Source organism: Prionailurus viverrinus, chromosome X (genome assembly GCF_022837055.1).
Source record: "Prionailurus viverrinus isolate Anna chromosome X, UM_Priviv_1.0, whole genome shotgun sequence".
Lineage (NCBI taxonomy): Eukaryota > Metazoa > Chordata > Mammalia > Carnivora > Felidae > Prionailurus > Prionailurus viverrinus.
In genome coordinates this window covers 41,805,018-41,949,196 of record NC_062579.1, presented here as the reverse complement: position 1 = coordinate 41,949,196, position 144,179 = coordinate 41,805,018, and the positions used below count along the sequence as shown (strand labels likewise).

The window sequence follows — 144,179 nt, the reverse complement described above, 5'->3', positions numbered from 1 at the left end:
CATTAACTGCTGCATTTGTCATTGCTAAAATGATACTCTAGAGAATATTTTGAATATTTCAGTATAAAATATCCATGCTCCTCTCTGGGACACTAGGATATTATCAAATCTTTTCTTTTAGCAAAATACACTATTATTTTTAATTCATTAGACAAAAATAAATCTACTAAATAGGAACTTACATTCACGAGCTATGAAAATGTGTGTTCTCTGATACATATAAATATTATTAACTATGACAATTAAACACCAATGTAACCTTCGTGCAAAACTGTAAGATGGTGTTATATATTTCTTAAGTTATATGTTGTGTTACAATTCACCATGGGCCAGTATTGTTAATACTGAATGATAAGGAGTCTTTTAGCCAAGATATTCAAAATTCAGATGAACTAAAATGGAAAATTGCTTCCCATTCTGAAACCATTTTATTGAATCAAACTTAGCTTTGTCATGACATCATTTATTGCCTTTTCCTAGCATGTATTAAGGAATACTTAGTGTATGACCATTCCACTAGGGCTCAATTTGAGTGATGGCACCATGTGAAAGGGGTGTGATCTCAGTAGTGGATTTATTTTGGGATGGCAGAGGAATGCAACTTTACCAGAGCCTATGGGAACACAGAATCAATTTTCCAGCAGTGGAGAAACTGTTGCATAACGGGCAGTTTAGGATGGATTATAGAAACTATACAGCTGACTCAACCTGCTTATATGGAGGCATATTTGGCAACTGATCACCAAAGAGAAATTTATCTCATCTCATTTTAACTATGCTTATATTACTAGTTGACATGAGCCTGTAAGTATGAGGTTTTTGTGCAATAAAACTATGTATTGGAAAGTGATAGCTTTGCTGCAAAATATATAAACAATGATTGTTAAAAGAAATTTCTCAATATGTATTGTCTATTTCAAGAAAACTGTACATAAAGTACATAAAATAACGTTGTGTATAAGGAAAGACAGTAATTAGTTACATCTGAAGAATTAGTTATTAAAGATAAACTGATGTGTCCAATTCAATTATAATTGAGACAACTGAGAAAGAGCAAAAATCATTAAGTTGGCCTGGGATATGTTTGCCAATTTGGGCAATCTAAATATCAAGGTCAAACTCCTGAGAGACAAAATGATGTCTAAATGAGGACAATATGCTTATTATGAGAACACATTAAGAAATTTGGGAGGCCTTGATCAGTCCTCTGATCAATGAGTTCTCCCATTCAAATTACCAATAGACATGTTTTTGAACCACCATAAGCCCTAAGAAGGCACAAAGGCACTGAAGATATACTAATATGAACCCAGAAAATGAGACCAGGTGACAAAGAGTAAGTGGGATAGAATCTACTAAGGAATGACGGGGAAGAGCAGAAAGGAGAACAGGAGGGAATGACGACCCTGAAAATGGTTGGAACAACTAAGAACTGCAGAAACTTACCATCTCTTTTCATACATGTAGTCCACCAACCATGCCTGCAAACACCAGTGTTGACCTCTGGATGAGAGCATGGCAATACCTGAGGGAAAATCTATTTGAATAGGTACATGTGACATTTCAAGGTAGGTTATGACATTTGGGTGGGTATGTTTATCATCTACAGTAGAATGTGAGGTTCCTGGTAAGAATCTGAAAATATGAGGATAGTATTTGTCCAGGGGATAAAAGAATACCTCATTCCTACTCTAAATTGCCATTCTGCCTCCTCCCAGGGCTTTTCCTAAAGGACACATACACTGAACAATCTGTAATATCATTCACTGGGCCAGCTCCCAGTACCCTTCAATGTAAGGCCTTCAGCACAAATAGAAGATTGTTAAGTCAGAACTCAAACCACATGATCTTTGCACTAAATCACATTTTCTAATACATTATAGGATAATATGTGGTATTTTAAAAAATAGTCACCAATACAAAATACAATATAATACATTAAACACTAAGAAAATCTGGTAAAGTACAGCAAAGATGAAATGCATGAATATAATTATGTGCTAATTGCATATCCTAGACATAAATGCTGGAGCTAATTAGAAAAGGTAGGTATCATAGAGGGTAGAATCCAGAAAAGCAGTGAAAGAAAGGGTAACCTCCAAGGGAAGGTAACAACATGTACAGATAGGAAACTGAGCATGGCCCTTCCATGAGGCAAAAAAATGTACAGTTTTCTGGTCGAGTTGGGTTGAATCACGGGCATGGACTCAAGAATGAAGCAGAATTTCTTTGACTACTTCTGTATCTTACCACCACTGACTCCTAATGTGCAAGGATGATGACTCAGCCCCAAATTTCCTGTGAGAAGGGAAGAGACAGTGATGTGGCAGCACCCCAGCCTCCACAGGTCAGCACTGGCTCAGTTTACCGCTTAGTATTGTAAGAGAGAGAGCATGCACACGCCCTACACGCATGGGTGTTGCCTCACAGCATGCAGTGGTACTGCACTCAGTGCTCCTGAATCTGGACCATCACATCAGTCTTCCCTCTAAGAGAGGAGTGAAGAAATGGTGGGAGAGGGGGCTTTCCCTGGGGTAGGGAGGAGTTGTAGGAGAACTCTCCCCAACCCAGAGCATAGGTCATTACTGCTTTGACAGAAACTGATCTGATCATAGACAAATTAAACTATGCATAAAAATTGACTTTGGTGTTAAAATCTGGATCCATTTAAGCATTTTTCACACAACTAAAACAAATAATGCTAAAATTGATATGTGTTGAAGATAGAGGAAAGAGTGAACATGTTAATAGGAGATATAAAGTTATTTTTAAAAGACTCAAACTGAACTGCTAGAGATCAAAAGTACATGGTCTGAGGGACATCTGGGTGGCACAGTCAGTTAAGTATGCGACTCTTGCTTTCAGCTCAGGTCATGACCTCACAGTTTGTGGGTTTGAGCCCCACATTGGGCTCTGTGCTGACAGCACAGAGCCTGCTTGGGATTGTCTCTCTCTCTCTCTCTCTCTCTCTCTCTCTCTGCCCTTCCTCCATTTGTGTGATCTCTCTCAAAATAAATAAACTTTAAAAATGTTTAATAAACAAGAATAAACAAAGCAATCTTGAAAAAAGAACAGATCTGGAGATATCACAATCCCAGATTTCAAGATATACTACAAAACGGTAGTGATCAAAACAGTATGGTACTGGCACAAAAAATAGACACATAGATCAGTGGATCAGAGTAGAGAACCCAGAAATAAATCCATGCTTATATGCTCAATTAACCTACAACAAAGGAAGCAAGAATGTGCAATGGGAAAGTCTCTTCAACAAATAGTGTTGGGAAAACTGGACAACAACATGCAGAAGAATGAAACTGGACTACTTTCTTATACCATATACAAAAATAAATGCAAAATAGATGAAAGAACTAAATGTGAGACAGGAAACTATCAAAATCCTAGAGGAGAACACAAGCAGCAACCTCTTAGTCCTCAACCATAGCAACTTCTTACCAGACACATCACTGGAGGCAAGGGAAACAAAAGCAAAAATGAACAATTGGGACTTGATCAAGACAAAAATCTTCTGCACAGCAAAGGAAACAATCAATAAAACTAAAAGCCTACAGTATGAGAGAAGATATTTGCAAATTAAATATCCAAAAAATGGGTAGTAATGGGGCGCCTGGGTGGCTCAGTCAGTTGAGCGTCCGACTTCGGCTCAGGTCATGATCTCATGGTTCGTGAGTTTCAGCCCCACCTCGGGCTCTGTGCTGACAGCTCAGAACCTGGAGCCTGCTTCAGATTCTGTGTCTTCCTCTCTTTCTACCCTTCCCCTGCTCACGTTATGTCTCTTTCTCTCTCTCAAAAATAAAATAAACATTAAAAAATGGGTAGTATCCAAAATCTATAAAGAACTTATCAAAGTCAACACCCAAAAAATAAATAATCCAGTTAAGAAATGGGCAGAAGAACGAATAAAGAGTCAAAGAAGAATTTTAAAAAAATTAATGTTTATTACTTTTGAGAGAGAGCGAGCAGGGAAGGGGCAGAGAGAAGGAGACACAGAATCAGAAGTACGCTCCAGGCTCTGAGCGCTCAACACAGAGCCCAATGCAGGGCTCAGCTCAAACTCAAAGACTGCGAGATCATGACCTGAGCCGAAGTCGGCCGCCCAACTGACTGAGCCACCCAGAGGCCCCAAGAGTCAAAGAAGAATTAATAGTCACTTTTCCAAAGAAGACGTACTGATGGCCAACAGACACATGAAAAGATGCTCAGCATCACTCATCATCAGGGAAGTACAAATCAGAACCACAATGAGATGCCACCTCACATATGTCAGAATGGCTAAAATTAACACAGGAAACAACAGATGTTGGTGAGGATGTGGAGGGGGGGAGCCTTCTTACACTTTTGGTGGCAATGCAAACTGGTGTGGCCACTCTGGAAAACAGTATGGAGGTTCATCAAAAAGTTAAAAATGGAACTACTCTATGACTCAGCAATTGCACTATTTACCCAAAGGATACAAAAATACAGATTCAAGAGGGCATGTGCACCTTGATGTTTATAGCATCATCATCAACAACAACCAAACTATGGAAAGAGTCCAAATATCCATCGACTGATGCATGGAGAAAGAGTATGCGTGTGTGTACACACACAAACAGCCATAAAAAGAATTAAATCTTGCCATTTGCAACAACGTAGATAGAGCTAGAGTGTATTATGTTAAGTGAAATAAGTCAGATAAAGACAAATACCATATGATTTCACTGATGTATGGAATTTAGGAAACACACTTGATCTTAGCCAAAAGGCCGAGAACGATGGAATTTAGGAAACAAAACAGATGAACATATTGGAAGGAAAAAAGAAAAAGAGAGAGGAAAGCAAACCATGAGAGACTCTTAAGTGTAGAGAACAAACTGAATTTTGATTGAAAGAGGTGGATAGGGCATTGGCTAAATGGGTGATGGGTATTCAGCAGGGCACTTGTTGTGATGAACACTGAATGTTATGTGTAAGGAATGAATCACCAAATTCTACACATGAAAATAATTTTACCATATATGTTTACTAACTGGAATGAAAACTTGAAAAAAAAATAATTACTATAAAGCTACAGTAATTAAAATAATGTGCCACAGTGAAAAAAAAATAAAAATAAAAGTGATCATACATCTGATATGGGATTAATATATTCAGAATATATAGAGAACCTCTAATACTCAATAACAAAAGTAAACAACCCTATTCAAGGATGAGCAAATGACTTGAATAAATAATTCTCCAAATAAGATATGCAAATGAACAATATGCATACAAAAACATGCAAAGATGCTCAACTTCACTAATTTTAGAGAAATGCAAAATTTCAGGTATTTTTTCATTTACTCTGAGTTGTATTTTCATCTTTCTTTAGTAGCCAAAAGGTTTTTTTTTAATTTTTAAAAAATTTTTTAAAATGTTTATTTTTGAGAGAGGGAGAGAGACAGAGTGTGAGCAAGGGAGGAGCAGAGAGAGAGGAAGACACAGAATCTGAAGCAGGCTCCAGGCTCTGAGCTGTCAGCACAGAGCCTGATGCAGGGCTCAAACCCACAAACCGTGAGATCATGACCCAAGCCGAAGTCAGAAGCTCAACTGACTGAGCCACCCAGGTGCACCCAAAAGTTTTTATTTTTGATAAATTCCAATTCATCTATTTTTATTTTTGCTGTCTGCTTTTGTTTTCATATCCAATAGTAAAATTGTTCAGCCCCTTTGGAAAACAGTTTATTTCCTCAAAAAGTTAAACATGTAATTACCATACGATCCAGCAGTTACACTTCTAGGTACATACACAAAAGAATTCAAAGCAGAAACTCAAAGAGACATTTGATATCAGTATTCATAACAACATTATTACCAATAGTCAATGTGGAGACACCCGAGATTTCCATCAATAGATAAACAGATAAAGAAATGTGGTATACATATACAACAAAATATTACTTAGTTATAAAAAGGAATGAAGTACTGATACATACTACAACATGGGTAAATTTTGAAAACATTATGTTGCGTTAAATAAGTCAGACACAAGAATTGTGTTATTATTGTATTATTCCACTTTTATGAATACCTATTGTAGGAAAATTCATAGAAACAGAAAGGAAAATAGGTTATGAAGTACTGGGTTAATGGAGAATCTGGAGTTGTTGAATGTGTACAGAGTTTCTGCTGGGATTATGAGAAAGTTATGGAAGTGTGTAGTGATGATACTTGCATAATGATATGAATATACTTAATGTCACTGAATTGTACACTTAAAAATATAAAAAATGGAAATTCTTATGTTGTGCATATTTTACTATAATAATACACCAATTAAAAATCTCTAAAAAGAGTGGGATATCATCAGAATATTGACATATGAGGCCCCTGGCTTTCCCTCCTCCCATGGACATACCAAATATACAACAATATATGGATTTATCCAAGAGAAATTCAGAAACTAATTGAGTGACATTTATAATTGGGCAACTGAGGAGATACCTACAGTGAAATTGGTGGAAAAGGCTTCAACATATTCTCACCATAAACTCCTAGCACAGCATCTTACAATTGAGAATCTTTAACTCCCAGTTTCTCCCTTAGGGGAGACACACCTAGTGCCTGGCTTTTAAGGTGTCACCCGTGGGACAAGCTCCCAAGTCACCTACCTCTGAGAGCCAATTCACAGGTCCCATAGGATCATAGCAAACAAAAAAGCAGTTGGTAAATATGCATGTGAACACATCCCACAGCTATACGCCCTCAGACTCTGAAAACGGAACAGGAAAAAACCTCCAGTGTTTCAGTTTTTCCCTGGAAAGAGTATGACTGCATACATTCCATCTGCAGCTTAAGGGTCCAGCTTCTAATCAGCCTGCACTTGAAAGCTGACTGAGATTCTTCAAGGAGCACAAAATAGCTAGTGGGAAGATCCCCAAACTTCACCCTACAGTTCACTCTAACAATAAAGCTAAGTCACTAGGTTATTCTTGCAAAGAGCTTGTATGTACATCTAGCACCACAAAATTTACATCTGTCACCCAAGGGATGGGCCCTCAAATCACCTAGCTTTTATAACCAGTGGCCTTGGTATTCATGAGTCCCACAGGACCATATTAAACAAAGAAGCAGATTTATTCTTCTTCTTATTATTATTATTTGACTATAGCTGACACAAAACGTTCCATTAGTTCCATCCCATTGTAAGATGATTTGAGAAGTCTATATGTTACACTATATTCACCATAAGAGTAACCACCATCTGTCACCATAAACACTATTACAATACCATTGACCATATTCCCTAAGCTGTACCTTTTATCCCCATAACTTATTCATTCTGTAACTGGAAGCCTGCATCCCCACACCCTTTCACCCATTTTGCCTATATCCCCATCACCCACCCCTCTAGCAACCATCAGTTTGTTCTCTGCATATATAGGTTTGATTCTCTTTTTTGTTTGCTTTTAGATTCCACATATAAGTGAAATCATATGGTATTTGTTCCTCTATATCTCACTTATTTCACCTAGCACAATACCCTCTAGGTCCATCATGCTGTCACAAATGGCAAGATCTCATCCCTTTTTATGGCTGAACAACATTCTGATATATATCACATCTTCTTTATCCATTCATCCATTGTTGGACACACTGGCTGCCTCCATATGTTGGCTATTGTAAATAATGCTGCAATAAACATAGAGGTGCATATATCCCCTCAAATTAGTATTTTTTTCCCTTTGGGTAAAAAACTCAGTAGTGGAATTGTTGGATCACATGATACATCCATTCCCAATTTCCTGAAGAACCTCCATATTGATCTCCACAGCAGCTGCACCAATCGACATTCCAACCAACAGTGCACAAGGGTTCCTCCCTCCACACATTCTTTCCAACATTTGTTATTTTCTATCCCTTTGATTCTAGCTGAAAGAAGCAGTATTTAAATGAGTGCATGAGCATTTCCTGAAAGTTCAGCTTCTAATCAGCCTGCATATGGGAGGTGACTGGGATCCTCTCATAAGCCATAAAGAGCTAACGGGCATTTCCTTCACTTTCTTCCACTGGTTCACTCCAACATTGAAACAAAATCTCTGACTTCTTCCTGGAAGGAATTTACCTACTCAAATAGAACCCTGTTATGGCTGCCACCTGAGCAATGGGCTTGCAAATCATCTATCACTGGACTCTGATGGGACTCCCCAAGTCCCTGGAGAATACACAAAAAAAGAGGAGGTTCTATGTGAGTGCATAAAAACTCCAGTGTCTATATCTTATGGCTCAGCACTGAGTGAGTAGGCACAAACACCCAGCTCTTGGTTTCTCCCTAATCAGTGCCAGACTGTATATCTAAGGCTCTGACTTTCCCACCTGCAGCCTGAAGATTGAATTTCCACTTAGCCTGTATCAAGGAGCTGAAGAGGCAGTCAATTAGTAGTCCTTTGGAAGCCTGAACAGGTATGTGGGCATTCCCAAGCATTTGGGACAGTGGTAGGTTTTGGAATATCCTAATTTACTTGTGGTCACTAAGAACAAAGATGGTGGCTTGGACAAGCACAAAAGTGTGAAAGGTAACCAGGAGCTTGGGCTGAGATAGTTGATGAGATTCATCTCCTACATAAAGCAAATCTGTGAAGACTGAGAGGGGGTCATTTTACCTAATGTGCACAAACCAACACAGAGAGTCAAGGGAAATGAAGAAGCAGGAGAATATGTTCCAAACAAAAGAAAAAGATATATATCCAGAAACCAACCTTAATGAAGTAGAGATACCCAACAAAAACTTCAAAATGATGGTTGTAAATATGCTCATCAGGGCAGGAAAACAATGCACAAGCAAGATGAGAATTTCAACAAGAGAGAAAAATTATTAAATAGTGACTAACAGAAATTATAGAGCTGAAATACCATAATTGAACTGAAAAATTCAACTGAAGGATTAAACATTGGATTAGATCCAGTGAAGCAAGGATTAGTGAACTCAAAGATAGGGCAGTGGAAATCTTCAAATCAGAGAAGCAAAAAGAAGAAATAATGAAAAGAGTAAATATAGCTTAAGGGAGTTATGGTACACTATTGTGTGGATCAATGTATGAAGTATAGGTGAACCAGAAGCAGAAGAAAGAGAGAGAGAAACAGGCAAAAAGCTTATTTAAATCCAGGGAAAAGACAGACATCAATACCTAAGAAACCCAAGGAATAACTATATATATATGTATATATATATATACATATATATACATATATATATGTATATATATATATATATATATATACACACACACACACAAAGAGACCCATGCTTAGATACATTTTCATTAAATTATCCAAAGTTAAATAGAAAATCTTATAAGCACCCAATGAAAAGTGATTTGTAACACACTAAGGAATCCATTTAAGGTTATCAGTGAATTTTTCACCAGGAATTTGGCTATATACAAAGTGCTGAAAGATTAAAACAAAAAAAGGCCAACCAAGAATACTCCACCCAGCAAAGTTGTTCCCCAGAATTGAAGGAGAGATAAAGATATTTCCAAACAAAGCCTTAAAGAGTTTACCACCAGTAGATTCATAAAATATATTAAAGTATAAACTCACTAGTAAAGTAAAATATATGGTTAAATTCAGATTATTCTTATATTGTAATGGTGGTGTGTAAATCACCTATAACTATAGTATAAAAGTAATAAGGCAAAAGGATTTAAAAAAAACTATAGCTACAACAACTTGTTAATGGATACAGTATATAAAAGGATATAGATGGCAGCATCAAACACAAAATGTAGGGAGTAAAATGTAGAGCTTTCAGTCAGTGGAGCAGCCGACTTCGGTTCAGGTCATGAACTCACGGCTCATGGGTTCAAGCCACGTGTTGGGCTCTGTGTTGACAGCTCAGAGCCTGGAGCCTGCTTCATGTTCTTTCCCCATCTCTCTCTCTTCCCCTCCCTTGCTTGTGCACTATCTCTCTCTCTCTCTCTCTCTCTCTCTCTCTCTCTCTCTCTCTCTCAAATATAAATAAACATTAAAAAAATATAGAGCTTTATTATGCTCTAAAAGTCAAGTTGTTAACAGGTTAAAATAAACTGCTATAAGCTATTTTGGGTAAGCCCATGGTAACTACAAAACAAAAACCTGTAGTAGATATACAAAAGATAAAAAGAAAGGAATCTAAGAATAACACTGTGGAAAATCATCAAATCACATAAGAAGAGAGGGGGGAAATCCCTATATTCCAACAAGTAAAAATGAACAAAATGGCAATATTAACTGCATCCCTATCAATAATTACTTAAAATGTAAATAGACTAATCTCAAATCAAAAGATGTAGAGTGAGTTAATGAATTAAAAGCCTAGGACCCAACTATATGCTGTTTACAGGAGATTCACCTCTTAACTTTAAGAACACACATAAACAGAAAGGAAAAGGTTTGAAAAAGGTATTCCATGCAAATAAAAAACAAATTCAAGTGGGTTAGCTATACTTATATCAAACAAAATAGACTCTAAGTGAAAAACTGTAGCAAGAAACACAGAAAGTAACCATATTATGAAAAAGTGGTCAATTCATGAAGAGGGTATAATTATTTTAAATATTTATGGATGAAAATTTAGAGAATCTAAATATTTAAAGCAAATATTAACAGAATTGCAGGGGAAAATAAAGAAAAAAATGCAATAATGGTAGGGTATTTTAATATCCCACTTTTAATAATAGATAGAACATCAAGACAAAAAATCACTAAGGAAACAGTAGACTTGAACAAATATAGATCCAACGGACTAACAGACATATACAGAAAATTTGATCCAACATCAGAATACACATTCTTCTGAAATGCACTCAGAACATCCTATAGGATAAATCATGTGAGGTCACAAAGCAAATCTTTAAATATTTAAGATTAAAATTTTAAAAATCATTTCAAAGAGAAAATTTTAAAATATCTTGAAAAAAACAAAATTGTAAACACAACATTCCAAAACTCATGGGATTCAGCAAAAGCAGTCCTAAGAGGGAAGTTTATAGCAATAAATGAGTACATTAAGAAAAATGAAATAGGTAGGGAAAGGTGGTGGCATAGGAGGATGCTGGGCTCACCTCGTCCTGCTGATCACTTAGATTCCATGCACATCTGCCTAAATAACCCAGAAAACTGCCAGAAGGCTCCAGAACAGACTCTCCAGAGCCAAGCATACACAAGAGGCCCATGCAAGAGGGTAGGAAGGGTGGAGAGGCAGTGCATGCTACAAGGACTGGAGGGAGGGAGCCAGCACGGTGGAGGGGCAGTCTGCCTGGCAAGGCAGAGCCCCTGAGTCTGGCTTGCAAAAGCAGAGGGGCTGGACTTCGTGAGTTCTGATAGCCAGCAGGACTTAACATCTGGAATGTTAAAAGTCAACAGCTCTGCTCGGGGAGCGGGAGGGCGAGAGGACACCAGGAGGGAGAGGTGTTGAGCCCCAGAAGACAGAGCTCGGCTCAGTGGGGAAAAAGGGCGCTGGCAAGCTCCCTCTCCCTCTCCCATCCCCCAGCCAAAACCCCAAAGGGAACCAGTTCACCAAACTTGCTTTCACCATGGAAACACCCAACGCTGTGCTTCTGTGGAACCATCCCTCTGAAAGGCTCTGCCTCCCTCCTGGTGCTGCAGGGCCCCTTCCCCAGGGGATCACCTATGGCAAATCGAACTAGGCCTGCCCCTCCCGCCCCTGTGCACCTTGCAGATCCACCCTGGCTAATATGACAGATCCCATTGAAGCAGCACCACAAGCCTGGCAGGGTGTAAGTAGCCCAGACAGGGGCCACACCACTCCACAGTGAGTCCTGCCCCTGGGAGAGGGGAAGATAAGCTACACACCAGTCTGACTGTGGCCCCAGCAGTGGACTGGGGACAGACATTGGGTCTGACTGCGGCCTTGCCCACCAACACAAGTTACTCCAGACAGCACAGGGGAAGTGCCCTGTAGTTGGAAGCTACCCCAGGGACTACCCAAAATGACGAAATGGAAGAACTCTCCTCAAAAGAAACTCCAGGAAGCAATGACAGGTAACGAATTGCTCAAAAATGATTTAAGCAATATAACAGAACAAGAATTTAGAAAAAATAGTCATAAAATTAATCACTGGGCTTGAAAAAACAATAGAGGACAGCAGAGAATCTATTGCTACAGAGATCAAGGGAATAAAAAATAGTCATGAGGAGCTAAAAAATGCTATAAATGAGGTGCAAAATAAAATAGAGGTGGCCATAGCACGCATTGAAGAGGCAGAGGACAGAATAGGTGAATTAGAAGATAAAATTATGGAAAAAGAGGAAGCTGAGAAAAAGAGAGATAAAATCTAGGAGTGAGGGGAGAATTAGAGAATTCAGTGATGCAATCAAAGGGAACAATATCCATATCATAGGAATTCCAGAAGAGGAAGAGATAGAGCAAGGGAACTGAAGGTTCTCAGCTATGAACAAATCATAGCTGAGAACTTCCCTGATCTGGGGAAGGAAAAAGGCATTGAAATCCAAAAGACACAGAGAACTCCCTTCAGACGTCACTTGAATCAATCTTCTGCATGACATATCATAGTGAAACTGGCAAAATACAAGGATAAAGAGAAAATTCTGAAAGCAGCTAAAGATAAATGCACTCTAACATATAAAGGGAGACCGATAAGACTAGTGACAGATCTATTTACTGAAACGTGGCTGGCCAGAAAGGAATTGCAGGAAATCTTCAATATGATGAACAGAAAAAATATGCAGCCAAGAATCCTTTATCCAGCAAGTCTGTCATTTACAATAGAAGGAGAGGTAAAGGTCTTCCCAAACAAGCAAACTGAAAGAATTCATCACCACTAAACCAGCCCTACAGGAGAGCCTAAGGGGAATTCTGTGAGTGAAATGTTGCAAGGACCACAAAGTACTAGAGACATCACTACAAGCATGAAACCTACAGACATCACAATGACTCTAAACCCATATCTTTCTATAATAACACTGAATGGAAATGGACTAAATGCTCCAACCAAAAGACATAGGGTATCAGAATGGATAAAAAAAACAAGACCCATCTATTTGCTGTCTACAAGAGACTCATTTTAGATCTGAAGACACCTTCAGATTAAAAGTGAGGGAATGGAGAACTATCTATCATGCTACTGGAAGTCAAAAGAAAGCTGGAGTAGCCATACTTCTATCAGACAAACTAGACTTTCAATTAAAGACTGTAACAAGAGATGAAGAAGGGCATTGTATAATAATTACAGGGTCTATCCATCAGGAAGAGCTAACAATTATAAATGTCTATGCACTGAATACGGGAGGCCCCAAATATATAAAACAAGTAATGACAAACATAAGCAACCTTATCAATAAGAATGTGATAATTTCAGGGGACTTTAATACTCCACTAACAGCAATGGATAGATCATCTAGATGCAGGATAAATAAAGAAACAAGGGCCCTGAATGATACATTGGATCAGATGGACTTGGCAGATATATTCAGAACTCTGCATCCCAAAGCAATAGAATATACTTTCTTCTCGAGTGCACATGGAACATTCTCCAAGATAGATCACATACTGGGTCACAAATCAGCCCTTAATAAGTATAAAAGAATTGAGATCATACGATGCACACTTTCAGATCACAATGCTATGAAACATGAACTCAACCACAGGAAAATGTCTGGGAAACCTCCAAAACATGGAGGTTAAAGAACTCCCTACTAAAGAATGAGTGGGTCAACCAGGCAATTAGAGAAGAAATTTAAAAAAATAAATGGAAACAAATGACGATGAAAAAACAACCATGCAAATGCTTTGGGATGCAGCAAAGGCAGTCCTGAGAGGAAAATACGTTGCAATCCAGGCCTATCTCAAGAAACAAGAAAAATCCCATATACAAAATCTAAGAGCGCTCCTAAAGGAAACAGAAGCAGAACAGCAAAGACACCCTAAACCCAGCAGAAGAAGAGAAAAAATAAAGATCTAAGCAAAAATAAAAAATATAGAATCTAAAAACCTGTAGAGCAGATCAATGAAACTAAGAGTTGTTTTTTTGAAAAAAACTAACAAAATTGATAAACCTCTATCCAGGCTTCTCAAGAAGAAAAGGGAGATGACCCAACTAGATAAAATCATGAATGAAAATGGAATTATTACAACCAATACCTCACACATACAAGCAATTATCAAGGAATACTATGAAAAATTATATGGCAACAAACTGGACAATCTGGAAGAAATGGACAAATTCCTAAACACCCACACATTTCCAAAACTCAAACAGGAAGTAATAGAAAGCTTGAACAGATCCATAACCAGTGAAGAAATTGAATCAGTTATCAAAAAACTCCCAACAAGAGTCCAGAATCAGATGGCTTCCCAGGGGACTTCTACCAGACATTTAAAGCAGAGATAGTACCTATCCTTCTCAGGCTGTTCCAAAAATTAGAAAGGGAAGGAAACTTCCAGACTCATTCCATGAAGCCAGCATTACTTCGATTCCTAAACCAAAGAGAGACCCAGCAAAAAAAGAGAACTACAGGCCAGTATCCAAGAAGGATATGGATGCAAAAATTCTCAATAAGATGCTAGCAAATTGAATTCAACAGCATATAAAAAGAATTATTCACCGCGACCAAGTGGGATTCATTCCTGGGCTGCAGGGCTGGTTCAACATTCGCAAATCAATCAATGTGATACATCACATTAATAAAAAAAACTGATTAAAACCGTATGATCCTGTCAATCGAAGCAGAAAAAGCATTTGACAAAATTCAGCATCCTTTCTTAATAAAAACCCTCAAGAAAGTCAGGATAGAAGGAACATACTTAAACATCATCAAAGCCATTTATGAGAATCCCACAACTAATATCATCCTCAATGGGGAAAAACTGAGAGCTTTCTCCCTGACATCAAGAATACAACAGGATTGTCCACTCTCACCGCTGTTGTTTCACATAGTGTTGGAAGTGCTAGCATCAGCAATGAGACAACAAAACGAAATCCAAGGCATCAAAATTGGCAAAGATGAAGTCAAGCTTTCACTTTTTGCAGATGACATGATATTATACATGAAAAACCTGATAGACTCCACCAAAAGCCTGCTAGAACTGATAAATGAATTCAGCAAAGTCGCAGGATATAAAATCAATGTACAGATATCAGTTGCATTCTTATAAACTAATAATAAAGCAACAGAAAGACAATTAAAGAAACTGATCCCATTCACAATTGCACCAAGAAGCATAAAATACCTAGGAATAAACCTAATCAAAGATGTAAAAGATCTGTGTGTAAAAGATCTAAGGTTTCATAGAAACCTTATGAAGGGAAATGAAAAAGATACAAAGAATGGAAAAACATTCCATGCTCATGGATTGGAAGAATATTGTTAAAATGTCAATACTACCCAAATTAATCTACACATTCAATGCAATCCCAATCAAAATTGCACAAGCATTCTTCTCGAAGCTAGAACAAGCAATCCTAAAATTCATATGGAACCACAAAAGGCCCCGAATGGCCAAAGTAACTTTGAAGAAGAAGACCAATGCAGGAAGCATCACAATCCCAGACTTAGCCTCTACTACAAAGCTCTAATCCTTAAAACAGCATGGTATTGGCACAAAAACAGACACATAGACGAATGGAATAGAATAGAGACTCCAGAATTGGACCCACAAAAGTATGGCCAACTAATCTTTGACAAAGCAGGAAAGAAGATCCAATGGAAAAAAGACAGCCTCTTTAACAAATGGTGCTGGGAAAACTGGACAGCAACATGCAGAAGATTGAAACTAGACCACTTTCTCACACCATTCATAAAAATAAACTCAAAACGGATAAAGGACCAGAATGTGAGACAGGAAACCATCAAAACCCTAGAGGAGAAAACAGGAAAATACCTCTCTGACCTCAGCCACAGCAATTTCTTACTTGACACATCCCCAAAGTCAAGGGAATTAAAAGCAAAAATGAATTACTGGGACCTCATGAAGATAAAAAGCTTCTGCACAGCAAATGAAACTATCAACAAAACTAAAAGGCAACCAGCGGAATGGGAATAGATATTTGAAAATGATATATCAGACAAAGGGCTAGTATTCAAAATCTATAAAGAGCTCACCAAACTCCACACCCAAAAAAACAAATAACTCAGTGAAGAAATGGGTAGAAAACATGAATAGACACTCATCTAAAGAAGACATCCAGGTGGCCAGCAAGCACATGAGAAGATGCCCAATATCGCTCCTCATCAGGGAAATACAAATCAAAACCACACTCAGATACCACCTCACGCCAGTCAGAGTGGCTAAAATGAACAAATCAGGAGACTGTAGATGCTGGAGAGGATATGGAGAAACGGGAACCCTCTTGCACTGTTGGTGGGAATGCAAATTGGTGCAGCCACTGTGGAAAACAGTGTGGAGGTTCCTCAGAAAATTAAAAATAGACCTACCCTATGACCCAGTGATAGCACTGCTAGGAATTTACCCAAAGAATACAAGACTACTGATGCATAGGGGTGCTTGTACCCCAATGTTTATAGCAGCACTCTCAACAACAGCCAAATTATAGAAATAACCTAAATGTCCATCAACTAATGAATAGATAAAGAATCTGTGGTTTATATACACAATGGAATACTACGTGGCAATGAGAAAGAATGAAATATGGCCCTTTGTAGCAACGTGGAAGGAACTGGAGAGTATTATGCTATATGAAATAAGTCATACAGAGAAAGACAGATACCATGTATTTTCACTCGTATGTGGAATCTGAGAAACTTAACAGAAGACCATGGGGGAGAGGAAGGAAAAAAAAAAGAGGTTAGAGAGGGAGGGAGCCAAAACATAAGAGACTCTTAAAAACTGAGAACAAATTGAGGGTTGATGGGGTGTGGGGGGGGGGGAGGGTGGGTGATGGGTGTTGAGGATGGCACCTTTTGGGATGAGCACTGGGTGTTGTATGGAAACCATACACATGAAAAGATGCTCAACATCACCGACCATCAGGGAAATACCAATGAAAACCACAATGAGATATCTCTTCATACTTGTTAGAATGGCTAAAATCAAAATCACAAGAAACAACAAGTGTTGGTAATAATGTGGTGAAAAAGGAGTGCTTGTGCACTGTTAGTTGGAATGTAAACTGGTACAGCCACTGTGGAAAACAGGATGGAAGGTTCTCAAAAATTTTACTCAGGAAAAATGAAAACACTAACTCAAAAAGATATATGCAACCCTATGTTTATTGTAGCATTATTTATAATAGCCAAGACATGGAAGCAACCTACGTCTCCATCAATAGAAAAATGGATGAAAAAAGTGATATATATATACACACACACATATATATACATATATATGTATACATGCATGTATATACACACACATATATATACATATACATACATATATACATATGTATATATATGTATATGTATATATATGTGTGTACATATTTGTATACATGCATATACACATACACACATGTATATTTATATCACTTAGAATTATATAATGAAATATTAGATATATACATATATAATGGATATATAATCCATATATAATGGAATATTACACAGTCAGAAAAAGGATGTGATCATGTCATTTGAGACGACATCGAGGCCCTAGAGGGCTTTATGCTAAGTGAAGTAAGTCAAACTGAGAAAGACAAATACCATATGATTCCACTTACAGACAGAATCTAATAAAATTAATTTGAAATTAATTTGAATTAATTTGAAAATTAATTTGAAAAAGCAGAATAAAAGTGTAAATACAGAGAACAAACTGATGGCTGCCAGAGGGGAGGGATGTGGGGAATTGGGCAAAATGAGTTAAGAGGAGAGGGAGATATGGGGTCCAGTTATGGAATGAATAAATCATGGGAATAAAAGCAGAGCATAAGTAATATAATCAATGCTATTGTAATAGTGATGTAATGGACAGATGGTAGCTATACTTGTGGTAAATATAATATAATGTATAAATTTGTCAAATTACTAAGTAGTACACTTGAAACTAATGTAACATTTTGTCAAGTATATTCAAATTTAATACATACATTTATTTATTTATTTATTTATTTATTTATTTATATTAAATATAATTTATTGTCAAATTGGTTTCCATACAACACCCAGTGCTCATCCCAACAGGTGGTCTCCTCAATGCCCATCACCCACTTTCCCCTCTCCCCTCCACCTCCATCAACCTTCAGTTTGTTCTCAGTATTTAAGAGTCTCTTATGGTTTGCCTCCCTCCCTCTCTGTAAATTTTTTTTCCTTCCCTCCCCGCACGGTCTTCTGCTAAGTTTCTCAGGATCCACAAATGAGTGAAAACATAAGGTATCTGTCTTTATCTTCTTGGCTTATTTCACTTAGCATAATACCCTCCAGTCCATCCACATTGCTGGAAGTGGCCAGATTTCATTCTTTCTCATTGCCAAGTAGTATTCCATTGTATATATAAACCATATCTTCTTTATCCATTCATCATTTTTTTAATGTTCATATTACCCAAAGACATTTATAGATTTAGTGAAATGCATATTAATGTTCCAAGGGTATTTTCTACAGAAGTAGAAGAAAAACAATCCTAAAATGTGTATGGAACCACAAAAGACCCTGAGTAGTTAAAGAAATCCTGAGAAGAAAGAACAAAGCTGTAGGCATCACAGGTCTTGATTTCAAACTACACTATAAAGCTATAGTTATCAAAACCATATGGTGCTGGCATAAAAACAGACACACAGACCAATGGGATGGAATCAAGAACCCTGACAGGGCACCTGGGCAGCTCAGTCGGTTAAGCATCTGAGGCTTGATTTCGGCTCAGGTCATGATCTCATGGTTCATGAGATAGAGCCCCATGTCAGGCTCTGTGCTGACAGCCAGATACTACTTAGGATTCTCTCTCTACCTCTCTGCCCCTCTCCTCCTCTCAAAATATATAAATAAATATTTAAAAAAAGAATCAACGTCCCAGAAATAAACCTGAAATGAATAAACATTCATATGTAATCAGTTGTTATTTGATAAGAGAGCCAAAAATACTCAATGGGGAAAGGATAGTCTCTTCACTAAATGTTATTCAGAAAACTATATTCAGATGCAAAATAATGAAATTGGACCTCTATCTTACACCACTCACAAACATTCAATCAAAATGGATGAAAGACTTAAATGCAGGACCCCAAACTGTAAAACCACCAGAAGAAAACATAGGGAAAAAGCTCCTTGATAGTGGTCTTGCCAATTATTTTTTGGATATGACACCAAAAGTGTAAGCAAGAAAAGCAAAAATAAACAAGTGGGATTGCATAAAGCTAGAAAAGCTTCTGAACAGCAAAAGAAACAATTGATAAAATGAAAGGATCTTACAGGATGGGTGAAAATATTTGCAAACTGTCTATCTGATAAAAGATTAATATCCAAAATATATAAAGAACTCATATGACTCATCAAAATAAACAGTCCTATTAAGAAATGGGCAGAGAACTTGAATAGAGATTTTCTCAGTGACATGTAAATGTCCCGTAGGTATATGAAAAGATGCTCAATTTAACTAATAATTAGGGAAATGTAAATCAAAATGACAATGAGATATCACCTCACACCTGTTAGAATGGCTATTATCATAAAGACAAAAGAAAACAAGTGTTGGTGAGACAGTGAAGAAAATGGAACCCTTATGCACTGTTGGTGGGAATGTAAATTGGTGCAGCCACTATGGAAAACAGTATGAATGTTTCTCAGAAACTAAAAATAGAGCTAACATGATTTGCCAATCTCACTTCCAGGTATATATCTGAAGGCAATGCCATCACTGTCTCAAAGAGATCTTCATCCTCATATTCACTACAACATTATTAATAATAGCCAAGACATGTTAATAACTTATGTGTCCATCAACAGACAAATGAGCAAGGAAAATGTGATATATATTAATAATTATTATACTATTATATTAATAATAATGATATACTAACAATATATAATATATAATGGAGTGTTATTCAGCTATTTGGGACAATGTGGATGAACCTGGAGGACATTATGCTAAGTGAAATGAGCCAGACCCAAAAAGACAAATACTGTATGATCTCACTTATATGTAGAATATAATAAAAACTACAAATAACCCAAACTTATAGTAACAGAGAGTAGAATAGTGGTTACCAGAGGCTGTGTCATGGGGAGTTATTGTTTAATGAGTGCAGGGTTTCAGTTTTGCGAGATGAAAAGAATTCTGGAAATGGATGGTGGTGATGGTTGTACCATTGAACTGTATACTTAGAAATGATTGATTAAGATAATAAGTTTCATGTTGTAGTTTGTCACAATAAAAATATAATTAAAATAAATAAATAATTACAATAAAATATTTTAAAACATTGAGTTTCTACTATGATGAGTGATTTCATATTAAATACAGAAACTTGGGGTGTTTTGTGATGAAATTTGCTATCTTATGTTCAAGTCTTATGGCATCCTCTGACATTACTCCACTGGTTGAATGGCATTGCCTCATTCTTATTACAGTGGAGTGGAAGTGCTGTTTCTCCATGTGGACTCTGTTGATACCCACAGTGCAAGAAAGACTCCTTATTACTGCTATGCATAGTCAGGAGTTCAGGCTCCTATTACTGCTATGCATAGTCAGGAGTTCAGGTTCCTCTTAGGCTTCTCCTGATACCACCCTGGCTGGGAAGGCAGAAGTGCCTTGTTACCACACCCCTTGTGGTCTCTACTGACACATTGGGATGGTGGCCTTGTCACTGATAAGGGGTTGTGATAGTTTGGGCTCTCCACAGATCTTCTCTGACACCATCTCTGGGTGGGTTTAGATGTCCAGGATGGTCACATGGTCTCCACTAATGCTACTAGGGACAAGGGTGGACTCTTCACTAGAGGTGATGAAATTTCCAACTGTCCACTAGGTATTCTCTTCCATCACCACAGTCAGGAATGGGAAGGACTCCTCATTACTGCTGGATGGGAATGGAGGTCCAGTCTCTCCACATGGTCTTCATGACACCCGAGGTGAAGGATGAAACTAATTACTACCCAGAAAGGATAAAAGTCTTGGCTCCCCACTCACTTTTGTCTGACACCACCCTGGCAGGGTCAGAATTTGGAGTGCTTCTTTATACTCAGGTTAGGGTAGAAATTTAAGCTCTCCACTCAAACTTCACTGGAGGTAAGGATCGGGATGCACAGCAGGTTTTTCCATGATGTTTGGCAATTAAAGTCTAAAATTTTTATACCTTTGGAATTAAAAATATGTATGCTCCATAATTATGGAAGCAAGATTCCCCCAAGTGACTTTTGGAAAGTATTTCCATTGCATTCTTTAGGACTAACAACAACAACAACAACAAAACTTAAATATTGAATTCCAGGAAGATTTTTTTGGGAAGATGGCAGAGTAGAAAGACCCTAGGCTCACTTCATCCCACAGATACAACTAGAGAACACTCACAGCAGTGTAAGTAACTCAGAAAATGGCCTGAAGACTGGCAGAATAAACTCTACAATTAAATGTGTAGAAGAAGCTACATTGAAAAGAGTAGAGGGGGCAGAGATGCAATTGGGAGCCAAAGAGACTCACAGTACTGTCCATGGAGTGGGGAGGGATGCCTTGGACATGGAAAGGGAAGAGAAAAAGACTTCCACACTGTGATGCCTGCAAGGGGAAGATGAATACCTGTAACATTTGGCTTTTAAAACCAAAGGGGTTGAATTTCATGGTTCTTACAAGCAGCAGGACTTAAACCTGGCATTTAAAAAAATCAGCAGACTCAGCTTTGACAGAGTCAGAGGGTGAGAGGGAACTGAATCTCTGGCCTTAAAGAGACAGCACAAAAAACAGCCCATGGAGATACAGCATATAAGCAGCAGTTTGAAAGGTGCCTGAAGCAGATAGGAAAGAAAGTTATTAACTTATTTCAGTGCCTGTCCTGGAGAGACAGAAATCGCTGGAGAACATAGGAACTGGCAGGTGCCATTTCCTTCCCCTGCCCCCCACCCCAGCATAAATACATGGGGACCTAAGTGAATGGCTACCTAAATTGTTAGCACTTCCACTTTACCCCCACATGCTGTATTTCTGCCAATCCACCCCTCCTGACATCCCACTTCAGTCAGGCATGGTCGGGCCCCTCCACAGAGGAGCTGGGGAACACAAATCTTGCCAGCGCTGCCACACCACCACTGCACTTCATGTGGGGAAATCCATCCTCTCCAATATGTTCTTGGCCAGAACTCACACAGGGCAGTGCCACAGGCCTAACAGTGTGCAAACAACCCCTATAGTGGTCAGCACCACTCCAAACTGAATGCTGCCCCAGAGAAAGCGAAAGTTAACCACACACAATAGCATGACAGAAGCCCCAGCAGTAGGGTGGTGGCAGACAACTGGTCTGACTACAGGCCCTACCCACCAGTGAAACCTTCTCAGGAGACAACACGGGGAAAGCGCCCTACAGTTTAGTGATATGCATGTGACTCAATTCAACCCCAAAGCATTACCATACTGGTTCACTAACAATACAGGGAACAAACCCTACCCACCAAGACAGAGAGCCATTACCGATGACTGAACTGAAGGAAAAAGTGGCTCAACCACAACAACAGGGTACATGTGTCACACATAGGAGACACTCTTGCATGCCAGGTTCTGGGGAACAGGGTCACTACATGCAAGGCATTGGATGTCTTCTTCATAAGGCCACTCACTAGTTCCAATGCAGGAGACGTTGTTGTCTTTCCTAACACAGAAACTTACACAGAAAAACTGAAGATACAGAGGAACGTGTTCCTTAGGTGCCCCTAAAAAAATATTTTTAAGCAGCAAGACACAAGAAGACAGTAACATACAAGGGGAAACCCCTAAGGCTATAAGCAGACTTTTAGCATGATCTATGCAAGCCAGAAGGGAGTGGCATGATATACTCAAGTTGCTGAAAGGGGAAAATCTGCAGCCAATAATACTATATCCAGCAAAGCTATCATTCAGAATATAAAGAGAGATAAAGAGTTTCTCAGACAAATAAAAACAAAAGAAGTTCACGACGATTAAACCACTCTTACAAGAAATATTAAAGGGGACTCTTTCTTTGAGTGGAAAGGAAAGATGATAAATGAGAGTATGAAAAATAAGTATATCTGTAAAAATCAGTCAAGTGATTTACAAAATAAAATGGTGTAAAATATGATGCCATATACCTAAAAGATGGGTAAGGAGGAGAAGAGTAAAGAATGGGTTCAAATGTAAGTGACCATCAACTTAATACAGACTGCTATATGCAGAAGTTGTTATATACAAACATAATGGTAACCACAAATGAAAAACCATTAATAGATATGCAAAGGCTAAAGAGGCAGGAGTCCAAGCATATCACTGAACAAAGCCAACAAACAATGGAAGAAAGCAAGAGAATAAAGGATCAAATAAAAACTATAGAAACCACAAAACAAGTAACAAAAGGGCGATAAATACATACATATCAATAATAACTTTGAATGTAAATGGACTAAATGCTCCAATCAAAAACATAGTGTGACAGAGTGGGTAAAAATGTAAGACTCATTTATATGCTGCCTACAAGAGACTCATTTCAGACCTAAAGACACCTGTAGATTGAAAGTGAGGGAATGGAGAAGCACTTATCATACAAGTGGCTGTCAAAAGAAAGACAAAGTAGCAAGACTTGTATATGACAATACAGCCTTTAAAACAAACCAATTTGATAATAAATTTCATATTTAAAAAATAATAAAAAAATAAAAAATAAACATTGGAGTGCATGTAAAAAATAAATAAAAATAAAACAAAGACTGTAACAAGAGACAAAGAAGGGCACAATGTAATAATAAAGGGGACAATCCAACAAAAGGCTAGAATAACTGTAAATATTTATGCACCCAACATAAAGCACCCTGATACATAAAACAGTTAATAACAAACATAAAGCACTAATCAATAGTAATATAATAATAATAATAATAATAATAATAATAATAATATAGGGGAATTTAACACCCCACTTACATTAATAGATAGACCATCCAAACAAAATCAACAAGGAAAGAGTGGCTTTGAATGACACACTGGACCAGATGGATTTAACAGATACATTCAGAACATTCCATCCTAAAACAGCAGAATACACATTCTTTTCAAATTCACATGGAACATTCTCTAGAATAGATCACATACTAGGCCACGAAACAAGTCTCAACAAATTCGAAGAGATTGAAGTCATACCATGCATCTTTTCTGACTACAATGCTATGAAACTAGAGATAACACACAAGAAAATAATCTGTAAAGAGCACAAATACATGGAAATTAAATAACATGCTACTAAATAATGAGTGTGTCAACCATGAAATCAAAGAAAATAGCAAAAATTACGTGGAAACAAATGAAAATGAAAATATAATGATCCAAAATCCTTGAGATTTAGCAAAAGCTGTTCTAAGAGGGAAGTTTATAGCAATTCAAGTTTACCGCCAGAAACAAGAAAAGTCTCAAGTAAACAACCTGAACTTATACCTACAGAAGCTAGAAAAAGAAGAACAAAAAAAAAATACAAAACCAGTAAATGGAAGAAAATAATAAAGATTAGAGCAGAAATAAATGATATGGAAACTAAAAACAACAGAACAGATAAATGATACCAGGAGCTGGTTCTTTGAATCAATTAAGAAAAGTGATGAACTTTTAGCCAGACTCATCTTAAAAAAAAGAAAGGATTCAAATAAACAAAATCACAAATGAGAGAGAAGAAATAACAATCATCCCCATAGAACTACAAAGAATTATAGGAGAATATTATGAAAATTATATGCCAACAAATTGGACAACGTAGAAGGAATGGATAACTTGCTAGAAACATATGAACTACCAAAACTGAAACAGAAAGAAATAGAAAATTTGAACAGACCAATTACTGTCATTGAACTTGAATCAGTAATAAAAAAAACTCCCAACAAACAAAAATCCAGGACCAGATGGTTTTTCAGGAGAATTCTACAAAACATTTAAAGAAGAGTTAATTCCTATCTTCTCAAAATATTTCAAAAAATAGAAGAGAAAGGAAAGCTTCCAAATTCATTCTATGACACCAACATTATACTGATACCAAAACCAGATAAAGAAATCACTAAAAAAGAAAACTACAGGCCAATATAACTGATGAACATAGATGCAAAAATGGTCAACAAAATACTAGCACATCAAATCCATCAATACATAAAAAAAATCATTCACCATGATCAAGTGGGATTTATTCCTGAGTTGCAAGGGTAGATATTTGAAAATCAATCAATGTGATATACCATATCAATAAGAGAAAAATAAGAACTATATGATTTCAATAGATTCAGAAAAGGCATTCGACAGAGTATAACATACATTCATGATAAAAAACAAATACCCTTAACAAAGCAGTTTTAGAGGGAACATACTTCAACATAATACAGGTATGTTGTGATGAAAAACCCACAGCCAACATCATACTCAATGGGGAAAAACTAAGAACTTTTCCCCTAAGGTCAGGAAGAAGACAAGGATGTCCAATATCACTACTTTTTATTCAGCACAGTACTGGAAGCCCTAAACCCAGCAGTCAGAAAACAAAAAGAAATAAAAGGCATCCAAATTGGAAAGGAAAAAGTAAAACTTTCACAATTTGCAGATGACATGACACTCTATATAGAAAACCGTAAAGACTCCACTATGGAACTAATAATGAATTTGTAAAGTTGCAGGATACAAAATCAATGTGCAGAAACCTGTAGCATTTCAATGCACTAATAATGAAATAGCAGAAAGATAAATTAAGAAAACAATATAACAGTTGCGGCAAGATGGCGGCTTAGGAGGACGCTGGGCTCACCGCACGTCCTGCTGATCACTTAGATTCCATCTACACCTGCCTAAATAACCCTGAAAACCGCCAGAGGATTAGCAGAACAGAGTCGCCGGAGCCAAACGCAGACGAGAGGCCCACGGAAGAGGGTAGGAAGGGCGGCGAGGCGGTGCACGCTCCACGGACTGGCGGGAGGGAGCCGGGGCGGAGGGGCGGCTCGCCGGCCAAGCAGAGCCCCCGAGTCTGGCTTGCAAAAGCGGAGGGGCCGGGCGGACTGTGTTCCGACAGCAAGCGCGACTTAGCGTCTGGGAGGTCATAAATTAACAGCTCTGCTCGGAAAGCGGGAAGGCTGGAGGACAAAGGGAGGGAGAGCTGCTGAGCCCCCTGACAACAGAGCTCAGTTTGGTGGGGAACAAAGGCGCTCGCCAGCGCCATTTCCCCCGCCCATCCCCCAGCCGAAATCCCAAAGGGAACCGGTTCCTGCCAGGGAACTTGCTCGCTCCTCGCAAACACCCAACTCTGCGCTTCGGCGGAGCCAAACCTCCGGCAGCGGATCTGACTCCCTCCCACTGCCACAGGGCCCCTCCTGAAGTGGATCACCTAAGGAGAAGCGATCTAAGCCTGCCCCTCCTGCCCCCGAGCACCTTGCCTACCCACCCCAGCTAATACGCCAGATCCCCAGCATCACAAGCCTGGCAGGGTGCAAGTAGCCCAGACGAGCCACGCCACCCCGAGTGAATCCCACCCCTAGGAGAGGGGAAGAGAAGGCACACACCAGTCTGACTGTGGCCCCAGCGGTGGGCTGGGGGCAGACATCAGGTCTGACTGCGGCCACGCCCACCAACTCCAGTTATACACCACAGCACAGGGGAAGTGCCCTGCAGGTCCTCACCACACCAGGGACTATCCAAAATGACCAAGCAGAAGAATTCCCCTCAGAAGAATCTCCAGGAAATAACAACAGCTAATGAGCTGATCAAAAAGGATTTAAATAATATAACAGAAAGTGAATTTAGAATAATAGTCATAAAATTAATCGCTGGGCTTGAAAACAGTATACAGGACAGCAGAGAATCTCTTGCTACGGAGATCAAGGGACTAAGGAACAGTCACGAGGAGCTGAAAAACGCTTTAAGTGAAATGCAAAACAAAATGGAAACCACCACAGCTCGGCTTGAAGAGGCAGAGGAGAGAATAGGTGAACTAGAAGATAAAGTTATGGAAAAAGAGGAAGCTGAGAAAAAGAGAGATAAAAAAATCCAGGAGTATGAGGGGAAAATTAAGAATTAAGTGATACACTAAAAAGAAATAATATACGCATAATTGGTATCCCAGAGGAGGAAGAGAGAGGGACAGGTGCTGAAGGGATACTTGAAGAAATAATAGCTGAGAACTTCCCTGAACTGGGGAAGGAAAAAGGCATTGAAATCCAAGAGGCACAGAGAACGCCCTTCAGACGTAACTTGAATCGACCTTCTGCACGACATATCATAGTGAAACTGGCAAAATACAAGGATAAAGAGAAAATTCTGAAAGCAGCAAGGGGTAAACGTGCCCTCACATATAAAGGGAGACCTATAAGACTCGTGACTGATCTCTCTTTTGAAACTTGGCAGGCCAGAAAGAATTGGCACGAGATTTTCAGGGTGCTAGACAGAAAAAAATATGCAGCCAAGAATCCTTTATCCAGCAAGTCTGTCATTTAGAATAGAAGGAGAGATAAAGGTCTTCCCAAACAAACAAAAACTGAAGGAATTTGTCACCACTAAACCAGCCCTACAAGAGATCCTAAGGGGGACCCTGTGAGACAAAGTCCCAGAGACATCACTATAAGCATAAAACATACAGACATCACAATGACTCTAAACCCGTATCTTTCTGAATGTAAATGGATTAAATGCGCCAACCAAAAGACATAGGGTATCAGAATGGATAAAAAAACAAGACCCATCTATTTGCTGTCTACAAGAGACTCATGTTAGACCTGAGGACACCTTTAGATTGAGAGTGAGGGGATGGAGAACTATTTATCATGCGACTGGAAGCCAAAAGAAAGCTGGAGTAGCCATACTTATATCAGACAAACTAGACTTTAAATTAAAGGCTGTAACAAGAGATGAAGAAGGACATTATATAATAGTTACAGGGTCTATCCATCAGGAAGAGCTAACAATTATAAATGTCTATGCACCGAATACAGGAGCCCCCAAATATATAAAACAATTACTCATAAACATAAGCAACCTTATTGATAAGAATGTGGTAATTGCAGGGGACTTTAATACACCACTTACAGAAATGGATAGATCATCTAGACACACGGTCAATAAAGAAACAAGGGCCCTGAATGACACATTGGATCAGATGGACTTGACAGATATATTTAGAACTCTGCATCCCAAAGCAACAGAATATACTTTCTTCTCGAGTGCACATGGAACATTCTCCAAGATAGATCATATACTGGGTCACAAAACAGCCCTTCATAAGTTTACAAGAATTGAAATTATACCATGCTTACTTTCAGACCACAATGCTATGAAGCTTGAAATCAACCACAGAAAAAAGTCTGGAAAACCTCCAAAAGCATGGAGGTTAAAGAACACCCTACTAACGAATGAGTGGGTCAACCAGACAATTAGAGAAGAAATTAAAAAATATATGGAAACAAATGAAAAGGAAAATACAACAATCCAAATGCTTTGGGACACAGCAAAGGCAGTCCTGAGAGGAAAATACATTGCAATCCAGGCCTATCTCAAGAAACAAGAAAAATCCCAAATACAAAATATAACAGCACACCTAAAGGAACTAGAAGCAGAACAGCAAAGGCAGCCTAAGCCCAGCAGAAGAAGAGAAATAATAAAGATCAGAGCAGAAATAAGCAATATTGAAACTAAAAAAACTGTAGAGCAGATCAACGAAACCAAGAGTTGGTTTTTTGAAAAAATAAACAAAATTGACAAACCTCTAGCCAGGCTTCTCAAAAAGAAAAGGGAGATGACACAAATAGATAAAATCATGAATGAAAATGGACTTATTACAACCAATCCCTCAGAGATACAAACAATTATCAGGGAATACTATGAAAAATTATATGCCAACAAATTGGACAACCTGGAAGAAATGGACAAATTCCTGAACACCCACACTCTTCCAAAACTCAATCAGGAGGAAATAGAAAGCTTGAACAGACCCATCGAGCGAAGAAATTGAATCGGTTATCAAAAATCTCCCAACAAATAAGAGTCCAGGACCAGATGGCTTCCCAGGGGAGTTCTAGCAGACGTTTAAAGCAGAGATAATACCTATCCTTCTCAAGCTATTCCAAGAAATAGAAAGGGAAGGAAAACTTCCAGACTCATTCTATGAAGCCAGTATTCCTTTGATTCCTAAACCAGACAGAGACCCAGTAAAAAAAGAGAACGACAGGCCAATATCCCTGATGAATATGGATGCAAAAATTCTCAATAAGATACTAGCAAATCGAATTCAACGGCATATAAAAAGAATTATTCACCATGATCAAGTGGGATTCATTCCTGGGATGCAGGGCTGGTTCAACATTTGCAAATCAATCAACGTGATACATCACATTAACAAAAAAAGAGAGAAGAACCATATGATCCTGTCAATCGATGCAGAAAAGGCCTTCGACAAAATCCAGCACCCTTTCTTAATAAAAACCCTTGAGAAAGTCGGGATAGAAGGAACATACTTAAAGATCATAAAAGCCATTTATGAAAAGCCCACAGCTAACATCATCCTCAACGGGGAAAAACTGAGAGCTTTTTCCCTGAGATCAGGAACATGACAGGGATGCCCACTCTCACCGCTGCTGTTTAACATAGTGCTGGAAGTTCTAGCATCAGCAATCAGACAACAAAAGGAAATCAAAGGCATCAAAATTGGCAAAGATGAAGTCAAGCTTTCGCTTTTTGCAGATGACATGATATTATACATGGAAAATCCGATAGACTCCACCAAAAGTCTGCTAGAACTGATACAGGAATTCAGCAAAGTTGCAGGATACAAACTCAATGTACAGAAATCAGTTGCATTCTTATACACTAACAATGAAGCAACAGAAAGACAAATAAAGAAACTGATCCCATTCACAATTGCACCAAGAAGCATAAAATACCTAGGGATAAATCTAACCAAAGATGTAAAGGATCTGTATGCTGAAAACTATAGAAAGCTTATGAAGGAAATTGAAGAAGATTTAAAGAAATGGAAAGACATTCCCTGCTCATGGATTGGAAAAATAAATATTGTCAAAATGTCAATACTACCCAAAGCTATCTACACATTCAATGCAATCCCAATCAAAATTGCACCAGCATTCTTCTCGAAACTAGAACAAGCAATCCTAAAATTCATATGGAACCACAAAAGGCCCCGAATAGCCAAAGGAATTTTGAAGAAGAAGACCAAAGCAGGAGGCATCACAATCCCAGACTTTAGCCTCTACTACAAAGCTGTCATCATCAAGACAGCATGGTATTGGCACAAAAACAGACACACAGACCAATGGAATAGAATAGAAACCCCAGAACTAGACCCACAAACGTATGGCCAACTCATCTTTGACAAAGCAGGAAAGAATATCCAATGGAAAAAAGACAGCCTCTTTAACAAATGGTGCTGGGAGAACTGGACAGCAACATGCAGAAGGTTGAAACTAGACCACTTTCTCACACCATTCACAAAAATAAACTCAAAATGGATAAAGGACCTAAATGTGAGACAGGAAACCATCAAAACCTTAGAGGAGAAAGCAGGAAAAGACCTCTCTGACCTCAGCCGTAGCAATCTCTTACTCGACACATCCCCAAAGGCAAGGGAATTAAAAGCAAAAGTGAATTACTGGGACCTTATGAAGATAAAAAGCTTCTGCACAGCAAAGGAAACAACCAACAAAACTAAAAGGCAACCAACGGAATGGGAAAAGATATTTGCAAATGACATATTGGACAAAGGGCTAGTATCCAAAATCTATAAAGAGCTCACCAAACTCCACACCCAAAAAACAAATAACCCAGTGAAGAAATGGGCAGAAAACATGAATAGACACTTCTCTAAAGAAGACATCCGGATGGCCAACAGGCACATGAAAAGATGTTCAGCGTCGCTCCTTATCAGGGAAATACAAATCAAAACCACACTCAGGTATCACCTCACGGCAGTCAGAGTGGCCAAAATGAACAAATCAGGAGACTATAGATGCTGGCGAGGATGTGGAGAAACGGGAACCCTCTTGCACTGTTGGTGGGAATGCAAATTGGTGCAGCCGCTCTGGAAAGCAGTGTGGAGGTTCCTCAGAAAATTAAAAATAGACCTACCCTATGACCCAGCAATAGCACTGCTAGGAATTAATCCAAGGGATACAGGAGCACTGATGCATATGGCCACTTGTACCCCAATGTTCATAGCAGCACTCTCAACAATAGCCAAATTATGGAAAGAGCCTAAATGTCCATCAACTGATGAATGGATAAAGAAATTGTGGTTTATATACACAATGGAATATTACGTGGCAATGAGAAAAAATGAAATATGGCCTTTTGTAGCAACGTGGACGGAACTGGAGAGTGTGATGCTAAGTGAAATAAGCCATACAGAGAAAGACAGATACTATATGGTTTCACTCTTATGTGGATCCTGAGAAACTTAACAGGAACCCATGGGGGAGGGGAAGGAAAAAAAAAAAGAGGTTAGAATGGGAGAGAGCCAAAGCATAAGAGACTGTTAAAAACTGAGAACAAACTGAGGGTTGATGGGGGGTGGGAGGGAGGAGAGGGTGGGTGATGGGTATTGAGGAGGGCACCTTTTGGGATGAGCACTGGGTGTTGTATGGAAACCAATTTGTCAATAAATTTCAGAAAAAAAAATAAAATAAAAATAAATAAAAGATCAAAACAAAAAAACAAAACAAAACAAAAAGAAAACAATATAATTTACAATCCCACCCAAAATAATAAAGTACCTAGGAATAAACCTAACCAAAGAGATGAAAGACCTGTACTCTGAAAAGTATAAAACACTGATGAAAGAAACTGAAAAGGACACAAAGAAATAGAAAGACATTCCATACTCATGGAAAGAAAGAATATTGTTAAATGTATACACTACCCAAAGAAATCTACACATTTAATGCAATCCCTATCAAAATACTAACAGCATTTTTCACAGAGCTGGAACAAACAATCCTAAAATTTGTGTGGAAGCACAAAAGACTGCAAGGAGCCAAAGTAATCCTAAAAAACAAACAAAAAAAACTGGAGGTATCACAATTATAGGCTTCAAGTCATAATACAAAACTTTAGTAATCAAATAAAAATATACTGCACTCTAATATAAATAAAACTATAACCAAATAAAAATATACTGCACTCTAATATACTGCACTCTGAATATTTTTTTTGGTACTGGCACCAAAAAAAGGCACATAGATCAGTAGAACAGAATAGAAATCCCAGAAATAAACCCACAATTATATGGTCAGTTAATCTTTGACAATGTAGGAAAGAATAGCTTCTTTAACAAATGGTGTTGGGAAACCTGTACAGCTACATGTAAAATAACGAAATTGGACCACTTTCTTATACCATACACAGAAATAAATTCAAAATGGATTGAAGATCTAAATGTGAGACCTGAAACCATAAAAATCCTAGAAGAGTGCACAGGCAGTAATTTCTCTGACATTGGCCATAATGACATGTTTGTAGATATGTCTCCTGAAGCAAGAGAAATAAAAGAAAAAAATAAACTATTGGGACTAGTTTAGTCAAAATAAAAAGCTATGCACAGAGAAGGAAACAATCAGTAAAACTAAACTGCAACCTACTGAATGGGAGAAGATATTTGCAGTGACATATCGAATAAAAGGTTAGTATCCAAAATATATAAAGACCTTATACAACTCAACACCCAAAAAACAAATAAGCAATTAAAAATGGGTAGAAGACATGAACACACATTTCTCCAAAGAAGATATACAGATGGTCAACAGACACATGAAAGGATGATCAACATCACTGATTATCAGGGAAACATCAATCAAAACTACAATGAGGTATCACCTCACACCTGTCAGAATGGCTGCAATCAAAAACACAAGAAACAACAAGCAATGATGTGGAGAAAAAGTAACCCTCTTGCACTCTTTGTGGGAATGCAAACTGGTGCAGCCACTGTGGAAAACAGTATGATGGTTCCTCAAAAAGTTAAAAATAGAACTACTGTATGATCTAATAATCATACTACTGGGTATTTACCTCAAAAATACAAAAACAATTCAAAGGAATACATGCACCCCTATATTTATAGCACCATTATTTACAATAGCCAAATTTTGGAAGCAGCTGAAATGTCCAACAACAGGTGAATTGATAAAGAAGGTGTGGTATATATATATGTAATGGAATTTTATTCAGCCATAAAAAAGAATGAAATCTCACCATTTATGATGACATGTACCTACAGAGTATTATGTATCTACAGAGTATTATGCTAAGTGAAAAAAGTCAGTCAGAGAAAGACAAATACCATATGATTTCACTCATACGTGGAATTTGAGAAATGAAACAAATGAGGAAAGAAAAAAAAGAAAGAGACAGAGAGAGACAAATCAAGATACAGGCTCTTAACTATAGAAAACACACCGATGGGGGCGCCTGGGTGGCTCAGTCGGTTAAGCGTCCGACCTCAGCTCAGGTCACGATCTCACGGTCCATGAGTTCGAGCCCCGCGTCGGGCTCTGGGCCGATGATGGCCCAGAACCTGGAGCCTGCTTCCGATTCTGTGTCTCCCTCTCTCTCTGACCCTCCCCCGTTCATGCTCTGCCTCTCTCTCTGTCTCAAAAATAAATAAACGTTAAAAAAAAATTTAAAAAAAGAAAACACACTGATGGTTGCCAGAGGGGAGCTGGCTGGGGAGGATGGGTGAAATACGCGGTTGTGATTAAGGAGTGCACTTGTTGTGATGAACAGCAGGTATGTATGTCATTGTTGAATCACTGTATTATACACCTGAAGCTAATATAACACTGTATGTTAACTATAGTAGAATTAAAATAAAAACTTAATATACAGGGGTGATTGGGTGGCTCAGTCGGTTAAGTGTCTGACTTTGGCTCAGGTCATGATCTCACGGTTTGAGATTGAGCCCTACACTGGGCTCTGTGCTGAAAGCTCAGAGCCTGGAGCCTGTTTTGGATTCTGTGTCTCCCTCTCTCTCAGCCCTCCCCCACTCATGCTCTGTCTGTCTCTCTCAAAAATAAATAAACAATAAAAAATAAAAATATACTGCACTCTAATAGTTTTATAGTTCTTTTTAACATGTAATCTTTTTTTTTTCCAACGTTTATTTATTTATTTTTTGGGACAGAGAGAGACAGAGCATGAACGGGGGAGGGGCAGAGAGAGAGGGAGACGCAGAATCGGAAACAGGCTCCAGGCTCTGAGCCATCAGCCCAGAGCCTGACGCGGGGCTCGAACTCACGGACCACGAGATCGTGACCTGGTTGAAGTCGGACGCTTAACCGACTGCGCCACCCAGGCGCCCCAGTTTTATAGTTCTTTTTGATGTTTGATTTTGCCTCAAGAATCATGGGTTAGAAATTCTAAAACTAATTTCTGTGTAGACTTAGCATTGAGTAAATAAATAAATTATATACATGGATAATATGAGCTATGTTTCTTACTGTCAGAGAAGGGGATTACAATTATTGAAAGGGAGAAATTTGAAATGAATCCCGTGTTGGACTATAATTTGGGTAACAGTATGAACTCATGGTTTTTAATATGGATGTAAAATAGATTAAAATGTGGCCACACACACAAATACACACATACACATATATACTCCCAGATGTGTCCTCTGAGAGGGCCTAATAGCAATGATACCTCTATAGCAGTGAGCACATCTAACACCCAGTTCTTGGTTTATAAGCACTATTACCCACTGAAAAAAGCCAGGGCTCCATGGTGAAATATATGATGCCTGGGGCAGGAAATACTGAAGATGAATCTGTAATAGCTTGCTGTGCCAAATTTAAGAAATGCTCAAGAAATGATGGGGATGTATTAAATGGACTCAGGAGTCAACCTGAAGGGTCTCTCATTGACTGAATCTGTAACTATTATCATATCTAAATAATTAATCTTAGTAAAGGATTATAACACACTGAATAGAGTAATATCAATGAGTCAACACTGATACACATACATGCTTATATACATTCCTACATGGAAAGGTAAATAATTTTCTTTACAGAAAAAAATCAACAGCAGAAATCCAACTTTTAGAAAGTAGAAAGAGTCATCTCTGGACAATAAGCACAGTAATAATTGAATCAGGTAAGAATCATCAATGGATACTAAACCCAGCGGGTGAAAAAAATGACATCATGTGCATGGCTAATGCCTCAGAAGAGAATTTAAATTGCTCAGTCTGATCTTTGAAAATTTTCTTCAACGTGGCCCCAATCTACACTTGTTCCTCTGGTCACCTTTGGATTAGGTCTTCCAATGTAGTCTGTCTCTTTCACTTGCTCCTTCCATTCTAAAAGAAATATTAAACTCCTTCTGCACGTGAGCACTTTTGTACCTGGATACCCTGCAGAGACAGAGAAAATTGGAGCCAGACCCAGATTTAAAGGCCATTCCGTGTTTCCTTGTTCTCATTCTCCTACCACCAGCTTCACCTCCACCAAGAAGTCCAGCTACCCACCCAGGGAACCACCCCCATTGGACTCTGCTACACACACATCATTTTGAAGATATATGAGCTCTTAGCTGTTGCTCTGGAACAGAGCATATATCACTCCTATTCATTGACTAGAAATAGTCATAAGACCCCAACAAAACAGCAAGGTGGCTGAAAAATGTAGGAGAGTGCATAGAAATTTAATAAGCATTTAGTGGTGTTCTCCCCCCAAGTACCTTATTTTCCTCATATATTTTCATAGATGAGTAAACTAAGGCACAAAGGAGAAAATGCTTGCCCCAAATCACACATTGGAGGATTCAGAATTAGAAGCCAAAGCTCTCTGATGGCAAAATCCAAGTTCTTTCTACAACACCCTCCTGCCCTTGGCCTCCTAGAGCTCATACTATCTTGACCTTTTCCATGAACTTACATGTTCCATCATTTATGATTTTGACTGTAAGCAATGGTGTGCTAGTAAATGGTTAACAATTGTTTTTCAAAACAAAACAAAAAAAAAACCCATGATTGGTAGTTGTTGCCATTTTTCATGGAGTAAATAATCCCACCATGACCAATTTCAAGTTACCAATTTCACTGAATATAAATGTGGGTCAAAGTGCACACAGGTGCAAGCTGGCCTCAACACATCTTTGGTCAAAAGCAACAAGATTTTCTTGCCAATGTAAATAAGTGGATGTTACTAGAAAGATGTCAGAGACTCACAGAACTGAAGGATGACTGAAGAAAGTAACTTGAGAAGTGGATAGAAAGCACAAAGACAGGAATAATCTGATCAGGATGCTGCTCTGGGTATAAAACCACATAAGCCATTCTATTTCATTCCTGGGACAATCATCTAAGTTTCAAAGTCCAAAAAAGGGCATGTGATTAAGAGTAGATTGTAATCCTGCCCCTTGGCAATATCAGGACAAGAAGAGGAAGAATCTGGCTTACTCTATTTCAGTAGGGGGAGGCAAGCAACTGGACATGTCATTTCACAAAGACTACATATTAGTTTTCTATTAATGCAAAACAAATAACCACAACTTGAGTGGCTAAAACAAATCCATGTATTGTCTCATAGTAATTTGTAGGTCAGAAGTCTGGGCATGGTTTGACTGGTTTCTCTGTTCAGGAAAGCCTGAAATCAAGAGGTTGGCAGGGCTACATTCTTTTCTGGAGCCTCTGGGTAAGAATCCACTTCCAAACTATTCAGATCGTTGACATAACTCCGGTCTTTGCAGCTGTAGGCCTGACGTCCTTGTTTCTTTGCTGGCTATCCACTACAGACCTCACTTAGTTCATAGAGGCCACCATTTTCTTTTGCCAAATAGCCTCTGTCTTCAAATCCAAGAATGGAGAATTTCCATGTATCAAATACCTCTCACTCTTCAAATATTTCTTTCCAGGAAGAGTGCAGTTCCCTTTAAAGTCTCACCTAATTAGGTCAGGCCCAGCTAAGATGATTTCCATATTTTACATTCAACTGATTTGGACCTTAATTACATGTGGAAAATCCCTTCACAGCAGCATCTAGTGTTTTATTGAATAACGGTTAAAAGGTTTATGTACACAAGGGGATGGGGATCTTGTGGGGCATCCTTGAATTCTGTCTACCACAGTTTCATCTACCACAAAAATGGGGAACTGTATTACCTAAAAGGAAAGTGAGTGCCATCAGGAAAGACTAATGGATACCAACAACAGAGATATTCACTATAGTACATTTGTACAACATCTACATATACTTTTTTCCATCCTATACTTTGGAAAAATGAAAACATGCAAACACTCTTCATACAAGCAAAAATGCATTCATGCATCCCCAAATGGAGATAAACCTAAAGTCGTATCAACCATAGCTTCCAGGTTCAAATTTAGGGTCTTCAGATGTCATCCATTCTTCCTTTAGTTCAAATGAATGCTATATCAATATACTGTAATAAAGTAAGTAAATAAAAGACACAACTGTCACCAGTTTATCACATATAAAATAGTAGGTAAAGGAGAAATAAAATGGGAACATTAAAATATATAAACATATACTTATTATAAAAAACAAAATATGAGTAACTACTGTAGTATATTCTTCATTTTTTTAATATATTTTTAAAGTTTTTATTTAAATTCCACTTAGTTAATATATAGCATAATATTAGTTTCAGGTATACAATATAGTGATTCAACAATTCCATACAACACTCAGTGTTCATCACAAGTGCATTCCTTAATCCCCATCACCTATTTAACACCACCTCCCCCAACCTACCCCTTGTTAACTGCTTGGAGATATTTTTAACAGGAATGATTTTTACCTCAGTGGTTCTCAAAGTGTGGTCTACAGACAAGAGGAGTAGCAACCTAACCTAGAACCTTAATTAGACAGGTACAGTCTCTGACCCACTCACACCTACTGAGTCAGTCTCTGGGTATGGGATCCAGCAATCTCTGTGTTAACAACCTCTCCAAAGGATTCTGATGTTTGAGAGCCTTTGATCAGCTCATTGATTCTCAAGCTGGTTTTACATAAAAATCATTTGGAGAGCTTTTGAATCTACAAAGGCCTGGGATCCACCCCAAAACAGTTAAATGAGAATCCTTTGGGAGTTGGATGCAGGTATTGATATTTTTTGTTTGTTTGCTTTTTGAAAGAGAGCACAGTGGGTAGGGGCAGAGAGAATCCTGAGTCAGCTTTGTGCTGCCAGTGCAGAGCCCGACGCCAGTGCAGAGCCCGACGCCAGTGCAGAGCCCTTACAAACCATGGGATCGTGACCTGAGCCAAAATTAAGAGTCAGACACCTAGCCAACTGAGCCACCCAGGCGCCTCTAGGTATTGGCATTTAAAAGTGCCTCAGCAATCAAAAAGAATGAAATCTTGCCATTTGCAATGACGTGGATGGAACTGGAGGGTATAATGCTAAGTGAAATTAGTCAGAAAAAGACAAAAATCATATGACTTCACTCATATGAGGACTTTAAGAGACAAAACAGATGAACATAAGGGAAGGGAAACAAAAATAAAAACAGGGAGGGGGACAAAACAGAAGAGACTCATTAATATGGAGAACAAACTGAGGGTTGCTGGAGGGGTTGTGTGAGAGGGGATGGGCTAAATGGGTAGGGGTATTAAGGAATCTACTCCTGAATACATTGCTGCACTATATGCTAACTAATTTGGATGTAAATTTAAAAAAATAAAAAAAGTTAATAAATAAATAAATAATAAAAAGTGCCTCAGATGATCCTAGTGAAGACTATTTCTCAAATCTGGGCTGCATGTTATAGTAATCACCTGGAGAAACTTCAAAACATTACTGATATCAGGGGCCCCACTACATATCACTGAATCAGCTACAAACCTCCAGTTATAAAATAAATCAGTCCTGGAGACGTAATATACTGCATGGCGACTATAGTTAATAATACTGTATTGTATACTTGGAAGTTGCCGAGAGATACTAAAAGTTCTCATCACAAAGAAAGATTTTTTTTTTTTGGAAAAAAAAATCTGTGGGAATGAGATCTGGAAATTGGTACCTTTTAGAAGCCCCCCCTATATCTTTCATATGTAGTCAGCGTCAAGAATCATTGCTCTACCAGAAGCAATTTAGAATGGATTAAATGAACTTTCTAGGTCTATTCTCTTGATGCAGTTTATTTTATTTTTTTTTTAAATTTTTTTTTCAACGTTTATTTATTTTTGGGACAGAGAGAGACAGAGCATGAACGGGGGAGGGGCAGAGAGAGAGGAAGACACAGAATTGGAAATAGGCTCCAGGCTCCGAGCCATCAGCCCAGAGCCTGACGCGGGGCTCAAACTCACGGAGCGCAAGATCGTGACCTGGCTGAAGTCGGACGATTAACCGACTGCGCCACCCAGGCGCCCCTATTTTTTTTTAGATCATGAATTATTTTATTACTATTACAAATAATGCTGCAATAAACAATGTTGAATTTTGAATTTTGTTCATAGTTCCATAAACATTTATTATTTGTAAGGGACAGAGGCCTGAAAGTTAACTTTCTGAGACAGATATTGACACAATTTTTTTCTCCCCACATTTCTATACTACTTTACACTCCCCTGAAGAACATACATGGCATTAATTTCACACTATTCAACAGTGGATAATATCAGCCATTACTGTTATTTAACTTTAATTTTGCAAATGTGATGGGTGAAAATAATACCTTGTTATCTTAATTTGCATTTGCCTTAGCCGTGTGAATGAACTTTTTAAACAAAATTTACATCCAAATTAGTTAGCATATAGTGAAACAATGATTTCAGGAGTAGATTCCTTAATGCCCCTACCCATTTAGCCCATCCCCCTTCCCACAACCCCTCCAGCAACCCTCAGTTTGTTCTCCGTATTTATGAGTCTCTTCTGTTTTGTCCCCCTCCCTGTTTTTATATTATTTCTGTTTCCCTTCCCTTATGTTCATCTGTTTTGTCTCTTAAAGTCCTCATATGAGTGAAGTCATATGATTTTTGTCTTTTTCTGACTAATTTCACTTAGTATAATACCCTCCAGTTCCATCCGTGTAGTTGCAAATGGCAAGATTTCAATCGTTTTGATTGCCAATACTCCATTGTGTGTGTGTGTGTGTGTGTGTATACATATATATATATATATACACCACATTTTCTTTATCCATTCATCCATCGATGGACATTTGGGCTCTTTCCAAACTTTGGCTATTGTTGATAGTGCTGATATAAACATAGGGGTGCATGTGTCCCTTCAAAACAGCACACCTGTGTACCTTGGATAAATGCCTAGTAGTGCAATTGCTGGGTCATAGGGTAGTTCTATTTTTAGAGTTTTGAGGGATCTTCATAATGTTTTCAAGAGGGGCTGCACCAGCTTGCATTCCCACCAACAATGCAAAAGAGATCCTCTTTCTCCCCATCCTCGCCAACATCTGTTGTTGCCTAGGTTGTTAATGTTAGCCATTCTGACAGGTGTAAGGCGGTATCACATTGTGGTTTCCATTAGTAATTCCAGGATGATGAGTGATGTTGAGCATTGTTTCATGTGTCGCTTGCCCATCTGGATGTCTTCCTTGGAGAAGTGTCTACTCATGTCTTTTGCCCATTTCTTCACTGGATTATTTGTTTTTTGGGTGTTGAGTTTGATAAATTCTTTATAGATTTTGGATACTAACCCTTTGTCTGATATGTCATTTGCAAATATCTTCTCCCATTCTGTAGGTTGCCTTTCAGTTTTGCTGATTGTTTCCTTTGCTGTGCAGAAGCTTTTATATTGATGAGGTCCCAGTAGTTCATTTTTGCCTTTGTTTCTCTTGCCTCTGGAGACGTGTTGAGTAAGAAGTTGCTGAGGGCAAGATCAAAGAGGATTTTGCCTGCTTTCTCCTCGAGGATTTTGATGGCTTCCTGTCTTACATTGAGGTCTTTCATCCATTTCGAGTTTATTTTTGTGTATGGCATAAGAAAGTGGTCCAGGTTCATTCTTCTGCATGTCGCTGTCCAGTTTTCCCAGTACCACTTGCTGAAGAGACTGTCTTTATTCCATTGGGTATTCTTTCCTGCTTTGTCAAAGATTAGTTGGCCATACGTTTGTGTGTCCATTTATGGGTTCTCTATCCTGTTCCATTGATCTGAGTGTCTGTTCTTGTGCCAGTTCCATACTGTCTTGATGATTACAGATTTGTAGTATACCTTGAAGTCTGGGATTGTGATGCCTCCCACTTTGGTTTTCTTTTTCAAGATTGCTTTGTCTATTCGGGGTCTTTTCTGGTTCCAAAGAAATTTTAGGATTATTTGTTCTAGCTCTGTGAAGAATGCTGGTGTTCTTTTGATAGGGATTGCATTGAATATGTAGATTGCTTTGGGTAGTATCGACATTTTAACAATATTTGTTCTTCCTATCCAGAGCATGGAATCTTTTTCCTTTTTTTTTTTTTTTTGCCTTCTTCAGTTTCTTTCATAAGCTTTCTATAGTTTTCAGTGTATAGATTTTTCACCTCTTTGGTTAGATTTATTCCTAGGTATTTTATGGTTTTTTGTGCAACTGTAAATGGAATTGATTCCTTGATTTCTCTTTCTGTAGCTTCATTGTTGGTGTATAGGAATGCAACCAATTTCTATGCATTCATTTTATATCCTGCAACTTTGCTGAATTCATGAATCAATTCGAGTTTTTTGGTGGAGTCTCTGGGTTTTCCATATACAGTATCATGTTATCTGTGAAGAGTGAAAGTTTGCCCTCCTCCTGGCCGATTTGGATGCCTTTTATTTCTTTGTGTTGTCTGATTGCAGAGGCTAAGACTTCCAATACTATGTTGAATAACAGTGGCAAGAGTGGACATCGCTGTCTTGTTCCTGACCTTAGGGGGAAAGCTCTCAGTTTTTCCCCATTGAGGATGATATTAGCATTGTGTCATTCATATATGGCTTTTATCATTTCGAGGTATGCTCTTTCTATCCCTACTTTCTTGAGGGTTTCTATCAAGAAAGGATGCTGTATTTTGTCAAATGCTTTCTCTGCATCTATTGAGAAGATCATATGGTTCTTGTCCTTTCTTTATTCATGTGATGAATCACATTAATTGTTTTGCAGATACTGAACCAGCCCTGCATCCCAGGTATAAATCCCACTTGGTCATGGTGAATAGTTTTTCTAATGTATTGTTGGATCTGGTTGGCTAATATCTTGCTGAGGATTTTTGCATCCATGTTCATCAGGGAAATTGGTCCATAGTTCTCCTTTTTACTGGGATCTCTGTCTGGTTTTGGAATCAAGGTAATGCTGGCTTCATAGAAAAAGTTTGGAAGTTTTCCTTCCATTTCTATTTTTTGGAACACCTTCAAGAGAATAGGTGTTAACTCTTCCTTAAATGTTTGGTAGAATTCCTCTGGAAAGCCATCTGGTCCTGGACTCTTGTTTTTTTGGCAGATTTTTTATTACTAATTCGATTTCCTTACTGGTTACGGGTCTGTTCCAATTTTCTATTTCTTCCTGTTTCAGTTTTGGTAGTGGATATGTTTCTAGGAATTTGTCCATTTCTTCCAGATTGCCCATTTTATTGGCGTATAATTGCTCATAATATTCTCTTATTATTGTTTTTATTTCTTCTATGTTGGTTGTGATCTCTCCTCTTTCATTCTTGATTTTATTTATTTGGGTCCTTTCCTTTTTCTTCTTGATCAAACTGGCTAGTGGTTTATCAATTTTGTAAATTCTTTCAAAGAACCATCTTCTGGTTTCATTGATCTGTTCTACTGTTTTTTTGTTTTTGTTTTTGTTTTGATAGCATTAATTTCTGCTCTAATCTTTATTATGTCCTGTCTTCTGCTGTTTTTGGGTTTTATTTGCTGTTTTTTTTCCAGCTCCTTAGGGCGTAAGGTTAGGTTATGTATCTGAGATCTTTCTTCCTTCTTTTCTTTTTATATATATGAAATTTACTGACAAATTGGTTTTCATACAACACCGAGTGCTCATCCCAAAGGGTGCCCTCCTCAATACCCATCACCCACCCTCCCCTCCCTCCCACCCCCATCAACCCTCAGTTTGTTCTCAGTTTTTAACAGTCTCTTATGCTTTGGCTCTCTACCACTCTAACCTCTTTTTTTATTTTTTCCTTCCCCTCCCCCATGGGTTCCTGTTAAGTTTCTCAGGATCCACATAAGAGTGAAACCATATGGTATCTGTCTTTCTCTGTATGGCTTATTTCACTTAGCATCACACTCTCCAGTTCCGTCCACGTTGCTACAAAAGGCCATATTTCATTCTTTCTCATTGCCACGTAGTATTCCATTGTGTATATAAACCACAATTTCTTTATCCATTCATCAGTTGGTGGACATTTAGGCTGTTTCCATAATTTGGCTATTGTTGAAAGTGCTGCTATGAACATTGGGGTACAATTGGCCCTATGCATCAGTACTCCTGTATCCCTTGGATAAATTCCTAGCAGTGCTATTGCTGGGTCATAGGGTAGGTCTATTTTTAATTTTCTGAGGAAACTCCACACTGCTTTCCAGAGCGGCTGCACCAATTTGCATTCCCACCAACAGTGCAAGAGGGTTCCCGTTTCTCCACATCCTCTCCAGCATCTATAGTCTCCTGATTTGTTCATTTTGGCCACTCTGACTGGCGTGAGGTGATACCTGAGTGTGGTTTTGATTTGTATTTCCCTGATAAGGAGCGACGCTGAACATCTTTTCATGTGCCTGTTGGCCATCCGGATGTCTTCTTTAGAGAAGTGTCTATTCATGTTTTCTGCCCATTTCTTCACTGGGTTATTTGTTTTTCGGGTGTGGAGTTTGGTGAGCTCTTTATAGATTTTGGATACTAGCCCTTTGTCCAATATGTCATTTGCGAATATCTTTTCCCATTCCGTTGGTTGCCTTTTAGTTTTGTTGGTTGTTTCCTTTGCTGTGCAGAAGCTTTTTATCTTCATAAGGTCCCAGTAATTCACTTTTGCTTTTAATTCCCTTGCCTTTGGGGATGTGTCGAGTAAGAGATTGCTATGGCTGAGGTCAGAGAGGTCTTTTCCTGCTTTCTCCTCTAAGGTTTTGATGGTTTCCTGTCTCACATTCAGGTCCTTTATCCATTTTGAGTTTATTTTTGTGAATGGTGTGAGAATGTGGTCTAGTTTCAACCTTCTGCATGTTGCTGTCCAGTTCTCCCAGCACCATTTGTTAAAGAGGCTGTCTTTTTTCCATTGGATGTTCTTTCCTGCTTTGTCAAAGATGATTTGGCCATACGTTTGTGGGTCTAGTTCTGGGGTTTCTATTCTATTCCATTGGTCTGTGTGTCTGTTTTTGTGCCAATACCATGCTGTCTTGATGATGACAGCTTTGTAGTAGAGGCTAAAGTCTGGGATTGTGATGCCTCCTGCTTTGGTCTTCTTCTTCAAAATTACTTTGGCTATTCGGGGCCTTTTGTGGTTCCATATGAATTTTAGGAATGCTTGTCCTAGTTTCAAGAAGAATGCTGGTGCAATTTTGATTGGGATTGCATTGAATGTGTAGATAGCTTTGGGTAGTGTTGACATTTTGACAATGTTTATTTTTCCAATCCATGAGCAGGGAATGTCTTTCCATTTCTTTATATCTTCTTCAATTACCTTCATAAGCTTTCTATAGTTTTCAGCATACAGATCCTTTACATCTTTGGTTAGATTTATCCCTAGGTATTTTATGCTTCTTGGTGCAATTGTGAATGGGATCAGTTTTTTATTTGTATTTCTGTTGCTTCATTGTTAGTGTATAAGAATGCAACTGATTTCTGTACATTGAGTTTGTATCCTGCAACTTTGCTGAATTCCTGTATCAGTTCTAGCAGACTTTTGGTGGAGTCTATTGGATTTTCTATGTATAATATCATGTCATCTGCAAAAAGCGAAAGCTTGACTTCATCTTTGCCAATTTTGATGCCTTTGATTTCCTTTTGTTATCTGATTGCTGATGCTAGAACTTCCAACACTATGTCAAACAACAGCAGTGAGAGTGGGCATCCCTGTCGTGTTCCTGATCTCAGGGAAAAAGCTCTCAGTTTTTCCCCGTTGAGGATGATGTTAGCTGTGGGCTTTTCATAAATGGCTTTGATGATGTTTAAGTATGTTCCTTCTATCCCGACTTTCTCAAGGGTTTTTATTAAGAAAGGGTGCTGAATTTTGTCCAAGGCCTTTTCTGCATCTATTGACAGGATCATATGGTTCTTCTCTTTTTTTTTGTTAATGTGATGTATCATGTTGATTGATTTGCGAATGTTGAACCAGCCCTGCATCCCAGGAATGAATCCCACTTGATCATGGTGAATAATTCTTTTTATATGCCGTTGAATTCGATTTGCTAGTATCTTATTGAGAATTTTTGCATCCATATTCATCAGGGATATTGGCCTGTCGTTCTCTTTTTTTACTGGGTCTCTGTCTGGTTTAGGAATCAAAGGAATACTGGCTTCATAGAATGAGTCTGGAAGTTTTCCTTCCCTTTCTATTTCTTGGAATAGCTTGAGAAGGATAGGTATTATCTCTGCTTTAAACGTCTGGTAGAACTCCCCTGGGAAGCCATGTGGTCCTGGATTCTTATTTGTTGGGAGATTTTTGATAACCGATTCAATTTCTTCGCTCGATGGGTCTGTTCAAGCTTTCTATTTCCTCCTGATTGAGTTTTGGAAGAGTGTGGGTGTTCAGGAATTTGTCCATTTCTTCCAGGTTGTCCAATTTGTTGGCATATAATTTTTCATAGTAATCCCTGATAATTGTTTGTATCTCTGAGGGATTGGTTGTAATAAGTCCATTTTCATTCATGATTTTATCTATTTGGGTCATCTCCCTTTTCTTTTTGAGAAGCCTGGCTAGAGGTTTGTCAATTTTGTTTATTTTTTCAAAAAACCAACTCTTGGTTTCGTTGATCTGCTCTACAGTTTTTATAGATTCTATATTGTTTATTTCTGCTCTGATCTTTATTATTTCTCTTCTTCTGCTGGGTTTAGGCTGCCTTTGCTGTTCTGCTTCTATTTCCTTTAGGTGTGCTGTTAGATTTTGTATTTGGGATTTTTCTTGTTTCTTGAGATAGGCCTGGATTGCAATGTATTTTCCTCTCAGGACTGCCTTTGCTGCGTCCCAAAGCGTTTGCATTGTTGTATTTTCATTTTCGTTTGTTTCCATATATTTTTTAATTTCTTCTCTAATTGCCTGGTTGACCCATTCATTCGTTAGTAGGGTGTTCTTTAACCTCCATGCTTTTGGAGGTTTTCCAGACTTTTTTCTGTGGTTGATTTCAAGCTTCATAGCATTGTGGTCTGAAAGTATGCATGGTATAATTTCAATTCTTGTAAACTTATGAAGGGCTGTTTTGTGACCCAGTATATGATCTATCTTGGAGAATGTTCCATGTGCACTCGAGAAGAAAGTATATTCTGTTGCTTTGGGATGCAGAGTTCTAAATATATCTGTCAAGTCCATCTGATCCAATGTCTCATTCAGGGCCCTTGTTTCTTTATTGACCGTGTGTCTAGATGATCTATCCATTTCTGTAAGTGGGGTGTTAAAGTCCCCTGCAATTACCACATTCTTATCAATAAGGTTGCATATGTTTATGAGTAATTGTTTTATATATTTGGGGGCTCCAGTGTTCGGTGCATAGACATTTATAATTGTTAGCTCCTCCTGATGGATAGACCCTGTAACTATTATATAATGTCCTTCTTCATCTCTTGTTACAGCCTTTAATTTAAAGTCTAGTTTGTCTGATATAAGTATGGCTACTCCAGCTTTCTTTTGGCTTCCAGTAGCATGGTAGATAGTTCTCCATCCCCTCACTCTCAATCTAAAGGTGTCCTCAGGTCTAAAATGAGTCTCTTGTAGACAGCAAATAGATGGGTCTTGTTTTTTTATCCATTCTGATACCCTATGTCTTTTGGTTGGCGCATTTAATCCATTTACATTCAGTGTTATTATAGAAAGATACGGGTTTAGAGTCATTGTGATGTCTGTATGTTTTATGCTTGTAGCGATGTCTCTGGGACTTTGTCTCACAGGGTCCCCCTTAGGATCTCTTGTAGGGCTGGTTTAGTGGTGACAAATTCCTTCAGTTTTTGTTTGGGAAGACCTTTATCTCTCCTTCTATTCTAAATGACAGACTTGCTGGATAAAGGATTCTTGGCTGCATATTTTTTCTGTCTAGCACCGTGAAAATCTCGTGCCAATTCTTTCTGGCCTGCCAAGTTTCAAAAGAGAGATCAGTCACGAGTCTTATAGGTCTCCCTTTATATGTGAGGGCACGTTTACCCCTTGCTGCTTTCAGAATTTTCTCTTTATCCTTGTATTTTGCCAGTTTCACTATGATATGTCGTGCACAAGATCGATTCAAGTTACGTCTGAAGGGAGTTCTCTGTGCCTCTTGGATTTCAATGCTTTTTTCCTTCCCCAGTTCAGGGACGTTCTCAGCTATTATTTCTTCAAGTACCCCTTTAGCACCTTTCCCTCTCTCTTCCTCCTCTGGGATACCAATTATGCGTATATTATTTCTTTTTAGTGTATCACTTAGTTCTCTAATTTTCCCCTCATACTCCTGGATTTTTTATCTCTCTTTTTCTCACCTTCCTCTTTTTCCATAACTTTATCTTCTAGTTCACCTATTCTCTCCTCTGCCTCTTCCATCCTAGCCGTGGTGGTTTCCATTTTGTTTTGCATTTCATTTAAAGCATTTTTCAGCTCCTCGTGACTGTTCCTTAGTCCCTTGATCTCTGTAGCAAGAGATTCTCTGCTGTCCTGTATACTGTTTTCAAGCCCAGCGATTAATTTTATGACTATTATTCTAAATTCACTTTCTGTTATATTATTTAAATCCTTTTTGATCAGCTCATTAGCTGTTGTTATTTCCTGGAGATTCTTCTGAGGGGAATTCTTCCGCTTGGTCATTTTGGATAGTCCCTGGTGTGGTGAGGACCTGCAGGGCACTTCCCCTGTTCTGTGGTGTATAACTGGACTTGGCGGGTGGGGCCGCAGTCAGACCTGATGTCTGCCCCCAGACCACCGCTGGGGCCACAGTCAGACTGGTGTGTGCCTTCTCTTCCCCTCTCCTAGGGGCGGGATTCACTGTGGGGTGGCGTGGCCGGTCTGGGCTACTTGCACCCTGCCAGGCTTGTGATGCTGGGGATCTGGCGTATTAGCTGGGGTGGGTAGGCAAGGTGCACGGCGGCAGGGGGGAAGGCTTAGCTCGCTTCTCCTTAGGTGATCCACTTCAGGAAGGGCCCCTCTTCTGTGGTCCTCTCCTCTGCGCTTGGGTCTGGTGACTCCGTTCTGCTAATCCTCTGGTGGTTTTCTGGGTTATTTAGGCAGGCGTAGGTGGAATCTAAGTGATCAGCAGGACGCGCAGTGAGCCCAGCATCCTCCTACGCCTCCGTCTTCCCTCGAGCTCCTCTTTCTTCCTTCTTTAGGAAGGCCTGGATTACTAGAAACTTTCCTCTTGTGACCGCCTTTGCTGCATCCCAGAGGTTTTGGGTTGTGGTGTTATCATTTTCATTGGCTTCCATATACTTTTTAATTTCTGCTTTAACTGCTTGGTTAGCCCATTCATTCTTTAGTAGGATGTCTTCAGTCTCCAAGTATTTGTTACTTTTCTAATGTTTTTCTTGTGGTTGATTTCAAGTTTCATAGCGTTGTGGCCTGAAAATATGCATGGTATGGTCTCGATCTTCTTGTACTTAGGGCTGATTTGTGTCCCACCATGTGGTCTATTCTGGAGAATATTCCATGTGCACTGGAGAAGAATGTGTATTCCGCTGCTTTAGGATGAAATGTTCTGAATATATCTGTTAAGTCCATCTGGTCCAGTGTGTCATTCAAAGCCATTGTTTCCTTGTTGGTTTTTTGATTAGATGATCTGTCCATTGCTGTCAGTGGGGTGTTGAAGTGTCCTACTATTAAGGTATTACTATTGATGACTTTCTTTATGTTTGTGATTAATTGATTTCTATATTTGAGTGTTTCCATATTTGGCGCATAAATGTTTACAATTGTTAGGTCTTCTTGGTCTATAGACCTCTTAATTATGATATAATGCCCTTCTGCATCCCTTGATACAGTCTTTATTTAAAAGTCTAGATTGTCTGATATAAGTATGGTGCTCAGGCTTTCTTTTGTTGACCATTAGCATGATAGATGGTTCTCCATCCCCTTATTTTCAATCTGAAGGTGTCTTTAGGTCTAAAGTGGGTCTCTTGTAAACAGCATATAGATGCATCTTGTTTTCTTATCCATTCTGTTACCCTATGTCTTTTGATTGGAGCATTCGGTCCATTGACATTTAGAGTGAGTACTGAAAGATATGAATTTATTGCCATTATGATGCTTGTAGAGTTGGAGTTTCTGGCGATGTTCTCTGGTCCTTTCTAGTCTTTTGTTGCTTTTCATATATATATATATATTTTTTTTTTTTTCCATCTTTTCTCCCCTCAGAAAGTCCCCCTAGTCTTCATTTTTAAAACTGGTTACCAGGTCAAAGTTGATATAAACATTTTATTTACTCCCCATGTCATTTTTCTATCATCAGTCTGTCACCATCTCAGTCAGATGGGTTCTTTACCTAGAGAAATTATTCAAATATTTGTTTATGTGTAGTCTGAGGAGTTGTTAGCCTTGCCCGCATGGGATTGCGGTAGTAGCCTAAGAATTTTAACCACTTTGGGATGTGATAAAGTCACCCTAGAAGATCTCCTAGTCCCAAGACACCCCCCATTCTGCCCCCATTATGTAGCAGCAATGCTATTTCCTCCTAAAAATTGAAATCAATCATCTTAGCCAGTACAAACGCTTCATTTTTTTTACTTATTTGTCCATTGGCATGACTATTACAAAACTGCCAGGTGGAGATCTCAACTTCCAAATCAATGGAATCATTGTTGAGTAACCTGGTAGAAACATGCCTTGCTTGGGTATTAAAATCTCTAAACTGGTAGAGCCCAAAGTCACAAGGACAACTTTAAGTTCCATCACTTAGTTCTTAAATCTAGGAATTCTGGTTGACTAGATGGCATTAAATATATTGGTGACTAGTTTAGAATATATGCTATGTATTATTATTATATATTTTTATTACACACACAATGTATACTATATACTATATATTGTAGGACAGCACCTCTAACACATTGAGTGTTGTCTCTCAACTGGTGGCATAACTGTCTTTCTTCAATACAGTCATTATTCCATTGTATAAGGACAACTTTTTCCTAAGTGGTGCAGTGCATGATAAAACCAGTGAATTCTATGGGAATAAGCCAATCACCACACTTTGAGTTTTAAAGTGAGTCCCTTGATCAGAAGCAATGTTGCATAAAATTCAAAACTGTGAAGAATTCTTTGTAAGATCACATGTTATGGTGCAGACAGAAGTACTTGTAGGCAGAAAAGGCAATTCCATATCTAAAATACTCACTTATTCCAGAGAAATCATAAAGCCAACTAACTTCTCCATGATATAATGGGGAATAGTTCCTGTATACACTTAACCTAGATTCAATAAAATGTTGACATTTTATTGTATGTCTTATCCTCTCTCTCTCTCTCTGTGTCCCCCCCCCCCACACACACACTTTTTAAAATATTTTGAGTGTAAGTTACAAAGGTATTCTCTTTCAGAAAACAGTACAATAATCAAAATCAGACCACTAACATTGATATAATACTGTTATTTAATTTGGAGACATTATTCAGTAGATTTTGTCAACTGTCCAAATTGTACCAAAATTTCATGAGCAGGGGAGGGACAGAAATCTCTTCTGTGGTGTGAACAGGGCAGACAGTGCTCTGAAGCCCCGAGTAGGGTGTGTAATCCACAGGGATGGAGCTAAGGGGGTTTCCACAGATATTGGGCCTCTTCTGCTATCCCCAGGCTCCAATGATCCAACCCTTCCTCTCTTCAGGCTTCCAGAATTTCCTTGTGACCTTCCATACCTCTAGTGTTGCCATAACCACATTGTTCCCTAAACTTTACCTGGGACTGATTGTCCCAAGACTCTTCCACCACTCAGCACTTAACACAGCTTAGAAGATCCACAGGGCTCCATCATTATTGTATAGATTAGATTGCTGCCTCACAAATCACAAGAGTTGGGGGAGGCTCCAGAGATCACCTGTTCTCATGTCCTTCCCATTCCCAGTTGAGCAACTGAGGCTCAGAGAACTTTGAAACTACTAGGGGCAGGTGGGAGGACACCAACTGGCTCTTCTTAGACCTGATGTCTTCCCCACACATTACACAGCTGGTCTACATTCCCCTCCCTACAGCCCAGTCACAATCTGCACACAGCGTGGAGCTGGGGGTATGGGTGGTGATGGGTATGGGAGTGAATGACACCTCAGGAAAGACCTGTGCCTACCTTGGAGGCTTGTGGATGGATTGGTTCTTTTCTGAGGCTGCAAAGTGGATTCCATCTACCTGAATATGGAAACTGTAAACACACAATGGGAAAAACCTGAGGTAGGTGAGGGATTCCATGGCATATGCTGGCACGTGATGAAATCACCCACCTGTGCAGAAATGCCTCCTCAATCCCACAGAGTTTGGGTGTTTCATATCAACAGGTAGAATAACCAGCACCCAAAAATGTAGGAACCGTGGCCCAGGCCTGAGGTGACATGGAGATACAGGGCTAGAGCAACCCTTACCCAAAAGACCTTATGCTGAAATTCCCATTGCCTGAGAAAAGGGTCAGGATCCAGGCCTGGCTGAGTGGAGCCTGGCAGTGAGGACAAGAGGCAGGGAAGAGGCTGGGTCTCCATAGTGTTGGCTCCTTCCTATTAATCCTGGGCTCTCCCCAGAATGTGGACATCTCCGGAGAACCTGAGGAAGCCCTGGACACTGTCCCTACCCACTACTGAGCCCTTCCCAGGAGGCTAAATTGCCTTTGCTTTTGTTTTCTACCCTGATAGCTCCTGTTTCTGCCCTTGCCCACATGCATAGGTACCACCAGGCCTCTGAGGAAGTTATGGCCGAGGCCTAATTTCACCCTGAGAGCTCTGCTTCCAGCAAAGACCTCAGCAGCTCAAGCCAGGTTCTTGTTCACAGTCACACCAAAAGGAAGGCTAGCTCTCACAAGGCCTTGTCTTTCTCAATTCTTATTCTCTAAGCAACAAAGTTTCCTCTTTCTCCCTGCAGGAGGGGAGAAGAGGCCAATGTGAGGCCTCCATTATTATCCATAAGAACTTGTCTCTGTGATGAGGCCCTGATCCTTTGGAGATGGGAGACTGGGAGGACTTTCTAGAGGGACAGGTTCCTGGGAAGCATATCCAGAGATGAGGAGGGGGTGCCTTATGAATCCACCTCTTTATAGGCAATGTGGCTAAGGGTATGATATCTTCCTACTCACATAGAACTCAGGTACCTGGATCACAGTGTTCTCTGCTCCTACTCCTGCCCCCATCCTGGAGCTATTTCACTTTCCACATGGTTAATACAACCAACAACCTGGAATCCCAGGAACATCATCTCCAAGAACAGTTATTTTCCCTCCCCTTCAACCACCCTCTCTGGACCTTGTCATTACCTGGAGTTCTACCTCTTTTGTCTTCTTAATTGCAACTGTCTGACCACCTACACCCTCTCCCATTATTTCATCTCTTTTAATGTCACCCCAGGACACCTAGCAGCATGTCTATCACATATAATTCACTTAAGTATTACTTATAAAGTAGACCACAGTAGTTCTTGATTAACACTGTGTTCATTACTCCATCCTTTGTTTCCTAATCCATAAGCAGAGTCTACCCATATTTTTATCAGTTGAAAGCTAATCTGCCCCTGAGGCTAGCACTGAGGCCCTATCTCTCCCATATAAACAAGTTGATCACTCCTCAAACATGGGAAAAACAGAGAGCACATCTCATTCATTTTGCAGTTTCAATGTTTATTTCTGATACCAAAACTTGACAGCACACAAGGGGGATAAAAGCAACAGACAAGGAACAGCAAATAAATTTATCTTGCATGCCACTTTCAGTCAACAGGATGTGGCTCTCTAGATAGCTGTGTTTAGAAGGAATCTGAGGCTTCAGCCTCACTCAGGGGAAAGACTATTGCAAATGATTAGCAATATCTGTGGACATAAGAAAGAAAAAAAAAATAAAATCAATGATATATATCAAATAGTAATATAAACACCAAATAGTGTTTCCCTATACTTTCTTCATCTTCCCACCATGGGTTTCCTAAGATTCCCAGATGGTATACATAAATACATTCCCATGGATCCTGTATCTACCAATGACCCTAACTGCCCAATACAAAGTGATATACCTACCCAACATCTCACTCAACCCAGAAGAAACCAATGGCACCAAAGTTGGCAGCGAAGTTGGCACTGGCTGTACCACTAGGGCCAATAATGGGGCCAGCGAAGGTCTGAGGAAATCTGGAGCGGGCATTCTGATGGTATCTGGCCCAGAAGGTAAATGGGATTCTAGACCAGGGATCGCCAAAATCTCCTTCCTCATCCCAGGTCAGCAGCTCAAACTCAATGTCATCCCAGCTCCAGGGCCCAGATACGGCCTCATCTCCAATCCCCATGCGGGTTCTCGCCTCAGCCCGGGCCTCAGCCTCAGCTGCAGCAGCATCTAGAGCATCCAATGCCTCATCTGCAGCCTCCATGAACTGTGCAGTCCAGTCACGAGGATCTCTCTTTTGAACCTGAGATGAGGAACAGAAAATAAATAAAAAAATCCCTAATTGTATGAGTTAATATTTATGAAGTATCTACTATTTATTCAGTGCCCTACTTTGTGCTGCTGTTTACATAACAACGACAATAAATGCCACCAGTAATGCAGCACTACCATGTGTGATATCTAAGGTCTCATTCCTGCTCTGGACCCTTCCAAGCCAGTCATACCTCATCCCTTGACCTATCAGCTCTAGAGCAATTCCTCTATTACCTCTGCAATGAATCTCAGCACTTTCATCTTGCTAGTTTCATGGTAGGAACGGAGGCCCCAGAGGAACTCATACTCAGGAGGGTTGCTGTTGGGCACTCGTCTGTAATCCAGGTACCTTAGAGCAGAAAGGTCTTTGTTTCCACCCGGGCAAGAATGGTAGTCCAACAATGAATGATACTATATTTTGACACCCCCAATTTCAGGTAGCAAGTCCCCCCAGACTCATTCCTAAACCTAGCATAATTATATTCTAATAGTCAGACCTTCAAATTCCTGTACCAGTGCTTCTACATTAAGTAATCACCTAGAACTTCAGGGTGGCTTATATAGGGTCATAGAAAGGACAATGCTTAATCTCACCTTTTCCATCACAGCTCTAGCTCCACATTCTTGTAATATTGTTATTAAGTCATAGTTGGCCCATTGCAATGATTACAGTGGGGTGTAAACCTCAGCCTTGGAAATGTCTACTGTGGGTATACTGGACAGGTTTCACACGCAAGATAATTATACTGCAGAAAAATCCAACCATGAGCAGTCCACTCAATCAACACTTCCAAGTACATGTGTGTTTTTCTATGTATATGTATAGGTATAGTGTAAGAAATGAGCACAGGAAGGACTGTCTGAGGCTGACCAGCACACAGAACTCATGAGGACCAAACAAAGGCCCTTAGACATCACTTACTTTTGCTTTACAAACTCGTAAGTAAGAAGTTTCCTCAGATCTCCAAGGAGAGGATGTCTCACCCTGATAATATAAAAAAGAAACCCATAATCAGAGACTACGAGATTGCCCAAAGAAAAGAAAAGAGCTTTCAAGCACAGAGGTCAGAGATGAGAGAAGAAGCATAGAGTTCAGGACGATTTCCCCATCCACCCAGGTCACATCCTTGGGCTCTGTACCTCCCCAAACCAATCCCCCTAGACCACTAGGCTGATGCAATCCTGGGACCATCCTCTGTTGCCAAAGGATGATATAAACAGGCAAGAGATGAGAGAGCCCAATCATACCCAGGACGCAGTCCCATCTTGCGTAGTGCCTCCCAGAGGACAGCTGCAATGGGAGGCAAGGGGAGACAAGGGACGGAAAATGAGCATGAAAATCAGGCTGTAGCCAACCCCCAGCTGCAGATCCAGCCACTCACCTTCACTGGCACGGTTGCCATTCATGAAGATGACGCCCAATATCACCAAGAGGAGACCCAGCTTGGGTGTGTCTTTGGTCCTAACAGAGTACAGAAAGTTATATTTTCAGCAGCCATCTGTATGAGACACCCCAGGTAGCTTAACCATATAGCTTACCCAGCATTCCTCAGCAAGGGGATAATTCTACCCCAGTTCTGACCATGACCTGGTATGTGACCCTGAATCTTGGACCCTGACCTACTTGACACTCCCAGGAAAAAAGCACTGATAAAGGCAATGTTCCATCTCCCTTCCCATCTTACGTTCCCAGTATGCCAGCCAAGGACTCCGGGGTACTGATGAGAATATATAGGTGTTCTTCTTTGTCAATCTCCTTCAGCTGAATCCCAAATTTCTACAGGGACAAGAAAACAGACTATGAAATTACAAAATTTAGCATAAGCTACCCATACACACTTGCTCACCTCCCTGTGATACTTCAGCCCTAAATGCCCAGTAGGAATCCCACGAGTCTTTGATATCAAGACCTTCCCTCATTATTCCTATTCCTCAGGGCTGCCTTCTCACCTTCTCCAGGACAAAGCATGCACGTTCAATGATTTCTGGATAAACATCAGTGTATTCACGGATGATATCCCTCAACATTTCTGTAGGAGAAGAGAGTACCTGAGCTGAGCAGGCGCCACAGAGCTACAACCCCTTTGCCAGCCCTACCAAAGGGAAAATAATCAGGGCCCTCAAGGATGAAACAAGAAGAATCAGCGATGGAAAGAGGGGATTCAAGGGAAGGAGACTATAAGCAAAGGGATGTCCACAGAGCATGCGGTGAGGGGAAGGGCAGGGTGCCGGGGAAGGGCACTGGGTGCCTACCTGAGCGCTTGATGGGCACCTTGGTATAATCTTTAAGCATCAGGTACTTGACCAACTTATTTGCCTGGGAGGGGAAAAGGAAATCATTAAAGTTACTAAGATATTTATAGAAAACTTGATTACATTACAGATGGATGACAAAGACAAGAGGAAGAGAAGGAAAAGTGACTAGGGATAATAGTTCTTACTCTTTCCTGAAGAAGGGCCACATCTCGGGGCTGTGAGGCACCCAGGTTCTGTGAGGCACGTGAGTTGGGAGAGGGTCGCAGGTTTGGTGAGGGTCGTAGGTTCTGCCAGTCAGGTGGGACTGGCCAATCAGTGGGGATCCAGTCAGGTGGGAGTGGCCAGTCAGTGGGAAGTGGCCAATCAGGTGGTAGAGGCCAGTCAGGTGGTAGCGGCCAGTCAGGAGGGCCTTGCCAATCTGGAGGACCCTGCCAACCTGGTGGGGTCTGCCATCCAGGTGGGGTCTGCCACCCAGGTGGATTCTGCCAGGCTAGTGGGTTCGGCCAGACAACCGGACCAGGCCAGACAATGGGGTTTGGCCAGATCACTGGGTTCTGCCAGATCACTGGGTTCGGCCAGATCACTGGGTTCTGCCAAGCAACTGGGTTTTGCCAGGCTGGTGGGGTCTGCCTAGCTGGGGGGCTCTGACGTGCTGGTGGGGTCTGCCGGGCTGGCTGGTTTTGCCAGCCTGAAGGGTTCTGCCAGGCCAATGGGGTCTGCCAGAGCACATTGGGGGGTGCGCCAGGTGGGTTCTGAGTGGTAACTGGAACCGGTGCAGACCTCCATGTCCCTGCAGTCAGTGGGGCCCGTCTCTGATCCCCACTGCTGTTCTCATCCACATTCAAGTTATTAATCTGCATCATCAGAGAGAAGGAAAGTCCAGGGTCACCAGCTGTTTCTGTGGCCTCACCCTATCTATTCCAGGAAGGCCTCCTAAAACCCTCACCTGTAGTGACAGCCTGACCCACTAGCCAATGGTCACCCTGAGTCCTGGGCTTGTCTTTCACTGTCTTCCAGGCAGGAGTTTCATCTCTGAACCAGGCCAGGAGCAACCCAAGGGTGGGGCCTGAGGCTTCTCCTCTTCCTATGTCCACCACTGGCTCTGCTTGTACCACCCTGGACAAATCACTCAAGTCACTTCACCTCTCTGGGACTTAGTTTCCTTCTCTGTAAAACTGAGACTATGATCCCTACCTGGTATTATCTTGAAGATTTAATGAGATAACCTGTGTGAATGTGCCCAGCTCAACCCTAACACATGGTGGCTACTATGAAAAGTGTTAAGCTGAATTACATGCTGGGTGCTTATATTATGTGTCCATGTCTCATCTCCCTACCAGTCTGTGGATATTCAGAGAGCAGAAATGATCACATTTATCTTGTTATCCCCTACAACCTAGCTGAATACAGGCCATTATATACATATGTTTTGTTTTGTTTAGAACAAATGAACAACCTCAGAGAAGAAAGGAGAGAGCCCAAAGCAAAGTGGAGCTAGGAGGGATCTCACCTTGCGGGTCCTCTTGCCCCGAATTATAGTCCTGGACTCCAGATTCTGAGCCTGGGAACCATCTGCTGATGTCTGTGCAGCTGCACCATCAGATTCAGGGATACCTGGGTTGGTCTCTACTTCAGTCTGGGAAGTGGCCATCTTGGCTTGGTTAATATTCTGGATCTGGGTATCAACCGTTGGGGCCTTAGTGGTGTCATTCCAAGCCTTAAAGGCTGTCTTAGGCTGAGTGTTGGCCACCTCACTGGCACTGAGAGACTGAGAGAAACTGTAGGTGGTATTTTGGCCCACTTTAGTAGTGGCACTCTGGGCCTTAAAGGCCATCTCAGACTTGTTAGCAGTTAACTCACTGGTGGTTGCTGCCTGGGAAAAATCATAGGCAGCATTTGGGCCCTTAGGAGCAGCATTCTGGGACTTAAAGGCTGCCTTAGTCGGTGCATTGGGCATGTCCTTGGCATTAAGAGCCTGAGAGAAATCATAGGCACCATTTGGGCCTTTTGTGGTGGCATTCTGAGCCTTAAAGGCTGTTTTGGGCCTAGCGGCAGCCGCTAAAACCTGAATGTCAGCCATCTCACTGGCTGTTGGGGGCTGTGAACTCTGGGGACTAGCATTCGGCCCAGCTGCTGTGGCCTGGTTGGTAGGTGGAGCCTCTGAAATCTGGATGGCCTCCATCAGGGTCTGCATAAGCAAGGTGCTGTCTTCTACGGAGGCCTCACCCTGCAAATACAGGGGGAAAAATTAAATTTGAAGCGGGAGGGTAGGGGGAGCAATGCAGGGGAGGCGCAGGCAGAAGGATGGTGCAAAAAGGGGGAGGCACAGATCCAGACCACCAGCAAGGGGCGATGGGAGGCGGAGTGGTAACAAAACGTGTGGCAGGGATGGAGTGGGGCACGGACTAAATGAGGGGTGGGGCAGAATGAGGAGTGGGGTCGAAATGGAATGAAGGGGGCGGTGGGGGGTGATGGAGGAGGTTACAGCAGAGCAATGCGGTGTGCGGCAGCTCAGGAGCAGCTCAGGACAAGAGGTGAGGCAGAGCAAGGGTGCCGCCTCCAGGAGTTGAGGAGAATAAGGGGGGTCGGTCGCAGGGATGGGTAAAGCAAGACAGACGGAGGGTGGCGTCAGGAGGTTGGGGGAGGGGGTGGCAGACTGTTCTACAAGCGTCAGGACTGTGGAAAAAAAATGGTTCCTTACCCAACCCGCATTCTCTGGGCAGATTGCCCTGACTACTAACAGGGTCTCCCCTTTCTCTAAGCAGGGACTGAGGGCTGAAAAGGGATGCCCCTCCCCCCCTCAATAAACCATGGGAATTTGAAAGACGACGGAGTCTAGGCACGAAGAGGTAAAAATCAGATCCAGCCAAAGGGGCCCCAGGGAACTGTCGGCTAGGGAAATGGTGGGGTGGGGAGTGGAGATCTCACCTGGAAGCCGAGGAGGCCCGCACCACAGTCCATTTTCTGAGCCATGGCTCCTGTCCCTCTGGCAAGAGCAGAGCCTGGGCGGGGGGGGGGGGGGGGGGGGGAGCTGGGCGTTATACTACAGAGGGCAAATACGAAGGACCGAACTGGGGGGGGGGGTGTCTGGGGGTTGACTGTGGGGGTGAATGAGGCGCTGAATGTGAGGGAAACGGGCTGGATCGGGGTGGGAAAAGTGAATGGGTGTCAGGATGGTGGTTCTGAATCCTGAGAAGCTACTGCCGGAAAGAAGCTTCAAATCAGGGTTCGGAAAACCAGTAACAGTTCTGAATCCAAGGGGAATGGGTTAGGACTCGCATATGGTAAAATTGAATGGAGGTTTCGAATCAGGAGGAATCGTATGACAGTACAGATTGAGGTCCAGAAATCTGTGGAGATTTTTAACGATGGGAGGGGTTCGGAGAGCAAACAGAGGTTCTGAGTAAAGGAGGGTCGGGTAAGGGGTGTGAATCGGGGTTCGGGGAGTGGAAGGGGAATCAGAATCCGGGGTAAAGGGATCGAAATGAAAAATGGGGGGCCCGCACCAGGGGGCAGATGCCCTGTCTGGGGGCTAATTCTCACCTTGCCTCAGGCCCCAACCCCAACCCCCTCGTTGCCTCCCTTCTTCACGACTCAGAGGATCGGGATTGCAGTGATCGGCTCTCGGCAGCCGCACCCTCTCCTTGTCCAGGAGAAAATGCCAGCGCGGCAGCTAAGAAGACCCCGCCTCTCCGCCTAATATACCACCCACCGCCTCAGATAGTTGTGCGCATGCGCAAGAACTGACCGAGCAAATAAAAGTCCCGCCCGCTTCCCCAACAAAAGCTTCGTCCTGAACATCACGGTGCGCATGTGCAGTGGCAAGGAATCCCGCCCCTTTGCCAACACACCACCCCACCACCAACCAGGTCGACAGTATAGCAGGGTCCCACCTCTTTCCTCAATATCCCCTCCCCCAAACAGATGCGCGGCGCCTTTAGGTCCCACCCCTTGCCCCACACCGGCCCCCAACCTTTTCCGCAATGCGTCTCCATTCTATCCCTTCCCTCTTATGGCCCCTCCCGTCGGGTCGGCATGCATCGCCACCCCCTTGCCTAGCACCACTTAGGTCACTGTTAAGGAGGTGTCTGTGTGGGGTCTCTAACTGCAACAAGTGCTAGGCTCCTGCTAAGCTTACCTACTTTGGGACCCAGGAAAAGGAACAGACAGAGAGAATACACTGTTGGAGATAGAACAAGTCTGCACCTGACACACAAATCTATATGATCCCCCTCAACAGATCCCAGACTCCTAAACATTGGATTCCTTCCAGCACTTTGTGCAGCTCCAACCATGCGCTTATCTTGTGTGCTAGTGAGATGGGGAGGGAAGGGCACAGCTTCAACATCACAGCACAGTCTGTGCTGGGGCTTGTCTTCTCACAGCAGCCCTGGGAGGTGGGTGTCAGCATCCCTATTTTATAGGTCAGGAAGTTAAAGCACAGATACACTGTATAAACTAGACAAGGCTATAGAGCCAATAAACAGAAAATGTAAAATGCGGGCCAGGGCCTTCTTGACTCCAAAACCCACGTTCCACTAGTTTTGGCCTGGGAACTGAGGCACCCTCCCCTCTTCAGGTTGAGTGACAGATTTCTCTCTCTCTCTCTCTCTTTCACACACACACACACACACACACACACACACACACACACACGCACACTCCCTGCCCTGTCAACACCTGCCCCAAAGAAGCAAGGTTTGTGTTCTCCAAGACTTAAGCTTATGCTCTGCACACAGAACACAGGTAGAGGCCCTTAGTCCCCACCCCCTCTATGTGGTTCCATCCAGGTGTGGGGATTGTTCTTCAGGATTCACTCCCTACTCTGTCAGGCCTCTCCCTGTGAGTGGCACAAACACACTGCCCATGAGGCCTTGCTGGTGCCCACTGGAGCGGCCAGGACAATCAGGCATTTGTGTGCCTGACCCATGGCAAGCCTGGATTCAGAGTAAATGTTTACCCTGGTTCCTTCCAGGCTTGGGTCCTCAATTCCTGGGATGGACTGCTGTGCCATTCTATCCATAGCTGTGTGAGCCTGCTCAGGTCATTCCACTTCTCTGAGCCAGCTTCTCAACATGCAAAATGGGAAGCACAAATAGCACTGACTAGAGTCCGACCCAAGGACACACATGCTGCTATGCTTCCAGATGACTGGAGAGTCAGAAAATCATATACAGATGTGAAATGACTCAAATTGAACTGATAACTCTCCAAAAATCCAAGGCAGATCTTTGTACATTTCACATTTGTTCTGGCATCAGCTCCAGCCAGGAGTCTGCATATGAAAGAAAGCTAATGCTAGAAAGGATGGCAGCATTTGGTCCCCAAAGGCCAACATCAATTCTGCCTGGCTGGATGACTTTCCTCATCTGTTGCATAGCAACCTCCCCTGTCAGCTGCCTGTTTTTTCTCAGCACTTCCTCTGTAAAGTGTCTGCAGTGGTACGTGATCAGACTCAGGAAAGAAGGTCTGAAACACCATTTTGAATGCTATCTGCTTCTGTATCTGTATCTCCAGTCTTGACTTGGCCTATGAATTCTAGATCCATAATCCAACTGTCTGCCTCACTTCTGCAATTGGATAACCCTTAATATTTTCAAATTGAACAGGTCTCAAACTGATTCCTTTGCATATATCCTCTTCCTCAAACACAGTGTGTTTCTCCTTTAGTCATGCCACTCCCCCAATTAGAATAAAAGCCTTTTAGGGAGATGAATTTTTGTTTTATTCGTTGCTGTATCCCCTGTATCTACAATGATAACTGGTATATTTTGTATGCTAAAAAATGTTTGTTAATGAATGAATAAATCCCACCATCCACCCTGTTGCTCAAGCAAGAAACCTGAGAGGCATTTTTTTTTCTTTCCTGTGATGAATTCACTTACTTTTCCTCATTATACAAATAATGCATATTTGTCATTAAAAATTTAAACATTACTCAAATATTTTAGAAATTAAGTAAACATCACTCCCAATGGCACCACCCTGAGATAACTGCTATTAAGATTTTGATGCTACCTTTTCATGTAACACTCCATGCGTATATATTTACATAAATGGGATTATATGTATGCTATAAATGTTTTAAATTGCATTCTTTTGCTTATTGCCTCCCATTCCTTTCACCTCTACCTTCATCTGCCAAACATACATTTTAACAGCCATTTTTATATTTTTCCATGGTCAAAAAGTCATTTTTTACTGTTTTACAAAATTAAGATCATATACACTTTAAATGCATCAGAGTTATTTTATTAGTTAATGCTAATCTACCAAATTCATTCTTTTACATTGCTGCATAATATTCCATGACAGGGATGTACTCCAATGTAGTCAACCATTTCCCCACTGATGGTCATTCTAGTTTCAGGTTTCAGGGGCACATACATACAAACATTGCAATTAGATATTTGTTACATATATTCTTGTATTTTATGTTTAATGTTTTTCATTCCTGTGACCAGATGCCTGGGAGAAAGACTGGCATACTCTACAGTGCTTGGTAATATGAAGACTTTTCCAACTTTTTGCCAATGTGATGTGTATTTTATTGGTATCTCCTCTGGTTTTAATTTACATTTCTCATGTAAGCAGTGAAACACATATTCATATATTAGTGGACTGATTAGATTTCTTTTGTAAAGTAACTGTGCAAGTCTTTTACCTATTTATTTTGTATTGTCTGTCTTATTTTTTGGACTTCTTTATACAGCCTTACAGATGCTTATTGAAAACCCTTAGGACTAGATATATTTCAATTATTTTTTCACATTTTAGTAAGGAAATACTATGTATATAATTTATATTACATAACAGTTCGACATAAAGGCCAGATATTCACTTTTTCACATTCTCTCAACAGCCAAGAGAACGTGGTGTAGGATTTACCACTGTGGTAGGGTCTTGAAAATTTTATTTATTTATTACAGTGAAAGGATACTGATTTTAAATCAACAAAACTAAAAAGTGCACAGGAAAGACTCCATGAGAAACCAGGCATAAGATTCCAGTTGTCTTTTCTCAGTGGAGTTGTATGGCCCATGCTCAAATCTCCCAGTGAGGTATGTGGCAACCAGGGAAGTTTGCCTGAGCTGGGATTTTAAGGGGACGGGGGTCAGGTAGGCATGGGACACTTGTGTGGCTGACCTTAGTTACTCGGTCTCCAGCCTGTGCAGAGGTACCACAAGGTCACAAGCCAATATATAATACCACAAGGACCAAGGCCCACTATAAATTACATTGTTAACGTAAACTATCTGGTGTGGCCCAAGCCCCAGGTGAACAAAAAGTCTAATCAGGCAGTATATTACAAACTTAGAGGTTTATGCCCCAGGAGCTTGTCAAGAGCCAGACCTTTATTTGGAATGTACAGACAATTTTGTTTTGGAATGCCAGGGTTTGTATACCCCACACACCTGTGGAGTCAATTCTTTTACTGCATAAATAGTCACAACTCCAACCTAACAGTCTGTAAGGAGTGATTCAAAGATGCAATGATGGAATTCAATGCCATATCTGTAGCCACAAGAAAATCCAGTTTCTAGGAGCGGCATTGGTAGCAGGGTCAAGGGCAGCATCTAGTATCCAGTGTCAGTGGTAGCAGTAATGGGAGCCACCCCCTAATACTCATGGCATGATTTTTGAAATACGGCTGGGTCAGATGCTCTTAACAAATTATTTTATCAATTCTACTCTATTTTTTTTAACTTTTTGAAATAATGATAGATTCACAAGAAATTGCAAAGATAGTAAAGAGTACCCCTTCAGCCACTTTCCCCAATGGGCACAGTTATAACTATAATACAATATCAAATTCAAGAAATTGGCATTGGTATGATATACATGTCTAATTCTATCACATGTGGAGGTTTCTATAGTAATCACCACAGCAGTCAAGATACAGAACTATTCCACTCCCACATATTTCCCTGTACTACCCCTTTACACTCACACTCATCATCCTTCCCTCCACTATCCTTAACCCTTAGCAGCCATTAATGTGCTCTATCTTAGAGTTCATTGATTCATTCTTACATCATATTGTTCTGCTGTTGAAGTAATCTACTGAGGTTTTTTAAAAGTTCATTTATTGGATTTTTCAGTTCTTTTTTATGTTTATTTATTTTTGAGAGAGAAAGCAAGCATGAGTGGGGGAGGAACAGAGACAGAGGGAGACACAGAATTTGAAGCAGGCTCCAGACTCTGAGCTGTGAGCACAGAGACTGATATGGCGCTCAAACCCATGAGCAGTGAGATCATGACCTGAGCCAAAGTCAGACATTTAACTGAGTCACCCAGGCGCCCAGGATTTTTCAGTTCTTAAATTTCTTTTTTATTCTTCATTATATCTTCTATTTCTTTGGAAGATTTTGTTTCCTTTGTTTTAAAATTATTAAATATTTTTATTTATTTTTGAGAGAGAGAGAGAGAGAGAGACAGAGCGTGAGTAGTGGAGGGGCAGAGAGAGAGGGTGACACAGAATCCAAAGCAGGCTCCAGGCTCTGAGCTGTCAGTACAGAGCCTGACACGGGGTTCAAATTCACGAACCATGAGATCACGACCTGAGCCGAAGTCGGATGCTTAACCGACTGAGCCACCCAGGCACCCTGGAAGATTTTGTTTCTTTGTTAAAGAGTTTCTATTTTTCCTTTAGTTCTAAGAATGCTCAAACTGCACATTGAAACACTTTTAGGATGGCTATTTAAAATCCTTTTTAGATGATTCTAATTTCTGTGTCCTCTTGGTGTTGGTGTGTATTGACTGTCTTTTCTCATTCAAGTTGTGATTATCATAGTTCTTAATATAATGAGTCATTTTCAATTGAACCTAGATATTTTGCATAGTATGCTATAAGGATCTGAATTTTGTTTAAATATTCTCTTTTATCACATGTGGGTGGAAGTCCACATTCCCACTCAGCCTCCACTGACACCTGAGAGCAAGGGGCTCTTTGTTATTGAGGGCTAAGTTCCAGCTCCATATTAAAGTTTTACTAGTATCAGTCTGACTGCAAGAGACCTGGGTACGTAATTACATGGTAAATGTCTATCATTTTTAGTGCTGGGTGGTGATTTTCCACTAGGCCTTTTTTTTTTTTTTGACATGACTTCATTGGCTAGGGGCAGAAGCATCTCATTATCATCTTTAGGGATGGAGATCGAAGCTCCCCACATGGTTTCTGGCATTGTGGTGACTGGGCTATTCCCACTCCCCATTTGCCCTTCTCTGACACTCTGTCAGAAGATTAGAGACCCCATTACAGGCTGGCAAGGGTGGAAGTATAGGGTCTGTATATTGGATTTTGCTGGCAGGGATAGGGCCACAGTTCTCCCTCTAATATTTAGCTAGAGTAGAGCAGTTATTGTCTATTTTTTTTGTCTTCTTGTGCTGTCTTTGTCTTTTAGATATGGAAAGAACAGAGGTATGTTGAGATTTTCTTTTTTTTTGGTCTATGTCCTTTGGTGTTTCCAGTTTGCAAGCTTCTTCAGGAGGTTATCTGGGCTATATGAGGCCAAAAGAAAACCCAGGGAACTCACCACCATGTTATTCCTTGGAATGCAAGTTCCCTGGAGAGTATGTCATCTTATCTATAACTTTCAAGGTCTTCTCGTGTTTGGTTTATATATAATGCCCAGGGGAAAGTACATCTATGCCATTTACCCCTTCCTGCTGGAAGTAGAAGTCCTCAATTCTGGTGTTTTTAAAAAAGTACAACTATTGGAATTTCTAATGTACAATCACACTGTAAGAAAGATAACTTGATCTCTTATTTTACAATATATACAGCACTTATTGTCTTATATGATTTGCTAAAACACAAGGAACAATTTTGGGTAATAATCTCAATAAGGAACATCCTTTCCTTTTTCCTGAAATGATTACCATTTCACCATTAAGAATGTTTATTGCTTTTTTATAAGTAGTTTTAAAAATCTTATTTAGTAGTTTCTGTTTATATTTTACTTAGTTATTCATAATGTTTCCTCTCCCTCATTCACAAATCTAATCTATCACCTACTCCTGTTGACTCTACCATTTTAAGTATACTTTAATTCCACTCTATTCTACAATCATATTGTTAGAAGGGAGCATGAAAAGAGGAAGAAATGGAGAAAGAAAAGTTGAAAAGAGGGGAGGAAGAGGAATAGATGGAAGAAGGAAAGAAGAAAACAGGGATAAGAGAAAAGATGAATGAAAATAGTAGTTGCAAGTAAATGGAATAATGAAGATATGAAGAAATAAGAGAGTAGACAAAGAATAGATATTAAGTTGAAATAGAAAAAGTAGGAGGAAAGAGAATAAGGAAGTAGAATGTAGAAGGAAGAAGAGACATAGGATGGAAGAGCATGAGAGGGAGGTGGAAGGAAATAGGTTAATAAGTAGATGAAGAAAGGAACATAAGAAAGGAGAAGGAAGAAAATGAGGAAGAAGGGAGTAGGGGAAATAAACAATAAGGGAGAAAAGAGAAGTGTTTGAATAAGAGGGACAGAGATAAGAAAAAGAAATGATGTGGAATGACACCTCATTAGTGGCAGATTTCATTCTGCAGAGAGAAGAATGTTGAATGTAAGGAGTTCCTCTTTTTTCTCCTCAAATACCCAGTTCTCTTTATATCTGATACCCATCAAAGTGCCAGAAGTCATTTCTCACATGATGTCACTCTTGCCTTGAGGTAAGACCACTGTGGTTTTCAATTAGTAAGAGCCATGTGTCCCATGTTTTGAATAGATATATTTGTTTGGAATACTCAGCATTTATCACGTACTCTCTGCTGCTGGTTGTTCATCAGGTATGGATATTATCTGATGAATTCAGGTATACAGGAAATATGTTTTGTTTTTCTCTGTAACTCAATTTATAAATTCTATTTCAACTTCCCAATCCATTGAGTGGCTAAAACTCAATCTTCAGCAGTATGGAGTTCTCCTTATGACCCTTTGAGTGGTTAAAACTCAATCTTCAGCAGTATGGAGTTCTCCTTACGACCCTTTCTTTGGGGTTGTGTCTTAAGTTATGGGACCTTAGTGTCAAAACATCAGAATGGGTGATAACTGTTGAGTATACTATATCCATTCTGGCATTCATGTCATCTCTGGTTTACCAATGTCTGTCCAACCAGGTAGCTGTTGAGTTAAGCGTCATTCATTACTACAAAACCCTCTTGGGGTCTTACTCTCTGAGAGTGTCATATACCATTCGTATACATGGGAAATATTCTGCAGCTCCTATCATATGCTGGGGACTCTTTATCTCTGTGATGTTGTCTTTGTCTAACATATTCTTATACTCCTATGATACCCTGAGCTGAGAGACACTATGCGGGGAGGCCTAAAGCTCAAAATCCTTATAGACACCACACAACTATTTTTATTTTGTAGTCTTGATCTCTCCTGGCCTTACCCAGGAAGTGAAGCACAAGGCCACATTGCTAGAAGATCTTGGCAAACCTACCTGGGGTTTCTTCCCACCCCTGAAATACAGGGCCTAGGTTTCTCTGGTTTTCAGGAATCCACAATATCTACTGACTCCTTGTTTCATCTCTGCTTTTCTTCTCAACACAATCAATGTGAAGAACAGCCTTGAAAAGAAGTACTAAAACAACAAAAAGCTAAACAAACTAAATATCAATGACTTTTCTTGGACCCAACAGGGAAATGAGGTTTCAGAACAAACCACCGTCCTGAAATCATGAGGGATAGGCAAATCCAGAGTCACAAATGAGATATGCTTACCTGAAACAGAAGCCACTAGAGCTATAAACTTGTAGGGACACCTAAACTGATAATTTTGACAAGCTGCTGGAGGCTGAATGTGGACTAGAGTGAAAGTGAGAAACTCTCGGGAGTGCTAGTCTTAGGGGCAAACACACTTTCACGGGCTTTATTTCCAGGAATCTCACCAGGTTCTCACAGTGCAGATCCAAAAAAGACACCCTTGTGGCCCTGGCAGGAAGAGGGAAAGAGTCCTTTTGAATATCCTTATGAAGTATGCCCAAAGCCTTTTCCATAAGAAAGGCCTACTTCCCAGGACAAAGGACCACCAGAGCCTTGTTCCAGAGTCATGTAGGAAGGACATCCTTCTCACTCCAGCCCCCTCTAGCTTTCCTATCTCACCTAAGGTAGGGGCACAGAGAGGGGGACTACACAAGAAAAATACCTGTAAAGGTCACAGGCCCACTAGAACTCTGAGACTTAATTGGAATATTATAAAACACTCCCTTTTATCCCATACCATACCACCACACCAACGGGGCTTAAGTGTATTAACAGTGGGTTATAGCTGAATGAGCTGCAAGACAAAGACTCTCTAAGGAAGTCCAAACTCAGGAAAGGAAACAAAATGAAGGATCCAAGAAGAATATGGAACCTCTGGCACCTAATACTAAAAGAAACTTTAAACAAAGCCCAGCTGCTAGCAAGATTGACACTAGAGACCAATCTATCTCAGTTCCTATTACCTAATACATCACGTCCAGCTTTCAACAAAAAATTAGAACGCACGCCAAAAAGCAAGAAGAAAAATTCTGAAAAGACAAAGGAAGCATTAGATTCAAATATGACAGAGCTATTTGAATTATCAGACAGGGAATTTAACACACTGTAATTAATATGTTAAAGGATCTAATAATAAAAAAGCAAACATGCAAGGATATGGGTAAAGTAAGCAGAGTGATGGAAATTCTAAGAATCAAAAGGAAATTCTAGAAAAAAAATCATAACAAGTGTAGAATGCCTTTGGTGGACTCATTAGTAGATGACACAACTGAGGAAAGCTTAAAGGTAGATTAAGAGATAATTCCCAAACTGAAAGTTAAAAAGGAAAAATAACTTTAAAAAATAGAACATTTAAGAACTATGGGATAATTTCAAAAGATGCAACATATGCATATATGGAATGCAGAGGGAGAAAAATGGGGCAGAAGAAATACTGCAAATAATAATAGCTAAGAATTTTCCAAAATTAATGAAGGCAACAAATCATAGATCCAGGAAACTCAAATAACACCAAATAGGTAAATACTAAAAGATTTACACTGAGGCACATCATATTCAAACTGTAGAAGACCAATGACAAAGAAAATCTTGAAAGAAACTAGAAGAAAAAAGTATCTTACTTATAATGAAACATGGATAAGAATTACTGAAGGCTTTTCATCAGAAATCATGTAAGCAAGAAGAGTGGAAGGAAATATTTTAAAACATTAAAGAAAAAACACACTGATGCACACTTCTTTTTTTAAGTTTATTTATTTATCTTGAAAGAGAGAGAGAAAGAGAAGAGCCTCATGAGTGGGGAAGAGGCAGAGAGAGAGAGAATCTCAAGTAGGCTCCACACTGTCAGCACACAGAGCCTGATGTGAGACTTGATCACAAACCACATGGGATTATGACCTGAGCTGAAATCAAGAGTCGGATGCTTAACTGACTGAGGCACCCATGTGCCCCTACATTTCTATATCTAGCGAAGTATCCTTTAAAAGTGAAGGAGAAATATTTTCTCAGACAAACAAAAACTGAAGGAATTCACCACCAGTATATCTACCCTACTAGAAATGTTAAAAGATTTTCTTGGGACAGAATGAAAATGGTATAGGGCAGAAACTTGGAACTACATAGACAGGAAGCACATTGGAAAGGGAATAAATGAAGCTTACAGGAAGCACATTGGAGAGGGAATAAATGAAGCTTTCCTTCGAAGAGGAAATCAAAACTGCAATTACCGATATTCTGTGGTGCTTTAATCAAAGGAAATTTATGCAATACATTTTTCCATTGCATGCAATACAAAAGAGAAGTATCTCAAGCATAAACATATATCAAGGATAAAAACAAAAGGATGGAATAAGTTATGGCATACAATAAACAAAAGATGATGTATTAAGAGCAGACATAATACTTTAAGCCAAAACATTACTTTAGATGAAAAGTTCACTGGATAATATAAATAATATACAAATCATAATTTAACAGATATGCAAGAAGAAATAATAAAACCAAAATCATAGCATGAGACTACAACACCCTTTTCTAAGTCAATGATAGAATAATCCTATGAAATAATGGGTCCTTCTTGAAACTTCTGCATAGGTACTATATACATTGAGACCCAAACATAAAACATTATGGTGCTTCCTACTGGGTATCTATCAAAAAAAAAACAAAACACTAATTCAAAGGGATATATGCACCCCTATGCTTATTGCAGATATCCAAATTATGAAAGCAACAGCCCACGTGTCCATCAATACATGAATGGATAAAGAAGATGCAGTGTATATATATATATATATATATATAATATATATATTATATATTTATGCTATACAGAAAAAACTGATGGTTACCAGAGAGGAGGTAGGTGGGGGAATGGGTGAAATAGGTGATAATGATTAAAGAAAATACTTATGATGAGCACAGACAATGTATAGAATTATTGAATCACTATATTGTACACCTGAACTAATATTACACTGTATGTTAACTATACTGGAATTAAAATGAAAAAAAAATTAAATTACAAAAACATTATGGTGGTTCAAAGTGAGCACTACAGAATTCTTAAATCCTTCATTCACGTTTTCTGGGTGGGAGCTAACTTAACTTTATCTCCTTTATTGTATATGTGTAAGAATTTTTTTTTTATGAAATTTATTGACAAATTGGTTTCCATACAACACCCAGTGCTCATCCCAAAAGGTGCCCTCCTCAATACCCATCACCCACCCTCTCCTCCCTCCCACCCCCCATCAACCCTCAGTTTGTTCTCAGTTTTTAACAGTCTCTTATGCTTTGGCTCTCTCCCATTCTAACCTCTTTTTTTTTTTCCTTCCCCTCCCCCATGGGTTCCTGTTAAGTTTCTCAGGATCCACATAAGAGTGAAACCATATGGTATCTGTCTTTCTCTGTATGGCTTATTTCACTTAGCATCACACTCTCCAGTTCCATCCACGTTGCTACAAAAGGCCATATTTCATTTTTTCTCATTGCCACGTAATATTCCATTGTGTATATAAACCACAATTTCTTTATCCATTCATCAGTTGATGGACATTTAGGCTCTTTCCATAATTTGGCTATTGTTGAGAGTGTTGCTATGAACATTGGGGTACAAGTGGCCCTATGCATCAGTACTCCTGTATCCCTTGGATAAATTCCTAGCAGTGCTATTGCTGGGTCATAGGGTAGGTCTATTTTTAATTTTCTGAGGAAACTCCACACTGCTTTCCAGAGCGGCTGCACCAATTTGCATTCCCACCAACAGTGCAAGAGGGTTCCCGTTTCTCCACATCCTCTCCAGCATCTATAGTCTCCTGATTTGTTCATTTTGGCCACTCTGACTGGCGTGAGGTGATACCTGAGTGTGGTTTTGATTTGTATTTCCATGATAAGGAGCGACGCTGAACATCTTTTCATGTGCCTGTTGGCCATCTGGATGTCTTCTTTAGAGAAGTGTCTATTCATGTTTTCTGCCCATTTCTTCACTGGGTTATTTGTTTTTCGGGTGTGGAGTTTGGTGAGCTCTTTATAGATTTTGGAGACTAGCCCTTTGTCCGATATGTCATTTGCGAATATCTTTTCCCATTCCGTTGGTTGCCTTTTAGTTTTGTTGGTTGTTTCCTTTGCTGTGCAGAAGCTTTTTATCTTCATAAGGTCCCAGTAATTCACTTTTGCTTTTAATTCCCTTGCCTTTGGGGATGTGTCGAGTAAGAGATTGCTTCGGCTGAGGTCAGAGAGGTCTTTTCCTGCTTTCTCCTCTAAGGTTTTGATGGTTTCCTGTCTCACATTTAGGTCCTTTATCCATTTTGAGTTTATTTTTGTGAATGGTGTGAGAAAGTGGTCTAGTTTCAACCTTCTGCATGTTGCTGTCCAGTTCTCCCAGCACCATTTGTTAAAGAGGCTGTCTTTTTTCCATTGGATATTCTTTCCTGCTTTGTCAAAGATGAGTTGGCCATACGTTTGTGGGTCTAGTTCTGGGGTTTCTATTCTATTCCATTGGTCTATGTGTCTGTTTTTGTGCCAATACCATGCTGTCTTGATGATGACAGCTTTGTAGTAGAGGCTAAAGTCTGGGATTGTGATGCCTCCTGCTTTGGTCTTCTTCTTCAAAATTCCTTTGGCTATTCGGGGCCTTTTGTGGTTCCATATGAATTTTAGGATTGCTTGTTCTAGTTTCGAGAAGAATGCTGGTGCAATTTTGATTGGGATTGCATTGAATGTGTAGATAGCTTTGGGTAGTGTTGACATTTTGACAATGTTTATTTTTCCAATCCAAGAGCAGGGAATGTCTTTCCATTTCTTTAAATCTTATTCAATTTCCTTCATAAGCTTTCTATAGTTTTCAGCATACAGATCCTTTACATCTTTGGTTAGATTTATTCCTAGGTATTTCATGCTTCTTGGTGCAATTGTGAATGGGATCAGTTTCTTTATTTGTCTTTCTGTTGCTTCATTGTTAGTGTATAAGAATGCAACTGATTTCTGTACATTGAGTTTGTATCCTGCAACTTTGCTGAATTCCTGTATCAGTTCTAGCAGACTTTTGGTGGAGTCTATCGGATTTTCCATGTATAATATCATGTCATCTGCAAAAAGCGAAAGCTTGACTTCATCTTTGCCAATTTTGATGCCTTTGATTTCCTTTTGTTGTCTGATTGCTGATGCTAGAACTTCCAGCACTATGTTAAACAGCAGCGGTGAGAGTGGGCATCCTTGTCGTGTTCCTGATCTCAGGGAAAAAGCTCTCAGTTTTTCCCCGTTGAGGATGATGTTAGCTGTGGGCTTTTCATAAATGGCTTTTATGATCCTTAAGTATGTTCCTTCTATCCCAACTTTCTCAAGCGTTTTTATTAAGAAAGGGTGCTGGATTTTGTCGAAGGCCTTTTCTGCATCGATTGACAGGATCATATGGTTCTTCTCTTTTTTTTTGTTAATGTGATGTATCACGATGATTGATTTGCAAATGTTGAACCAGCCCTGCATCCCAGGAATGAATCCCACTTGATCATGGTGAATAATTCTTTTTATATGCCGTTGAATTCGATTTGCTAGTATCTTATTGAGAATTTTTGCATCCATATTCATCAGGGATATTGGCCTGTCGTTCTCTTTTTTTACTGGGTCTCTGTCTGGTTTAGGAATCAAAGTAATACTGGCTTCATAGAATGAGTCTGGAAGTTTTCCTTCCCTTTCTATTTCTTGGAATAGCTTGAGAAGGATAGGTATTATCTCTGCTTTAAACGTCTGGTAGAACTCCCCTGGGAAGCCATCTGGTCCTGGACTCTTATTTGTTGGGAGATTTTTGATAACCGATTCAATTTCTTCGCTCGATGGGTCTGTTCAAGCTTTCTATTTCCTCCTGATTGAGTTTTGGAAGAGTGTGGGTGTTCAGGAATTTGTCCATTTCTTCCAGGTTGTCCAATTTGTTGGCATATAATTTTTCATAGTATTCCCTGATAATTGTTTGTATCTCTGAGGGATTGGTTGTAATAAGTCCATTTTCATTCATGATTTTATCTATTTGGGTCATCTCCCTTTTCTTTTTGAGAAGCCTGGCTAGAGGTTTGTCAATTTTGTTTATTTTTTCAAAAAACCAACTCTTGGTTTCGTTGATCTGCTCTACAGTTTTTTTAGTTTCTATATTGTTTATTTCTGCTCTGATCTTTATTATTTCTCTTCTTCTGCTGGGCTTAGGCTGCCTTTGCTGTTCTGCTTCTAGTTCCTTTAGGTGTGCTGTTAGATTTTGTATTTGGGATTGTTCTTGTTTCTTGAGATAGGCCTGGATTGCAATGTATTTTCCTCTCAGGACTGCCTTTGCTGCGTCCCAAAGCGTTTGGATTGTTGTATTTTCATTTTCGTTTGTTTCCATATATTTTTTAATTTCTTCTCTAATTGTCTGGTTGACCCACTCATTCGTTAGTAGGGTGTTCTTTAACCTCCATGCTTTTGGAGGTTTTCCAGACTTTTTTCTGTGGTTGATTTCAAGCTTCATAGCATTGTGGTCTGAAAGTATGCATGGTATAATTTCAATTCTTGTAAACTTATGAAGGGCTGTTTTGTGACCCAGTATATGATCTATCTTGGAGAATGTTCCATGTGCACTCGAGAAGAAAGTATATTCTGTTGCTTTGGGATGCAGAGTTCTAAATATATCTGTCAAGTCCATCTGATCCAATGTGTCATTCAGGGCCCTTGTTTCTTTATTGACCGTGTGTCTAGATGATCTATCCATTTCTGTAAGTGGTGTATTAAAGTCCCCTGCAATTACCACATTCTTATCAATAAGGTTGCTTATGTTTATGAGTAATTGTTTTATATATTTGGGGGCTCTGGTATTCGGTGCATAGACATTTATAATTGTTAGCTCTTCCTGATGGATAGACCCTGTAACTATTATATAATGTCCTTCTTCATCTCTTGTTACAGCCTTTAATTTAAAGTCTAGTTTGTCTGATATAAGTATGGCTACTCCAGCTTTCTTTTGGCTTCCAGTCGCATGATAAATAGTTCTCCATCCCCTCACTCTCAATCTAAAGGTGTCCTCAGGTCTAAAATGAGTCTCTTGTAGACAGCAAATAGATGGGTCTTGTTTTTTTATCCATTCTGATACCCTATGTCTTTTGGTTGGCGCATTTAATCCATTTACATTCAGTGTTATTATAGAAAGATACGGGTTTAGAGTCATTTGATGTCTGTATGTTTTATGCTTGTAGTGATGTCTCTGGGACTTTGTCTCACAGGGTCCCCCTTAGGATCTCTTGTAGGGCTGGTTTAGTGGTGACAAATTCCTTCAGTTTTTGTTTGTTTGGGAAGACCTTTATCTCTCCTTCTATTCTAAATGACAGACTTGCTGGATAAAGGATTCTTGGCTGCATATTTTTTCTGTCTAGCACCGTGAAAATCTCGTGCCAATTCTTTCTGGCCTGCCAAGTTTCAAAAGAGAGATCAGTCACGAGTCTTATAGGTCTCCCTTTATATGTGAGGGCACGTTTACCCCTTGCTGCTTTCAGAATTTTCTCTTTATCCTTGTATTTTGCCAGTTTCACTATGATATGTCGTGCAGAAGATCGATTCAAGTTACGTCTGAAGGGAGTTCTCTGTGCCTCTTGGATTTCAATGCCTTTTTCCTTCCCCAGTTCAGGAAAGTCTCAGCTATTATTTCTTCAAGTACCCCTTTCAGCACCTTTCCCTCTCTCTTCCTCCTCTGGGATACCAATTATGCGTATATTATTTCTTTTTAGTGTATCACTTAATTCTTAATTTTCCCCTCATACTCCTGGATTTTTTTATCTCTCTTTTTCTCAGCTTCCTCTTTTTCCATAACTTTATCTTCTAGTTCACCTATTCTCTCCTCTGCCTCTTCACCGAGCTGTGGTGGTTTCCATTTTGTTATGCATTTCGTTTAAAGCGTTTTTCAGCTCCTCGTGACTGTTCCTTAGTCCCTTGATCTCTGTAGCAAGAGATTCTCTGCTGTCCTGTATACTGTTTTCAAGCCCAGCGATTAATTTTATGACTATTATTCTAAATTCACTTTCTGTTATGTTATTTAAGTCCTTTTTGATCAGCTCATTAGCTGTTGTTATTTCCCGGAGATTCTTCTGAGGGGAATTCTTCTGCTTGGTCATTTTGGATAGTCCCTGGCGTGGTGAGGACCTGCAGGGCACTTCCCCTGTGCTGTGGTGTATAACTGGAGTTGGTGGGCGGGGCCACAGTCAGACCTGATGTCTGCCCCCAGCCCACCGCTGGGGCCACAGTCAGACTGGTGTGTGCCTTCTCTTCCCCTCTCCTAGGGGCGGGATTCACTGTGGGGTGGTGTGGCTCGTCTGGGCTACTTGCACCCTGCCAGGATTGTGATGCTGGGGATCTGGCGTATTAGCTGGGGTGGGTAGGCAAGGTGCTCGGGGGCAGGAGGGGCAGGCTTAGATCGCTTCTCCTTAGGTGATCCACTTCAGGAGGGGCCCTGTTGCAGCAGGAGGGAGTCATATCTGCTGCCGGAGGTTTGGCTCCGCCGAAGGGCAGAGTTGGGTGTTTGCGCGGAGCGAGCAAGTTCCCTGGCAGGAACTGGTTCTCTTTGGGATTTCGGCTGGGGGATGGGCGGGGGAGATGGCGCTGGCGAGCGCCTTTGTTCCTCACCAAACTGAGCTCTGTTGTCAGGGGGCTCAGCAGCTCTCCCTCCCTGTGTCCTCCAGCCTTCCCGCTTTCTGAGCAGAGCTGTTAACTTATGACCTCCCAGACGCTAAGTCGCGCTTGCTGTCGGAACACAGTCCGTCAGGCCCCTCCGCTTTTGCAAGCCAGACTCGGGGGCTCTGCTTGGCCGGAGAGCCGCCCCTCCGCCCCGGCTCCCTCCCGCCAGTCCGTGGAGCGGGCACCGCCTCGCCGCCCTTCCTACCCTCTTCCGTGGGCCTCTTGTCTGCGTTTTCTATGTGTAAGAATTTTAAAAGAAATTTTAAAGTATGCCTACTAAGTGGCTATGCATTGTGATAAATTCTGGGGAAACAATGATGAGCAAAAACACGTGCATTACTTATTTTCAAGGACTAATGCATCTCAGTCAAATGGAAACAAAACTGAGTCCAGTTAGACTTGCACAAGTTTAAGATACTTTATTGAGTTTTCGATGCCAATTTGCAACATGAGAGCAGGGAAAGTAACATCTCAAGATTACATCAAATTATCTTGGCATAAACTTAAATAGGTTACATCTTCCATCACAATGAACAATTCCTTGTTCCCTTCCAGTTAATTCCTCACTCCCATAACCTATAGCAATTAACATTCCATTAAAAAGCAGAAGATTATCAGAAGAGACAAGAGGAGGAAGCCTGCAAGTAGAACCTCCATGCAGTTTGAGGGTGTTTGATATTTCAAATCTTACCATATGAGCCTTTGTTATCTTGTGACTTAGAGGCCCTCTGTCATGTGCACTGGAAAATCCACAGGTATATCTGAATGTTCTTAGATACCTAGGTTATGACTTAGCTCCATATGTATCTTCAATGCTCACCATCAATATAAAATTTATAAACAACCTAAATTGAGAATCATGAAACATTACCAACAACTGTAACAGGTAGGGAGCTGGACTTAAGTCATCACACACTTCAGCTTATGGCATTTTCTGATTTCATTTTATGAAACGAGGATCAACTGAAAAACACTGGGAAAATGGTCCATACCAATTCCAACATTGCACACACACCTCTCCACATGGACAATGATAATTAATATGCTGCACCTGAGATTGTTTTTAGCGGATAATGTTACATAACAATTATTCAGACATAAGATTTCCCAAGACATTAAAAAGCCTTTGCAAACTTCTTTATAATTATATAATATCCCATTATATAAATTTACCTACTCAGCTGATTAACAGGGTGTTGCTTCCATTTATTTTTGTTCGTTAGATTATCACTGTGGTGATTTTTTTCCACACAAAGCTCTGTGCATATCTCCAATTATTTCCTTATAGCATATTATTAGAAATGGAATTACTAGGTCAAAGGGGTATAAACTATTTTAAGGCTGTTATTCAATACCAAAATGCTTTCCAGAAAGTTTTATCAACACTAGTAATGCATATGAGTTCACATGTACCCTTGATCATATTAAATATGTTTTAAAAATATCTTTCCTGGGGCACCTGGGTGGCTCAGTTGGTTAAGCGTCTGACTTCAGCTCATGTCATGATCTCACAGTTCATGGGTTTGAGCCCCACGTCAGGCTCTGTGCTGACAGCTCAGAACCTGGAGCCTGCTTCGGATTCTGTGTCTCCCTCTCTCTCTGCCCCTCACCCGCTCATGCTCTGTCTCTCTCCGTCTCTCAAAAATAAATAAATGTTAAAAAATGTTTTAAATAAATAAAAAAAATATTTTCTGATTTGATAGGCAAAATATTTAATTGATTTAAACTGTATTTTATGATTAATGAAGGGGAACACACTTACAATGTTCTTTAGTCATTTCTATTTCTGTGACAGTTCTTTAAATATTAAAGATATTAACCTTCTGTCTATCATATTTGTTGCAAATACCTTATTTTAGGTTGTGGCTTGCCTCTTAATTTTGTTCATGAATTCTTGATCAAGGAACACATGCAAACTATTACTTTCTTTTCCACTGTCATTTACTCCATTCTTTAAAAAATGCTAGGGGTGTCCTTACCTATTCAAAAGCCAAATAAATATTCATTTTTATGGAAAGTAATTCAGAAATGCATACTTAGTGCCTAAAATAATCTATGCTTCCTCAGTAACTTACCTATGAAGATTTTGTTCTTAGTGGGGAATTATGCAAATCTAAATTGTTCTGATGTTTAAACAATGGCAGAAGTCTATTTCTGTCATTGCAGCATGAAGAAACAATACAAATTTAGCAGGATATTGAATGTGACTTTTAAACTCAAGTCTCATTTGCTCTTAAAGGCTTTTCTACATTGACTGCATTCCTATAGGTTCCCTTCACCATTTATTCAACTATATTGAATTAACATTTGAACTCTGGTTCAAAGACCCACGATCACTACATTTGTAGGGTTTATCTCTACTGATGAATTTTCTGATGTTAACAAAATATGAAGCCTGGCTAAAGCTCTTTTTGTTCTTTATACATGTTTTCTCACCATCATAACCTTTTTAGTGATTTATAATCTCTGAAATTGGGTAAAGCTATAAGCCTGTGATCCACACCATGGGCTGCCTGTCCTATGTATGGGTTCATTCTCATGTAGGACATTGTCGGAGATTAGAGCACAATTACCCTAACACTTACTATTAGTCTTGGAAGCTCCCTGGCTTGGAGCCAAGTCCTGTATCTATTGCAAGCCTTAAACATCCATCCTTTGAAAGGAGGTTAATTTCCTCTTTAACTTTATTTTTATATTCAGAAGTTTCTTAAGTATGAAGTCATGAAGAGTTACCCTTGGAATATGTGTTCATACTCCCTGTGATCCAAAATCTTCTCCAAATCCCTGATTTTGAATGTTTCTTGTCTTGTTCACACTCTTCCTCCTCATCTTGATAATGAAATTTTTAGAAGTAAAACTGTCACTTATATCTGCAAGCTCAAGGGAAAAGACAGGAGGAGGAGATAAAAGGAAAAGAAAAAGAAAAGGAAAGGATTATCTAACAAGTTTCCACCACATATCTTCCTAAGAGGCAAGCTAGGGACTGGATTTACCCTCCAACATGACAAAAACACTAAAAAAGGGACAAAGGGACAAAGGGACAAAGATATGAAACCATTGTTTTTAAGACATAGGACATCAGTCAGTGAAAAATAGTGATTCCTGAGAGATGAAGGGGGCGGGAGATGAGGTGAGCCTTTACAACTTGGGAGAGTTTCCAGTTTGTGGTGCAATGAAGGAGAATGCAATCAGAACCCAGAGGGTTTCCTTTGTTGAAGTGACAGAGATGAGATCCGAAAGACCAAGGTGGCTAGAGTTCAGAGAACAGAATACCAAAAAGCAGAGAGCTGCACTTAAGGAGAATTCTGGAGAATTTTGAAAGATTGCTATCAAGTATTCAGCAGAAAACTGATCACTTAATACATATAAGGAAATTATCCAATACTGGGGAAAGAACCACCTGAAAAGATTAGAGGAAACAAGTGTCAGAAGATCAAACAGGTCTGGGGATCATGCCTATTCCCACCTGTTCCCACCATCCAGCACAGAAAAACTCATAATTCACGAGGTATGGGGTATTGAAAAGGGCCTTGCCTCAGTAGTCTGGAATAATTAGCTTTATGCAAAACACTGCTGTGGCCCTGCCTAACAAATCTTAAAAGCAAGACTCAAAAAAGATTTAACTGCTACCAAATAATTACATCACATAATAAACCTCAAGACGATGTATAATACAAAAATATCTAGCACCAAAAGGTAAAAAATTTACCAAAATTTCACCAAAATGTAAAATTCAAAAGGTAAAGTTCATAATGGCTGGCATTCAAAAGTAAATAAGTAAATAAATAACCAGGCATGTGACGAAACAGAAAAATGTGACCCATCGTAAGGAAAATAGATAAATAAATAAATAAATAAATAAATCCAAACTGATCCACAACTTACATAGAGGTTATATTTAGCAGACAAACTCATTTAAAAAGTTACTACAACTGTGTTCCTTATATGCAAAAAACTAGAAGAATGGTCATGTTAGGTAGAGAAATGAGACATATTTAATAAGGTGCAAATCATGTCTAATAATAAAAACCATAATATTCAAAATGAAAAATTCTCTGGATGGAATTAACTAGTAAAGATTAGTGAACTTGAAGAACACATAACAACAGCAAATATTCTAAATGAAATAAAAATAAAATACATTTTAAAAACAAATAGAGCATATGAGTGCTTTTTTAAATGCCATTTCCTCTTCTGGGGATATTCTTCCTCCATCCCAACCATCCATCAATCCTTCCACCAGTTAATTCTGAATCTGCCTTCTGGTCTCTGTTCAATTGTCACTTCCTCCATCACTGGCCTTCCAGGGTAGGTCAAACCCTCTTTAAATCTATTCACAGAACCATATACTTCACAACACTTCTGACAATGTCAGCCTCACAAATGTTTGGGTCTGTGATTAATGTCTGTCTTTAATAACAAGACAGTAAGCTCCATGAGGGCAGAGAAAACATGGTTATTTTTGTTTACCATGGTATCACCAGCATCGGAAACTGTGCCAGTCTTATAGTGCCCCTATACCCTGAATCCTGCCTTTATCTGTTACCCATGGGATTCTGATCTTTTAATTGTACATTGTCTCCCATATTTGCAAACATTCTCCTTTTCTACTGGCTGCATCCTACCCAACATTCTTTCTTACAAAATAAACCTTGATTTTTATTATAGGTGACAACATTCTCAGCCATAAACTTACATTTCCCAGACACCTTGCAGACAGTGGTGGCCATATGTGACATTTCTGTCCAATGGATATAAGTGGAAATTGTTGGGTAAGATTTTTTGGAAAGCTCCATATAAAGGAGACTAATTCTACTGACAAGGTATTTTGTCCTCTCCTCTTCCTTATCCTATCTGGAACACAGAAATGACGGATGGAGTTGTAGAAGGCATCCTACAACCATGAGGCACCTGAAAGATGGGAGCCACATGCTAAAGATCATGAAACCATGTGTGAGAGGCCTGAGACATTGATGAAATCATGGAGGCCCTGGACTTCAATTCACTGGTTTTTAGATAAGATAAAATATCCCCTAATCATTTTAAACAATTCATTTTCAGATTTGTTACTTATATATCCAAATGCAATTCCAAATGCCCATCACAAAACATGAAAAATTTCTGTCTCTCTCATTCACTCTCACACACACGGTCTTTAACAGACTATTTTATTCACACATGATTCCCTCTATGACTTATAATGACTATGATTTATGACTTATGATCTCTCTACACTGTCCCAATTCCCCAAACTATCCCATGAGCATGCACACTATCTCTATTACTCTCATTTTTGTATGTACAGTCCTATCCTGTACTATCACATACACAATGTCTATACAGTACCATGACTCTCACTGTCAAATACAACTAGTTCTAATCATCCCCCCACTGTCACACATAGCAACATCATTCACAATCACACCTACAATCACTCAATCCCTACACTAACAGTTTCTAACCACACCCACTATCATACATAGTCCATATCCCCACTATAAAACCTTCATCATCTACCAAATTTTTCCCACATGCTCATGCCATCTCCCTATCATACACACTCACAACCAATACCCATGTCACCTCTACTGTCACACACATACTCTTCCTGTTCCTCACTGACATACGAAACTCTGCATTTTCCCATCATATACTTTATTCAACAACCCCAGACACTCATGATGTCCACATTCCAAATTATCATAACGCTTTTCCATTTACCCTTATCACTCATACTCACTGCACCTATCTGCTCCCAAAAGTAGATACACTTCTCATTTTCCCCAGCATCACACACACAAACACTAACCCTATCACTTCCACTATGTATCTGTCTTCTACCAACCCATAAACTTTCCCCATTCCACCCACTGTCTTTATAAATCCTCCTATTACTACTTGAAATACCCCATCAACATTTTTAAACACAATAATCCCACTCTCTCATTGTGTCCTTTCCCACTATTCTCTCTCCCTCCTCACATTCTCACACAAGCACACACACACACACACATACACACACACACACACGCACACACAATTCTCATCTTCCACAGTATGACACACAACACTGTGACCATAACTACCCATTTTCACATACATTCTGATCTTGTCCTGTCACTATTATTCACATTGCTCCCCTTTCATTTTCAAAGTGACTTCATACTATTCTCCCCCATTATTCACACTGTCCCCAATGCCATGACTATCACACATACCTTGCTCACATCACTCCCACTATCCCACTGTCATTCAATACTCTCCCTATCTCTGCATCAAACACATGGCCCAGATCATCTACAATTTTACACATTGTGCCCATCCTTGAAAACTCCTCATTTTCTCTTTTCTCCCTTCCATTGTCCCCAACATGTGGATATTACATGAACTCAGATAATATAGAGAAATTTCTAACCTGAAGCCTCATTTCAGAACTCTAGTAAGTAGAGGCACATATCATGCTCAAAAGGTACAATATTTAGTATTCCTACTTGGCAAATAGTTGTGAATGGATTCTTTTTGGTACATTTGCCTTTAAGCAGAATTTATTCATATTTTGTTACAGCATTTAGATGAGGTTTTTTTAAATACTTCTCTGATGTATCTTTAATTATGATCTATGCAATTAAGCTCTCTGCACTGTACTTAAGTCTTCCTAAAATATCCTAATAGCTTTTTTTGTTATAGCAAAATTGTGATATTTTTGGTCCTGAAGAGACAGACAGCTTCAAGCAAATGGCAATACTGAATTTATCACTGAGCTGTGTTAGAGGGAACACTTAATCTTTACTTCTCATGTTTCCATGTGGAAGAACTTCAAGTAGATTAGCACTCCTTCTTTTCTGCCCAAGTGAGGAAGAATGAGTTGTAAGATTAGTATGTTTGAGAGAAATATCTGAATGTACTTGGCTCAGGCCCTTGCTCTCTGCTTTTCTCCCAGGAGTCTGAATGCCTATAGAGAACATGCATTCTGATCAGCTCCTTGCCATGCAATAAGGGGCCTACTTTTGGCCTGGAGTCTCTGTTTTTCAGCATTGCTTGTAATTGCCTAGGTAAGTCTGCCTAATTCTGGAGTCCAGCATTAGAGAGTCCACACTAAAACCATCTTCTCCAACCATCTTTATTAGTAATGAAGATGATACTTCGGTCTCCATCTATCTGATTCTTAAATTTATATTTCAATTGGTTCTGAACCTAGGAAGGGAAGACAAGTGTTTTTTATTGGTCCTTTATAATTCCCACACAATGTGGACCATTGAAATCATGGAAATTCTCTTTACTGGCTTTATCCAGGTTTTAACACAGAGGAGTTTCCAAGTGAAGTTTGTTTTTGATTAGCACTTAGACAAACACTTGGCAGCAATTAAGATTAGGTCTAAGCAAGGAAACTGTATGCCCACCACCTGGAGGCTCCCAATTCCTCTGGATTAGGGAGTCCAGAATGTGAAGTAGTTACCATTGTACAGTAGGTGCTACCTAATTAATCAGGATGGTGGGGAACAGGCACCAACTGGACTTATCTTCTTTGGCCATACTGTTAAGTCCTAGGAGGGTGAAGCCAAGAGCTCTGTCATGGGATGGGACAGCAAATCTTTATATGGAATATCGGGATTTAGATATTCATCCAGATGTATGGAAGCCTTATTAAAGAAAGATCAATGTGAACCATTTCTTAAGGCGTAAAAAACCTTTTATTTTTTTAAATGTTTATTTATTTTTGAGAGAGGGGGAGCTAGCAAGACAGGGGCAGAAAGAGAGGGAGACAGAGAATACCAAGCAGGCTCTGTGCTGACAGCGCAAAGCCCAACACAGGGCTCAAACCCATGAGCTATAAGATCATGACCTCAGCCTACATCAAGAGTCAGATGCTCAACCAACTGAGCCACCCATGTGCCCCGGGGTTAAAAATCTTTTAATAAAAAACTGGAATTTAGTTTGATAGGATACTCATGTTAACAGGTTCTCTGAAAATTTAGATCTAACAGTCATTTCAATTCTTTCTTTTTTGCTTGTGAGCTTTGCGCTAGCTTTTGAGCCCTTGCATACAAACTTAAATATTGTGCTTGTCTGCTCTCAAAGAACAGCATTTCAGAGTACAATTTGTGTCCAAGGTGACTAGGCCCAAATCTTGGAATTTTCAGTTCTACACTGGGACAATCAGTGTCGTAAAGAAATGCCAACTGTTCTCTGGAAATACAATGGTGTGAGGTTTAAAATTCATATGTGATATCTTTTGTATAGAACACTTTTCATACTTACATACAGTTGGTGTTCTAGCGGTACTGACCTAAATACGCCTTTTTCAATCTACATCAGGGCTTACAAAGTTATCATTCATAAAAACAAACATATAAACAAAATTATATCTCAGCAGTCAAAGGGAAATAAAACTATTAGACAAGATATGTGAAGACCTGACTAAAGGGTAATAAAAACCACCTAAAGAAAGTCAAGTACGGCACACACATATCAAAAACTTTCTGAAAGCTCAAAGTTTTAAAATGTTTTAAATAAATAATAAAATGAAAAATGATGGGTCACTAATGAGCTCTGAATTATTGGACTAGAAAATTAAATGCAAGATTTATACCAAATCACTGAAATAATGATAAAATAATAATAATAATAATAATAATAATAATAATAAAGGAACAGAGTCAATGAGGGACAAGATATTTAGGGACCTACCATGTGAATATGGGTGGGTGGATTGTGGAGTGAGAAAAAAGACTTGGGAAGAGAAGTCATATTAAGAAAATGAGAGAAGAAAATTTCCCTAAGCTAAAGAAAGGGCCCTCTGAATTGCAGACAAGATTGATTTATTTATCCATTCACCCATACATCTATTAATTTATGCTTCCACATATTAATTTAATCAATACATTTAACAAGGATCTATTATTTATGTGTCTGGCACTGTTCTAGGCATTTTAGATATATCAGTGAACAAAACAGACAAAAATCCCTACCTTCATGGAGCTTATATTCTAAGAAACACTTAGGCATACCCTGATCAAATTCCTGAACTAAATAAAGAATAAAGAAAGCATTTTACAAACTAACAGATAGAAAGAAAAAATTACTTACAATAGAAAAAGTAAATTAGATGGACCATAGGATTTTCATCAGTAACACCAAACTTCATGATATAATTCACTCATTTTCCCAGAAATGGCTTTATTAAATTCTCAGAGAAGCTGAAGTCAGTTTTTGACCCAAAACCTGTTTTCCTGGAAGACTTTAACAGGGGCAATATTATCTTTTCCTCGTGCAACTAGATTTGTGCTTGCTTTTCAATTTCTAAAAACTGAACAATATGTCATTTATAATATCATCTATAACACATATAGGTGATAAAACTACAAGAAAACCAAGAGGGTTATTAATACAACAGCCAGAGTAGTTGCTACCTCTAGGTGGAGGCAGATAGGTGTATGACTGGAGAAAGGCATATGCTGGGGAGGGGGGCACTAAGGTACCACTAATATTCTATTACTTGCCCTGGCTAGGGGATTTATTGGCATTACTTTATATTATTTTAAATGTAAATAGCAATTAATTAACTCAAAAAATTATATGTGCCTATCATGAATCAGGCATTGTTATTATTCAGGTGCTGGGGACACGGAAATAAATAAAATAGATAAAAATCACTGTCCTTATGGAGCTCAGAAATTATAAAAAGAAATAATAAAAATTTCTAGAGCCTGAGAGTCTACTGTGTGTCCAGCACAATAGGATACAAAGTCCGCACATCACTATGAAATTTCAGAATATCGATGATAAAGTGGAAAGCGTAAAAGCTTCTAGGAACCAGGAATGGAAATAGTCCAGAAGATCGGAGCAGAACATAAAGCTCTAAAAAGGGGATTTCCAGAAAAGCATTTTTTAGATAAGCTAACTTACTTGAGCATGTTGGAAAAAAAAAAACCCAGACATGATAGATATGATGGAAAAGATAGGAATATATTAAAATATGGAAGTGAAAAGCAGTTATTATCTCTAGAAATGACGAAAAAGTGTACAAGAGAAATGTAACCACAATTAACTACTTGTCTCTTTAGTGTACAGTGTTTGCACAATCACAATATAAACATTATCATTAACCAAAATACATGCTATAACTATATTAGAAGGATGAAGAAGAGAAGTGGAAGAGAAAGAGTGAGAGTTTAATCTTCATCTATCATAATGGGAAATCAACAGCTAATATCTGAAATAACTCAAGAAACACTATATAGCATATTTTGTTTTACTGCACTTTGCTTTATTGAGTTTCACAGAGAGTTGCATTTTTTACAAGCTGAAGAATTGTGGCAACTCTGCATCGAGCAATTCTGTTGGCACCATTTTTCCAACAGCATTTGCTGTGTGTCTCTGTGTTACATTTTGGTAATTCTCACAGTATTTCAAACTTTATTATTATTATACTTATTGTGGTGATCTGTGATTACAACTCACTCAAAGCTCAGATGATGGTCCGCATTTTTAGCAATAAAGTATTTTTCAATTAAGGTCTGTACATTGTTTTTGTAGACATGTTATTGTACACTTAATGGACTACAGTATAGTGTAAACATAACTTTTACATGCATTGGGAAAACAAAAAAAATTCATTTGACTCACTTTATTAAAATATTCACTGTGTCGCAGTTGTCTGGAACTGAACCCTCAGTATCTCCAAGCCATGCCGGTATAGCCATATTGTTTAGCATTATTGAGATTTAAAAAAAGAAAAATAAATAGCTAATATATTTCAAAACTGGCTACTTCAGGTATTTGAGCCTGGCTGGTGGGAAAAGGTGAAGCTGAACACTATAATTTTTTGTTACTATTTGGTTTTTAAACCATATATAGGTCTTACTATAATATAGAATATATACCTTCTATACTAAAAATAATAAAATAAATACATTTTAGTTATAAAGGGAGCTATTTAATTGTAAAGGAAGGGGATGTAATGAGAACTTGGATTTACTGAAATTAATATGGCCAGTAGAACAGACAAAAGAGGTGGGGAACATATAAATGTAGAAACTGAGGAACCCTCCAATGTTTGCTCTTTTGCAGGGGGGTGTTCCAAATCGCTCTTACATTGTAGCAGTGAATGGGGTGTTTTACACTTTGGAAGTGACTGCCAGAGAACCTGGTAGCCCCAGTTTTACAGGTAGAGTAGGGCTGGGAATTATGAATCCAAATTAGTCAGGGACAGGGAAGACTGGAAACTGAAGAGAGCAAAGGGGATATTTATTCTGGGGGAAAAAAAAACTCAGACCACCACAAGAGGGCACACTAGAATGCAATAGTTTCTCTGGTTCCCCTCCTACCTTTCCCACATCTTTTTCAGCTAGGATTACACTCCCTTAAAATGCCTGTTTCTGGGATTCTGCACTACTCCCCCACCCTCCTTCTCCTTTTTTCCCCTCACTCCACAAACTTCCCTGAAGCAATCTCATTCATACCTTAAAACTACCACCTCTATGCTTGATGACCTCCAAGTCTATCTGTAATCTCACTTGCCACACAGCAGTAGAATAAATTTCTGACTGCCTACTGGATAATTCCTCATAGACACATTGAAGGTGCTCGAGACTTTGTGTGTTCAAAATTAAGCTCATCATCCCACCTTCTGCCCCCCAAATCTGCTCCTCATTCTAAGTTCTCCAGCTCATGGAATGGCTTTTACATCTTCTCAACTACCTAAGGTAGAAAGAAAATTTAGGATCATCCTAGATTCCTTCTTCTCCACTGGCCCCTCTATATCCTGAGTTCTTAATTTCTCATATGTATACACATTGCCTTAATTCAGGCTTCAACACCTCTCCTCTTCTGTAATAGCCTCTGATTTAGTCTCCCTGTACCCAGTTCTGTCTTTTCCAGTCTATCCATTACATTCTCATCCACTGGATATTTCTTTTTTGTTTGTTTAAAATTTTTTTAACATTTATTTATTTTTTGAGAGACAGAGAAAGACAGAGTGTGAACAGGAGAGGGGAGAGAAAGAAGTCACAGGTTCCAATGCAGGCTCTAGGCTCTGAGCTGTCAACACAGAGCCAACGCGGGGCCCGAACTCATGAACCATGAAATCATGACCTGAGCCGAAGTCGGACACTTAACCAACTGAGCCACCCAGGCGCCCCTCCACTGGATATTTCTAAAATGCAAATCTGATCCTGTTAATCCCTTGATTAAAATCTCCAAATATCTCCCCACTGTTCTTAGTATAGCATTCAAGGATCTCCCTGATCTAACCATGAGCTCCTTTTCATTACATCCTCTCTCACTTTCTATGTTCCAACTATACTTAGCTTCTTAAACATACCATAAACATACTGTAAACAACAGAGTTGTTTCATATAATGTTTCTTTGCTCCTACCATCATTGCTTGGAATGACTGACTCTCTTCTATTCCTCAACCCCAGCAGGTAAAATGGACAACATGAACACACCTTTCAATATTTAACTTAAGCATTAATTTCTTTCTGGAGCATTCTCCCTCACTGGAATTAACTATTTCCTCCTTCGTGTCTCTAACACATTCTATTTGTTTTTTGTTTTTGTTTTTGTTTTTGTTTTTTTTATCAAACGTGTAATATAATTTGTTTACATGTCTCTTCTACTAATATCAGCTCCTTTGGGACCAGAAGCATGTCTTATTCATATCTCTATTCAAAATATCTATTACAGTGCCTCGTATAGAGAAGATGCTTAACAAATAAATGTTTCTGATGACTAAGAGTCATCATGAGGATGTAATGTATGAGGCTAGTCTGACGTCATTCTCACATCTATGGCAGACATTAGTAATCAACCACAGTATTGTCCCCCTGCACCTCAGAATCATTCTCAAGACAGCATACTATGAAAACCTACTTCAATGTGCTGGAATTGGCACAGATATAAAATTTATTTCTCTTCCTGGAGTGTAAGCTGCCACAATGGCATGCCTCAATAATAATCAGACTTGATCTAAGAGAATTAACATGGGATTAGGTACAGTATCTTCTAAACAACCTTCGCAACAGTATAACTATAGCAATGGCACAAATAACAAAGGAATGTTGTAGCAAAAATTGGTATTGGGAGGTAAATTCTGTCCATGTGCATCCAGCAATGTCCACTGAAGAGACATTGTGTCATAAGAGGAGACAAAAACCCCACATATTGGTATTCTGATTAATACTTCAGTTTTATCAACTCATTCAGAAAATATTCATCTCTATGGATCAGAAACCTAATAAGCAAAGTGCTACATCTGCGAAACCAGGTAACAGGCCTATCACACTTGGGAGAAACAATGGATCAATTTATCGTCTTCATTCCTTCTGCATCCAGACCCTCCAGGAAAGTATAGAAGAGACTAAAAACCTCTTTCTCAAATGAAAAACAATCTATCAGGGGCACTTTTCCAAGTACCAAAATCCATAATATATAAATACAATGATTATTTGTATAGAGCACATGGGGTATACTGCATAAGATTGTTCATGACCAGAAATAACTTGCCTGGAAGTTCCAGGCAAACTGGGCTGCCTGCGCAGTGAATTCGTTTCTTATTCCCACAACAAATTACCACAAACTTAGTGGCTTAAAGCAGTATGAACTTACTTTATTACAGTTCTTGAAGTCAGAAGTCTAAAATGGGTTCACAAAGCTAGATTCCTTCTGGTAGCTCTAAAGAAGAATCAATTTCCTTGCTTTTCCTAATTTCTAGCAAGTGTCTACATTTCTTGGTTCATGGCCCCTTTCTTCATCATCAAAGCCAGCAACTTAGCATCTTCCTTCCTCTCTGACCTCTGCTTCTGTCCTCATCACATCTTCTCTCTAGAACCCTGACCCTCTTGCCTCTTTCTTATAAGGATCCTTGTGATTGCATTGGGCCACCCTAACAATCCAGAATAATCTCTGCATCACAAAATCCTTCACTTAATCTATCTGCAAAGTCCCTTTTACCATTTCAGGTACACATCAGATACATCAGGTTCATATTCAGGCTCTGGGGATTAAGAGGCAGACATTTTTGGAGGTCCATTATTTAGCATACCAAATGCAGATTGTGCTAATGATGCATCATATGATTCTGCAGAATATCATTCACACTACACACATCAATAGATACTTGTATTGATTATGACGTTTTTTTCTAACAGGTAGTAATAAAGTGTTTTTAAAAAGTGGTACCATCTTCCAATTTACACAAAGGTACCACATAAGTTAGCAGAAGCCCCATGGTCCAAAGTGATTAATATTTCAACACAGCTGTAAAGCACTGGGGTGAGGGAGGTCTGTATTGTAGAGGGTTGAAGCCCTGGCAGAACTAACAAAAATAATAGCAAACATTCACTAAGTGTGTGCTATGTGGCAGACAATGTACTAGACACTTTATATCCCTTATAATCCTTTGAATCTTTACAACTTCATGTGGTATTAATATCCTGACCTAAAAAATAAACAACCTGAGACTCAGAGAGATTATTAATGTAACCTGGGCCACACAGCTGAAAGTGGTCAAGTTGGGAATTAAACCTAGGTATATCTGGTTCTAGAACCTGGATACTTTCTGCTGTACCATGCTGCCTCCTCAGAGTGAGAGGATATAAAAATCAATTTGCTATCATTTTTTATACCTTGAGTTTCTGGAAGTCACACCAATCTTTGAATGCTAGGACAATGACTATTCCTGTGGCAATTTCAAGTAGCAGTTCTTCTGAATACTGGGTGATAGACAAGCAACCTGTATCTATACCCATCCAAGGAGAAAATCATAGCATATACCCTAGTCTCTACTTCTTGTGGACTAGAGTCTGTTTATTTTGGCTTGTCTAGTTACAATAACTAAAATGATCTGGCTCTGTTTCTAAGGCTATCAGCACATCTGTCTGTCTTCCATTCCTACTCAGTCATTTTTAGAATTAGACCGCTCTTCCTTACTTCCTGATGATGAACTGTCCTAGCCAACCCCAGACTCTGTGTTCTCTATACTACACCAAATTGCCTAAGCCATAAGAAATGGTTAGGATGGGCATCTGAGAGCATAATTTTGTTATTAATAAAATCTTCCAAGATTAGCGGTAATCCCTATTCAAAGGGAGTTACAGGATAAACTCTTTATAATCTTTACTCCATTTTATGGAGCCCAATGTGGAGTTTCTGGAAGTATCTATCAGATTCCAAAACTGACTAGAGGCTTCCAAAACTCATTGCACTGAAGAGTTAATTCCAATTTCTGGAATGAATTCCTTAATGATGAATAAAGGCTAACACATTTCTGAAGATTTACACATTGCCATTATCATTATAAACCTAGAACAATTAAATTATCTAGGATTCAAATCCTGGTTCTTCCAGTGATAGCTATGTGACCTTGGGAAAATTCTTCCATTTCATTTCTTCAGTTTCTTCACATGTAAAACAAGGATAAGAGTCCCTACGTTACATGACAGTTGCAAGAGTTAAATGATGAAACAAACTACATAAAGTTCTTATACTGCTTGGAACATGGTAGGTGTATAATTATATGGAATAAGCGTAAAGTATTTTAGTCAACTTTTATTATGAATCTTTTCTTTATTTTTAGCATGATCTGATTTTCTCACAAAGACCTTCCCACATCATTACATTACTAAGAAGCCTGTACTGTCTAACGCTGAGTAAGATTACAGTTCAAACTGAAGGCCTTTCTACATTCACTGCACCTGAAAGATTCTTATTCACTATGGACCCACTGATGTCAAATAAGATTAAATCATACTGAAAGCATACTCACATTTTTAATGTACACAGAAGATCTTGCCTTTATCAATCATTTGACAATAGCTAAGACTTACCCTCTAATTGAAGACTTATTCATTACAATATAGTTTCTCTTTACTATGAATTTACAGTGATAAACAAAGGTCTCCTTCCACCTCCATTACAAATTTTCTGATGTTCAATAAGCACTGATATCACCAAAATCCTTTTCCTACATTCATTACATACCATAAGGTTTCTTTGCACTGTCCATTCTTTTATGCTTTGTAAGGTCTGACCTTGATCTCCAAGCCTTCCCACAGGCATTGCAAGCATAAAGTTCTTCTCCCCTATGAACTCTCCTAGGTTTAAAAAAGTCTGAGCTTGTCCTAAAGTCTTTCCTATAGTCATTACATTCACAGGGTTTCTCTCCACTATGCACTTTCATATAATTGAAAACACCTTATTACCCACTGCCATTTCTCTCACATTGGGAAAGTCTTCCTACCCTACGAAATCTCTGGTGTTGAAAGAGAATTAAATCATGCCTGAAGGTCGTCTCCTCATGTTTTCATAGCCATATGAATAAATTCTCAGGTGTGAATCCTCATATGTCAAATAAGCTTGACATCATGACAAAAAATGTCTATACTCATTACCTTCACAGGGTTTCTCTCTACTATGGGCACTCTGAGGCATTGACCTTGAACACTGACAAAAAGGCTTTTAGACATTAATCATACCCGTAGGGCTTCTCCCCATTGGAAAGTTTCCAGTGTCTCACAAATTCTAAAACCTTTGCAGTTGTGGTCCTATAAACCATACCTCTATGATCTTTCTCCCAGGGGTTTTCCTCATATAGAAACACCTAGCTCAGTCTTTCCTCAGTCAATGCACTCAAAGTCTTTCTCTTCGGTAGGATTACTTTTATAAGTGGCAGTACTGTACCCGCAACATATTTCCCCAGAAAAAAAATGAATATGTTCTGTTCTTGCCTGCCAAACTTTCTTGCAGCCTATGTCATCACATGCCAAATCTCCACAGAAGAGACTGACGAACTGGCCTTGGATTCTGGATCTATAACATTCTTTAGGATTTCTTTCTTTCTTTCTTTCTTTCTTTCTCTTTTTTTGCTGTTTGATTTAAAATTTTTATGAATATAATTTATTGTCAAATTGGCTTACATACAACACCCAGTGCTCATCCCAACAAGTACCCTCCTCAATTCCCATTACCCATTTTCCCCTCTCCCCCACCCCCACCCCCCATCCCCCCTCAGTTTGTTCTCTGTATTTAAGAGTCTCTTGTGGTTTGCCTCCCTCACTCTCTGTAACTGTTTTTTTCCCCTTCCCTTCCCCCGTGGTCTTCTGTTAAGTTTCTCAAGATCCACATATGAGTGAAAACATATAATATCTGTCCTCTGACATTTCACTCAGCATAATATCTTCCAGTTCCATCCAAGAATTTCAACTTTTTCTGAAATTTCCCTCTTTGAACTACATACTATTCTTCATCAAAATCTCATCAACTAAATGACAGATAGGCTCATATACAGAAATAAGCAAAGAACATGAGCGAACCAATCACAAAAAAATGCAAAAAGATAATAAATACATGAAATAGACCACCTAGAAAAAAAGGGACACTTTTCTGCCCCTACAGTTACAACAATAATGATAATAATTACTGCAACTATCTACCAAGTACATACCAACTACATACACTTCACCAAAATATATTACCTATATTTCACATGGAAACCTTGAGACAGAGGTAAGTATTATTATTCAAATTGTATACATGAAGAAACTGATGTCAAAGAGGAGAACTGACTTACCCAATATTTTAGAGTTACTAAATAGGGGAACTGAGTGTCAATTCAAGTGTGTCTGACTCCAAAGCTCCTGTGTTTTCTGCCATGTCAAGGTGTCTTGTGGGCATTCAACCAACCAAAATTCCAAAACTACCCTAACACTATCTAACAAAACTATAAGTTCTGAAGCTCGTACCTGTCTCATTCTCCCTTCTTTGCTCACCTAAGAGAATTTCTTCCTGGATCCCTTTTTCCTTAGCTCTTTCCAAATTCAGCTGGGAATGCATTTTGATCAACTGTGGAAAATCCCACAGTTGAAAAGGAAATAAAACTTTGTGGTTAAAGCTGGGGTACTGACTGTCCCTAAATTCAGTTCTGAAAGGCACAGGGTAGGTGGTAGAAGAGGGTCTCTTATATATTAGGATGTCTCAGAAATAGGCATGGATCTCTGAAAAAGACATAGAAATGCAGTGTTTCCCAGGAGCAAGAGAGAGGGTGCTGATCTTGAGGGATTAAAAAACGAGTAAGAAAAACACACTGAGACATTTACTCTCCTCCTAGAAGAAAAATGTCCCATATTCCAGGAACAAAACAATGGAATCCAAAGGATGCAGTACATTGAATGGGTCAAGCACACAGGCTTCAGGGTTGAACAGAGCTGGGCTCATATTCCAATATTACTACTTACTTGCTATGTGACCTTAGGCAAGTATCTTTACTTTTCTGAGTACTGGATGTTTCCTCTACAAAATAAAGAAAAGAAAACCCACAAGCTAACGAGAAGTTCTGAGCCTAAACCTAATCTCAAAGAAAATGTAGGAAAAAGTTGTAGGAAATTTTCCTAATTCTGGTAATTGCCCATGAGGTAGTTTGGACAAACCCTCAAGCTGAAAACAAAACAAAACAAAATCTTAATGAAAAACCAACATCTACTTAAAAACAATAAAAATACAGGGCAATAAAAATATGGAAACATCAGGACAACAGCAGAGGGAAAGGGGAATCTAGAGAAATAGATATGCAGGGAGGCAATTTCTGTCCTGAAGGCATTTTTCCATTTCAAAAAAAATTTAACTTTCATTTTAGTTGTTTCAAAGACAAAGGAGACAGATTAAAGTCCAGAACTACACAGAGAAGAAAACTAACAGGAGACTCTTCCTACAATAAGCGGGATCCTCAAAAGGCCTACGTTCCCAAGGGGTGGATGAATGGAAGCAGGTCATTTTGTTTTTTTTTTTTTTTTTTTTTTTTTTTTTTTTTTTTCTGAAATTTATTGACAAATTGGTTTCCATACAACACCCAGTGCTCATCCCAAAAGGTGCCCTCCTCAATACCCATCACCCACCCTCTCCTCCCTCCCACCCCCCATCAACCCTCAGTTTGTTCTCAGTTTTTTAACAGTCTCTTATGCTTTGGCTCTCTCCCTTTCTAACCTCTTTTTTTTTTTTTTCCTTCCCCTCCCCATGGGTTCCTGTTAAGTTTCTCAGGATCCACATAAGAGTGAAACCATATGGTATCTGTCTTTCTCTGTATGGCTTATTTCACTTAGCATCACACTCTCCAGTTCCATCCACGTTGCTACAAAAGGCCATATTTCATTTTTTCTCATTGCCACGTAATATTCCATTGTGTATATAAACCACAATTTCTTTATCCATTCATCAGTTGATGGACATTTAGGCTCTTTCCATAATTTGGCTATTGTTGAGAGTGCTGCTATGAACATTGGGGTACAAGTGGCCCTATGCATCAGTGCTCCTGTATCCCTTGGATAAATTCCTAGCAGTGCTATTGCTGGGTCATAGGGTAGGTCTATTTTTAATTTTCTGAGGAACCTCCACACTGCTTTCCAGAGCGGCTGCACCAATTTGCATTCCCACCAACAGTGCAAGAGGGTTCCCGTTTCTCCACATCCTCTCCAGCATCTATAGTCTCCTGATTTGTTCATTTTGGCCACTCTGACTGGCGTGAGGTGATACCTGAGTGTGGTTTTGGGAAGCAGGTCATTTTGAAGCTTAGACTAAATTACATAACTTGCCCTGGGGATCCTTGAGCCTTGAATTCGACAAAGAAGCCAAACAGCAAGATGAACTGATGATAGAAAAAACTTAAACACTGGGGTTAGCAAACACAAACTATAAGATACCTATTTTCCTACAAAGAAGTAAATAACAAACTTGAAAATATTTCCAAACATCAGGAAACTATAACAAGTGGTATATCACAATTAAAACTAATCAAACTTTTTGAAGAAAAACACAGTGCGTCAAATGAAAAACCCAAGGAATAGCTTTACTCAACAGATTAAGAAAATAATTTGTGAAAATTATTACAGTACAAAATGAGAAAAAGGTACAGAAAAGAGTATTAAAGACTCAAACTGCTCTCATTCACTAAATAGGTGTCAGGGACTTGTGAAAGTGATCACACTGAATCTTAATTACTTTATAAGGCACAAAACATACAATTTCATTGATAACAAATTTTTTTTCAGCCCTTTCTCTACTCTCACAAGCAAAATTGGGCTCCAGATCTGCTTTTGACTTAAAATTAGTTAATGGAATTCCAGAGCCTAACTTTACAAATACAAATCTTTGCAATCACCAAAAGGAAACTCAAAGAGACATGAAGGCTCTGTACTCTCTTTCCTGGAGGTGTGGAGGGGTGGAAACCATCTTGCTTCACACTTATTTCAAATAATCTAAATTTAAAAGAGGTTAAATTGAGAATTTTAACAAGAATGTTAATCTAGCTCTCTTTTACAATATGGAGACTTTTGAATAATCATAACTGCTACCAACTAGTTATATTCTCTGTTAATACAAATATTCCGTGGAAGTACTATTTAAAGACATTTTGTAGGACTCCCACAACTTTAGAAATGAATGCTTTGTTCAATGAAAATAACCCACAAAAGAAATGTGTAATTTTAACTAGGTATCTTACTTGTTAACTCATTGACCAGGTGTAGTAGACAGAATAGCAGCCTTTCCAAGATGTTCTGACCCTATGAATATTCTACCTTATATGGCAAATGGGACTTTGCATTAAGTGATCAAGGATCTTAAGAGGAAAAGTTATCCTAGATTATTCTGGTGGGTTCAACATAAGTATAAGAGTCTTTACAAGAAGCAGGAGGATCAAAGTCAGAGAAAGAGACAGAATAGTGGAAGTAGAAAGTCAAAGTCAGAGAAGTTGAAGATGCTATACTGTTGGATCTGAAGAGAGAGAAAAGGACCATGAAGAAAGGAACTCAGGTGGCCTCTAGAAGCTGAAAAAAGCAAGGAAATATATTCTCCCTGAGAGCCACTTGAGGGAGCTCAACCTTGCCAACAACCTTGATTTTAGGTCTACTGACCTCCAGAACTGTTAAGATAGTAAATTTGTTTACTATTTATGTTTGTCGCAATTTATGACAGCAGCAATAGGAAGCTAATATTACCTGGTGATAAAGTTGTAATTGTAATCTCTATATTTGGAAACAGATTAATACTGCTAAGATCATTCTGACAAATTAGAAAGGATCAATGGCACTTTCTTCTTCACCCACAGACATGGATAAACAAATATAAACCCCAACTCTGCAGGACTCACTATATAACAAATAATTTGAAAGAATATATTTCTTTTAAATTAACAGTGTCATGACTTCTGTTTCACCAGTGAGAAAAATGAAACTCTGAGAAGTAACTTACCTAAGAATAATGTGCAAAGACCTAGGATTCAAGTCCCTCTCAATGTCAACAAAATCCAATATTTTTCCACTACATCTTGCTGTCCCTCAAACTCCTTGGAGTGTGATGGAGAGGGCAACGCATTCAAATGTATTCCTCAAATGATCCACAGTGACACAAAGACCCCATGTTTGCGAGATTCTCTGCCTTCTTTGCTTTAATTCAATGTTCGTAGTAAGCAACAAGCTGTTTTCTTAGTTTGACTTCCCAAGTATCCTAATATTGGAAATGACATGCCCTGGAGAGAGGACCTGAGTGTTCTGGTCACTAGAAAGTATGTATTAGTGTAGGATGGGTGTATTTTTCTTTCTATATCTATTTTAGTCTCAGTACATTAATTTGTATATATTTGTCTATCACCAAGTTTCATTTCAGCATTTCACCAAATCTTGAACTGCAGTTAATTAACTGAAATATCACCACCCTAAAGGCTCTTCTATTAAGTTCTGTTGGAATTTCCAAATAAAGGTAATTTCCTTTCTTTGATAACTTCAACAGTATTTATACATAAAACACCACTATTTAGAGTATGAATCCTCAGAGATGCTTCAGTAAAAACTGTTTCAGAAAAGAAATTCTATTTTATTTTATACAGAATGATATCAATCTTTGGAGATACAAGGATTGAAAGGGGGAAAAATTACAATTATTCACAAATCACATTAACAAGCCAAAACCACTTTGTGATAATTCATTGAGCTGTACACTTATGATTTACATACTTTTAAGTATATTTTATATAAAATTTATATAAAAACTCAACAAAACCTATAAACAACAATTGGACCTGAGAAAGAGGTAAGCGCAATGGATCTAAGAACGATACACCAGAATCAAGCACTCCCATACACCAGTCACAATCAATTACAAAATGTAATTTAAAAATATCAGTGAGAGGAACAAAAGCTTATCAGGGACACAGAAATATGTCTAACAAAATATGCATGAGACCCTTATCGAGAAAACTATAAAACTTTCTTTCAAAGACATTAAAAATACCTAGATAAAAGGAGATGAACCACCTTCATTGTTGTAAAGATGCAACCAAATCTACATATCGATATATAGAAAGAAGTTCTTATAAAAATTTCCATGTTTCTTAAAGACCATGTTAAGCTTACCTTAAAAGTCATATGGAGAAGTAAAGAGCAAAAAGTATAGTTTTGAGGAAGAGGAATAAGGAAAAGGGTCTTTCCCTATCACATATTAACATGCATTGCAAAGCTATAGTAATTAACAGTGTAGAACTAGTATAAATATAGACAAATAGACCAATGAAACAGAATGGAAAGCCTAAAAGCACACCCATACATCTATTACAATTTGGTATATGTCAGACACAGCATTGTAAATATGTGGAGAAAGAATAAATTTAAGTAAATAATCCTGAAACCACTGATAAATTATTCAGAAAAAAAATTTAAGTGCGTTCTCCTTATCATACAATATACAAAAATAAAATTCCAAGTGGATCATAAAATTGTGAAAACCAAATTATAAAAGTTTTACAGGGGAATATACTAGAATACCTTTAGGAAAGCAAGGTAAGAAAGAATTCCTTAAACAAGGTGAAAACATGGCATATGTAGAAAATGATAATTTCATGGCATACTGAGGAAAGTGGAAGAGACTGCTCTTTCCTGAGGGTTAAGGTTATCAATATTACATCTAAATGTAACCATTTGTGAAAATATTCATTCCTACTTGAAGTCTTTTCCTTAGCTCTATTATATCAGAGTGGCCTCTCAACGGCCCATTTCTTCAGGTACTTCCCAAGCTCAAGGCTAGATGGCATACCCAGGCAGCTACTATACATAGTCTAATGACCACTTGCTCTCTGGTCCCCACACTCAGACGATTCTCATCCACTGCCAGATTAATGGCTACTTGCATGCAAAATTAATTTCTTAACCTGGTGCCTTCCAGGAGACCTTCTCCCAGCTTCTAAAATGCATTGGAGGACCCTCCTCCTTCATGTTTCTACTGAAAGTACCACATCCTGGTCTCCCCTCCATCATAGCACTCCCTGTTGCAATGTCTGTGCCTATCTCACCCACTAGATTCAGTAGAAAATACATCTAATTTAAGTATGTCCTCAGTATCCAGCAGAGTCTAAATCACTACATTTTTGCTTACTTAATTGATTAATTAATTAATGGTGTATCTATTTTTTTAAGGCTACTCTATATTTCCCACTAGTGTCCTAGCACTTCTGACATTCTCAGACTGTGTACCTTTCCCCTCTCACTTTATATGACATCCCCCTTTATTCATGCACACTTCTTGTCTACCAAGGCCCTGGAAAAATATTTTCCTGATAGCCAAGAAGGCAAACAGAAGGCATGAAAAGTAGTGAGCTATGCCTATTTCCCCTGGAAGCGATCGCTTCCTGTTCTCCTTCCCACCTGGAATCCTTCCTTTGTGACCTGTAGAATCTCTCTCCTTGAAAAAGAAGCTTACCTATATCCTTCAGTGATTTTTAGAACACCCCCTTCACCTAGCCATAGATGAGATAGTGCTCTCATAAGCCTGCTGATTCTCCCACACCCCTGGTGTCAACATTCCCAACTGGTAAACCACAGCACACTAGTATTCCAAACTTGTTAGTAACACACTATTTAAGCAGTATCTGTGAGATGGACATCCTCAGGTAGGCTGCCATGTGATACAGAGCAGAGCACAACATGTAAAAGGTAATAAGGCTCGTATAGTGCCCAACTGATGATAATAATAAAAAAAGATGACATGTTTTCTAGAATATATTTCCCTTGCGAATATGTGAGGGACTGTAGTCAAGGCATTAAACCACTTGACACAAATAGCAGCCAAAGGATGAAAGGATAGCAAGTGAAGAGCTACAACAAACATGCCACTGTTTTCAATGACATTATCTTGAAAATTCAAATTCTCAACATGAAGAAAGCAAAAATAATAACAGTAGTAAAAAGTAAAGAAACAGTGAAATAAAATATAAAATAAGCATCTCCTAATGGTAAATATGCTAATATGTTATTTTTTGTGAAATAACTAAAAAATACAGTCAGGCCCAAGAAGTACATTAAATACTAATTGTAATTAAAGTTTAGAATTATTTGTTATTCCATTATTTATTTCAAAATAAAAAAATCAATAATACATACGTATAATATTTCACATCTTCACATAGAACATTTTGTCAGTTTTCTGAAAGTTGATAAACTCATAATTTTTAATCACTACAAGCACTTCTACCAAACCGTGAAACTCTGGGAAGGAAATAAACAAGCCAGGGCCCTCCCTAAGGAAAAGGCTCCCTAACAGATAGACTCTGAGACAAAAAGAACAAGGAGGGAGTTGGCTAAATGGCTAAAGATAGTTGTTCAAGGACCCTCCAAAGACACAGGGTCATCTAAGCCACTAAACCAGTCTTTATATTCTGCCATCCACAGATGCTGGTTATCTCTAATAACTTCCTGGTTTTGATTCTTGACTCTGGAGTCTGAAGAAGAGGCAACTGACTCAGAGTCCCCCTACACAAACAACCCTTGGCTAATTGCTAAGATCAACTGTTTGGACCTCCCAAGAAGGAGGAGCATTGCAGGATAATAATCAAGCCTCCTTCATTCTCAAATGGCCTCAGAGGCTGGGCAAACACACTCAATTCTGGGGCCCAATTCTTGGCCCTTAAGATCCTGGGAAAGATAAGACCAAACCAAGGTTCTCCTATGGAAGACCTCTGATGCAGCTAAGTGTAACTGTTCCAGGAGAAATGTGAAACAGTAACCAAGTCCCCCATATCCACAGTAAATCACAGGTCCTGGCTACCCCGATCAACTCCAAGCCACAGTTTTCTGGCCTCAAAACTGTGGGGGAGAAAATACCAAAGTATAAATCCACATATATCTCAAAGTCAGAACTGGTGCAATCCTTTTGGAAATCAGTTTTCCATTATCTAATGAAGTTGAAGGGATGCACAAACTATTACCAAGTAATCTGTCTGCCAGATATATATCTTAGAGAAACACATGTACATGTGCAACAGATGTGTACAAAAATGTTCTTAGCAACACTATTCACAACAACCAAAAAAAGAAGGCAATCCAAATTTTCATAAACAGTAAAATGTATAAATAGGTATTTATGTGCACACATGTCTATACACACAGGCAAAGCAGGCAAAGAAGTGATTACCATAAAAGTCAAGTCAGGATAAATGGTTACCTCTGGGAGAGAGACAGAATTAAGAATGGAGGCTTCTGGATAACCTGCAATGTTCTATTTTGGTTTTGGAAGGTTCTTTTATCGGTGTTTATATTTATTCACTTTGTTATTTTTTAAATGTTTATTTATTTTTGAGAGAGCACAAGTAAGAGAGGGGCAGAGAGAGAGGGACAGAAGAACCAAAGTGGGGTCTGCATTGACAGGCTGACAGCAGCGAGCTCAGTGTGGGGCTCGAACCCGCAAACCGTGAGACCATGAACTATGCTGAAGTTGGATGCTCAACTGACTGAGTCACCCAGGTGCCCCTATAATTATTCACTTTAGCGTACATTTACAGTTTATGCAACTTTCAGTATTTTTGTTATACTGCACAATTTAAGAAATATTTTTTAACGTTTATTTATTTTTGAGAGATAGAGATAGAACACGAGTGGGGGAGGGGCAGAGAGAGAGAGAGAGAGAGAGGGAGAGAGAGAGAATCTGAAGCAGGCTCCAGGCTCTGTCAGCACAGAGCCCGACGTGGGGCTCGAACTCACCGACTGTGAGATCACGACCTGAGCTGAAGTCAGACGCTCAACCAAGTGAGCCACCCAGGCACCCCAAGAAATATTTTTTTAAAAGGAAGAATCCAGGGCCTTCCTATGGAACTCCTTTAAAGCATATGTTCTCAACCTTTCTGACATGAGGAATATTATATAAAAAGCATCCACCTCTTTCTGTAAAAGCTATGGAATTGGCTATCCATATTCACTTGCAATGGGATTTTTGGAAACACACACCTGGGCAAGCCAGGGTCCTACCAGCAGTATTATTTTCCTTAAAGTTGCTAAGGGCAGTTGTTCAAGTCCCTCCAAGAATAGAAATCAATATGGAGGGATATCTTAGCTCCCCTTACATTCAAGATTTTACTACCAGTCCTTTCCTGGCATCTAACCCTGGTAATTGCCCCCTCCCCCCCCCCCCATAAAAGGGCAGAGACAAAGACAAAAATGTAACAAATAAAGCCAGGGCCATCCAAGGGATCTATTGCTAAACTGGTTAAGGGCAACAACTCATGCTAGCCATTGCTGCTCGCATTCCCTAAATCTTCCTCCCTGCTGTGAAAATCTCTGTTCCTTTGATTACCATGACATCTGTCTCTCATCTATACTCACCCCTTCCACAAAATATAGCATCTCCCTTGTCTTCCTCTCAACCCTTAAACTTTTTCTTCCCCAGTATCTTTGATGATCTCATGGCTAACCTGTCCATCACTCCAGCTTCACAGTTCTTTGACCTCTTCTATTCCAACTCACCCACCCACTAAACCTTGTCATCATCCAGAACTACCTTTCCTCTGAAATCTTAAGCTCCAATAACCTACTTTGACCACAATTTCTTGTCTGCCATATCACCTTGTTAACTTCTACTCTTTGAGCTTTGAAATTTCTATACAACTTCTCCCACACCCAACCATATATTCACACAGCTTCTCTTTCTCTGGATCCACAGAATGAATCTTCCTGAGAATATACTCTTCCCTGATGAGATTAGATCCCATGGTCTATAACCTGAACAAATCTCATCAGTAACCTCAACAACTTACTTATTTAGCCCCTCAGTTATCACCAGCACATTTACAAGTCTAAAATCAAGCCCAATGTTTGCCTTCCTTGCTCCTACTTCTTGGTAGCTGAATATATCTGGAAAAAAAAAAACTAAACTAAACACACTTAATTTCCAACCTAGATAGGTATTCATTATTGCCCATCAATCTTTTTTCATTCAGTAAAGAAGGTTGTAACCTTCTCCTCTTTCCTCTGGCCCTGGCCATCCCCTCTCACACTCCAGAATGTCCTCGCTACCTTATTCACAGAGAATATAGGGACACCAAGAAAGAAACTCCTCCTGTTTCTTGCCTTTCCAAAACTTCAAAAACATCCCCTTCTGATTCTCTGGAACTCCAAAGTCAGAAGTGATGTCCCTTCTCATGTTCATGGCTGGTACTTCACATGTTCTCAACACATCTTTTCCACATTTTGCTTCTCCAGTTATCCCCTCTCTCTTATTATTTCTAACCTCTGGTTTTATCAGCTCCTCCCCTGTAGAACATATAAACCTGTTCAAATCTCTCATCTTAAAAATATACATGTACCACCTCTTATTTATTATATTTTTCATAGACAGGATCTTTGACACCAAAGTCTACACTCATTTGATCAACACTTTCACCATTTACATTATTAGTCCTCTGCACATTAGCCTTCACTAACTCTAATCCATACATACTCACTGCCCTCATTTCCCCTAAATCCCTAATCTAACAGAAACCTCTGAATCTACACCTTATATAACCATGTAAAGAAATTTCATGTTTTATATTAAAAAAGGTTTAAGATAGTAGTCTTAAAAGACAAACGCAATACATGTTCATTAGTATACAACAGTGCTTGGCACACAGAAACACATAAAAGGAGATGAGTATCTTCATTACCATTCCACTCCGCCAGAGATAACTGTTAGAGCTACATTCCAACCTCTGGGAGAAACTGAGCAATCATCTCCTCCTCATACCCTTAAATCCCAGGAAGAAGAGGAGGAAGTAGAATTCTCAGATTACTCAAGGATACACAACTGGGACGCAGTGCCAACTAGTGGAGCTTTGAAGAGGAAGACCACAATAAACAAAATTCTCGTGTGGCCTGTTAAAAGAAAAAAAAAATTATCCTGACACTTGTTAAAATGGTAAGATTATAAGAACTATTTTGAGAAGTGTCAAGACTATTGTAAAAGGGAAGAGAAAATAGACTCTACTTTGAATTAAGTAAGGACACCTGGAAATCTATAGCCAAGGAATAGATTTGGAGGGGGCAGGAGGTCAGTAGACAGAAAATTAAGAGGAGACATAAGGATAGGGGAATTCTTGCTAAACAGACTGAGAATTCTTGCTGAAGGCAAACCAGGATGATCACATATCAAATGTTGGGGGGGGGGGGAGTCTCATTGAATTTATTCAGCAGGATACTTTCTAAAACTAGACCAGACAGGCCAAAGACAATGCCCAAGGATGAGATCTAGTTGAAAAGAGGGCTCCGAGGGGCATGACTCACATTTGGTCAAGGAGGGAGTGCTTATTAGCCCTTTTCTACTTTTCAGTTGTCCTTGGGCAATACTTCTTCACTGAAATATACTCTCTTTTAGACCTGTTGTAATGGGACAGCCCCTGGATATATATGCACATATAGCTATGTACATGTGTATGCACAGATCTATTTTATATACATATATGTCGCCTATATTATATTATCATATACAAAAAATGTCATGTTACACTGCACCCTACAAATGTGTGTATATGTATATTATGGATTATAATAGATTATAGTATATGTAATACATACACACATGACTTTCCCATACACTACACACACACACACAGAGTGCAGAATGCAGTGTAACATGACATTATCTCTCTCCTGGACCACTACACCTCTCCCCCACCTTATCAGTCTCCTACTGTCTCACTCCCACCCATTCACCCAGTGCATCATCAGTACATTACAAAAAGAACTGTGTATCTCATCTGCTTAAGACAATTCCATTGCTTCTTCCTCACAGGCTTCAGAGTGAAATCCTCGTTCTCTGACTTGACTTTTGGGGCGCTCAACATCCTGGCCCTTATCTATGTCTCTAGTTTCATATTTCTTCCTCTACATGAAACTTACATTCCAGTTATAACCAACCACACATATGCTTTTCTCTGAATATATCAAGATCTCCCCCACCTCTTTCCAGTTTCCTCTGACTGGAACACCCTTCATAGCGCTTCTACCTTCATACTTCCTCTATTCACCCAGTATCAAGCATTATTTTCCTTTCCAAAGCATTTTCAGATGCCCCTTCTGTGCTACCCCACAGCTTATCACTTGCCCCCACTGTGTACTATGCCCACTACAGTACTTATCATACTCTTTAGACACTGTCTGTTCATTTACTCGTACCCCCACTATAATGAATCTTCATCAAGGACAGGAAACATGTCAGATTTACCTTTACATCCCCTGTACCCAGCATAAGATCAAATACATGGTAGTGTGGTCTATAAATTTTTACTGAATGAATGCCTACATAAACAAATGAAAGCCATGCTTAGCTAATTATCAATTTAATGCTGGTGGAATCATTCACTTATATTCAAAATAGTAAGGAAAACGGTCACAACAAAAGGCCACATAGCATTACTAAAAAAATAGTAATAATCCCCTGAGCACTCACATCTTGGTTTCTAAGTACCAATCCCTATTGAAGGAATACATGGCTCCTTGCAAAATGGCTGATGTCAAGACTGGGGCAGGGAATGAGCCTAAAATATCTTATGTCAGAAAGCAAGGAAGCCAAGATCTAATGAGATCATGTAAAGGATATAGGAAAAGTCTCCTAATTTCTAAAATGACACAGTTTGGGAATCAAAAATAAACCACAATGGGTACCTAAAATACATAAAAATCCATGAATTCCTAATAATATTAAAGAAAACAATGAAATTCTCTAGGGAACGAACCCATTACTCTGATAAATGAAAAAAAAAGCATTTATCCTGACTTTCTTTTTATAGAATACATTTGGGGACCCCCCCAAAAAAAAGCTGATAAAGAGGTCTTTTTTCTGAAATAATTCCAGCTAATAAATGCAGAAGGATTGATAAAATTAGACCACTCTTTTTAAACTATTAGTAAAATAATGAATTTAGACAATTATCTTCAATGGCTGCTAAACAGGAGAAAGGTTGGTAGGAGATGCTACAATGGAGTTGGGATGCCTGGGTGGCTGCATCAGATTAAGCATCTGACTTTGGATCAGGTCATGACCTCAGTTTGTGAGTTTGAGCCCTGCTTTGGGCTCCATGCTGACAGCTTGGAGCCTGGAGCCTGCTTCGAATTATGTATCTCTCTCTCTCTGCCCTTGCCCGGCTCATGAGTGCGTGCGTGTGCACACGTGTGCTCTCTCTCAAAAATAAATAAACATTTTTAAAAATTAAAAAAAAATGGAGATCAGGCTGACAACACCTGAAAACACAAATGAACCCCAGAATCAGTTAAAAATTTAAACCAGATATGATAAAATGCAATAGAAAGTGCATATCACTACTTGAAATGATTTTTTTCCCTTAAAAAATAAGTCAGTCAGAGAAAGATGGATATCATATGATTTCACTCTTATGTGGAATTTGAGAAACAACAGATGAACATAGGGTAAGGGAAGGAAAAATAAGATAAAAACAGACTCTTAAATACACAGAACAAACTGAGGGTTGATAGGGGTGGGGGGATGGGTTAAATGGGTGCTAGGCATTAAGGAGGGTACTTTTCAGGATGAGCACTGGGTGCCATATGTAAGAGATGAATCACTGGGTTCTATTCCTGAAGCCAAGACTACACTGTATGTTAACTAACATGAGAATAAAAAACTAAAAAAAAAAAATTTTAAAGCAAAACAAAATACAAAATATAATAATTGAAAGTGAACCTAATAAATCTTCTAGTTCTAAATGCCAGTGAACAGAAACATGCAGATGGGAAAACAAAATGAATACCACCTGAAGGAAGCAATCATCTAAATCCATTTGTCGACACAATAAATGACTTAGTTTCTCTAACAAACCAATGGTCTTTAAAATGTGGAGGAGGGGTTGGCTATACAAGGTTTTAACAGGAAAACAGACTGAAGACAAAAATATCTTGTGGCCCTTGTTTAGATATAGATTTAACAAAGAAACTATACAAAGACATCTTTAAGAAAATCATAGAAATTTGAATATGAACTGGGTATTATAGTATGAGAATTACTGTTAATCTTATTAAGTGTAATGGCTTATTGGTTACTAATATAATGCACTTAAGAGTTAGAGATGTATAGTGAGTTATTTACCTGTGTAATGACATAATGTCTGGGGTTGCTTTAAAATACTCCAGTGAAGGGGCGCCTGGGCGGCTCAGTCAGTTAAGTGTCCCACGCTCGGTTTCAGCTCAGGTCATGATCTCACAGTTTTGTGAGTTCGAGTCCTGCGTCGGGCTCCCTGACAGTGTGGAGCCTGCTTGGGATTCTCTCTCTTCCTCTCTCCCTCCTTCTCTCCCCCTCCCCCACTCATGCTGTCTCTCTCTCAAAATAAACTTAAAAAAATTTTTTAAATACCCCAGTGAAAAAGTGGGTGAGGAGAAAAGATCAAACAAAATCAGCAAAATGGTATTAATTGTTGAAGCTGAGAATGGATACATGCTATATCCTACTTTAAATATATTTGAAAATTTCAGTAATAAAGGAAAAAAGAAACCAATATCAGAGGCTCCAACTGGTTCATTCTAAACTGGAAAGTTTGAGCAACAGAAGAAATAATGACTGCAATGGATTGAAAAGTACCAAATATAAAAATATCCACAAGTTCAACAAAACAGGGAAAATGACAACAAAAAAATCTCAAAAACTATAAATATACATTAATCTAGGTTGGGTGATGCTTTTGAATACCAGCCATAAGAACTATATTCTGCATTTTATAATTAATAGATCCCTCAGCAGAATTTCTTCCTCTCCCTATCTCTTTATGATTTGAGTTTTACTTTTATTCTTTTGTATTTGATGTGATACAGTGATAAGAGCAAGGGATTTCATATTATAGAACTATGCATTTGAATGTGAATGGTCTTTGAAGCTTTATGATTGAACAAGTTTCTTAACCAAGTATGATTCCTTTCCTTTCCTGTAAAATGGAAGAATATGTACATCATTACTCTTTTTCTGGTTTTGATTAAATTAAATAATATGTATATATTGCCTGATAAAAAACAGAACCTCAGTAAACACTGCTTGTGTATTTTTTAAAGAAATACCAGCTATAAAAGGGTCATTGAGGAAAAAAAGAAATTTGAAAATGGATTAAGTGTTAGGTGATATTAGGAAATTATTGTGTCCCTAATATTAGGAGATGAACGCTAAGATATTTAGGTGTAAAATGCCATGATATTAAGTGGTATCTCAATCAAAATGCCAAGAAGAATTTTTGTGGAAACTGACTAGCTGATTCTAAAATGCAAATGGAAATTCAAAAAACCAATTTGGCATTATTGAAGAAAAAGAACAAAACTGTAGAACTAAATGACTGTATATAAGGTATATTATAAAATGACATTAATTATGACAGTGGTACTTATACAAGGATAGAGAAGTAACCCAAACTGAACAGAATTCAGAAACAAACCCACATATATAACCTAACCATTTGATTTATCAAAAATATGATGCTATAGAAGGGAAAGAATGATCTTTTCAGTAAGTGATACTGGGTTGATTGGATGTCCATTTTGACATACAAAAAAGGGAGGGGACCTTTACTCATACCCATAACTTATACCGAAAACATACACAAAAATCAATTAAAAATAAATTGTGAATACAAATGAGAGATTAAACAATAACACAACACAGAAAAATGTCTTCATGGCCTTGAAAAAGGCAAAGACTTTTTAACAAAACAAGCACTAGTCATAAATGGGAACATTATGAAATTGAACAACAATACTAAAATTGGGAGAGTTCATCAAAAGACACCATTAAGAAACTGAAAATGCAAGCAACTGAGATCTGCAATAAATATAACAAAATATTAACATCCTTAATTAAAAAGATTTCGACAAATCAGTAAGATAGTCCAGGAGAAAAAGTGGTCAAAGATTGAAAAGGTATCTCATAAAAAGATATCCAGGCCAACAAACATGGACAGATGTAAATTTATCATCAGATCTGCAAATTAAACTAATAAGATACCATTCATAACCACTATAATGGCTACTTTTTTCCTTAAAAAGTAAAGACAATGACAAGTGTTGACAATATTCTAGAGAAAGTGGAACTCTTAAAGATTTGTACTGAGAGTTTTATAGTACAGGCATACCTCAGAGAACTTGTAGATTCGGTTCTAGACCACCACAATAAAGTGAATATCACAATAAAGCAAGTAAAATGAATGTTTTGGTTTGCCAGTGCATATAAAAGTTATGTTTACACTACACTTTAGTCTATTAAGTATGTAATAACATTATGTCTAAAAACGTATATACTGTAATGAAAAAATACTTTATTGCTAAAAAATGCTAACCATCATCTGACTTTCAGAAAGTCATAATCACTAATCACAAATCACCTTTAACAAATATAATAATAATGAAAAAGTTTGAAATATTTCAAGAATTACCAAAATGTAACACAGAGACATGAAGTGAGCAAATGTTGTTAGAAAAATGATGCCGAAAGACTTGTTTGACTCAGGATTGCCACAAACTTTCAATTTGTAAAAAACAGTATCTGCAAAGTGCAATAAAGCAAAATGCAATAAAACAAGGTATGCCTGTACAACCATTGTGGAAAATTAGTTGACAGTCTCTACTAAAGCTAATCATATACATAACTTAATTCAGCAATTCTTCTCTTAGGTATATGCTCAACAGAAATATGTACATATATCACCAAAAGTCATATACTATAATGTCCACAAATGTTTACAAGCCAAAAATATAAACATACAAAATGTCCATCTATTATGATATGTTCAAACAATGGAATACATAGCAATGAGAATGAAGGAATTACCACTATACCCAATAATATGAATGCATCTCAAAAACATACTACTGCACCCAATAATATGGATGAATCTCAAAAACAAAATCTTAAGCCAAAGAGGTCAGGCACCAAAAAAATAATGATTTACTACCATATTTTTATAAAGTTCAAAAACAGGCAAAATTATTATACAGTGATAGAAGCAAGGATTGTGGCTAATTGGGAGTTTAGATGTGACTGGAAGGGAATACATTCAAGGGGCTTCAGATGCTAATCATGTTCTATTTCTTAATTTGGATGCTGGTTACACATGTGTGTTTACATTGAAAATGCCTTGAGCCATACACTTTTGATACATGCACCTTTTTGTGTATATTTAAGTTTATTTAAAAATAAAGTCTGCACTCCTATGAGGAATTTAAGATACAAAACAGATGAATATAAGGGAAGGGAAGCAAAAATAACATAAAAACAGGGAGGGAGACAAAACATAATAGTCTTAAATACAGAGAACAGAGGGTTGCTGGAGGGGTTGTGGGAGGGGGGATGGGCTAAATGGGTAAGGGGCATTAAGAAATCTACTCCTGAAATCATGGTTGCACTATATGCTAACTAACTTGGATGTAAATTAAAAAATAATAAATAAAAAATAAAGCCTGCAAATCTCAAATGGTTCAACCAAAATACATAGATCAGAAAATAGATAAACAATTATGCTTTAATTTTAAAAATGAATGGATGGAGGGGCGCCTGGGTGGCTCAGTCGGTTAAGTAGCCAACTTCAGCTCAGGTCATGATCTCACGGTTCGTGGGTTGGAGCCCCACATCGGGCTCTGTGCTGACAGCTTAGAGCCTGGAGCCTGCTTCTGATTCTGTGTCTCCCTCTCTCTCTGCTCCTCCCCTGCTCATGCTGTCTCTGTCTCTCAAAAATAAATAAATGCAAAAAAAAATTTTTTTTAAATAAATGGATGAATGGATGGTTAAGAGTGAGCAAGTGAGTGAACAAGTGAGCTAATATGGCAAAAGTTAACAACTATTGAATCTAGGTTTAGAGTATAAAAGTATTCATTGTACTCTTCTTTCAGTTTATGCTTGTTTAAATTAATTAAAAAATGTTCAAGTAGAAAGAGTCACTACACCTCTCAGCTCTTAATATTTATAGTTATGAAGTAATTCAAGCTCCTGATATAATCTGATTTATTAAAGGAAATTTTTAAAAATGAAATTTCTATACCCAGATTATGTCTTATAAAATAATAAAATAGTCCATATATTTTGTACTTCTCATTAATAAACAGCTAAAGAGACACAAACAAAAGACAAAGAAAACCAGGCCAGGACTGAGTGTCTCACAGACCTTACCTCCATGAATTCCACCACCAATAGCAGGTTACTATCCACCTCTGAGTCTTGGTTTTATCAACAGTAAAATGACAATGATAGTACTGACCTTATAGGGTGGTTCTGAAATTTGGGGGCCAACTATATTGAAAAGTTTGCCTGTACAGACAGACAAGTATTAAATTCATTCCAATTTAACATATCAAACATTTGTGGGTAAAATATCATGAACACACAGCAATAAGAGCACTGAGAAAGGTAAGCAAATATGCTGTAGGATACCACACAGTGCACCACAAACAAACAGATTGAGGAAGATGTGAGGATAGATATAGAGATATCTTCCTAGAGGGGCTGGTAACTGACAATATACCTAACTGGATAGCAAGAAGCTAGCCAGGAGAAAAAGAACGAGAAATTTATGTGACTGGATTAGGTCATTTGAGTGTGCAGAGTGCTGCATTAAAGCTGTGCAGAAAAGTGACCACAAAGTGTGTGTGGGGGGAGCCAAATGAACAACAAATGCAGACACTGACATAGATACATCCTGTTTTTCCCACTAATATCTATATAGTTTGTGCTCGCACCTCCTTTAGGTTTGTAGTCAAAATGCTGCCTTACCAGGGAGGTCTTCCTAACCATCCAATTTAAAATAGTACATCCCCTCCCTATCACAACCTATTCATATTTATTTTAATCATTTATCGTCTCTCAATTATAGTTTTTAAAACTTTTTATTTTCCACTTGTATTCTCAGTGTTTAACACTGTCTGACACATAAAAGTTATTCAATAAAAAAGTCTTGCATGAATAATGGTTGCACAGTGGGTTGAAGCCATGTGACATTTAAATGCTGTGTAATTATGATTTGAATAGAGAATATAGAGACATCAGCAATACCCTTCCCAAAAGTTCCTAAGTGTTTTGGTATCACAACATCTCTGCCTCATCTTTTTATAAAAGAACTGAAAACTATTCCTGGCCTAGAAAAAAGAATTACTTATTCTTACACTTATTTTGGCAAGTGTAACACAGTAGCTACAGGAGAAGGGAGGAATAAATTACTTGTTCAAGGAGATCCTTGGTTAAATTCCTCTTTAGAGCCTGAAAAACCTTGACCCTCATTATAAGTTTAATGATCATTCCCCCTCTCTCGGGTAAAAAAATTGAAATAATAGATTGTGATTAACTAATGTTCTCCCAAGACAAACACGATAAATGTAACAGAAAAATACATTTGACCTTGCACCAAATAGATAATACTTGCAAAGTTCCCAGGAAAATTGAAAAATCTGCCAGTTCGCTGTTCAATGTTGCTATCAGAGACCAGGAAAGGATTTGCATAATAAGCATAACTCAAATGAAAAAATAAATTTGTGATTGGATGTCATATGTTTCAATGATTTCTGATCTATGACAAGTTCTAAAGGAGATGGAAAAGCTTCCACCCTCAAGAGATGACAAAAATGTGGGGATTCAGTTCTATGCCAAAATTTTTTTTAATGTCACGAATAGACGGTTAAAAATCAGTGCAGTATCTGATGTGTAATTTTGTTTAGAGTAAAAATAAACACAATAATAATAATTTGAACAAGACCCTATGTCTCTTAAGACTCTAAAATTTCTGCCACTGTTTATTTTTAAGAACAAAAACAGCGTTGACCTTGAAACTGAAGCCACACCTGGTTTTGGAAAGTATATAGTTTAATGGCCTCTGCAGAAGGGAGACAGAATGGATCAGAAGCCTTGTGCAGCAAGGAGGGGAGTAAAGTACTGGGGATGAAGGAAAAGGAAGAATGTAGATTAAGAGTGGGAGAACTGGGTTGCAAAAGTTTTGAGGCTAAAGGGGGGCGGGGAAGAAGGTGGGAGTAAGAGGTAGGATAAGAATCTGTGGTAGAGGGAATGACTCAGGCTCAGAAAAATCAGGAAGACGATCTGGAATAATGAAGAGAGGTGAAGAATGACCAGGGAAAAAAGGACTACAAGAGTCAGAAAGGGGAGGGGATGACAGCCGGCCATCTTCGGAGTAAGGGAGAAAAGATTGGCGAGCAGCGCCATACTCGTCAGAAACATCTTTCACAGAATGTACTCGGGATGAATTCTTCGTTCCATCCCATGTTGTAGGAAGGAGGAAAGCTTCCCCGGGGTGTTTAAGGATTCACTTGCGAAAATTATCAGTTTTTCTTTACACTCACCTTGGTGAAGAAAACCGCGACGCAACGACGGCGTGACCGGAAGTGTTATTTTCTTTCCTTGAGCTGAAGATTTAACTTCCGACACCACGCCCCCTTTACTCAAGCAACTTCCCGTGCCTCTCTAGCAAGTTCTTGGAATACTTTATCGCTATGGCTCTCTTGTCAAATCAGAAACTGGGTAGTATTGTAAACCGGCTGGGAGGGGACTTGGTAACTTTTTACAAATCCTAGTTCTAGTCATCCCAGGAACTGCAGTATTTCAGTCAAACCCCACTTATCCAATTTGTCATCTCGCATTCCTAACCCTTAGTCCCTTAACTCTTGCATGTCAATAGTTACATATTTGCTATACTGGTTTACTGTTTTTCTGGCATACCATGTTGAAAAAAAAAGTTTATTTTTATTAGTGGCATACTTTGATTTCAAGATTAAAAAAATCTTAAATATGAATCATTTTTGTCTCGGAATTGTATCCAAAGAGTTACATGCTGTATTCAAATTTCAAAACAAATAAAGGTAAACTCATTTAGAAAGAATTCTTGTATGCTTATACACCACCACCCCAAGAAAACGAAGAAAATGACAACTGACAAAAAGTTTCAGTAATAAAATAATCCTCACTCTGGTTAAAAGTTCTCAGGGCTCCTGGGTGGCTCAGCCGGTTGAGCATCTGACTTCCGCTCAGGTCATGATCTCACAATTCCTGAGTTCAAGCCCCAAGTCGGGCTCTGTGCTGACAGCTCAGAGCCTGGAGCCTGCTTCAGATTCTGCATAGACTCCCCCCTCCGCCCCTCCTCTGCTCATGCTCTGTCTCTCTCTGTCTCTCAAAAATAAACATATATATTTTTTTTAAGTTCAATGTTGAATCACCTATTGCCACTACCTCCAGAAATCTCTTCTGGGCCCCAAACCTGTACTCCAGTTCTCCTCTTTTGTGGTTATTTTCAGTCAATCCACAATTATATAGTGAGCATCCACCATGTCCCAAATACTATGGTACACCCACTGACATTACAGTAGGAACCCACAGTGTAAGGGCTAAAGGTGACATTTTAAACATAAGAAAGAACCTACCGTAAAATAGGTGATTATCAATGTTTGTTGAATGAATAAATAACCAAAATGTGATCAGCGGCAAACAGGTCCTTACTTTTGCTGGTATTTTTTATAGTTCATTTCAACATTTTAACTCAAATTTCTCATTCAATCAGCAGATTCTGAACAACCATTCAGTGTAAGGTTCTGTTCCTGATAGTGCCCATCTGAGGAAGAATAAGACACAATCCTGGATTTCAAGGCCTTAGAAACTGTTGGGGAAATAAACACAAACAACTACTAGCACTATACTGTTACAAAATAATAGGTAGAAGAGACAGTGTAGGAACTATGGCTATCCCATTGATTGGTGGATACTGAAAACCTGAAATATACCTTATCTCCTAGAGGGTGCTCAATAAAGACTTGTTTGATGTTGAATACATTATTGAATGGATGAATGAAAGGGAAGAATGGTAGTAGTATTGAAGTATACTGTGAAAGCAACACTAATGAGAGATGAAGCTGAACGTAAGAGACCAAAGAAGGAAGGAACTTGCAAGCCATGTCATGGAAAACAGAAAGTCGAAGAATTTTAAGCAATAAAGTATATATTAATGTTTAAAACCAGAATATATAGAATAGGTTGTATTGTTGCAATCTGGACGCAGAGAGGTTGATTTAGAGTGTATTGTATTAACCGATGAATAAATACAGAAAATTAGAGGCTTATGCTATTAATAATGAATTGTATTTAGGAATTGAACTGGAAAAATAGCCAGTATATTATCATAAATCCAGAGGCATTGAAACCTGATAATTTTTCCTTGACTTCATCCACATTCAAAATTTTGACAAATTCACACAACAAATATTTATTGAGCTGTTAATACACATAAGGCTCTGAGGATAGAACTATAAACAAAATGGACAAAACATTTCTGCCTTCAAAGGAACTAAATTCTTGTGTCAGATAATAAAATATTTAAGAAAATGCGTGCCAGAAAATGACAAGTACTATGAAGAAATAAAGCAAGTAGGATAGCAATGTACATGGGGGAGGGGGAGAAGAATGCCATTATGGAAAAGCTCACTGAAAAGGTGATGTATGAATATTTATAGACTTCATCTACTCCTCTCAATCACCAGGATCACTTAGTTCAGACCCTCCATGTTTCTAACCAAATCCCAACTCCTTACCATGGTATACAAAAACCTCGGTAGTCTGTCTAACTTGGTCTCTCTCTCTCTAGTCCCATCTCTCACCACTCTGCTTTTCCCACCCTAAGTTCAAGTATCACAAAAGTGCTTACAATTTGGAAAGTACACTGAGATCTCAAATCTGTGTACTTTCAAACCCTACTATCTAATATACACCTTGCATAGATCAGCTCTTATTTTATATCTTTCATTAAACCTTGCTGACCCTTCCTTCCTCTCCTTAACCAAAATCAGACAGCTGCTCCTCTTCTCAGCTTCTACCATGTACCCTGTTCTTATCACTTTATTTTATTCACCCAACAAACATTTGTTGGCCAACTACTGTGCGGTTTTTACTGTTCAAGACAGTAGAAATACATGCATAAACAAAGGAGTAGAAAAAATCCTTACATTTTTGAAACTCACATTTTAGAGAGGAAGACAAGCTATAAACAAATAACAATAAATATGGAACTTATAAAGCAGTAGTTCTCCATTCTAGGTGCCCATTAGAACCACTTACATTATTTTGGATATATCATATATTATAATAAAGAAATAAAAAGTAATTTTAAACAGTTACCCAAAACTTACACAAAATTATATGTTGTGTAAATAAAAGTTTGTGTATGTAAAAACTTTTCATTTTGTACCTGGCCTCTAGCCACCTAGGGGCTAGAAAGAGCCATCTTACTTATTCTTTCATAGATATTTTATACATATGCAAGCAAACACATGTATACATATATACATATGCAAGCAAACACATGTATATATATATATATATATATATATATATATATATTACATTTTTACCTAACAGCAACATATAATACAAACTATTTTGCACCAGGATTTTTTTTTTTACTTAACTATATATGTAGCCATGTGTTTCACCTTATTACATAAGGATATTTGTTATTTCTTAAAATTAAATATATTAAATTACTTTTTATGGTATAAACAAGTACTTTTAGTATTAACACATGCATAGATTCATGTAACCACAGCACAGTCAGGATACAAAACAATCCCATAACTTCCAAAAGTCTTTATGATATCCTGTTTTCATCACAAAATCTTCCTCACTCACAAAGTCTGACAAAGACGCTTCTCTTTCAATCTAGTTTCTGCTTTCTAAAATGTCATATAAATGGGAGCATAGAATAAGTAACCTTTTGAGACAGGCTTCTTTTACTTAGGACAACACTTTTGAGATTCATCCAAATTGTTACATGTTTCAATTGTTCATTAGTTTTTATTTCTGAATAGTATTTAATTGTATAGATGTATCACAGACTGTTTATCAATTCACCAATCGAAACATTTGGGTAGTTTCCACTTTCATAGAGGATGAATTAAGAGGCCATAACATTAACGTACAGGTTTTTGTGTGAACATAAGTTTTAATATCTCAAAAGAAATGCCTAGGAGTAGGATTGCTCATAAATGGTTATCGTATATGGGTGTTTATAAGAAACTACCAAAATGTTTTCCAAAGAGGCTGAACCATTTTGCATTCCCATCAGAAATATGTGATTTATAATTGCTCCACATTCTTGCCAGCACTTGGCATTGTTCATACTTTTTTTTTAAGTTTTTATTTATTTAAGTAATCTCTACATCCAATTTGGGGATCGAACTCACAATCTCGAGATTAAGAGTCACATACTCTTCCAGCTGAGCCAGCCAGGTGCCCCTTCACACTTTTCTTAATGTTAGTTATTTGAATAGGTATGTAGAAGAATCTGTGGCTGTAGTGTGCACACTATTTGTTAAAAGGACCATTATTTCTCTATTGAAACTGCACCTTTGTAAAAAAAAAATCACTTCACCATATTTGTACTGGTCTATTTCTAAACGCTATTCTTTTCCACTGATCTATATGTCATCCTTTCACCAATATGACACTGTAGGTTTTTTTTTAAGTTTTATAAGTAATGTATTTCTGTTTATTTTCTTTAAACATGGAATTTATTGTCAAATTGGTTTCCATACAACACCCAGTGCTCATCCCAAAAGGGGCCCTCCTCAATACCCATCACCCACCCTCCCCTCCCTCCCACCCCCCATCAACCCTCAGTTTGTTCTCAGTTTTTAAGAGTCTCTTAAGTTTTGGTTCTCTCCCTCTCTACCCTCTTTTTTTTTTCCTTCCTCTCCTGCATGGTCTTCTGTTAAGTTTCTCAGGATCCACATAAGAGTGAAAATATATGGTATCTGTCTTTCTCTGTATGACTTATTTCACTTAGCATAACACCCTCCAGTTCCACCCACGTTGCTCCAAAAGGCCATATTTCATTCTTTCTCATTGCCATGTAGTATTCCATTGTGTATATAAACCACAGTTTCTTTATCCATTCATCAGTTGATGGACATTTAGGCTTTTTCCATAATTTGGCTATTGTTGACAGTGCTGCTATAAACATTGGGGTACAAGTGCCCCTCTGCATTAGCATTCCTGTATAACTTGGGTAAATTCCTAGCAGTGCTATTGCTGGATCATAGGGTAGGTCTATTTTTAATCTTTTGAGGAACCTCCACACTGTTTTCCAGAGTGGCTGCACCAATTTGCATTCCCACCAACAGTGCAAGAGGGTTCCCGTTTCTCCACATCCTTGCCAGCATCTATAGTCTCCTGATTTGTTCATTTTGGCCACTGTGACTGGCGTGAGGTGGTATCTGAGTGTGGCTTTGATTTGTATTTCCCTAATGAGGAGCGATGTTGAGCATCTTCTCATGTGCTTGCTGGCCATCTGGATGTCTTCTTTAGATAAGTGTCTATTCATGTTTTCTGCCCATTTCTTCTCTGGATTATTTCCTTTTTGGGTGTGGAGTTTGGTGAGCTCTTTATAGATTTTGGATACTAGCCCTTTGTCCGATATGTCAGTTGCAAATATCTTTTACCATTCCGTTGGTTGCCTTTTAGTTTTGTTGATTGTTTCCTTTACAGTGCAGAAGCTTTTTATCTTGATGAGGTCCCAATAGTTCATTTTTGCTTTTAATTCCCTTGCCGTTGGGGATGTGTCAAATAAGAAATTGCTGTGGCTGAGGTCAGACAGGTTTTTTCCTGCTTTCTCCTCTAGGGTTTTGATGGTTTCCTGTCTCACATTCAGGTCCTATATCTATTTGATAATTTTTGTGAATGGTGTAAGAAGTGGTCTAGTTTCATCCTTCTGCATGTTGCTGTCCAGTTCTCCCAGCACCATTTGTTAAAGAGACTGTCTTTTTTCCATTGGCTATTCTTTCCTGCTTTGTCAAAGATTACTTGGCCATACTAATTCTAATTCTGGGGTTTCTATTCTATTACACTGGTCTGTGTGTCTGTTTTTGTGCCAATACCATGCTGTCTTGAGGATTACAGCTTTGTAGGAGAGGCTAAAGTTTGGGATTGTGATGCCTCCTGCATTGGTCCTCTTCTTCAAAGTTACTTTGGCCATTCGGGGTCTTTTGTGGTTCCATATGAAATTTAGGATTGCTTGTTCTAGCTTTGAGAAGAATGCTGGTGCAATTTTGATTGGGATTGCATTGAATGTGTAGATAGCTTTGGGTAGTATTGACATTTTGACAATATTTATTCTTCCAATCCATGAGCATGGAATGTTTTTCCATTTCTTTGTATCTTCTTCAATTTCCTTCCTAAGATTTCTATAGTTTTCAGCACACAGATCTTTTACATCATTGGTTAGATTTATTCCTAGGTATTTTATGCTTCTTGGTGCAAGTGTGAATAGGATCAGTTTCTTTATCTGTCTTTCTGTTGCTTCATTATTAGTGTATAAGAATGCAGCTGATTTCTGTATATTGATTTTGTATGCTGTGACTTTGCTGAATTCATGTATCAGTTCTAGAAGACTTTTGGTGGAGTCTATCTGGATTTCCATGTATAATATCATGTCATCTGTAAAAAGCGAAAGCTTGACTTCATCTTTGCCAATTTTGATGCCTTGGATTTCCTTTTGTTGTCTGATGGCTGATGCTAGCACTTCCAACACTATGTGAAACAACAGCGGTGAGAGTGGACATCCCTGTTGTGTTCCTGATCTCAGGGGGAAAGCTCTCAGTTTTTCCCCATTGAGGATGATATTAGCTGTGGGCTTTTCATAAATGGCTTTGATGCTGTTTAACTATGTTCCTTCTATCCCGACTTTGTCGAGGGTTTTTATTAAGAAAGTATGCTGAATTTTGTCAAATGCTTTTTCTGAATCGATTGACAGGATCATATGGTTCTTATCAGTTTTTTTTTCATTAATGTGATGTATCACATTGATTGATTTGCGAATGTTGAACCAGCCCTGCAGCCCAGGAATGAATCCTACTTGGTTGCGGTGAATAATTCTTTTTATATGCTGTTGAATTCAATTTGCTAGCATCTTATTGAGAATTTTTGCATCCATATTCATCTGGGATATTGGCCGGTAGTTCTCTTTTTTTTTTTTTGCTGGGTCTCTTTGGTTTAGGAATCGAAGTAATGCTGGATTCATAGAATGATTCTGGAAGTTTTCCTTCCCTTTCTATTTTTTGGAACAGCCTGAGAAGGATAGGTACTATCTCTGCTTTAAATGTCTGGTAGAATTCCCCTGGGGAGCCATCTGATCCTGGACTCTTACTTGTTGGGAGTTTTTTGATAACTGATTCAATTTCTTCACTGGTTATGGATCTGTTCAAGCTTTCTATTTCTTCCTGTTTGAGTTTTGGAAGTGTGTGGGTGTTTAGGAATTTGTTCATTTCTTCCAGGTTGTCCAGTTTGTTGGCATATAATTTTTCATAGTATGCCCTGATTATTGCTTGTATGTGTGAGGTATTGGTGGTAATAATTCCATTTTAATTCATGATTTTATCTATTTGGGTGATCTCCCTTTTCTTTTTGAGAAGCCTGGCTAGAGGTTTATCAATTTTGTTAATTTTTTTTCAAAAAACCAACTCTTGGTTTCATTGATCTGCTCTACAGGTTTTTAGATTCTACAATGTTTATTTCTGCTCTGATCTTTATTATTTCTCTTCTTCAGCTGGGTTTGGGGTGTCTTTGCTGCTCTGATTCTATTTCCTTTAGGAGTGCTCTTAGATTTTGTATGTGGGATTTTTCTTGTTTCTTGAGATAGGCCTGGATTGCAATGTATTTTCCTCTCAGGACTGCCTTCTCTGCATCCCAAAGCGTTTGGATTGTTGTCTTTTCATCTTCATTTGTTTCCATATATATTTTTAATTTCTTCTCTAATTGCCTGGTTGACCCACTCATTCTTTAGTAGGGTGTTCTGTGACCTCCGTGCTTTTGGAGGTTTCCCAGACATTTTCCAGTGGTTGATTTCATGTTTCATAGCATTGCGGTCTGAAAGTGTGCATCGTATGATCTCAATTCCTGTATACTTATTAAGGGCTGCTTTTTGACCCAGAGTGTGATCTATCTTGGAGAATGTTCCATGTGCACTCGAGAGGAAAGTATATTCTGTTGCTTTGGGATGCACAGTTCTGAATATATCTGTCAAGTCCACCTGACCCAATGTATCATTCAGAGCCCTTGTTTCTTTATTGATCCTGTGTCTAGATGATCTATCCATTGTTGTAAGTGGGGTATTAAAGTCCCTTGCAATTACCACATTCTTATCAATAAGGTTGCTTATGTTTGTGGTTAATTGTTTTATAGATTTAGGGGCTCCCGTATTTGGCGCATAGACTTTTATAATTGTTAGCTCTTCCTGATGGATAGACCCTGTAATTATTATATAATGCCCTTCTTTATCTCTTGTTACAACCTTTAATTGAAAGTCTAGTTTGTCTGATAGAAGTATGGCTACTCCAGCTTTCTTTTGACTTCCAGTAGCATGATAGATAGTTCTCCATCCCCTCACTTTCAATCTGAAGGTGTCCTCAGGTCTAAAATGAGTCTCTTGTAGACAGCAAATAGATGGGTCTTGTTTTTTACCCATTCTGATACCCTATGTCTTTTGGTTGGCGCATTTAGTCCATTTACATTCAGTGTTATTATAGAAAGATATGGGTTTAGAGTCATTGTGTTGTCTGTAGGTTTCATGCTTGTAGTAATGTCTCTGGTACTTTGTGGTCCTTGTAACATTTCACTCACAGAATCCCCCTTAGGATCTCTTGTAAGGCTGGTTTAGTGGCGATGAATTCCTTCAGTTTTTGTTTGTTTGGGAAAGCCTTTATCTCTCCTTCTATTCTAAATGACAGATTTGCTGGATAGAGGATTTTTGGCTGCACATTTTTTCTGTTCATCACATTGAAGATTTCCTCCCATTCCTTTCTGGCTTGCCAAGTTTCAGTAGATAGATCCGTGACTAGTCTAATCGGTCTCCCTTTATATGTTAGAGCGTGTTTATCCTTAGCTGCTTTCAGAATTTTCTCTTTATCCTTGTATTTTGCCAGTTTCACTATGATATGTCATGCAGAAGATTGATTCAAGTGATGGCTGAAGGGAGTTCTCTGTGCCTCTTGGATTTCAATGCCTTTTTCCTTCCCCAGATCAGGGAAGTTTTCAGCTATGATTTGTTCAAGTACACCTTCAGCCCAGCCCCTTTCTCTCTCTCTTCCTCTTATGGAATTCCTATTATAAGGATCTTATTACGTTTCATTGCATCACTTAGTTCTCTAATTCTCCCCTCATACTCCTGGATTTTTTAATCTTTTTCTAAGCTTCCTATTTTTTCCATAATTTTATCTTCTAATTCACCTAGTCTGTCCTCTGCCTCTTCAATCTGAGCTGTGGTCGCCTCCATTTTATTTGCACCTCATTTATAGCATTTTTTAAAGCTCCTCCTGACTGTTTCTTAGTCCCTTGATCTCTGTAGTAATAGATTCTCTTCTGTCCTCTATGCTTTTTTCAAGCCCAGTGATTAATTTTATGAGTATTATTTTAAATTAATTTTCTGTTACATTGCTTAAATCGTTTTTGATCAGTTCGTTAGCTGTCGCTACTTCCTGGAGTTTCTTTTGAGGAGAATTCTTCCTTTTCATCATTTTGGATAGTCCCTGGAATATTTGGGAACTGCAGGGCATTTCCCCTGTGCTGTCTGGTGTAACCTGTGTTGGTGGGCGGGGCCACACTCAGACCAGATGTCTGTCCCCAGCCCACTGCTGGGACCACATTCAGACTGGTGTGTAGCTTATCTTCCCCTCTCCCAGGGGCAGGACTCACTGTGGAGTGGTGTGGCCCCTGACTGGGTTACTTGCACACTGTCAGGCTTGTGGTGCTGCTTCGATGGGATCTGGCATATTAGCCAGGGTGGATCCGCAAGGTGCACAGGGGTGGGAGGGGCAGGCTTAGCTCGCTTTGCCATTAGTGGTCTGCTGCAGGAGGGTCCTGCAGCACTGGGAGGGAGGCAGGCCGACCTGTTGGAGGGATGGATCCACAGAAGCACAGCACTGGTGTTTGCACAGTGCAAGGAAGTTCGGTGACAGAAACTGGTTCCCTTTGGGATTTTGTATGGGGGATGGGGAAGATAGATGGCGCTGGCCAGCGCCTTTGTTCCCCGCCGAGCTGAACTCTGTCTTCCGGAGCTCAACAACTCTCCCTCCCATTGTCCTCTTGCCTTCCTGCTCTCTGAGCAGAGCTGTTGACTTATGACATTCCAGATGTTAAGTCCCACTGGCTGTCAGAACTCAGGTAGTCCGGCCCCTCCACTTTTGCAAGCTAGACTTCGGGGGCTCTTCCTTGCAGGGCGGGCTGCCCTTCCACTGCCTCGGCTCCCTCCCGCCAGTCTGAGTAGAGCACACCATCCCTCCGCCCTTCCTACCCTCTTCTTTGGGCTTCTTGTCTATGCTTGGCTCCAGAGAGTCTGTTCTGCTAGTCTTCTGGCTGTTTTCTGGGTTATTTAGTCAGGTGTGGGTGGAATCAAAGTGATCAGCAGGACGCCTTGAGCCCAGCGTCCTCCTACACCACCATCTTGTCTCTGTCAATGACACTGTCGTTTTAAAGTGCTTCTTAATCTTGGGAGCCAGGGTGGCTTAGTCAGTTAATCTCTGACTTGATTTCGGCTCAGGTCATGATATCACAGTTCGTGGGATTGAGCTTCGCATTGGGCTTTGCGCTGACACTGCAGAGCCTGTTAGGGATTTTCTGTCTTCATTTCTCTCCACCTCTCCCTTCCCCACTCTCAAAATAAATCAATAAATTAAAAAGATTTTTTAAAATAAATTCAATCTTAATCTCAAGTAGTATGATTCCTGCAAATATATTCCTCTTTTTCAAAATTGGTTTGGTTATTCTAATTCCTTTGATTTTTCCTATAAGTTATGGAATCAGTTTTCCCAAAACTAGAAAAAAACAATTGGGTTTTGGTGGAAATTGTGTTAAATCTAGATTAATTTCGGGATATTTGTCATGTTACTATGTAGATTCTACAAATCCACGAATGCTAGATATCTTTCCTTTCTTTAGATCTCCTTAGATTTCTTGAATCAGTGCTTTATAGTTTTCAACATGCAGATCTTGTTTATGTTTTTGTTAAATTCACACCTAATTGCTTTTCTATTTTGAGTTATCATAAATTATATTGTTTTCTTCAATTTTAATTTTTGGAACTATTGTAATTTTTTTAAATTCATTAGTGGTTTATAGATATATAATAGATGTTATGTGTTGACTTATATTCCAAAGTTTTGTTAAACTCACTTGATATTCCTAAAGGTTTTTGTTTTGTAGATTTCCTGGGAATTTTTTTGTAGACAATTATGTTGTCTGCAAGTTGGGAAAGATTTTCCCCCCTTCCAATTAGTGTTAATGCTGTTTGTATTTCATGAGTAATTGCACTATTTAGGACTTCTACTACAATGCTGAATAGGAATGCTGAGTAGAGTATCTTTGCTTTGTTCCAGAAAATAAAAGGAAAGAATTCAGTTTTTCACTATTAAGTAGAGCTGGAGTGGCTGTAATAATGGAAAAAATAGACTTTAAAACATAAAAGTTTATTACAAATAAAGAAAAACATTTTATAATGATAAAGAGTCTATCCATCTGTAAGAAAGTAAAATTATACACATAGGTGCATATGCACTTAAAAAACTGAGCCCCAAACTAAAGAAACAGAAAGTCACAGTATTGAAAAGAGTTATAAGGAATTCAGCAATAGTTGGAAACTTTAATACTCCACTTTTAGGAATGTATAGAACATGAAAGTAGATTAACAAGGAAATAGAAGATTTGAACAACAATATAAAGAAACTAGGCATAATAGCATCTATAGTATACTCCCCTACAACAAGGCAGAATACATATTCTTCTCAAGTGCACATAGAACATTCTCCAGGATAGACAATATGTTATGCCATAAAATAAGCCCCAATAAATTGAAAATCAACAAAACAAAAAAAATTGCTTGTCTGAAAAGACCAACAAAATTCATGAATCTTTAACTAAACTGACCAAAAATTAAAAAAGAAGAAGAAGAAGAACATTCAAATTACTAAAATGAGTAATGGGAGAGTGGGCATTACTATTGACATTAAAGAAACAAAGAATATAAGAGAATACTATGAACAACTGTTTGCCAATAAATCAAATAACGTAGGTGAAATGAACATATTACTAGAAAGAAACAAACTACTGAAACAAATTCAAGAAGTTGAAAATTGAAGTTGACCTATTACACCTATAGAGATTGAATTTGTAATTTAAAAAATTTACCACAAGAAAAAATCCATGTCCAAATTCACTGATAAATTCTACCAAACTTTTAAGTAACTTATTGCAACCAATACCATTTCTTTACATATTGTTATAGAAAATAGAAGTGAAATATTTTCCAAATTCTATAGGTCTGGTATTTTCCTACTAATAAAAGCAGACAAAACATGACAAGAAAAGAAAACCACAAACCTTTATGCCAAAATCCTCAATAAAATACTATGAAACCAAATCCACTGATATATATGAATTATACTCCATGACTAAGTGGAATGTATCTTAGAAATGCAAAATTGGTAATAACACCTGAAAATCTATTAAAGTAAGACACCATATCAATTAAATAAAAGACAAAAACCACATAATCATCTGGAAAGACACAGAAAAAGCATTTGACAAAATCCAACACCTTTTTATAATAAAAGAATTCAAACTGAGAATAGAATGAAACCTCCTGAACCCTACCTCATATTATACACAAAAATTAGCAAAAAGTGGATCATAGGCCTAAATGTAAGTGCGGAAGCTGTAAAAATGTTAGAAGAAAGTATAAGAGTAAATCTTTGTGACTATGAGTTAGGCAAAGCCCTCTTAGATATGATACAAATGTCCAAACAACAAAATAAAAAACTCATAGGTAAAATTGGAGTCGCCAAAATTAAAACCTTTCATGCTTCAATGGATACCATCAAGAAAGTGAAAATAAAATACTCAAAATGGGAGAAAATGTTTGCAAATCATATATCTGATAAAGGACTTGTATATGTAATAGATAAAAAACTTGTACAATGGAAAAATGAAAAGACAAACAACTCAACTTAAAAAATGGGCAATGGATCTAAATGGACATTCCTCAAATCGCCAGTAAGTACATGAAAAGATGCTCATTAGCCATCAGGAGAATGTGTATCAAAGACATGAAGAGAGGAATTATAAATAAGACCCAGCCAGTCATTCAGACTATCCACCAGCCATGCCCCAGGGACCCAAAGATTGAGTTTCAGGGAGAGGTTATCGTAATAAAACAGGATGCAAAACAAAAGGAACCACATCAGTTCTCTGAGGACAGGATCTCAGATAGTTCTGAGATAATCTTTATAATGGGCAAGACAAGAAAACTTGGGGGCATAAGAAACCTCCCTAGGTTCATTCAAAGCCATTTAGGTAGAATTTGTCAAGGGCTCAAGTTTATGAAGGCTAAATGAGAGCAGAATTAAAGAAATATTCATTTTTAATTATTATTTTATTTCTCAGTTGTTGAGTTATGGGAAACATGAAATATTGGTAATGGCAGGCAAAAATAATAAACTCAGAAAATATCACTTATTTAAAAATAAAGTTTTTGACTTACCATGTAGACAAAAAAAAAGATGAAAAAGAGGAAGTAAGTAATTATTTTTTCCACAGCATCATGCTGCTTTTCCTGATCAAAGTCATAATCATAATTCCATTAGCACCACTCACTTTTGTTACCATCTATTGATATTCTACTATGTGACTGATAACACCTGGTAACAGTGAGATTGGTGTGAATTTCATTATCAAACTGGGAAAATCTGAATACTTATGCCCAGTATTTGGGGAAACTAAGTGTTGGCGAGAACGTGGAGAGAAGAGAACCCTCTTATGCTGTTGGTGGTAATGTAAATTGGTGCCACAACTATGGAAAATAGTATGAAGGTTCCTTGAATATTAGAAATAGAACTACCATAAGATGCAACAATCCCACTGCTGGGTATTTATACAAAGAAAAGACAATCACTAATTTGAAAAGATCTATGCATCCCTGTGTTCATTGCAGCACAATTTATAATAGCCAAGATATACAAGCAACTTAAGTGTCTATCAATGGAAGAATGGATAAAGAAGATGTGGTACACACACACACACACACACACACACACAGAGGAATATTATTCAGCCATAAAAAAAGAAGGAAACCTTGCCATTTGCAACAACATGGATGGACCTTGAGGGCATTGTGCTAAGTGAAATAAGTCAGACAGAGAAAGACAAATACCATATTATCCCACTTACAATGGAATTTAAAACAAAACAAAACAAAACCAAGCTCACAGACACAGAGAACAAACTGGTTGCCAGAGGCAGAGGGTAAGGGGTGGGCAAAATGGGTGAAGGGAGCCAAAAGGTACAAACTTCCAGTTATAAAATAAATAATTTATGAGGATATAATGTAAGCATGATGATTACAGTTAATAATACTGCATTTGATATTTGAAAGTTGCTAAGAGTAATCTTAAAAGTCCTCATCACAAGAAAAAAAATTGTAACTCTGTATAATGATGGATATTAAATAAACTTGTGATCACTTCACCATGTATATGTATACTGAATCACTATGTTGTACACCTGAAACTAATATAATGCTATATGTTAATTATACCTCAATAAAAACAAAGCAAAAAAAAGCCACTCTATTCTGTAATGGTCATTTATTTAAAAAAATAGAGAATATCTTAAATGAGACTACTTCTAGAAGACAGAGATTGATAGTTGAAGTGTGGCAGCAATAAAATTACATGGCTTACATGTAGCAAAAGTTTCCTCAAGGTCAAAATGAAGATACAAGGTAGATAGCGCTCAATAAAACAGAGCAATGAAGGGGGATGAGTGAGCCTTGTAGAAGTGCTTGAAAATTTTAGTATCTTGATCTTGAGAGTGATTGCACAGATATATAAATGATACATAATATAAATAAATAACACACGTTAGTGTGTATTATTGCTTGTACAATACCTCAGTTTAAAAGACATTAAGAAAAAAAGAACAGATAATTTTGTTGGTGGACAATATGGAATAAAAAAATCAGATTTACCCTCATAGTTGTGACAGCCAAAAAATGTTTCAAACCATATGGAACATCAGTTTCAAGACACTGGAGATCCAGAGATTCAAATATGGAAATGTCATAGATTGGCAGACTGGATCAAAGTGAAACTGCCTATAGACTATAAGAAATACACTTTACTTTTTTTTTTTTACTTTTTTTTTTCAACGTTTATTTATTTTTGGGACAGAGAGAGACAGAGCATGAACGGGGGAGGGGCAGAGAGAGGGGGAGACACAGAATCGGAAACAGGCTCCAGGCTCTGAGCCATCTGCCCAGAGCCTGACGCGGGGCTCGAACTCACGGAGCGTGAGATCGTGACCTGGCTGAAGTCGGACGCTTAACCGACTGCGCCAAATGGAATAAAAATAAAAGGTTTGATAAAGAGATACCATGTTAACTCTAGTGTAAAGAAGAGACAAGGTAGATTTTAGGGCAAAGAATATTACCACATTAAAATAAGGATATTTAATAGTGATAAATTTTTCAATTGGATAAGAGGACATAACAATTATGTCTATGTACCCAATAACAGAGCATCAAAATATATGGAGGAAAACTTGATAGAACTTCTGTGTTAGGACAAAACACAATTCTCGTCCTGTGTTTCTCCTTTATTCTCATGGTACTACCACACTCACAACCCTTCTGACATCAGATGTGTGGGGATTTTCCCACACCAAGCAATTCTGCTACATCAACTGTGTATCCTACAATTTAACTCAGTTCAATTCAGTTCTGACACTATCTACCTAGAGATAGCATCATGTCCACAGGGCCCACAAGACTGCCCCATCATACTTCAGATGTCAATCAGAAGTCCAGGTTGTCACCTGGGCTTCTTATTTTTATCATTATTTAAGAGTGGGTGGAGGAGAGGTGCAGAAGAAGAGGGAGAGAATCTTAAACAGGCTCAAGTATCAGCACATATCCCAATGTGGGGCTCAATCCCACGACCCTGGGATCATGACCTGAGCCAAAATCAATAATTGGATACTCAACTGAGCCACCCAGGCACCCTGTGCTTTGACTGGCGGTTTATAAATCTGAGGGTCCCACAACCTCCTCTTTGGATTTGATTAATTTGCTACAGTGTCTCACAGAACTCAGGGAAACACTTATGTTTACCGGTTTATTAAGGATATGATTGAAGATACAGAGGAACAGTCAGGTGAAGAGATACATAGGAGGAAGTCTGGGATGGTCCTGAGCATGAGAACTTCTATCTCCATGGAGTTGGAGTGAATCACCCTCTTAGTACATGGATGTGTACAACCTGGAAGCTCTTTGAATGCCAGATTATTGGGATTTTATGGAGATTTTATCACATAGGTATGGTCAATTATTAACTCCATTTCCAGCCCCTATCCCTTTTCTGGAGAGTGGGGGAGGGGGAGGTGGATAGTGCTGAAAACTCTAAGCTTCTAATATTGGCTTGGACTTTCTGGTGACCAATCCCCATCCAGGATCCCACCTAAAGTCGCCTCATTGGAACAAAAGATGCTCCTAGTTATTTTATCACTTGGGAGTTCACAATGGTTTCAGGAGCTCTGTGCCAGAAACTGGGGGCTGAGACCAGTATATATATTTTCTAATGTCTTACAACTGCAAAGTGAAATATTCAAACGTACAAGTATAGTCAGGGATTTCAATACTCTCCTCTCATATCTGATAGAAAATGTAAGCAGAAAATCATCAAGGATATGAAGCAGACTTGAACAACACAATCAACCAGGAGACTTGATTGACATTTGTAGGACACTTTATTCAACAAAAGTAGAATATATATTCTTCTTAAGTACACATGGAACATTTACCAACATGGATCATATTCTGTGAAATAAAAACAAGTCCCAATAAATTTTAAAGGAATCAAGCCATACAAAGCATAGTCTCAGATGACAATGGTATTAAATTAGAAATCAATAATGGAAAGACTCCAGAAAATATGTAAATATTTGGAAACTAAATAACAAACTTATAAATAACTCATGGATTATAGGATGAATCAAAAAGGAAATTAAAAATATTTTAATTGAATGAAAATGAAAACAAAATATGTAAAAATTTGTGCGATCCTCCTACAGTACTTAAATACCGAATCATTATGTTGTACACCTGAAAATAATATAATGTTATATATTTCAATTATATCTAAAAAAAGGAGTACTTAGGATGAAATTTATCCTAAATTCATGAATATCTGTCTATATTATACAATAAGAAAGGTTTCTTTTTTTTTTTTTTTAATTCTTTTTTTCAACATTTATTTATTTTTGGGACAGAGAGAGACAGAGCATGAACGGGGGAGGGGCAGAGAGAGAGGGAGACACAGAACCGGAAACAGGCTCCAGGCTCCGAGCCATCAGCCCAGAGCCTGACGCGGGGCTCGAACTCACGGACCACGAGATCATGACCTGGCTGAAGTCGGACGCCCAACCGACTGCGCCACCCAGGCGCCCCAACAATAAGAAAGGTTTCAAATCAATATCCTCTTTAGGAAACTAGAAAAAGAAGAGAAAAATTAATCCCAAAGTAAGCAGAAGAAAGGGAATAATAAAGATCAAAGTGGGAACTGATAAAAGAGAAAAAAATTAAAACAACAGAGTAAATAAATGAACCCAAAACCTGGTTCAATGAGATCAGTAAAATTGATAAATCTCTAATCAGAGTGAAAAAAAAAAAGAACATTCTATCTAAATGGGGCAGCAACTACTCAGTTTTGACTTGTTCCACTAGGCAATGCAAACATCATGTTACCAGTGCTTCTAATTATCAAGAGAAGTTGCGAATTCTCATTTTTTTGTGAAATATGATTTTCTAAAATTTTGGCAGTCAATTCAAAAATTTTCAGCATTATGAGGGCCAAACACAAACCATCTGTAGGCTTCCAGGCACTACGTAATTGTAGGATAAACATTGTAAGTAGAAGTTGACAACTGAGATACTCCATTTCTTACAGAAAATTACTAGAAATTAATTCTGCCTTTAATGTTGAATTTTTGTGTAATTAGATAATTTATTTTTTTTCAACGTTTATTTATTTTTGGGACAGAGAGAGACAGAGCATGAACGGGGGAGGGGCAGAGAGAGAGAGGGAGACACAGAATCGGAAACAGGCTCCAGGCTCTGAGCCATCAGCCCAGAGCCTGACGCGGGGCTCGAACTCACGGACCGCGAGATCGTGACCTGGCTGAAGTCGGACGCTTAACCGACTGCGCCACCCAGGTGCCCCTGTAATTAGATAATTTAATACACCTGCATCTTGTTTTAGCTAATCTCAACCGAGTAGTTCTCAATCTCAGTAGCACAAGTTACCTGGGGAGATTTTTAAAAAATACAGAAGATGAGGGGTACCTGGCTGGCTCAGGCAGTAGAGTGTGCCACTCTATCTCAGGGTTGTAAGTTCAACTTTACAACTTTACAAGTTTAAGGTAACTTGCAGACAAAAATAAGAACCTCTGGATAGATTGAGATAAGAATGAATATTCACTAGGGTAACTTATCTGTTGAAAACTCAGGAAAAAGAGGATATGATTTGCTCAATGGACTCAGTTTTCATTACTTCTCTTTAGTCCCGATCTAATCTCTTTTAGGGTAGTATTTTCAACTCATTCTTAAATAAATTGTTTACATCTACTTGCTTGGTGATCACCAAACATTCCCTCATTCATTCATTCACTCATTCAATGTTTTGTACTCTGTATTTAGATCTGGGATTTAAAAAAAAAAATATATATATATATATATATATATATATATATATAATTCCTTGGCTTTTAGATACCACAATCACGTAGAGGGAGTGAACATGTTAACAAAACTTCCTTGTTATAATCTACTGTATTCTGTCATTGCTCTTTGGCATGCACTCAGTTCAAGATTTCTTTAGATTGTCCCTCCAAATTTAGCTTCAAACCTCCCTGATGCTTACAATTCCAACAGCTAAAATTCTATCCACTTTAAGCTCCAACTCTATGACTTTTACTATGAATCATATATTACAATTTAATATAATTTGTCTCATTCACCAGTGATAATTTTCTTCAAAATTGATACTTTTCTCTTTTATCTCTACTATTTGGTACAACGAGCTTACGTCCCCTTCTTGCTGTCCTCCCAGGAGCATCATACTTTAGGTACCATACTTTATTTCAAGGACAATTTCAATTGATTAGTAATGATATCTGAATCAGTATGTCAAAAATTTTAAGGCTCTATCTTAAAGTAGTAGTGTCTGCCAATGGATATAGGAAAGGGGGTGGTAGCATACTTGCCCTCTTTGGTTTAACGCTGTATTTCCAGACATCAGCGTAACAAAATCACACATGTAACAATTAGATACAAAATTCTGACATCAGCTACTACATTTCAAGTCTTTGAACTCAGAGAATTTTGGTAACTGTACCCCTATGGCATTTATCATATTATAGCTCTTAGAGTAGCTATTTGTGTATCCACTTTATCCTTCTTAAGTTTTGACAAGCTCCTTGAAGACAAGAACTATGTTTTACTTCTGTTTCCCTTCCACTGCTTGGGATGACACAAAAATGGCAATAGAAACTAAATTAAGGGACACCTGGGTGGCTCAGTCGGTTAATCATCCAACTTGGCTCAGGTCATGATCTCACGGTTCATGGGTTTGGGCCCTGTGTCAGGCTCTGTGCTGACAGCTCAGAGCCTGGAGCCTGCTTCGGAGTCTGTGTTTCCCTCTCTCTCTGCCCCTTCCCCACTCTCTCTCTCTCAAAAATAAATAAACATTTAAAAAAATTTTTTAAAAGAAACTAAATTTATTGGGTGCCAGGCACTGTTATAAAGCATCTTAATTAACAAAATGATCTCATTTAACTGTCACAACTACCTAGTACAATGGGCGCTTATCCTTACTCCAGTAGTACAGATGAGGAAAATGAGACTCAGGGAGGTTAAATGACTTGTCCAGGTCAATTAACTAAAAGGTAAAACGTGGACTAGAACCTAGGCCTGACATCAATATCCATGATCTTTATGCTGTACTCAAAATTTGCAGAACCACGAGACTCCATGGACTGGGAATGCGGGCTCCAGAATCTCTGTCACCATGTGTGGGCTGAGGCAGCCCAGAAATGCATGTGCAGTGCCAGCAGTTCATGCCTGTGAAAGCGAAGCCACGACTGCATGGGAACTGTGGTGGCTGGAAGCCTGTGGATGGGCAGAGGACTGCAATGCAGTTTGGCATGAAGAGCAGACAGGCAAGGTGTGAGGTGACTGTGGGTCTGCTGAGGAGTCAGCGGGCACTGGGCTCGCTGAGTCAGAAGTGGATTCTGCCCTGTGCCATAGAATCATCATACTTCAATGGTGCAGATGACCTGTGCAAGAGTTGAAAGTGACTTGCACAAGGTCACCCAGTGTAATATTCAGGCTCATGAATACCTAAGTGAAATGTCAGAATCACATTTGTGATTTTATATGACATTGAGGAAAATGATAACAGTGAAATTTCTTCAAAGGTACTTCATAATGGATATCAGAGAAGATTTTTTTTTAAGTTTTTACTTAAATTCCAGTTAGTTGGGGCTCCTTAGTGGCTCAGCGACTCTTGATTGGCTTAGGTCATGATCTCACGGTTTGTGAGTTCCAGCCCTGCATCAGTCTCTGCACTGATGGTGCAGAGCCTGCTTGGAATTCTGTCTCTCTTTCTCCCTGCCCCTCCCCTGCCTGTGTTCTCTAAATAAATAAATAAATAAATAAACAAACATTAAAAAATTCCAGTTAGTGTAGAGTGTAATACATTCATGTGTCCAATATAGCGATTGAAAACTTCATCCAGTACCCAGTGTTCATCACAAGTGTACTCCCTAATCCCCATCACCTATTTAACCTATTTAACCTCACCCATCACCTATTTAACCTCACCCACCTCCCTTCTGGTAACCATAAGTTTGTTCACTATAATTAAGAGTCTATCTCTTGGTTTGCCTCTCTCTGTTTTTTTCCCTTTGCTCATTTTGTTAAATCCCACATGTGAGTGAAATCATATGGTATTTGTCTTCTTCTAACTTATTTCATTTACCATAGAACATGCAGGGTACATGTATCCCTTTGAATTAGTATTTTTTTATTCTTTGAATAAATACCTACTAGTACAATTGCTGGATATTAGGACAGTTCTGTTTTTAATTTTCTGAGGAACCTCCATAATGATTTCCACAGTGGGGGCACCAGTTTTCATTCCCACCAACACTGCAAGAGGGTTTCCCTTCTCTACATCATCGCCAACACCTGTAGTTTCTTGTGCTGTTGGTGTTGAGCAAGTCTGACAGGTGTGAGGGGATACCTCATTGTAGTTTTGATTTGTATTTCCCTGATCAGTGATTTTCAGCATCTTTTTGTGTGTCGGCCATCTATATGTCTTTGGAAAAATGTCTTTTCATGTATTTTGCCCATTTTTAAATTGTATTATTTGTTTTTTGGGTGTTGAGTTTTATGAGTTCTTTATATATATTAGATACTAGTCCCTTACTGGATATGTCATTTGCAAATATCTTCTGCCATTCTACAGATTGCCTTTTAGTTTTTTGAGTATTTCCTTTGCTGTGCAGAAGTTTTTATTTTGGTGAAGTCCCAATAGTTTATTTTTGCTTTTGTATCCCTTGCCTCAGGAGATATATCTAGCAAGAAGTTGCTATGGCTGATGTCAAAGAGGTCATTACCTATGTTCTCTAAAATTTTTATGGCTTTAGGTCTCACATTTAGGTCTTAATATATTTTGAGTTATTTTGGGGTATGGTGTAAGGAAGTGGTCCAGTTTAATTCTTCTTCATGTTGCTGTCCAGTTTTCCCAACACCATTTGTTGAAGAGATTGTCCTGTTCCCTTTAGATATTATTTCCTGCTTTGTCGAGGATTAATTGACTGTATAGTCGTGGGTCTATTTCTCGGTTTCCTGTTCTGTTCTATTGAACAATGTATCTGTTTTTGTGCCAGCAGCATAATGTTTGGATCACTACAGCTTTGTAATATAACTTGAAGTCTGGAATTGCGATGGCTCCAGCATTGCTTTTCTTTTTCAAGGTTGCTTTGGTTATTTGGGGTCTTTTGTGGTTCCACACAAATTTTAGGATTGCTTATTATAGGGATTGCATTCAGTGTGTAGATTGCTTTGAATAGTATAGGCATTTTAGCAATATTTGTTCTTCCAATCCATAAGCATGGAATGTGTTTCCATTTCTTTGTGTCCTCTTCAATTTCTTTCATTAGTGTTTTATAGTTTTCAGAATACAGATCTTTCACGTGTTTGGTTAGGTTTATTCCTAGGTGTCTTACGGTTTTTGGTGCAATTGTAAATGGTGTTGATTTTTTAATTTCCCTTTCTCCTGCTTCATTATTTGTGCATAAGAATGCAACAGATTTATGTACATTGACCTTGTGTCCTGTGACTTAACAGAACTCATGTATTAGTTCTAGCAGTTTTTGGGTGGAATCTTTGGATTTTTCACATAGAGTATCATATCATCTTTGAAGAGTGAAAGTTTGATTTCCTCTTTGCCAATTTGGATGCCATTTTTTTCTTTGGTTTTGCATGATTGCTCTGGCTAGGACTTCAAGTACAATATTAAATAACAGTGGTGAGAGTGGACATCCTTGTCACGTTCCTGACCATAGAGTAAAATCTCTGTTTTTCCCCATTGATAACAGTATTAGCTGTGATTTTTTTCATGTATGACTTTTATTATGTTGAGGTATATTCCCTCTAACCACACTTTGTTGAGTGTTTTTAGCATGAATGGATATTGAACTTTGCCAAATGCTTTTTCTGCATCTATTGAAAGGATCGTATAGTTCTTATCTTTTCTTTTACTAATGTGGTATATCACATTGATTGATTTGAGAATATTGAACCAGACTTGCAACTCAGGAATAAATCCCACTTGCCTGTGGTGAATGATTCTTTTAATGTGCTGTTGGATTCTGTTATTTATTTATTTATTTATTTATTTAAATTTATATCCAAGTTAGTTAGCATATAGTGTGACAATGATTTCAGGAGTAGATTCCTTAATGTCTCTTACTCATTTACCCCATCCTCCTCCCACAACCCCTCCAGTAACCCTCTGTTTGTTCTCCATATTTAAGCATCTCTTATGTTTTGTCCCCCTCCCTGTTTTTATTGGGAATGTTTGTACCCTTGTTCTTTGGGAATATTGACCTATATTTATGTTTTTCAGTGGAGTCTTTATCTGGTTTTGGTATCAGGGTAATGCTAGCCTCATAGAATGAATGTGGAAGTTTTTCTTCCGTTTCTATTTTTTGGAATAGTTTCAGAAAAATAGGTATTAACTGTTTTTTAAAGGTGTGGTAGAATTCACTTGTGAAGTTATCTGGCCCCAAACTTTTGTTTGTTGGGAGTTTTCTGATTACTGATTCAATTTCTTTGCTGGTTATCAGTGTGTTCAAGTTTTCTATTTCTTCCCATTTAAGTTTTGGTAGTTTATGTGTTTCTATGAATGTATCCATTTCTTCTAGGTTGTCTAATTTGTTGACATATAGTTTTTCATCATATTTTCTTATGGATGTTTATATTTCTGAGATGTTGGTTGTTATTTCTCCTCTCTCATTTGTCATTTTCTTTATTTGGATCCTTTCTCTTTTCTTTTTGATAAGTCTGGCCAGAGGTTTATCAATGTTATTAAGTTTTTTCAAAGAACCAGGCCCTGGTTTCCTTGATCTGTTCTATTGGTTTTTTGTTTTTTGTTTTTACTTTCTATATCATTTATTTCTGCTCTGATCATTATTATTTCCTCCCTTCTACTGACTTTAGGCTTTGTTTGTTGTTCTTTTTCTAGCTTCTATAGGTGGAAGGTTAGGCTGTTTATTTCAGATTTTACTTACTTCTTTTTATAGGCCTGTATTGCCATATACTTCCCTCCTAGGACCACTTTTGCTGCATCCCAAAGGTTTTGGACCACTGTGTTTTCATTTTCATTTGTTTCTATATATTTTTTATTTCTTCATTGTTTTAGCATGTTGTTTAATCTCCATATATTTGTGGTCTTTCCAAAATTTTTCTTGTGGTTGACTTCTAGTTTCATAGTGTTGTCATCAGAAAAGGTGAATGGTGTGGTGTCAATCTTTTTGTATTTGTTGAGACCTGTTTTGTGACCTACTATGTGATCTGTTCTGGATAATGTGCCATGTGAACTTGAAAAGAGTGTATATTCTGTTGTTTCAGGATGCAATGTTCTAAATATATCTGTTAAGTCCATTTGGTCCAGTGTGTCATTCAAAGCCATTGTTTCTTTGTTGATGTTGTGTTTAGATGATCTGTCCATTGATGTAAATGGAGTGTTAAAGTCCTCTACTATTATTGCACTATTATCAATTAAATCCTTTATATTTGTTATTAATTTTTTAATATATTTGAGTGCTCTCATGTTGGGTACATAAATATTTATAATTATTATATTTTCTTGTTGGGCTGTCTCCTTTATGATTATATAGTGCTCTTCTTTGTCTCTTATTACAGCTTTGTTTTAAATTCTACTTTGTCTGAAAAGTATTTTGCTACTCTGGCTTTCTTTTGACATGCATTTACTTGATAAATGTTTCTTCACCCCCTCGTTTTCAATCTGCATGTGTCTTTATGTCTAAAATGAGTCTCTTGTAGGCAGCATATAGATGGGTCTTTTTTTTTTTATCCATTCTGACACCCTATGTCTTTTGATTGGAGCATTTAGTTCATTTACATTCAAAGTAATATTGATAGATATGTATTTAGAGCCATTTTATTACTTGTTTTATCATTGTTTATGGAGATTTCCCTGATCCTTTTTTGTCTTTGTCACTTTTGGTATTTCCTTTCTATTCAAAGAGTCCCTTTTAATATTTCTTGCATGGTTGGTTTAGTGGTCATGAACTTAGTTTTTGATTGTCTGGGAAACTCTTTATCTCCGCTTCTATTCTAAATGATAGCCTTGTTGGATAGAGTAGATTTTTCCCATTCACCACATTGACTATATTATGTCACTCTCTTCTGGCTTGTCAAATTTCTGTTGAGAAATTTCCAGCTAGACTTATGGGTCTTCCCTTGTAAGTTAGGGACTTCCTTTGTCTTCCTGCTTTTAACGTTTTTTCTTTATCACTATATTTTGCAAATTTAATTACAGTATATGTTAGTGTTGGCCTTCTTTTGCTGATTTTGGTGGGGGTTGTCTGTGCCTCCTGGATCTATATATCTGTGCCCTTCCCCAGATTAGGGAAATTTGCAGCTATTATTTCTTCAAATAAATTTTCTGGCCCCTTTTCTCTTCTTCTTCTGGGACTTCTATAATACGAATATTATTATGTTTGATGGAGTCACTGAATTCCCTAAGTCTAGTCTTGTGGTGCATAATTCTTTCTATCTTTGTTCTGCTATGTTATTTTCCATTATTTTGTCTTCTGTGTCAATAATTCATTCCTCTGTTTTGTCCAGCCTGCTGTTCATTGCGTCAGACCTGTTTCTAGTCTCACTTATTGCATTCTTCATCTCTGATTGATTCTTTTTTAACTCTTTTATCTTTGTGGTAAGGGACTCCCTGATGTCTTCCATTTTTCTCTCGAGTGAATATCCTTATGATTTTTGCTTCAAATTCTCCATAAGGCATGTTACTTATATCTGTTTCACTTAGATCTCTGACAATGGCCTTATCTTAGTCTTTCATTTGGGATAAATTCCTCCATCTTCACATTTTGTCTAAGTCTCTGTCTTCTTTTCTGTGTTTGAAAAGCCAGTCTTGTCTACAGCTCCTGAAAGTAATGGCCTTTGAAGAAGAGGTCATGTAATGCTTAGGGCTTACCACTTCAGGGAATGCCTCTGGTGTATGTTGGGTGCACTCTGCTATTGTGTTGTGGTTGGTCTGTCCTTCAGGCCAATCATCTGCAGAGGCTCTCCTTGTCTGCTGCAGGCAGCATTTGGTCCCTGGCCTGAATGTGGCAAGTTTTAATAGGTGTTCTCTGGTCTGCTTGTGAGAAGAGATTTGGCACCATCTCCACCAGAACTGTATTTTTAAAAAAATATAAATTATGAATAAATGCAACTTTCTTAATTGGAAAAATCACATTAGGCTGTTTTCTAAAGACTAATTTACTGAATTATCCTTAAAGTTTCAACTTCCATGTTTTATGTATTTTCAAATGTTTAATACCATACCACTTGTAATGTACCTTTGTTCTAATAATATGTGCAAACTCATGCATGCATAAGCATTGGATAAACTTTACATTACTATAGTTCGCATGGAAGTTTAGAAATATTTTTAATGTTTTAATTTTAGTTTTGAGAGAGACAGAGACAGAGACAGAGACAAAGACAAAGCATGAGGGGTGCTTGGGTGGCGCAGTCGGTTAAGCGTCCGACTTCAGCCAGGTCACGATCTCGCGGTCCGTGAGTTCGAGCCCCGCGTCAGGCTCTGGGCTGATGGCTCAGAGCCTGGAGCCTGTTTCCGATTCTGTGTCTCCCTCTCTCTCTGTCCCTCCCCCGTTCATGCTCTGTCTCTCTCTGTCCCAAAAATAAATAAAAAAAAAAAACGTTGAAAAAAAAAAGAGCATGAGCAAGAGAGGGCCAGTGAGAAAGGGAGACACAAAATCCAAAGCAGGCTCCAAGCTCTGAGCTGTCAGCACCAGAGCCCCACACAGGACTTGCTTGAATTCACAAACCATGAGATCATGACTTGAGCCAAAGTCGGACGCTTAACCAACTGAGCCACCCAGGCGCCCAGTTTGCATGGAGTTTTAAATCTCAGGTGAAATTTAGCCACCTCATAGGAATCTTGTGTTTTGTTAATTTGTACCATTTTGTTTTCAAAGTCACTAGTGTCTTAAATAAATACAATACACTAGGAACTGTATGACAGTGCATTTGGAATGGTCATATTTAAGGAAATATTTATATTTGATTTAGTTAGAAGCAAATTAAAATTAATATTTACAACTGATAGTTATTTCACTGAAGTTTTTTTCACCACAGTTTTAATAAATGATAAAATATGTACCCTTTGCTACATTTAAAATCTTAAGTCATGTGAATGTGTGAGATATTCAAAACTAAATAAATATAATTAAAATGAAAGGTGAAAAGACTATGCTATTATTGGTTACAATGAAATTCAGGGAAGAATAACTAAGTTTGTCAGACTGCCAGGCAAAAGAATAGGTGTGAAAAATGTTGAGTTCTGCTAATTAAAGAAATATGACAATGGAATACTACGTGGCACTGACAAAGAATGAAATATGGCCTTTTGTAGCAACGTGGATGGAACTGGAGAGTGTGATGCTAAGTGAAATAAGTCATACAGAGAAATATAGATACCATATGTTTTCACTCCTATGTGGATCCTGAGAAACTTAACAGAAGACCATGGGGGAGGAGAAGGAAAACAAAAGGTTAAAGAGGGAGGGAGCCAAAATATAAGAGACTCTTAAAAACTGAGAACAAACTGAGGGTTGATGGGGGTGGGAGGGAGAGGAGGGTGGGTGAGGGGTATTGAGGAGAGCACCTGTTGGGATGAGCACTGGGTGTTGTATGGAAACCATTTTGACAATAAATTTCATATAAAAAAAGAAATATGACATTTGGGGGTGCCTGGGTGGCTCAGCTGGTTAAGTGTCACTTCAGCTCAGGTCATGATCTCATGGTTCATGAGTTTGAGCTCCACATAAGGCTCTGTGCTGACAGCTCAGAGCCTGGAGCCTGCTTTAGATTCTGTGTCTCCCTCTCTCTGTCCCTCCCCCACTTGTGCTCTGTCTCTCTCTGTTTCTCTCAGAAATAAACAATAAAAAATTAAAAAAGAAATGTGGCCTTTATTTTTATTTTCTGTATTTTAATTTTCTTATCTTTTAAAAATATGTGGGATAATTCTTGGTGTTGATTGAGAATATACACTGAAATAAAGGGATAAAATGGGTAGGCCCCTTTTAACACAGCTTAGTTGGAATTGGAATATTGCATTCCACTTTAGGCTGACTGAATCTTCAGGTGGCAAAGTTGCCAAATTTGGCTTTGTTGACAAGAACTGGTTTCTTAGTGGACATGATTGTTGACTGTCATTGCTTTAAACTCACTCCTAGTCTCCATAGCGCAATGGATAGTGCATTGGACTTCTAAACTCACTCCTAAAAATTCATTGTTTTGGACTGAGAATAACAAATACCATATGATTTTACTAATATGAGGAATCTAAAAAAAGACAATTGAGTAAACAAACAAAAAGCAGAATCAAACCTATAAATACAAAGAGCTAAGTAAAGGTTGCCAGGTGGAGGAGGGTGGGGGGAATGGTCAAAATGGGTGAAGGGAAGTGGGAGATAAAGGTTTCCAGTTATGGAATGAATAAGTCATGGCAATAAAAAGCACAGCATAAGGAATATAGTCAATGATATCATAATAGTGTTGTATGGTGACAGATGGTAGCTACACTTGTGGTGAACATAACAAAATGTAAAAACTTTTTGAATCACTATGTTTTACAACTGAAACTAATGTAACTGTGTGTCAACTATACTCAAAAAATTTAAAGAAAAAACAATAAAATTAAAATGCATTGATTTAGGAAGGAACTTTCACATGTATGCTGCATGGCTCATGCTTCTGCTCTGTGTGTGTATGTCTTATTTGTTTTTCAGAGAATAAAGTCCCACACTGAGTTACTAAAAAATTGCAGAACCATAATAATGATTCAAAGAACACAAAACATTAACATAAATATAGCTTAACTTATTAGGCTGGATGGTGGGTGCATGGGTTACATTGTACAATTCTGCATACATTTTTTAAAAATTAAAATAAATTGATTTTAATGAATTTGAATGCTGGCTTCCTTTTCTGTTGGGCATAAATATTCAAGCATCAGCATCTCTATTTCTATTAAATAGTTCAGGTAACAAACCAATTATTATGAGCAATAAGCTAGACATTGTGCTACATGCTTAGGGTACAAAAGTGAAGACACACATAGTCCCAACCTTTTCTAACAGTCTAGTGAAACAATAAAAATAATTCACATTGACTCCATGTCTATGACTTATTTATGAGTGATAGAAGTATTTTTTTTTAATTTTTTTTCAACTTTTTTTTTAAATTTATTTTTGGGACAGAGAGAGGCAGAGCATGAACAGCGGAGGGGCAGAGAGAGAGGGAGACACAGAATCGGAAACAGGCTCCAGGCTCCGAGCCATCAGCCCAGAGCCTGACGCGGGGCTCGAACTCACGGACAGAGAGATCATGACCTGGCTGAAGTCGGACGCTTAACCGACTGCGCCACCCAGGCGCCCCTGATAGAAGTATTTTAAATGGACCTTATTTAGTTTTCACAATAGTGCTATGAATTAGTATTAATTTCACCCTGTTACTGAGATTTAGACAAATTAAATAACCTTTATAAGCCCCAAATCACACAGCTATCGAATGGCAGAGCTGGAATTTAAAAACACGTTGGCCTGGTTCACCATGATGTTAGTCTTTCAAAACACGTCATTTCAATATCAGCAGGGAACTCCCACATAATGTAAGAGGTGATACTACATAACAAGCTGCATGGATGCTGTGAGTGCCAGAGGATAGGTGCTGTGCCCAAACATCCAGGTATGATGTCAGGAGACACTGCCAAGGAGACACATGAACAAAATATCCCTGTGCTTCCTTTAAAAGATCAAAAAACTGGTGAGGTAGCTCTGACTTAGAGATTTACAGTAGTAATCTCAAGAAATACCAAGAGATCCCTCAGAGAAGGTCCTAGTGAAGGAGACTTCATGCCGACCATCAAGCACAGGCTCAGGAATTACAACAGCATGTCTTCCAGTGCTGTAATAGCCAGCATGAAGGAGAGCACAATGTCTTCATTCTGCATTTCATCTTGATCTGTTGCCTAGCCAGACTTATACCTGATTTTTTTCTCCCCTCCCCCAAAACTGAAGAACTTTATTGAAAGCTATGACTGGTAGAAACTCCAGATTTTTGCTTTAAAGTCAGCTAACAACATCTTCCAGATTTCCCTAGTACTGCACATTCTTGTCTCTATTTTAAAAACTTTGAGATCCAAAACCAAATTAAAAACTTAGCTGGCAAAATCCTGCTCAAAGATCTAGCTCTCATACTATTTATTTTTCTAAATTTCACATCTATACCTTTTATCTCTATATTCTCTATGCTATACATTACATCACTGTTCATTATTGATTTTATAACTGGAAGAATGCACCCCTTAATCCCCTTTGCCTATTTCATGCGCCCTTCTACCCCCTCCACTCAGGCAACCATTGTTTGAGTTTGTTCTCTATAGCTATGTTCTCTGCATCTATGACCAAAACTCCTAGTTTGTAAGTTTGTTAGATTGTTAGTTTGTCTTGTTTTTTAGATTCTACATATAAGTGAAGTCATACATAATTTCTCTATTTGACTTATTTCACTTAGTATAATACCCTCTAGGTCCATCAATGTTGCAAATAGCAAGATTTCATTATTTATGACTAATATTCCATTGTATGCATATACTACATCTTCCTCATTCATTTATATATCAATGGACATTTAGGTGGCTCCTATATCTTAACTACTGTAAATAATGCTGCAATAAATTTAGGGGTACATATGCCTTTTTGAATTAGTGTTTTCATTTTCTTTGGATAAATATTTAGAAG

The 144,179-nt window shown here is 38.6% G+C and overlaps 1 protein-coding gene across 4 annotated transcripts; it reads right to left on the bottom strand.

The window, feature by feature from the left end:
- Positions 1-52,948: 52,948 nt before the first annotated feature.
- MAGED1 (MAGE family member D1) lies at positions 52,949-113,859 on the bottom strand. Of its 4 annotated transcripts, none has more exons than XM_047843825.1 (13): positions 113,807-113,859; positions 58,944-59,017; positions 57,526-58,242; positions 56,201-56,869; positions 56,013-56,076; positions 55,710-55,789; positions 55,445-55,536; positions 55,142-55,221; positions 55,008-55,050; positions 54,682-54,744; positions 53,994-54,108; positions 53,363-53,748; positions 52,949-53,158 (listed from the first exon to the last, which is right to left on the bottom strand). In XM_047843825.1, exons 2-12 carry the CDS (start codon positions 58,986-58,988, stop codon positions 53,371-53,373), a joined length of 2,346 nt encoding a protein of 781 aa, XP_047699781.1. In that variant the 5' UTR covers positions 58,989-59,017; positions 113,807-113,859; the 3' UTR covers positions 52,949-53,158; positions 53,363-53,370. The 4 variants fall into 4 exon arrangements, with proteins under 4 accessions (XP_047699781.1, XP_047699780.1, XP_047699783.1 ...); XM_047843824.1 differs by lacking the exon at positions 113,807-113,859 and adding an exon at positions 59,559-59,747; XM_047843827.1 differs by lacking the exon at positions 58,944-59,017 and having other exon boundaries at positions 113,807-113,854.
- Between the last annotated feature and the right edge of the window lie 30,320 nt (positions 113,860-144,179).

Excerpts from the sequence above, each read along its gene's own strand:
- MAGED1 (XM_047843825.1), bottom strand. The coding sequence starts at position 58,988 with ATGGCTCAGAAAATGGACTGTGGTGCGGGCCTCCTCGGCTTCCAG. Across the intron at positions 55,222-55,444 it reads TTGGCTGGCATACTGGGAAC|GACCAAAGACACACCCAAGC; the intron begins GTAAGATGGGAA and ends GTACTCTGTTAG. Across the intron at positions 54,745-55,007 it reads AAGATGGGACTGCGTCCTGG|GGTGAGACATCCTCTCCTTG; the intron begins GTATGATTGGGC and ends TTATATTATCAG.